The 125819-nt window shown below is 43.6% G+C and overlaps 1 protein-coding gene across 2 annotated transcripts; it reads right to left on the reverse strand.

The window, feature by feature from the left end:
• Positions 1 to 36883: 36883 nt before the first annotated feature.
• SLC15A4 (solute carrier family 15 member 4) lies at positions 36884 to 121376 on the reverse strand. Of its 2 annotated transcripts, none has more exons than XM_073627996.1 (8): positions 120729 to 121376; positions 74256 to 74551; positions 68787 to 68949; positions 66803 to 66874; positions 55284 to 55452; positions 53179 to 53337; positions 46934 to 47092; positions 36884 to 41145 (listed from the first exon to the last, which is right to left on the reverse strand). In XM_073627996.1, the coding sequence occupies exons 1-8, from the start codon at positions 121293 to 121295 to the stop codon at positions 41012 to 41014; spliced, it is 1719 nt and encodes a 572-aa protein (XP_073484097.1). In that variant the 5' UTR covers positions 121296 to 121376; the 3' UTR covers positions 36884 to 41011. The 2 variants fall into 2 exon arrangements, with proteins under 2 accessions (XP_073484097.1, XP_073484090.1); XM_073627989.1 differs by having other exon boundaries at positions 68787 to 68952.
• Between the last annotated feature and the right edge of the window lie 4443 nt (positions 121377 to 125819).

Raw genomic sequence — 125819 nt, forward strand, 5'->3', positions numbered from 1 at the left:
TGATAAAGCCTCAGTGGAGACACCTTTTTCCCATATTAACTCTTACAGGAGAGAATTTCCCTTCCTAGTGGTAGATTTCCTCTCACTTCCTGTTGTCTCCCTCCGTTTCTAGTCGGATTCGTTTCAAAATAGGTGTCATGAACAGGTGTGACCAGAACCATGTGATCTGCGACAGAGGACACCAAAATGTATATAAGTGAAAATATAATAATTTATTAAAGTAAGTGAAAAATATAATACAACCACCTCCAATATGACACAGTACAATAACCAACCTCAGACAGAGACCCACAAATAACAACAGACAGATAAGTACAATAAATTGGAAATACCAGGATCATAAACAATATCTAGGCAAGGGTCATACACAGCAGATCAGCAGATGGACAGGGGATGTTCCAGAGACATAAACGTAAGCCAGACCAAGATCATACACAGGGAGATCAGCAGATGGGGTAAAGAACACAGGACAGGGAGAGGATGGATGGATCAGACTGCAGGCAGGGATGCAAGGTAACAGGTGGGACAGGATAGGGATCGGGACAGGGAGACAGGATCAGATACACAGGTCACAGGTTCAGGGCACAGGAACAGGTTGAGAATCAGGATCAGGATCAGATCACAAGCTATGAGGGCGCAAGGAAGAAACCAAGGCAAACATGTAATTGCTTGCCAGGTATTTATAGGCCTGTGATTGGCCTCAAGTGACACCTGATTGTAGGCAGTCTGCTCCACACTGCCAGGATCCATCCGCTGGTGGACGCCAGTACTGCGGCCCAAAGATGACATAACATCAGCAGGGAAAAGCTCTCCTGACAGTTCCAAACTGCCAGGAGACACCTGCTGGTGGAACTCAGTACTGCATGCCAAATGACAGATATTACCAGCAGATGGAACATTTCCTGACAATAGGGGACCACCTGTATATACTATACAGCCTGCCCTATACACTCTGCGGAAAATTGGGCCTTAAGTGTTGGTGGTACCAGAACACTGTAAGCCCTCACATTTACTCTTGGTGGGCACTGGAACAGGCCCTGCTGTTAAATATTATATCAAAAATTGTAATTACGCGCCCCTGTTAAACAGGGGCATAAAAATTGGGCCTTAGGCGGTGGTGGTGGCACAACACTGTAAAGCCTCACAGATACTTTTGAGCGCAGGAACAGGCCCTGCTGTGAAATATTAGATCAAAAACTGTAATGACGCACCCCTGTTAAACAGGGGCATAAAAATTGGGCCTTAGGCGGCGGTGGTGGTGGTGGCACAACACTGTAAAGCCTCAGAGATACTTTAACCCCCTGATCGCCCCCTAGTTAACCCTTTCACCAGTGATCACTGTATAAGTGTCACTGGTGACGCTAGTTAGCCTGTTAGTTATTTAGGTATTATTGTGTTATATAGGTGTTATTTTTAAACCCGCCTTTTATTACCCAATAAAGGTTTAACCCCCTGATCGCCCGGTGGGTGATATCAGTCAGGTTTTAGGGTCAGATAGGGTCTGTGTCGCCCCAGGCAGCGTGAGGTTAGTGCCAGTAGCGCTAACACCCACGCACGCAGCATACACCTCCCTTAGTGGTATAGTATCTGAACAGATCAACGGTTACCAAAAATGCAGTGTTAGCAGGATCAGCCCAGATACCTGCTAGCACCTGCGTTTTGCCCCTCCGCCCAGCCCAGCCCACCCAAGTGCAGTATCGATCGATCACTGTCACTTACAAAACACTAAACACATAACTGCAGCGTTCATAGAGTCATGACTGATCCCTGCGATCGCTAACTTTTTTTTTGGTAGCATTTTATACAGTTGCTGACAGTCAAGTGCTTTTTTTCCTGTCAATCTCACTACTGTACCAGTAAATTTAGAGCCCAAAATGGCAAATCGAAGGTACAGTAGTGAAGAGGCCTACACGTTTCTGAGCATGACAGATAGTGAAGAGGAAGTCACTCAATTGTCAGATTCAGGCTCAGAATACGATCCTATAGACGACAGCGGCTCCATGACAGATAGCACTGACGACGGAGTTGAGGTCCCTGCCAAGGTTAGGCGTACCTGTCCCCATTCTTCTTCTTCTGTTGTTGAGGTGCAAGAACCGCAGGGCTCTCAGTATGGAGCAGAGAAGTACTAGTGCCACTTATCCTTCTGGTGAACTGGCAAGCACCAGTGGCCTAGTACACCCTGGTTGTACATCCAGCACTGCAGTAACACTTGGTGACGTTCAAGCTGGCAAGCACAAGTAGTGTCCCGCTGCCACCAAGAAGACAAAGACAGGCCCATCCTGCCCATAGTGTCCTTCCTGCAGAATTCGGCAATCCTGGGTGCCCACCACTTCTGCAGAACCCGTACTTCCCCCATTCACTGGCCAACCTGGAAACAGTTGATTTTACATCACTTGATTTTTATTCCCTGTTTTTCACGGAAGATCTCTATAGATCTATTGTGGACCAAAGTAATTTGTATGCTGGTCAATTCATCGCCGCTAATTCCCAGTCCTCCCCCGCCAGAGATTGGAAACCAATTATGGTTTCCGAATTTAAGACCTTTCTGGGTCTTTCCCTGGAGATGGGCATAGTTAAAATGAGTAAGTTGCGGTCATATTGGTCCATTGACCCAGTTTACCATATGCCCCTCTTCTCTGCCTCCATGGCTAGGGGACGATACGAGCAGATCTTGTGGTCCATGCACTTCAATGACAATGAACTCTGTCGTCCTCGTGGAGACCCTGGATATGATCGGCTCTACAAAATTCGGCCCCTCATAAACTACTTCAACAAACATTTTGCAGTCTTGTATACTCCCCATCAAGTTGTCTGCGTTGATGAGTCCCTCATTAAATTTTCTGGCCATGAGCATGCCACTTTTTAGTCACTTGTTTGATCATCAGATTGGCGCATGTAGCACCGTGCGATCTAATCGCCGGGGCTTTACCCAGCGGCTTGTGGATTCCCGTCCTAGGCTGGGGGAGAGAGACTGCTTGAAGTGTAATAACTTGCTCACTGTGAAGTGGAGGGATAATAAGAATGTTTTTGTTCTTTCCTCCCTTCATGCAGACACGACGGCCCAAATTCCTATGGCGACTGGTGTTGTGGAGAAACCCGTGTCCACGAATATAACTAAAATATGGGAGGGGTGGACCTTAACGACCAGTTGTCGGCACCGTACCTAGTTGCCCGTAAGGCCAGACTCTGGTACAAGAAAGTGTCTGTTTATTTCAATTGGCTTTGCTGAACGCTCGTGCTATACAGAGCTTCAGGATGGACTGAATCCTTCCTTACATTCCAGGAAGAGATCGTCAGAGCCCTTCTGTATTCAGACGGTGCTTCACCTCACCATCCCCAACCAAACGCAGTAAGCCGGCTGCATGAGAGGCATTTTCCGTATGTCCTCCCTGGTACCCCTACCCAACGAGCCCCCCAAAGATGTTGTGTCTGTAGAAAACGCGGATATAGGCGTGACACCCGTTATTATTGCCACGCTGTCCTGACAATCCTGGTCCTTGCATTGGTGAATGTTTTGAACGCTACCATAGACTAGTTGAGTATTAGCATAGGGTACAGAACTTCACAGAATAGGACACACTTACACAGGGTCTCCCAAGATGCCATTGCATTTTGAGAGACCTGAACCTGGAACCGAACTGTTACAGTTACAGTTACAAAAAAAGTGTAAAAAAAAAAAAAAATAAGTAAAATATAAAAAAAACACAAATAGTTGTTGTTTTATTGTTCTCTCTCTCTATTGTTCTGCTCTTTTTTTACTGTATTCTATTCTGCTTTATTGTTAACCATTTTTTTTGTTTTCAGGTACGCCATTCAGTTGCAGCGTGGATTTATTTATCTTGACAGCAACAGCGTTTGTTCCCACGATACATAAAGCCATGACTCCAAGGCTGTAGGAGGTGATTTTACCAACACAGTTAAAAAAAGAGCATATATGCCGAAGCATGGGGGCAGCAGGGGCGGAGGAGCGATTTGCTCCTAACTTTTGCGGGTGGATCCCCCATGCTTCGGCATATATATATATTTTAGGCACAGGTTGCATAACAAAAATGTTTTATTTTATACTATGTTTTTTTTGTATTTGCTTTGCAGGTATGGTATGGTAAGGTCTCACTGTTATACTGTAATGTTACTTTGTTTTATTGTTAACCATCATTTGCTTAGCAGGTACGCCATTCAGTTGCAGCGCGGATTTATTTATCTTTACAGCAATAGCGTTTGCTCCCGCGATACATAAAGCTGCGACTCCAAAGCCGTAGGAGGTGATTTTAACACCACAGTTAAAAAAAAGAGCATATATGCTGAAGCATAGGGGCAGCAGGGGCAGAGGAGCGATTTGTTCCTAACTTTTGCGGGCAGATGCCCCCATGCTTCGGCATATATAAATGGTGCATGCATGCCCATCATTAGAAGTGGGAGGATGAAGGGAGGTATTCTAATGGTTGGCATACCCACCGATCAATCTCTTTTTTTTCGTTCCGCCCACAGGCTGCATGAAAAAAAAGATTACAATATATGCCCAACAAGGACCAGCAACGTACTGGTATGTTGCCGGACTTTGAGTGGTTATACCAGAATGATGCCTGCGGGTTTAGGTATCATCTTGGTATCATTCATTTCAGCCAGTGGTCGGCTTTCATGTAAAAGCAATCCTAGTGGCTAATTAGCCTCTAGACTGCTTTTACAATGTCCCCCCCCCTCCCACAGTCTTCCATGTTTTTCTCTGGCTCTCCTGTCCCAACAGGGAACCTTAAAATGCAGCCGGTTGGTTCCACCAGCTGACCATAGAGCTGATCAGAGACCAGAACGGCTCCAATCATCTCTATGGCCTAAGAAACTGGAAGCTACGAGCATTTCATGACTTAGATTTCACCGGATATAAACAGTGCCATTGGGAAATTGGGAAAGAATTTTATCACACCGATCTTGGTGTGGTCAGATGCTTTGAGGGCAGAGGAGAGATCTAGGGTCTAATTGACCCCAATTTTTTCAAAAAAGAGTACCTGTCACTACCTATTGCTATCATAGGGGATATTTACATTCCCTGACATAACAATAAAAATGATAAAAAAAAAATAAAATAAAAGGAACAGTTTAAAAATAAAATAAAAAAGCAAAATAAATAATTAAAAAAAAAAAAAGCACCCCTGCTCTCATGCAAAGGCGAACGCAAGCGTCGGTCTGGCATTATATGTAAACAGCAATTGCACCATGCATGTGAGGTATCACCATGAAGGTCAGATCGAGGGCAGTAATTTTAGCAGTAGACCTCCTCTGTAAATCTAAAGTGGTAACCTGTAAAGGCTTTTACAAATATAGGTAGTTTTTTGCCACTGCGCATTTGTGCGCAATTTTAAAGCATGTCGTTTTTGGTATCCATGTACTCGGCCTAAGATCATCTTTTTTATTCCATCAAACATTTGGGCAATATAGTGTGTTTTAGTGCATTAAAATAAAAAAAGTGTGTTTTTTCCCAAAAAAAAAATGCGTTTGAAAAATTGCTGCGCAAATACTGTGTGGAAAAAAACATGCACTGTGAGCTGTAAGGTCTTATATAGACAGGTGTGTGGCTTTCCTAATCAAGTCCAATCAGTATAATCAAACACAGCTGGACTCAAATGAAGATGTAGAGCCATCTCAAGGATGATCAGAAGAAATGGACAGCACCTGAGTTAAATATATAAGTGTCACAGCAAAGGGTCTGAATACTTAGGACCATGTGATATTTCAGTTTTTCTTTTTTAATAAATCTGCAAAAATGTCAACAATTCGGTGTTTTTTTGTCAATATAGGGTGCTGTGTGTGCATTAATGAGGAAAAAATGAACTTAAATGATTTTAGCAAATGGCTGCAATATAACAAAGAGTGAAAAATTTAAGGGGGTCTGAATACTTTCCGTCCCCACTGTAAGCTTCTAAATGTTGTGCATAAAATGCCAGAACAGTTCAACCCCCCCCCCCCCCCCCCCAAATGACCTCATTTTGGAAAGTAGACACCCCAAGCTATTTGCTGAGAGGCATGTCGAGTCCATGGAATATTTTATATTTTGACACAAATTGCGAGAAAAAGACACATTTTTTTTCTCTTTTCATTGCACAAAGTTGTCATTAAATGATATATTGCTCAAACATGCCATGGGCATATGTGGAATTACACCCCAAAATACATTCTGCTGATTCTCCTGAGTATGGGGATACCACGAGTGAGACTTTTTGGGAGCCTAGCCGCATACAGGACCCCGAAAACCAAGCACTACCTTTAGGCTTTCTAAAGGTGTACATTTTTTATTTCACTCCTCACTGCCTATCACAGTTTTGGAGGCCATGGAACGCCCAGATGGCACAAACCCCCCCAGATGACCCATTTTGGAAAGTAGACACCCCAAGCTATTTGCTGAGAGGTATGGAGAGTATTTTGCAGATCTCACTTTTTGTCACAAAGTTTTGAAAATTGAAAAAAAAAAAAAATTTTTCTTTTCTTTCTTCCTTTTTAAAAACAAATGAGAGCTGCAAAATACACACCAAGTCCCACACATGTGGTATCCCCGTACTCAGGAGAAGCAGCAGAATGTATTTTGGGGTATAATTCCACATATGCCCATGTCATGTTTGAGCAATATATCATTTTCCCTCAACTTGCGGCAAAATATAAAATATTCCATGGACTTAACATGCCTCTCAGCAAATAGCTTGGGGTGTTTACTTTCCAAAATGGGGTCATTTGGGAGGGTTTTGTGCCATCATGCCATTTTATGGCCTTCAAAACTGTGATAGGTAGTGAGGAGTGAAATCAAAAATTTACGCCCTTAGAAATGCTGAAGGCGGTGCTTGGTTTTCAGGGCCCCGTACGCGGCTAGGCTCCCAAAAAGTCCCACACATGTGGTATCCCCGTACTCAGGAGAAGCAACAGAATGTATTTTGGGGTGTAATTCCACATATGCCCATGGCATGCTTGAGCGGTATATTATTTAGTGACAACTTTGTGCAAAAAAAAAAGTTTGTCATTTTCCAGCAACTTGTAGCAAAATATAAAATATTCCATGGACTCAACATGCCTCTCAGCAAATAGCTTGGGGTGTCTACTTTCCAAAATAGGGGCATTTGGGGGGGGGGTTGTGGCATTTTATGGCCTTCAAAACTGTGATAGGTAGTGAGGAGTGAAATCAAAAATTTGTACCCTTAGAAATCCTAAAGGCGGTGCTTTATTTTCGGGCCCTGTATGCGGCTAGGCTCCCAAAATATAACCATGGCCTGTGTGTGCAATATATCATTTAGTGACAACTTTTTGTAAAAATGTTTTTTTTTTTGTCATTATTCAATCACTTGGGACAAAAAAATTAAATATTCAATGTGCTCAACATGCCTCTCAGCAATTTCTTTGGGGTGTCTACTTTCCAAAATGGGTCATTTGGGGGGGTTTGTACTGCCCTGCCATTATAGCACCTCAAGAAATTAGATAGCAGTCATAAACTAAAAGCTGTGTAAATTCCAGAAAATGTACCCTAGTTTGTAGACGCTATAACTTTTGCGCAAACCAATAAATATACGCTTATTGACATTTTTTTTACCAAAGACATGTGGTTGAATACATTTTGGCCTAAATGTATGACTAAAATTGAGTTTATTGGATTTTTCTTATAACAAAAATTAAAAAATATAATTTTTTTTCAAAATTTTCGGTCTTTTTCCGTTTATATCGCAAAAAATACAAATTGCAGAGGCAATCAAATACCATCAAAAGAAAGCTCTATTTGTGGGAAAAAAGGACGCATATTTCGTTTGGGTACAACATTGCATGACCGCGCAATTACCTGTTAAAGCAGCACAGTGCCGAATCGCAAAAAATCCTCTGGTCTTTAGGCAGCCTAAGGGTCCGGGGCTTAAGTGGTTAAAAAGGGGCATAAAAATTGGGCCTTAGGCGGTGGTGGTGGCACAACACTGTAAAGCCTCACAGATACTTTTGTTGAGGGCAGGAACAGGCCCTGCTGTGAAATATTAGATCAAAAATTGTAATTACACTGCCCTGTTAAACAGGGACAGAAAAATTGGGCCTTAGCCAGTGGTGGTGGTGCCCTGAACCGAAAATATTCCTAGAAGCTATCATGAAGATTGAGGAGGAATAAGATAGTCACTCAACATAATAGGATAGTCACTCAGCATATGCAGTCTTCAAGGGATCCCACATCCATAGAAAAATCAATCGGTTACATCAGCATCAGGTGCTTGGTAGCTGGTGATCCAAGATTGATTTTTATGAATGTGAGCCAATCAACAGAGTCTGTGGACAGGTGCACTCTGTGATCAGCAGCACTGAATGTGCGTTCAGAAGGAACGCTGGATGCAGGACAGGCCAGTAGCTCAATTGTATAATTGTAAAGACCCAGTAACCCAGTGGATGTTCTGGTGAAAATGTCTCCAAGTCTGATCTTGCCCCTAGATATTCCTGCACCATAATTCAGACGCTGGCGATGGTTGCTGGAACCGATCAGACCTGGGCTCTGAGGACGCTGAAGAATTGTCTGAAGGCACTAGTCAGCTGGCCACCTTCTCCACCGCTCTTTCTGTGACTGAACAAAGCCTCAGAAACACATTGTCCAGCACCAGGAAATTGTAACCTCCCAGGCTCTGGAAACGCATTGCACAAACCTTTCTGCAAGGCCTCCCGAAGATGTTTCATCCTCTGCTCCCTCTGCGAAGGCTGGATAAGTTCTGAAACCTTACCCTTGCAATGTGGATGAAGAAGGGTTGCCAGCCAGTAATGATCCCTCTCCTAGATACCACGAATCCTAGGGTCCTTTTGCAGGCTTTGCAGGATCAGGGAGGCAATGCAGCATAAGTTTGCAGAGGCATTCTATCCTGAGTCCTCTGGGCCACTAAGAATTACATGATCCTCAACCACCTCCTCCCAGCCACATACAACTCCATGGGTTTCTGGGGACTGCAAATGATCCCTTGAAGACTGCTGCTGAGTGTTATCCTCCACCTCCATGCTGACATAATCATCCTCCTCCTCCTCCTCTTCTTCCTGTGTGATCAGTGGGCCTGCAGGAATACTAGTATCTAGATAAAGGGGGCCTTGAGAGGTAAGGAAGTCCTCCTCTTCCTCCCGCTGTTCTGCCTCAAGTGCCCTGTCCATTATTCCACGAAGCGTGTGCTCCAACAGGAAGACAAGAGGGACAGTATCACTGATGCATGAACTGTCCTTGTGGCCTCCTCAAATGGTGACAAGACAGTGCATGTATCCTTGATCAGTAGCCACTGGCGTGGCAAAAAAAGCCAAGCTCCCCTGACCCTGTCCTGGTGCCATATTCACACAGGTACTCATTGATGGCCCTCTGCTGCATGTGCAGCTGCTACAGCATTGCCAATGTTGAGTTCCACCTGGTGGGCATGTCACAAATGAGGCGGTTCTTGGGCAGGTTGCATTCTCTTTGAATGTCAGCCAGCCGAGCACTGGCATTATATGACCGGCGGAAATGACCACAGACTTTCCTGGCCTGCCTCAGGAGATCCTGTAAGCCAGGGTACCTGCTCAAGAACTGCTGCACCACCAAATTCAGGATGTGAGCCAAACAGGGAACATGGGTTGTGTCCCTGTCGGAGGGTGCAGAGGAGGTTGGTGCCATTGTCGCATACAACCATTCCTGGCTGAAGCTGGCGTGGTGTCAACCACCTCTGAGCTTGCCCCTGCAGAGCTGACAGAATCTCTGCCCCAGTGTGGCTCCTGTTCCCTAAGCAGACCGACTCAAGCACCGCATGGCATCTTTTTGCCTGAGTGCTTGCGTAGCCCCTTGAACGCCTATGGAGCACCGCTGGTTCAGAGGAGAAACCTGCAGAGGAAGAGGCCATAGAGGAAGAAGAAGAGGAGGGGGTGGAGGAGAGAGCTGTGGAGAAATCACCACTAGCATTTTGGAGGTGTGGTGGCGGACCATGAGTCAGCAGTTATATGCACCTTACTGCTGACTGCCCTTTCCAACGAGGCCAAGACATTGCCTTCCACATGCTGGGAGAGAGCCAGAATGGCCTTCCATGAAAAGAAATGGCGTTTGGGAACCTGCCACTGAGGTACCGCACATTCCACAAAATTCACGAAAGGGGGCAGAGTCTACCAGCTGAAAAGGCAGCAGTTGCAGTGCTAGCAATCTGGCCAAGCTAGCATTCAGACGCTGAGCATGTGGATGGCTGGGACCGAATTTCTTTTGACGGTTTAGCAACTGGGGTAGGTAAATTTGCCTGCTAAAATCCGATGTTGGTGTACCGCTAGCAGATTGGCCGCAAGTACTTGGGACACCAATTTCTATACCTTTATTCCTCTCAGTGCAGGTTTCTGAGAGGACTGGAGGTATAGTGGGGTTGGAGATCCCATCTGATGAGGAGCAAGGAGAGGTCCACCTTGTTCTTTGATGTGGGTCTTTTAAGTGCTGTTGCCAACGGACTGCATGGGACTGCATATGTCTGGTCAACCATGTGGTGCCCAAGCGGCTGCTGTTTTGGCCATGCTTGATACGCTTCAGACATATGTTGCAAACAGTAATGGTGCGATCTGCTGCACACGTGTCAAAAAAGGCCCACACCAAAGAACTTTTCAAAATATGTGGGGAGTCAGCAGCGCCCTGCACCTGCTTAGCTCAGGCACCCAAGTAGAGTCAGTGACCTCATCATCCCCTCCCTCATCACTGGAGCAAACTTGGCAGTATGCTGCAGCGCAGGGAACATGATTGCCAGTTTCTTGACCTTCTTGGGCACCCCCTCTCTCTAGGCTTATGTTATTCCCTTCCTCAACCCGGGTACCATCATCGGAGCCTTCAAATCGCTGTGCATCCTCCTGCATGTACTGTGGTCGAATAGTTCAGAGGACTCCTCCGTGCATGATGGTGGGGCTAGGGAAGGAGTGACTGCTGACATAGAGCCAATGGAATAGGCCACTTTGACAGCTGCATTGGCAGGCAAACTACTCTGAGCCTGGGTGACAGAGGATGAGGAGGACTTTGTTATCCATACCACCAACTCTGCATGTGGCTCAATAACACGGCCAGCTGCAGAAAAAAAGGACAAGCGTGCCCCATGGATACGTGCTGAGGATGGACCGTGTCCATGACCAGCACTGTCGACTGTAGACACAGAGCCTGCTTGCCCTCTTTTAGTGGCCTGTGAGCATCTGCCTCTCCTTGGTGGCATTCCGGACATGCTGTAAATTTTGTTTAGCAAAACCACACTACACTGTATTGTGTACACCACCAGAAAAGTAGTAGCAAGTGCACTAGGGGTGCACGGTACTGTGTACACCAACGGAAGTAATAACTATGGGTGCACTGTATGTATTGTGTACACCACCAGGAAAGTAGTAGCAACTGCACTAGGGGTGCACGATACTGTGTACACCAACAGAAGTTTAATAAAAACTATGGGTGCACTGTATGTATTGTGTACTGTGTACACCACCAAAAAAGTAGTAGCGACTGCACTAGGGGTGCACGGTAATGTGTACATCAACAGAAGTGTAATAACAACTATGGGTGTACTGTATTGTGTACACCACCAGAAAAAGTAGTAGCAACTGCACTATGGGTGCACGGTACTGTTTACACCAACAGAAGTGTAATAAAAACTATGGATGTACTGTATTGTGTACACCACCAGAAAAGTAGTAGCAACTGCACGGTACTGTTTACACCAACAGAAGTGTAATAACAACTATGGGTGCACTATATGTATTATGTACACCACCAGGAAAGAAGTAGCAACTGCACTAGGGGTGCACGGTACTGTGTACACCAACAGAAGTGTAATAACTATGGGTGTACTGTGTACACCACCAGAAAAATAGTAGCAACTGCACTATGGGTGCACAGTACTGTGTACACCGCCTGAAGTATATTAGAAAAAGTACACCAGGAAAGGCCTGCAGTCAGATATAGCTAAACTGGATACAGTGGATATATATATTATAATATATATATATATATATATATATATATATATATATATATATATATACACAAGACTGTCTATATATATATATATATATATATATATTTATATTAAATACACTGCAGCTAACTGAATAACCTGCCTGCCAGAAGTATATTAGAAAAAGTACGCCAGGAACGGTTTACAGTCAGATATAGCTAAACTGTATGCAGTGGATATATATATATATATATATATATATACACACATACATATATACACACACACACACATAAGACTGTGTGTGTATATATATATATATATATATATATATATTAGGGTTGTCCCGATACCGATACTAGTATCGGTATCGGCACCGATACCGAGCATTTGCCCAAGTAATTGTACTCGGGCAAATTCTCCCGATGCTTCCCCGATACCTAAAAGTCAGCTGTGATCGGTGCATGGGGGAGATACAAGCTTCTCCCCCAGCGGCTTTCAGCTGCTTTAGTGACACAGCGGTGATCACTCACCGCTGACTGTCACTGCATCCTCCTCCATGTCCCCTCCTTTCCTCTGTGCCTCTCCGCTGTCCCCGTCCGTTCTTCTCTCCTTTTCTGTCCCCCTCCGCTGTCCCCTCCGTTCCTCTTTCCTCCTCTGTGCCTCTCCGCTGTCACCCTCCGTTCCTCTTTCCTTCCCTGTGCCTCTCTGCTGTCCCCTCCGTTCCCCCCTCCTTCTCTGTCCCCCTCCGTTCTCCCCCTCCGTTCCTCTTTCCTTCCCTGTGCCTCTCCGCTGTCCCCTCCGTTTCCCCCTCCTTCTCTGTCCCCCTCCTTCTCTGTCCCCCTCCGTTCTCCCCCTCCGTTCCGCCGTCCTCCTCCTCCTTCCTTTGTGAATAGACAGAGTCAGCTGACTGTCCATTCACATAACTGAAACATTGTAATCTCTTGTGATTACTATGTGTCAGTTTATGAATGGAGAGGAGCCGCTGTCTTCTCTCCATTCATTCTCAGTGCAGCTGAGGCTGCAGAGAAAGGGACTGGGGAATCTCTATCCTCTGTCTCTTTCTCTGTCTCAAGGGGGAGATATCAGAGGTCTGTTAAGACCCCTGATATCTCACCAAAGCCCCCCAACAGGGCTGATTAAAAAAAAAACAAAAACAAAAAAACACATATTGCAATAAAGAATAAAAAAAAAATTATTGTAAAAAAATAAAAATTGTAAATTTAAAAAAAAAAAAAAAACAAAACACACACACACACACATACACCGTTCAACCCCCCCCCCCCCCCCCCCAAAAAAAAAAAAAAAAAAAAGCACTGTTAAAAAAAAAATTAAAAAAAACACTGTCACGTGACATAAAAAAAAAGTATCGGTATTCGGTATCGGCGAGTACTTGAAAAAAAGTATCGGTACTTGTACTCGGTCCTGAAAAAGTGGTATTGGGACAACCCTAATATATATATATATATATATATATATATATATATATATATATATATATATATATATATATATATATATTAAATACACTGCAGCTAACTGAATAACCTGCCTGCTCAATCTAAATCTCTCTCCGTCCACGCCAACAACACACTACATGGGGCCGACGTGCAGGCAGCCTTATATAGTGTGGGGCGTGGACTTAGTCCCCCTGAGCCATGATTGGCAAAAGGCACCCTGCCTTCGGCCAAATATGGTTCTCTTAGGTGAGGGCGCTGGGATTGGCCAAAGAATGCACGTCATGGTGCATGCTTTGGCCAATCGTCATACAGCAATGCACTGTGCTCCCGCAGTGCATTATGGGCCGTTATGCCCCGCTCAAATTTGGTGCGAACGGCCCATAGTGTTCGGTTTTTGATGAACGAACAGCCAAAGTTCGAGTCGAACTCATGAACAGAACAGAAAGCTCATCCCTAGTCAACAGTAAAGGGCTTCAAACATGCTTGGGACAAACATAGATCTATACTCAAAGTTAAAAAAAAAAAAAAGAAGATAACAGGCAGACTCAATGAACTGCCATCACTTTTCTAGGTTTTCTTTTACGTAGTTATTTTTGGCATAGTTCCTCCATTACTTTCTCCATTTTTTTGCTCAATGACTCGATTTAACTATTAAAAAAGAGTTCAATCTACAGTAATGAAGAAGCATATGTTGTCTTCTAGAGCACTAAGTTCAGGTGCTCTAGCAATTACTTCAACTGCTTACACAGGAAGGTATTTGATTGTTCCCAATTTTCTTGAATCACTGGTGTGCAGTTTAGGAACTGGAAAGAGATTAAGCAAAAGCTTAGCACAACAAAATGTATCTTTTTGCTTGAAATTGAAGTGCAGAATTAATCTTCATAAAACTTTCATATCGGCTTGTACATGGAATCAGGCCAAGACATAGGAAATGAATCATGATAAATCACAAATTGAGTGTTTGCTCTGAGGAAAAGGTCAGAAAAAATATTCTTTAACCACAAACATTGCATACACGCGGAGGGAGGATGTATGGATAGCTACCAAAAACAAGATATCCTCATTTGACCCTCAAAAATTGTCCAAATGTACATCGACAACCTTGCCTGAGTGGGGGGTGTGTATGTGTGTGTACAATAAATACTTGGAGAACCCCAAACTCTTTCATATCCCATCCAAAACAACCTTTTGTTTTGGCTGGAGTTAGGCTTGACCAATAAAATGGGTCTGGTAGCCAAACGGAAAGGGATCATAAGCCATGAAAAGGAGGCCGACCTAGCAAGGGCAAGCAAAGCAAAGCAAGCAAAGTAAATTAATGTCTTACCAGTACCATTCAGATACCAGTGTGAATAGCCTCTAGGCAACCCCTTGGGTTGAATGAAAAAAAAAAAACTTGTCAGCACAGGTCAGAGCCGCTAACCCATGCAAGGTTAGCTTAGCTATCTCCCCCGCTAAGCTGTTGTGTTGTGACAGGAGGGTGCTCGCCCCTCCTGTCACAACACAACAGCTTAGCGGGGGAGATAGCTAAGCTGTTGTGTTCTGACAGGAGGGTGCTTGCCCCTCCCCCCACCAGAAAACTGATTAGCAGTTTCTGCCATTGGCATTGGTTTTCCAGGATTTTTTTTTGAACCAGCAAATGTCTCCCAAAATTCTGCCCGTGTGTACAGGGCTTAAGAGTCCCAAATTATTAGCCATCCTATATCCCAAGACTTTAAAAATAAACTCCAGAAAACCTAAAAATTCTCCTGTGCAGTGCAGCTGTACCCTCAGTGAAAGGGTTAACCGCTTTTCTTCTCTCTAGGAAATTTGCAAAGCAAAGTTCCTTTGACTTTATCAAGACTTAAAAATAGGCTCGGATGTGTTCGGGATCCTAGTCCCAACCGACCTGCTGATCCCGCCAGAAAGCCGACACTGCACACCACTAATGATAGGCAGTGAGACATCTCCCAGTCTGCCAGCTGCACAGATTGGGAAATGTCTCACTGCCTGTCATTAGTGGTGTGCAGGGTCAGCTTCTTGGTTGGGACTAGGACCCCAAATACGCCCGAGCCCATCTCTAATCAAGACCTATGCATGGTTGATAGCTCTGCTTTGGATGTGAGAATTTTTTAGTGACAGCCCACTGTCAAAGCTTAGGTTCGGGGAAGTACAAGTGCTTTTTCTGGATCCCTAGACCAAACAAGCAGTTAACCCTTTCAGTGCAGGCAGATTGTTTTAGGTTTATTAGATATGGGTTTTAATTGTGTTTACACTTTTTTTAGGAGTCTCTTTTCATGCAGAAAAACTTATGAGGTGGGGTGGTAATGCCACAGTCTCAGACACAGGATCAAAGAGGCCACGGCAATCCTTGCAGTAGCGGCAATTACTATAGTGAATCTCAGCTTCTATAGCAGTCCTACAGGTATGGAATATGTACAGTATCTCACAAAAGTGAGTACACCCCTCACATTTTTGTAAATATATTATATCTTTTCATGTGACAACACTGAAGAAATGACACTTTACTACAATGTAAAGTAGTGAGTGTACAGCTTGTATAACTGTAAATTTGCAGTTTCCTCAAAATAACTCAACAAACAGCCATTAATGTCTAAACCGAAAAGTGAGTACAACCCTAAGTTAAAATGATCAAATTGGGCCCAATTAGCCATTTTTCTTTCCCGGTGTCATGTGACTCGTTAGTGTTACAAGGTCTCAGGTGTGGATGGGGAGCAGGTGTGTTAAATTTGATGTTATCGCTCTCACTCTCTCATACTGGTCACCGGAAGTTCAACATGGCACCTCATGGCAAAGAACTCTATGAGGATCTGAAAAAAAGAATTGTTGCTCTACAAAAAGATGGCCCAGGCTACAATAAGATTGCCAAGAGCCTGAAAATGAGTTGCAGCGCAGTGGCCAAGACCATACAGTGGTTTAACAGGACAGTTTGCACTCAGAACAGGCCTCGCCATGAACGACCAAAGAAGTTGAGTGCACGTGCTCAGCGTCATATCCAGAGGTTGTCTTTGGGAAATATACATATGAGTGCTGCCAGCATTGCTGCAGAGGTTGAAGGGGTGGGGGGTCAGCCTGTCAGTGCCCAGACCATATGAAATGCATGGCTGTAGTCCCAGAAGGAAGCCTCTTCTAAAGATGATGTACAAGAAAGCCCGCAGTTTTCTGAAGACAAGCAGACTAAGGACATGGATTACTGGAACCATGCCCTGTGGTCCGAGGAGACCAAGATAAACGTATTAGGTTCAGATGGTGTCAAGTGTGTGTGGAGACAACCAGGTGAGGAGTACTAAGACAAGTGTGTCTTGCCTACAGTCAAGCATTGTAGTGGGAGTGTCATAGTCTGGGGCTGCATGAGTCCTGCCGGCACTGGGGAGCTACAGTTCATTGAGGGAACCATGAATGCCAACATGTACCGTGAAATACTGAAGCAGAGCAAGATCCCCTCCCTTCGGAGACTGGGCCGCAGTACAGTATTCCAACATGATAACAACCTCAAGCACACCTCCAAGATGATCACTGCCTTGCTAAAAAAATCTGAGGGTAAAGGTGATGGACTGACCAAGCATGTCTCCATACCTAAACCCTATTGAACATCTGTGGGGCATCTTCAAACGGAAAGTGGAAGAGTGCAAGGTCTCTAACATCCACCAGCTCAGTGATGTCGTCATGGAGGCGTGGAAGAGGACTCCAGTGGCAACCTGTGAAGCTCTGGTGAACTCCATGCCCAGGAGGGTTAGGGCAGTGCTGGAAAATAATGGTGGCCACATAAAATATTGACACTTTGGGCCCAATTTGGGACATTTTCTCTCAGGGGTGTACTCACTTTTGTTGCCAGCAGTTTAGACATTAATGGCTGTGTGTTGTGTTATTTTGAGGGAACAGCAAATTTACACCTATACAAGCTGTACACTCACTACTTTACATTGTAGCAAAGTTTCATTTCTTCAGTGTTGTCACATGAAAAGATATAATAAAATATTTACAAAAATGTGAGGGGTGTACTCACTTTTGTGAGATACTGTATACTTGAGCTAAGCATAAAGATGCCGATTCTATCTATGTTTACAGTAATGTTTAAAGTGATACTAAAGTCTTGTTTTTTATTTTGTATAAAAATTTGCACAGAGCAGCCCAGATCATCCTCTTCTTGGGTCCCTCTTTGGCACTCCTGGCCCTCCCTCCTCCCCCTACAGCAAGCAGCTTGCTATGGAGGGGCACCCAAGTTGAGCTGCTGCTCCATGTGTCCAGAAGTATATTATGCGGCCTCAGCCCCGCCCCCTCTACCTCCTCATTGGCTCACTGACTTTGACAGCAATGGGAGCCAATGATGCCCCACTGCTGTCTCAGCCAATGAGGAGGGGAGTCCCAGACAACCGAGACTCTCGTGCAACATCGCTGGATCTAGAGTGGGCTCAGGTAATTATTAAGGGGGCTGCTACACACAGTTTTTTTTTTTAATATTAATGTATTAAAAGCATTAAGATAAGAAAAAAAAAAATTCTGAATTTAGAACCACTTTAATATTTCACCCATACATCGGACTAGGATGGTCAAGTTTAACACCTTGTGTATTAGAGGGTTTTAAAGGTTGGCAAAGAAATAAAAAGAGAGAGGGGCGCACTGGCCATGTGCATTATCTTTTGTAAAACATTTATTGAATAAAATGATAAAAGAAATTACTCACAAGCAGTTGTAAAAACAGGTGCCATAAAACTCGAGCAACAACAAGCAGCAAGTGGTTGTAATGATGAGCGAAGCCTTCCAAAGGTCTTAGAGGAACATACTTGCTGCTTGTTGTTGCTCGAGTTTTATGGCACCTGATTTTACAACTGCTTGTGAGTAATTTCTTTTATCATTTTATTCAATAAATGTTTTACAAAAGATAATGCACATGGCCGGTGCGCCCCTTTCTCTTTTTATTTCTTTGTCTGCTAGGATTCCCCATCCTTGAGGGCAGCAAGGCCTGTGTCGTTCTTCTATCTATCTGGTTGACCACTTGTGCGCAGGAGTCAATTTCTTTTTTCTGTATCGTTTTAAAGGTTGGCATTGGTTGCTTGTAAAGTTTACAAGTGCTAGTGGTTTTAACATTAAAATTAAGCACAAAAAAAAAATGTGTACAGTTGCCCCACTAATCAGACAAAGAGCCTGCAATTAAATCAGGTGTACTACTCACTAACCCAACTACTTTAGCCTCGGCCTGACTGCGGATATATATGCTCTAGCCATGGCAAGGTGGCACATTAGTGTGTTTAAGCAGAACAACGGATTAGCTAACCTTGCCTAAAGCAGTACCCATGTAACCCTCTTCCCCAACCTGGGATTCATTAAAGAGTTGCTGCTGGAAAAAGCCTGGAATGGGTGTCAAATGTAAAATGATTGAGTTGTAGGTTCTTTGTCTCAAAATCAATGTTAAGGGGATATGTGGGAAGTGGTGGGATGACAGATCCACATTAAGTATATAAAAACCCATAAGAAACTGTGGGATTGATTTTCTAAAGGCAAATCCACTCTGCACTACAAGTGCACTGCAAATGCACATGTAGTCGCTGTAAATCTGAGGGGAAGATCTGAAATGAGGGGAAGCTCTGCTAATTTTATCATCCAATCTGTCCCCCTCAGATCTACAACAACTGCACTTCCAAGTGCACTTTCAGTGCAACGTGAATTTACCTTTTTTAAATAACCCTCCCCCCCCGTCACTTATTTGGTCTATTGAAAAAGTCTAGTTTACACATACTTTGCTCCTTACAGAGTGAATCAAATTGAGACCACTCTTTAGAAAGCTTTAGACAGACAATGAGTCACTGCATTGCCTTCTCACAGCCTGCTTTAACCTCTTAAATAGCAAACGACTGCGAGCGCTAGGCATATTTGCAGTGCTGGGGGCCGTGAATGGGTCATAATCAGCAGGCAGTAAAATTTTTGCTGCAGCAGTGAAGCAAAGCCTCATGGCAGGTACTGTAAAAATGCAACTCAACCGTGGAGTTTTACCACTCCCAATCACAAATGTAAACAAAGCCCTTAATCCTGCCAGGTTACAACTTTCTGTATTCTCTGCCTGTGCTGTAGTTTTATCAGTTATCTACAGAACCCCACTCATTTGCCAAAACGGGTGTCGGCCTTTCATTAGACCCAGCAATGACCAACTGAGAAATGCATCCCTGCTTAGTCTCCCTATAAATTTAAAGCAGCGTATGGGGTGTCGCAGACAGGGGCAAGGCGCAGGCATCATGGCTCTGTCCTGAGTGGCTCTGTCATGAGTGATGCGCAGTTTCACCGACGCAGTTGGTAATTGTCTCCTACTGCCATAGCTTTAAACTTCTATATTTAATGCTAGCTCTATAACAAACACACTGCAATAGCATTATAACTGGTGATTGATTCTCAACTCCATGTGGCTTGAGTGATCAAGAGAGGTAATTAGCTTTACGACCCTAGCCTGTGTCTGTAGCTGGTCTGGTACTGGCCATCTCCTCCCCATATTCAGGTGTCTCACATCAGACCCAATAATGACCAACTGAGAAATGCATTTCTGCTTAGTCTCCCTATAAATTTAAAGCAGCTTATGGGGTGGCGCAGACAAGGGCAAGGTGCAGACATCATGGCTCTGTCCTGAGTGGCTCTGTCACGAGTGATGCGCAGTTTCACCAACGCAGTTATCAATTCTGATCATGTCTTCTCTGCTCTTTTATAGGTAATTGTCTCCTATCCATCTGTACATCTCTACTGAACTGACTTTGCTGTAACATTTTTGGTAATTGTCTCCTATCCATCTGTACATCTCTACTGAACTGACTTTGCTGTAATATTTTTGGTAATTGTCTCCTATCCATCTGTACATCTCTACTGAACTGACTTTGCTGTAATATTTTTGGTAATTGTCTCCTGCTGCCATATCTTTAAACTTCTATATTTAATGCTAGCTCTATAACAAACACACTGCAATAGTATTATAACTGGTGATTGATTCTCAACTCCATGTGGCTTGAGTGATCAAGAGAGGTAATTAGCTTTACGACCCTAGCCTGTGTCTGTAGCTGGTCTGGTACTGGCCATCTCCTCCCCGAATTCAGGTGTCTCACATCAGACCCAATAATGACCAACTGAGAAATGCATTCCTGCTTAGTCTCCCTATAAATTTAAAGTAGCTTATGGGGTGGCGCAGACAGGGGCAAGGCGCAGACATCATGGCTCTGTCCTGAGTGGCTCTGTCACGAGTGATGCGCAGTTTCACCGACGCAGTTATCAATTCTGATCATGTCTTCTCTGCTCTTTTACAGGTAATTGTCTCCTATCCATCTGTACATCTCTACTGAACTGACTTTGCTGTAACATTTTTGGTAATTGTCTCCTGCTGCCATATCTTTAAACTTCTATATTTAATGCTAGCTCTATAACAAACACACTGCAATAGCAATATTACTGGTGATTGATTCTCAACTTCATGTGGCTTGAGTGATCAAGAGAGGTAATTAGCTTTACAACCCTAGCCTGTGTCTGTAGCTGGTCTGGTACTGGCCATCTCTTCCCCATATTCAGGTGTCTCACATCAGACCCAATAATGACCAACTGAGAAATGCATTCCTGCTTAGTCTCCCTATAAATTTAAAGCAGCTTATGGGGTGGCGCAGACAAGGGCAAGGCGCAGACATCATGGCTTTGTCCTGAGTGGCTCTATCACGAGTGATGCGCAGTTTCACCAACGCAGTTTAACGAAAGCAGGATAACTAAAGCTGGATGAAGATACAAGAAGGACTCTGCTCCACTCTGCAAGACGACAAGCAAACCAGCTTTTGACATTTATTTTATATTAAGTTAGTTTCCCACTCTGTATCCACTAACGTGCTCCTTATTCTCTTCCTTCTCACATTGGTGTCTTCTATCCTCAAATTATCTTTACTCTACCCCTCCTCTCTTCCCTGCAGAATACACATATCACCCTCACTCCTACCCTCTCCCTACTATGGCATCCATTATCTCCTGCATTTGCTGCACCCACATGCTGACAAACACCAGGGCCACTAGACACGTGCGCTCATGCATATCCTACTCCTACCTTGCCTTCCTCGCCCTCCTCCTTCTCCTAGTCTCAGGTGACATTTCTCCTAATCCTGGTCCACCATTTTCCAAATGCAAGCCACATATCCAATACCCCTCCCCCTCTGGCAACCACCGCAATCCACTCAGTTTAATTTCTATCCCCCTGCTCCCTCAAAGCAGCCCACCAATCTCATGCGCCCTTTGGAACGCCCGCTCCATCTGTAACAAGCTAACATCTGTACATGACCTCTTCATCTCTCATGGCTTTAACATACTTGCCATAACAGAAACCTGGCTTCAACATTTTGACTCAGCTTCTCCTGCTGCCCTCTCCCATGGTGGTCTCTATTGGACTTACTCCCCCAGACCCAACAGCCAGAAAGGAGGTGGAGTTGGCTTCCTTCTATCCCCACAAAGCACCTTCCAAGTCCTTCCTGTCCCTCCCTCTCTATCCCTCTCTTCTTTCGAGATGCACTGTATTCTGTTTTCTCCCATTTCTCTGAGGATTGCAGCAATTTATCGGCCTCCAGGACCGGTATCGCGCTTTCTTGATGACTTTGCTGCCTGGCTACCCTACTTTCTCCTCTGAAATACCCACCATTATTCTTGCTGACTTCAACATTCCTGTCAATGTTAACAGCCCAACTACAGCTAAACTTCTGGACTTAACCTCATCTTTTGACCTAACCCAATGGACACATACTTCCACTCACTCCAATGGTAATACGCTTGACCTTGTATTCCCCCATCTCTGCAACCCTGGCAACCTCACCAACACCCCCTTTCCTCTCTCTGATCACAACCTCATTACTTTCACTGTATCCTTGCCTCCAACCACCCATCCCTCCAAGCAGCAAACAATTACTTGTAGAAACCTTTGCCACTTTAACCCTTCTCTTCTCTATTCTGCTACTGACCACCTATATGACATAATCTCTCCCCTGTCCTGTCCTGACCTGGCCACCTCTGTCTACAACAGTTCACTCTCATCATCACTAGATGCACTTGCTCCTCTAACCACACGCAGAATCAGGCCCCGACCGTTACAACCCTGGCAAACTGACAACACTAGAAATCTCAAGAGACATTGCCGTGCTCTTGAACGACTGTGGCGTAAAACTAAATGCCTGCAAGACTTCACCCTATATAAATCTGCCCTTCTAAAATACAATTCATGCCTCCATGCTGCCAAACAAGCCTACTTTGTCTCTCTTATTAATTCCTTGTCATCCAGTACCCGTCGGCTCTTCTCAACCTTTAACTCTGCTTTGTCCCCCACCCCCTCTACCCACTAACTCACTTACTGCCCAAGAGATTGCCAATCACTTCAAAGACAAGATCGATGCAATTCTTGAGGGCATCTCCACTGTGCGTATTTCTTCCCCACCCAACATACCTTGCCTAGCAGCACATTCAACACTCTCCTCTTTTGAATTGGCTACTACTGAAGAGGTTACAAAACTTTTCTGGGATGCCCACCTAACCAATTGTCCCTTGGATCCTGTTCCCTCACAACTACTACGGTCACCCTCTTCTTCTATCCTATGCTCCCTCACCCACATCTTCAATCTCTCCCTCTCTAGTGGCATCTTCCCCTCCCCTCTAAAATATGCGCAGATCACTCCCATTCTTAAAAAGCCCTCACTGGACCCTACCAACCTGAACAACTTAAGACCCATTGCTCCCATTCACCTCTAAACTTCTAGAACGCTTAGTCTACAACCGTCTTAGCTCCTACCTCAGTGAAAATAACCTTCTTGACCCCTTACAGTCTGGCTTTCGCAGCACTCCACGGAAACTGCCTTACTAAAACTCACTAACAATTTACTAACTGCTAAAACCAACGGCCAGTACTCCATACTCCTACTACTTGACCTCTCTGCGGCCTTTGATACTGTTGACCACCCGCTCCTTCTCAATAAGCTACTTTCCTTTGGCCTCCGAGATTCTGCTCTATCCTGGTTCTTTGGCCTCCGAGATTCTGCGCTATCCTGGTTCTCTGCCTATTTATCACAACGCTCCTTCAGTTTCACCTACAACTCTGTCTCTTCCTCTCCATTGCCCCTTTCTGTGGGGGTCCCCCAAGGCTCTGTTCTTGGACCCCTTCTCTTCTCTATCTACACCTCCTCCCTTGGTCACTTAATAACGGGGGGGCCCACGGCTTCCAATACCACTTACACGCTGATGACACCCAAATCTATCTGTCTACTTCTCACCTCACTTCTTCAGTCTCCTCTCTCATTACTAACTGACATATCAGCATGGATGTCACACCACTTCCTTAAACTAAATCTCTCTAAAACTGAGCTATTAAAATTCCCCCCGCCCGTGCCCCCCTCCATCACCTAATGATGAAGTATAACCCAGCAGGTAATGAATATTAGCCTGACTCTGTGTCCCATGATGTATGAAAAAGAAAAGTCTTTTTTAAAAAAAAAAAACAAAACACCCAAAAACACTATTGCAAAAACATTAGAAGAAGACCCATTAATAGGGCTCACCAAGCCCCTATGCAACTATCCTGCTAAGCACCTTTAGCCTGTCAAGCAATACCTGTTGACTCACATGACCCAGGTAAGGAGAAATTAACCACTGCAAGTGTCTGTTTAGAGCCTGCTGTGTCCCACAGGGGCCTTCTGGAATCGGATCCATTTGACACAGGCTTTTATACTTAGACAAATGGAAGAAGACTACAGGCCACTGGAGCAGCTCTGTAAGAGAGAAAAATCAATGAATAATATCTCACGTCTTTACAAAATTCAATTGTCTAGAGAGGAACGGGATGTTCCGTCTTACGTCAAGAAATGGGAAAATGAACTAGGTTTACAATGTAGTAAACACACTTTAGAAAAAATTTTGAAAATGACACACGGTTCTCCAGTAGACACTAAGATGATTGAAACAAATTTTAAGTGCCTAGCTAGGTGGTACGCGACACCAGACAAAATTAGCAAATTCCAGCTGGAGATATCCGTGGAATGTTGGAGAGGGTGTAAAGCCATAGGAACAATGGCACATATTTGGTGGGAATGCCCCATCATTAAAATATTCTGGAAGAAAATTTTACAGCTAATAAAAGAAATTACCAATAAAACTATCTTGGAAGACCCATGGACGTGTCTGTTCCATGGGACAGCTGAGTCAGCCAAACAACATCAAACATCTATTGTTCCTATTTTACTTAACGCTGCAAAGAGTCAGATACCAAAAAGATGGCAGGAAAGGGAAAGTCCTAAAATTCAGGATTGGATTTTTTGTGTCAACGAAATTTATAATATAGAGAGTATGGATTGGACAGAGACAGAGTTTGACGATGTGACTGAACGAAAAGACAAATGGGAAGGGTGGCGGACGTTTAAAAAGACGTGGAGTCATGTTGAGGAGATTACGCGTTAAAGTACAAAGGGGACAACGATAGAAAATTACTAGAGGATAACAGTGTTTTTGTTTTTTCAGTTTGAGTATCTGCAAGATAGGTGAGGGTGGGGGTGGGACATTAGCTAAAGGGGGTGTTAGAGATGTTTTAAGCTGTGTTGATGCATGATGTTTGTTTTGTATTTATAAAATATAAATAAAGAATTAAAAAAAAAAAAAAAAAAAAAGATAAATGGTACCCGAGCCTCGCAAAGAAGACTCAAGATCCTGCAAGGTTTTGCCTGCAACGTGGCATCTGGGCACTGGACCCTACAGAGTGGAAATCCTGGACACTACAGCGCTAAGGCATTTCCTGCAGGGTGCTGTGTGGGTGATGCATGAAAAAGAAAAAACATTTTTTTTCAAAAAAGGGAAAAAAACGCTAAAAAACGCTATTGCAAAAACCTTGAAAAACCCACTGCAAAGCTACTGGCATTTTTATAATGTTATTTTAATGTCCAGTGTGCCTGAGGCCTCAAAAGACCTCTAAACTTCTCTCATTTTGTCACAACACCTCGCTCTCTTCCTCTTCTGCATGGGAGTGGGGTTCTGCAGATAACTGAGAACAACTGATAAGACTACAGCACAGGCAAGAGTGTCCATTCACCTAATGATGAAGTATAACCAAGCAAATAATGAAAATTTGCCTGACTCTGTGTCCCATGATGTACTCAAAGAAAATAATTTTACAGGCAAGTATGACGTAAAAATCCTATTTTTTTTTCAATGGATCAAAATCATCAAAAAACGCAGGCAAGCTGTGTTTTTGAGCGTTTATTGGGGTTTTTTGATGTTAGAGTATGTTTACAGCTGAAAACAAATAAAAAACTCCTCTCAGCACCCACTAGTTTGAGGTTTAAAAAAACAAAACAAAAAAAAAAACGCCCCAGCCAAAAACTGCTGATAACAGCCTATGTGTGCATGGACACATAGGATAACATGATGGGGAGTTTATTGACTGTAGAAAAAAAAATGTCTGAAGCCAAAAACAGCTGCTATAAAAACATCTAGTGTGCACGAGGCCTCAAAGTTTTATTTTCTGTAGCTAGCAGAACAGAGAAGCAAGATCTTGAACTGGTAAGCAAGTCCGTGTCTCTATAAATCTGACTCTTAAATATTTTGAAAACAAACCTCAACCAATCAGCACTTTTTTTTATAAAAAAATTGGGATGAGCACAATAAAACCAAGATGTTCTGCACAAGGCATATAAGGCTTCATGCACACCGGTTTATTATAAACGCTGTTTCACCTGACAGGAGATAATCAACATTGAGGGTTGGTTCACACTGGTCCGACATGTGCTCCAACTTCCAGAGCACAAGTCGCATGACATGTCAAAATGAACGGTTCCCTATGAGAGCTGTCTTAACAAGTTCAGCCCATTGATTTGAATGGAAGTCGGGATCATCAGCTTAACTGATCCAACTTTTGTCATGCGACTTGTACTCTTATGCCCTGTACACACGTTTGGACATTGATCGGACATTCCGACAACAAAATCCATGGATTTTTTCCGACGGATGTTGGCTCAAACTTGTTTTGCATACACACGGTCACACAAAGTTGTCGGAATTTCCAAATGCCAAGAACTCGGTGACGTACACCACGTACGACAAGACTATAAAAGGGCAATTCAGTATCAAGTGCGGCATCCTTTGGGCTCCTTTTGCTACTCTCATGTTAGTAAAAGTTTGGTGAGAGACGATTCGCGCTTTTTCAGACTCGTGGTTTTCAGATAGTATTTCTGCTGTTCGGTTTGTGCTTGTGGGTTTGTATCTGGCCTTCAGTGCGTGCAGCGCGTTCCCATTGACTTGTCATTGTGTTCTTGTCATTTCGTTACTTATTTTCAGGCCGCTCTTCACAGGCCTTGCTGTTCTTCAGTGCGTTCTGTTACTTCGTTCTGACCAGCCGACCGTTTTCCAGCCATGTTGTGTGTACGTACTCATCGTAGAGTTCATGCTGTGCGGGGGCTTGGTGTTGGGGTCCTTACTTTGACACAAGCCCAGTCCATGAACAGGGCGAGGAGGAGTTAATGGACTAAGAATTGGTTGCTACAGCGTGACCAATTCTGTCACATGCCTTTGCTCCATGAGAATAATCCTGATGATTTCAGTAACTTTCTCAGGATGACGGACCCCATATTTCACCATTTGTTGGCTTTGCTGACCCCTTATATCAGCAGGCAGAATACCTGCATGAGGCAAGCCATCACTCCGGAGCAGAGGCTAGTCGCCACCCTGCGGTACTTGGCGACGGGGAGAAGCCTGCAGGACCTCAAGTTCTCGACAGGCATCTCCCCCCAGGCTCTGGGGATCCTTATCCCGGAGACCTGTTCTGCCATAATTCAGGTCCTGCACAAGGAGTATATTAAGGTAAGATTTATCCTTTAACATCACATTTTATTGTATTTAATGTTTGCTAATGTATTGTATTTCTTTTCTCATTCCCTAATTACCATGATTGCCATATGCTGTGAATGTCCCCTTTGTCCTCATGCATGCTGGATTTTTTATTATTTTTTTGTCCTTCATGCATATTTGCCTTCACTTACCTCCCCAGCATGCTCTCCTGGGCCTATATCCACCTCGTCTACTCAATTAACAATGTATTTTGTCAGCTCCATAGTAGTGCTTTACCCTAAATACCCCTTAAAATGTGTAAAATTGTGATTTGTGCTTTAAATTCTGGCAGAGTGCCAGCGTTTTTTTTTTTTTTTTGGGTCCCAAAATCATTTGGAACCCTCCCTCCCCCAACTGCTAACACAGCTGATACCAATCTGTTGACTTTGCTAAACCCATACACACTATACCCACCTCTTTTGTGGTCATATTTAGGGATGAATTCCCCAAAGCATGTAGTGCAAGGGCCTGCCTGAATACTTTCAAATGGTACTGTTTAAAGTTTTTGTATCCTATTATATTATCTTGATAGGTAATTGCACAATGTAAAAATGTGCTAAAATTTGTACAGTGTGTATTTATATCTTTGCATTATGACACTTCTTACCTGTCCAGTGGGCTGGCAATAGTGTAAGTATTGAGGGGCTGGCCAAAGTAATACACATTATTTAGGCATTCATCTCTCAATGAAGTGGAGAGGGTTACCTGGCCAAAACATCTCCCCCCCCTAAAATGGCCCATGAGAGGGTGGGGGGAGGAATCTGATAGGTGGACCTTATACCTTTGTCTTTAAATACTCCCTAAAATAAGTGTTATACTGAAGTTGGCCAAGAATGTTCGTGTCTAATCTGCTTTCCATGTTTATGTGCAAAATGATTAATTTATTTTTCTTGTTTGACTCCACAGTTTCCTTCCAACCCACAGGAATGGCAGACTGTGGCCTCCCACTTAGCCCAGCGGTGGGATTTTCCTAACTGCGTTTGGGCAATTGATGGGAAACACGTCCACATCGTCCCACCACCCAACTCGGGGTCATACTATTACAACTACAAGGGGTTCAATAGTATTGTGATGTTGGTGGTGGTGTCGGCTACTTACTAGTTCCTGTATGTGGACGTGGGGAAGAATGGCCGGATGTCAAATGGTGGAGTCATCGCCCACACAGAGTTCTACAGACGTCTCCAGAATGGCAGCTCGGGCTTGCCAACTCCAGAAGACAACGCGGAAGGACTCCCATTCGTCTTTGTTGCAGATGAAGCGTTTGCGCTGGGGGACCATCTTATGCGGCCATTCTCTATGAGGACCCTCACCCCGGACCAGAGGGTTTTTAACTACCGACTGGCCAGAGCCAGAAGAGTGGTGGAGAATGCGCTTGGAATAATGACCAGCCGGTTCCGCCTATTTCTTACACCCATACACATGGCGGAATATAAACTGAATCACATCATCCTGTGTTGCTGTGTTCTCCACAACTTTAGGGGGGCCATCGATATGCCAGACAATGTCTGAGACATTTTTTAAATAAAAATATATTTTAAACTGAACAAATATTTGCTTAGATTTACTGCTTGGCTTTCTTTTAGCTGACAATGACTGAAATTTGGGGAGTCCTGAAAATGGCGTGATTGTGTCAAATTATAAAGCACTGTAATGGGGCGTACACACAGTCTGACTTTTCGGCTACAAAAGTCTGATGGACGCCGACGGACCAAATCCGGCGGACAATCCTATCGTGTGTGGGCTTCCCCCGACTTTCAGCTGACTTTTCCAGTCACAAATCTGATGGACTTTAGATTTGGAACTTGCTATAAAATCTTTACATCATAACTCCGCCGGACCCAGAAATCCGCTCGTCTGTATGCTAGTCCGACGGACAAAAAGCCACGCTAGGGCAGCTATTGGCTACTGGCTATCAACTTCCTTATTTTAGTCCGGTGTACGTCATCACATACGAATCCGTCGGACTTTTGTGTGATCGTATGTAGGCAAGTCCGTTCGTTAGACAGTCCGCCTCAAGTCCGCCAAAAGTCTGTCGAAAGTTTGTCGGACGGGCTGTCGGACTTTTGTAGCCGAAAAGTCCAACCATGTGTATGCCCCATAAGGTGTTATTTACTAAAGGAAAATAGACTTTGCACTACAAGTGCAGTAAAACTGCACTTGTAGTGCAAAGTGGATTTGCCTTTAGTAAATAACCCCCATTGTCACTGAAAACACAAACTTTACAACAAAAAATTATTTTGAGCATTGAAAGAAGAAGCCACACATTGTTGATTCTCAATCTTTTTAATCCAAGCACAATCACGTGCATTTATAAAAGGTTTTTAAAACAAACCAACCTGTTTGATGTATAACAATTTTTTAGGTCACATTAAAAAATAGAAATTGCCTTTTAAGGTAAAACAGGCATGTTTAAAACCAAAAAGAAATACACAACTCTGGAACTTACAAAGTTCAACTTTTATAGAAAGTGAAGGCAATATCAGACATGAGTATTTATAAACTGTGTTTGATATTGCGTTCAGCAGATGGGGTGAAGTCACCCCTGGAAAAGCCAAATTTTGAAGATGCACACAAATTGCCTAATGTCAATATGTGCTAGCTGCCATCATGGGGGATCAAGGGACGTGTTTTGTGGGTGCAACCCCTTCCTCTCAGCTACTTTATTATTGAGGAAGGGGTTGCACCCACAAAACGCGTACATTGATCTCCTGTGATGGCAGATAGCACATGTTGACACACTGCGTGCATCTTCAAAATTTGGCTTTTCTATAATATATGTCACAAAATTGTCAGAAAAACAAAAACACAAAGGAGAAATAAGTTAGGGATTTCACATTCTCCCTAAAACATCAATGATGTTCTTCATTTTGTTTTGAACCACATTGATGTTTTCCAAGTCCCTATTACACCACATTATCTCTCGATGAGGATCTGGGCACTTTCACTGGTGAAATTACCTTCTTCCACATCACGATCACCTAAAAATATATAAAAAACAAAAACACAGCATGTATTATAAATATGCCGGCATCCATCTCTTACCTGAGCCTGTGGTCGCAGACACTCACCTGTTGTGGTGACAATTTCCACGTCTCCCTCCTCCTCCTCTGGTTGGGTTTGGGGGATTTCCCCTTCTTCATGAGGTGGGGGGTCTGTTGTCTCCTCTGATGAGTGGTGACCTCAGAGTCTTTTATCCCTTTATAGTCTTTATAGGTATACTTAGCACACAGATATTTGATGGCAGAAATAGGAATATGAAACATTGCTTGGACGTGGGGTACAATTGTCTGTTTTGGCAGAGTTGCAAGATGAAGAAATATTTTTGTCCTTTGTCAAGCTTGAATACTTACCTGTTTTGTACAAGCTTCACAGATGGAGACACCCCTATAGTATCCACTGGAGCACCTGTGTGGGACCCCCTAATAAAAAGGGTGTTCTTGTGTCCCACACTAGTGCTCCAGCGTCCATATGTGTAAACAGCTGCTGAGTGCCCTCTCCTTACACAGAATCTAGTTTGCATTCTAGTTACAAACCCATCTAGACAACAAACTTATTTTAAGAGAAGTAGGCCAGAAAAAATGTATTGAAATGCATCTGGACAAAACATGGTGTTTTATTGGCCGAACAATGTTTCTTACGAATGAATAATGTGTCCATGAACATGAAAGTTGCCATTTTAAACTGTACAACAGTAAAGAAAAGCACATGGAGCAGCACAAACGTTCTAAAAATAAAGAATAGGAACACAGCACAACTGCTTACTTTTTTGCAGCACTCTCCTGATCCTTCTATACTGATCGTGCTCCCTTAATTTGAGGTCCGACCACCGCTTCCTCAGTTGATCCTTGGATCGCCGTACCCCAAAATTACGGTGCAGACTCTTCACAACTTTCGCCATGATCTTGGCCTTTCTCACATTGGGGTTGGGGTAAGGTCCATACTTCCCGTCATAGTCGGCCCTCTTCAGTATGTCCACCATCTCCAACATCTCCACAAAGGACATATTTGATGCCTTAAATCGTCTCCTCCGTGATCGTTTATGGCTCCGGCCTTTCCTCCTCCTCGTTGCTGTAATTAGCACGCACCTGCTCTGTCTCCGCCATGTGCTCTTCCCCACTGCGCCAAACGAGAAGGGGCAGGGAATAGACTAGAAAGAACGTCAGGGGCGGGCGGAGTTTCAGATATGCACAGTGTATATAAAGCATAACACAAGTGCGTCGTATGTACGATCTGTGAGTGGAGGAAGGCGTATAGGAAGCGCCGATCGTGATAACGAAGGTAACATTGGGCCTATACTGCTTAGAGATTGAGGCCTATATTGGGACAAGATTAGGAGACTTTAGCCAGACATTAGGGTTTGTCTTGTGTATTGCAGATAAAATGGATGGCTTCAATGACCACAACTTCCTCCCCCTGTTCATATACAAGTACAGGGTGCTGCCCTGTCTGTGGCAGGTCAAACACCCGCATTATAAATCATAAACAAAAGAGGCAGGCAGCGCTGGAGAAACTGCTGGAGTTGGTGAAGCCGGTGGTCTCCACAGCAACCATCCCCTATGTAAAAGCCAAAATTGGTGGCCTGAGGAGCACTTATCTTAGGGAGCGCAAGAAGGTTCAGAATTCCCAGAGATCAGGAGCTGCAGCAGATGATGTTTATGTCCCCAGGCTGTGGTACTATGAGAGACTGCGATTTCTGTCAGACCAGACTGAAGTCAGGGAATTCCTCTCAATCCTTCCTTCCAAAGTCCAACCTGGGACTTCCAGCCAGGAAAAAGTGGAGGAGCCAGCTTGAGTCAGGTATAGCATTGTTCTACAGATTTCTTGGCAAAACATAAATGATGTTTACTGGATGTCATTATTGATCACTAATTGCCGATTTAATAAAGTGTTTTACATATCAATAGACAGTAGTGGGTAAAAATAATTGGGTAAAGAATGAAAAATGCTGGGCTCAGAATGATAGGCTTTTATATTTCTTAACATTCAATTTGCAACAATCATGAGATGAAAATTGTGTGCGATTGATGAAGAAAAAAACTAAAACGATGTCCCTTTTTCATACACAGGAAGACCTCAGCCAGGAGGAGGCTGTGGAATGTGGCACACAGGAGGCGGCGGGGGTTAGTGGCAGCCAGGAGGTGGCCGGGGTAAGTGGCAGCCAGGAGGTGGCCGGGCCCAGTAGGAGCCTCACAGAATCGCAGGTCTCTCCCCTCCGCCTTCCAAACAAAAGACCCAAGGGGAGTAACGTGGAGGATTCAGCACTCAGGCTGATTCAGGAGGGTTCTGCGTCCCTCAGAGCCACCCCCACTCGTGAAGAGGACTTTGCCTCCATGGCTGCCAAAAAACTGCAGGACATGCAGGAGGGCCAACGCCTCATGTGTGAGGACATCCTTTATAAGACATTAACTAAGGGGGTGAGGGGTGAAATCACACCCAATACCCACCTGTGTGAGTTGCATCATCCTCCTCCTCCTGCCACAACTCCACCACCACAGACACAGCGTGGAAGGAAGACAAGAAAGTGATGACCTGGGTTCAGTCTGGTCTGACAAAAGATGCAGGCTCTTGTATGACCACAGCCTGGGGACATGTATGTCATCTGCTGCTGTTCATGATCTCTTGGACTTCTGGACCAGATTGTACTCCCTTATATATGGACTCCTCAGGCCACCATTTTGCTTCGCCAATTTCTGCTGTTTCTCCAGCGTTGCCTCCCTCTTTCTTTGGTTAGGACCCCTTAACAAATTTTTGGTTTGTTTAATTATACTCGCCTATGTGTGTTTTCCTTCAAAAAGGACAGTTGGTTTGTGAGGAGGCAGGTACATTTAAAAAATACAATGTGAAATTAACAAGAGACACCAACACCAAGCAATCTCCTTGAGATTAAATACAAGATAATAATGGTGTTGTGGTAACGTGATACACAAAACACACTGTTCTGGAGTTTTAAAAAAATATATAATAACACAAGATCAGGATTTAAAAAAAAATAAATAAAATTAATCTAAAAACATCAAAAAAATTATTTTTTCTCGGTACATGTGACAAATAAAAATATTATATTCATGAAATCACGATAAATAATAAAGAAAGAAGTTTGTGAGAACTCTGTGTGAATATGAGCAGCAAAACAACTTCATTCTTCTAACATTATAAAGAAGAAGAGAATTTAAAACATTGCAGCATGACGAAAGTGCTATATCCATTACGAACGCTAATTTTACCAGACCGAGCAGTTCCGTCTCGGAATTTATTCTGGGCATGCGTGGCACTTTGTGCATCGGAATTGTCCACACACGGTCGGAATTGACGCGATCGGATTTTGTTGTCGGAAAATTTTATAGCCTGCTCTCAAACTTTGTGTGTCGGAAATTCTGATGTAAAAAGTCCGATGGAGCCCACACACGGTCGGAATTTCCGACAACAAGCTCCGATTGCACATTTTCTGTCGGAAAATCCGACTGTGTGTACAGGGCATTAGGCTCTTGCAGGGTAAAAAAAAAAAAAAAATTGGAGTGGGCCCCCCCCATCCATACTAGACCCTTATCTGAGCATGCAGCCCGGCAGGTCAGGAAAGGGGGGGACGGGCAAGCGAGTACACCCATCCTAAAGTACCTTGTCCCCATGTTTATGGGGACAAGTGCCTCTTCCCAACAACCATGGGTGGTGGTTCTGGGGGGCTTATCAGAATCTTGAAGCCCCCTTTAACAAGAGGGCCCCCAGATCTTGGCCCTCCCATGTGAATGAGTATGGGGTACAAAGTCCTTTACTGAAAGTAAAGAAAGTCCCCTGTCCTAGCTCCGTGCCTTGCTCTTCTCCCTCCACTGCTGCTTCTTCTCCGCCACTGACCCGGTCCTCCTGCGACGCTGGCTCCCACCGTTGTGTCATCTGCAATGTCTGCCAGTTCTTGAAATTCAGGAGCTTTTGACGTTTTTTTTTTGCCAAAGCTCCTAAACTCAACTCCATAAAAACCTATGTGTCCACGTATACACATAGGCTTTTAGGATCATTTAAGAGCTGCTTCGGTTAGGGGAGGTTCAACCTCCCCTAACCGCCCTCTCCTTAACGTTCACATGCCGTCACAAGGGGCAGTTACATCACCATGAGATGCCACCCCTTGTGATGTCATATGCCGTCACAAGGGGCGGAGTCTCATGGTGAGATCACCGGATGACCACGCCTCATGGCTACATAAGAACTGGCAGTCACCCTCTGGTGATGTGTTCTACCTCCACTACCTACCCCTGACCATTCCGAGTACTCTCCATTTATCACCACCCTCTGAACTCGCCCTTGTAGCCAGTTTTCAATCCATGTACTCACCCTATGGTCCATGCTAACGGACCTTATTTTGTACAGTAAACGTTTATGGGAAACTGTGTCAAGTGCTTTTGCAAAATCCAGATACACCATGTCTACGGGCCTTCCTTTATCTAGATGGCAACTCACCTCCTCATAGAAGGTTAGTAGATTGGTTTGGCAAGAACGATTCTTCATGAATCCATGCTGTTTACTGCTAATGATACCGTTCTCATTACTAAAATCTTGTATATAGTCCCTTATCATCCCCTCCAAGAGTTTACATACTATTGATGTTAGGCTAACTGGTCTGTAATTCCCAGGGATGTATTTTGGGCCCTTTTTAAATATTGGTGCTACACTGGCTTTTTTCCAATCAGCTGGTACCATTCCAGCTAGTAGACTGTCTGTAAAAATTAGGAACAACGGTCTGGCAATCACTTGACTGAGTTCCCCAAGTACCCTCGGATGGAAGCCATCTGGTCCCGGTGATTTATTAATGTTAAGTTTCCCAAGTCTAATTTTAATTCTGTCCTCTGTTAACCATGGAGGTACTTCCTGTGTTGTGCCATAAGGATAAACACTGCAGTTTTGGTTACTGAAGCCCCCTGATTCACTCGTGAAGACTAAGGAGAAGAATAAATTCAATACCTTTGCCATATCCCCATCCTTTGTAACCAGATGTCCTTCCTTATTCTTTATGGGGCCAATATGGTCTGTCCTCCCTTTTTTACTGTTTACATTATTAAAGAATTTCTTGGGATTTTTTTTCTCTCCTCCGCTATGTGTCTTTCATGTTCTATCTTAGCCGTCCTAATTGCACCCTTACATTTCTTGTTGCATTCTTTATAAAGTCTGAATGCTGAGGATGATCCCTCAACCTTGTATTTTTTTGAAGGCCTTCTCTTTTGCTTTTATATGCATTTTTACATTGGAGTTAAGCCATCCAGGACTTTTGTTCGCTCTTTTAAATTTATTACCCACATTGGCTAATGCCCTTATTTAATTAATTTAATTTTACTCTTAAAGGAAACCCATCTCTCTTCTGTATTCTTTGTTCTTAATATTTTATCCTAATCTATGCCTTTTAGCAAGGTTTGTAGTTTAGGGAAGTTGGCTCTTTTGAAATTCAGTGTCTTTGTATTCCCTTTAGGTTTCCTATTTGTGTGATTTATACTGAAAACAATTGACCTGTGATCGCTGTTACCTAAATTGCCCTGTATTTCCACATCCGTGATCAGGTCTATATTGTTGGTAATCAGTAGATCCAGTAATGTTTTATTTCTAGTTGGTGCGTCTACCATCTGACCCATTAAATTGTTCTGCAAGACATTTAGAAACTGGCGAGCCTTAAATGAATGCGCGGTTCCCTCCGCCCAGTCTATGTCTGGATAATTAAAATCCCCCATTATGATAACACTTCCCATCCTTGCTGCTAATCCAAATTGTGCTAGGAGATCTGTCTCCACTTCCTTCCTCAGGTTAGGGGGCCTATAGCATACTCCCAGTATAATTTTCCCCTTAACTTCATCCCTTTGGAGCTCTACCCATAAGGATTCCACCTCCTCCCTAGCTCCCTCAGCGATGTCATCTTTCACATTCACTTGTACATTATTCTTGATATATAGGCATACCCCTCCCCCTTTTTTACCCTCTCTATCCTTGCGGTAAAGGGTATACCCTTGAATGTTTGCCAGCCAATCATGAGAGCTGTTGAACCAGGTCTCTGAAATTCCCACAAAATCCAAATCCTCGTATAACAGTATCTCTAGTTCACCCATCTTGTCCGCCATGCTTCGTATTGGGTGTTTCGAGATTGCAACTAGGACTTGCTACTATACTTACCTTGTGTTTTTGTGCTTTGGTCAACCTACCACTAATGCCCCCAGTACTACCCTCTGGAATATCTTCCGCGCTGACTATCTCTACCTCTGGACCCTCCCCCCATCGCCTAGTTTAAAAACCCCTCTAACTTTTTGGCCATCTTCATTCCCAGCAGATCTGCACCCTCCTCATTTAGGTGCAGTCTGTCCCTTCTACAGTACCGGTTATCGACTGAGAAGTTGGCCCAGTCCTCCAGGAACCCAAACCCCTGCTTACTACACCAGCTCTTCAGCCACTTGTTTACTTCCCTAATCTCCCTCTGCCTTTCTGGTGTGGCTCGTTGTACCGGTAGTATTCCTGAGAATACTACCTTGGAGGTCCTTTTCCTCAATTTAGCTCCTAAGTCCCTAAAATAGTTCTTTAGGACACTCCATCTGCCTCTGACTTTGTCATTGGTGCCAATACAATACACACACACACTGGACTTCAAATCTTGTGCCCTTACATGTTATTTTAAAAATGTGTAAGAAGACAAAATGCTTACAAATAAAAATAATTTTATTTTTTGACAATACATTATTTTATTGTATTTTTTTACAATACATTAAAAAAGATCACTACTCAAAAAAGTCAAGAAACAATGTAAAACAAAAAACAGGTATATTTCTATATAAATATCCAAGCAATAAAAAAACATTTCTCAGTTTATATTATTTTGTGCAAAAGAGACTTAAGCAAATCTATTACTTTAAAACCTTGACATTCAGTATTAATCAAATCAAACTTACAAACGATTACTGTTTATTTTTAATAAGTGTTCAACAAGTGCATATTCATAACTGCAAAAAGATCACATGATGGAACCAGTAAGATTTTAATATGCATTAAAAAAAATCATCATCATTACAGATTAATTTTGAAAGAATACGAAAAAAATCTCTCATCTTAGCCCTGGTTCCGACTCCTTTTTCCTATGCCAATTGTAGCAATATAAAGAGATCCACAAATAGGTTGAGGGCCATTATATAGGATTTTAGTTTTTCCATGATAGTCTGCCTTTTAGGAGTTTCTACCAACAGTGTGCAGCAGAAGCGTATCGTTCTCAGATCATCACTGAGACAATACCCCCTGAAATCTGAAGCATTTACAAAACCAAACAAGATTGAGACAATTGGTAACTTACATTTAAGAAGAAATATAGCACTCGTCAGACCCACCAGGGGTAGAAAGTATCACAGCCCACAGGGTACGTCTTGTGATTCAAAAGGCACCCACTCAGATGGAGAGGCCAGCTGGATGGTGCACGTTGTGCACGGCTCAGGTCTCCTGTGGCGCCATCCAGCCCACCTCTCCATCTGAGTGGGTGCCTTTGATTCAAAAGATCTCTTTGGGGTGCGATCCTTTCGAGCCCTTGTGTGTTTGTGTTTCTACTGTACAGAGCGTATGTCATATCTCCAGAGAGCTGCCTTCTGTGTTCTGATTTTTTGCCCAATTACAAGGTGGCAGTTTGGGGAGGATGATATCCCATTTCTGGCTAGCTTGTTGAAAGTCAAGAAAAGCCCTTTCAAAATCATATGTACCTAAATTTGTCTGGCACGTGTCACATTTAATTTTCTGGTTATGGCTTATTTTAAAATACAATAAAAAATACAATTTTGTGCGTCAGATCATGATTGCTACAAAGAAATTGCAACACTACGAGAACTATTCATTTTTACATCACTATACTACTTGCAGTACGGAGGAACATCTCATCTGTAATAGAGAAATGAACCACAACCAAAGAATAAATAATACTACAAAAATTTTAAATTGTTGCTCACGCTTAGTCCAAGGACTCGCTCCTGAGGAGTAGAGTGGTGCTGCACCAGACACCAACTCCATGAAGTAACAGATTGATAAAACCAGAGGAGTGTATTTTTTAGGGGAGTTTTGGTGGTGCAGATAAAACATGTTGCATTATTTGGGGTGCACTGTACAATTCAGTTCTCACTTTGGATGCTGTGTGAGTTGCATGGCAATTTTTCTGCAGTGTTCCATGAAACCCAACAGCTCAAGTGCCATCACAGCATCTTTTCACACCAACAGGTTAATTCACAAATTCAATGCAAGCACAAAGAGAATGTTCAAAATATATCAAAATTGATAACATCCAATTTGATCGCAGATCACTAAAACGGATCAATGGAAATATGAAATTTGTACTTTGTACATCATTCTTTGCCTTTTTGAATAACCAAGTATGCCCGAGCAACACTACACATATTTACATTGCCAGCATACTAAAAATTACCATGATTATTCTATGATAAGCATAAACCAGGTTATTATGGATGTTTAAAATAAACTAATACACAATTGAGATCAGACCAGCATTTACACAAAAAAAGTCTGCTAAATAAAGATGAAGATAACTGCTTTGAGTCAGTATATAGACCACATTGCAGAGTACAACCATTATAAGAACACAAATCAAACAGCACATGTAGCGAATGCTGACTTACAAGAGTTCAGGTACAACCATTATCCCCAAAACACCAAGAATAAATTCATTTTGCAATGTTTATGCAGTTTAGAAAAAGGCTACATAAAAAAAAAAATGTAGAGGGTTAAGGCTCAGTTCACACTGTTGCGACTTGGGATCTGACTTGTGAGACCCCAAGTCACATGACATGTGAAATCCCATGTTAGTCAACAACAGCGGTCTTAAAGTAGCACTACTAAAGTAGTTCTGACTTTAGAAAAGGTTCCTGTGCCACGTCAAATTAGTACTCTAGTTGCCTGGCAAAGTCACGGCCCTGTAAACTTAGCCTAAGGGGAAGAACGATTAATCAAATGAAAAGATCATCTCCCTATGCTGAATATAAGGTTTTAAACATAGAACAGTTTTCCCTAAGGCTCCGTTCACACCTGAGTGATCCAAATCTCCACAATTCTGCCTACGATTCAAAAACTGCGGCACGCTTTTGCTGCGATAAATCACGTTGCAATTGTGGAAAAACACAATGTGCAGCACTTATCGCTCTCTTGAGCGACAGTGTCACACGTTGTGGTTTTACGCATGACAATCATGTCAAAAATCATTCTGCGGTTGGGATGCCATTAAGTACTGGCATCACACAAGCGCCCCGCTATTTAAAAATTGAGGCGCTTCCGCCCACGATTCGAAACGCTCAGATGTGAATGGAATAAATGGAACAAAATGCCATATGGGACTTTTTTTTTTTTCAACATTTAATTTACAGATTAACTACTGCATATATTTATAGTCGATCTTAACAGGATAAAAATGGAGCTTTAAAAAGTATACGTTTTCCAACATAGCACAGTGGCACTCCGCTCCGCCAGCAAACAATATAAGATATATTGGCACTTTGAGTGCCACTATATAGGTGACAGACAAAACTAATGTTACTAGACAGCTGCAAGAAGTAGAAGGTAATTTATAATCAAGACCCATTTACACTGAGGCGGTTTTCAGGCATTTTAGCACTTTCAGTTCAGTGTGAATTTTCACACTGGAGCAGTGCGCTTGTGGGACGTTTGGAAAAGTCCTGCAAGCAGCATCTTTGGGGCGGTTTGGGAGCGCTGTATTTAGCTCTCCCAAAACGCCCTGTCTATTGAAATGAATGGAGAGCGTTTCCAAAGCTTTTCAACCGGCCTTCTTTGGGTTTAAAAGAGCCCCGCTAGTGGCCGAAAAGTGCTGCTTGAGCAGCGCTTTAGCGCTAATGCAGCCGCAGCCCCAGTGTGAAAGGAGTCTTGCTGAGAATACTTCTATTCACAAGGCGAAGTGAAATGGTCTGTGGTTTAGATTTCAGATTAATAGTATAGTTTAATTCTGCTCCATCTCACAACCCAGTGAAAACTCAGACTATTCCTAGTCTACATCAAAAAAACCTTAATTATGATTCCATTGTGTAATAATTTAATCTGCTGCCTTGGCAAGCAAATTCAAGACTTCTGTCCCACCGAAGGCTATGCTTTCTAGCAGATCCAAAGCTGTGCCTTCCAACATAATTATGGGAGTGTGATATTGCCATGGATGAAGAATACGATCTTGGTTAACCCGAAGCACGTCTAAAATTGACATATCACTACATCTTGGGTCAGTGGTAGCAGAGTGAGGATGGTGTAGAGTAGAGCTCCTACATTCAAGGATTTAGATTAGGTTGAAAGATAAAAAAAAAGTTACAAGGATTTTATTATTAACAAAACAAAGTGTAAAAAAAAAAATGTGAACATGGCCACAAACCAACTGTGCAGATTCCCAACCATTGCATTATCTCAGACCACCTGTTATGCAGTGAACTCATCTCAGACTTCACCAATTATTATGCAGTAATCCAACAGCCCAGTAGTAGAATAGGATACAACACACAAGATATGTTAAATGTCAACACAGATCATTCCAAAAGACAGCTTTGTAGATACCTGCAGGTCTGCAAAAATGTTCAGTGCTTTCTAGAGGCTTGGAACAGTCCTGCAGTATCCAAGTAGTGCAAAGTAAGTGACCTTGAAAATAAAGTCTCCACTTTCAAAAAGGGCACTTGGAACTGTGTACACTAAACATGGACATCATCCATACTAGGAAGAAAATTGCAGGCACTTTCTAAAGGCAAGCTGCCCACTAACACGTGCTCCATATGGTTTAGCTTTTCACCAACAAGCTCACAGCTTTCCATTTGCTTTGCTCTGTTGACGCTCATATTTCACAGAAATGATGAGAAAGATTAGGAGTGTCACTGCCTGCACAGCAGCCAGCAGGAAGAAATAATAGTTCAGATGACAGTCATTGATGTTACCTGGAATTAAAGAGGAATAAAGTTAGCAACATTTATACAAACTTAAATCTATTAACCTATTCTTTAACATGAAAACAGGTATAAATTTACTCTTCCTCATTTCTTCTGGCCAATGGCATGTTTTAAGGTCAGATTATAACTAAACTTAAAGGTGGTAGTAAACTGTTACATAAAAAAAATAATCATAATAATAATAATTCTCCCTGCAAGTTAATGTCATAACGCGCTAGTATGCATCACCTTCTAGCACAAGGAAGGCTTCCCTTAAAACAAAGCCATCCACCGGGGCACTGTCACCGCTGACAGGGCTTCCATCTTCACCCAGTCTTTATTCTAGGTTGGCAGGCTCCAGACATTTGAATGGCCGAGTCGCAATGACGTCATTCCCACGCATGCGCGCGGGAGTCATAGCCGCAGCAGTGTTCCCAAGGGATGGAATGAGTATGCGTTCCCTTTAGAGCGCATGCGCCAGTGACCTCAACGGCTGCAGTGAATATATCCAAAATGGTGCACGTTTAGGAGATGTTCTTTGTACCTACATATAAAGTTGTATTATAAGCTTATCTGTAGGTACAAGTGTCCAAGCAGTGTTTACTATCACTTTAAAGTGAAACTAAACCCATCAATTTAACAGTTTGAAAATTTACATTCCGGACACTTGGAATGTAACGGTCACATTGGTTGTGTACTCAACCAAACTGTCGAACAATCCGATGGCTGGTGTCACATGTGCATCATCATGGCAGTTGAAGATCAAACAGAGGCCAAGATGGCAGCTTCCTTGGCTGAATAAGGAGGGTTTAGTCCCTCTTCAACTTTTAAGGGAACCATGCTAGCAATCCTAGAAGAGAAGGAACTTCAGTACTCCAGGCCATGGAAGGTACAGCGAGGGAAAATAAGTATTTGATCCCCTGCCGATTTTGTACATTTGCCCACTGACAAAGAAATGATCAGTCTAATTTTAATAGTAGGTTTATTTTAACAGTGAGAGACAGAACAAAAATACCCAGAAAAACACATTTTCAAAAAAGTTATAAATTGATTTGCAAATAAATGAAATAAGTATTTGATCCCCTATCAATCAGCAGGATTTCTGGCTCCCAGGTGTCTTCTATATAGGTAACAAGCTGAGATTAGGAGTACTGTTAAAGGAAGTGCTCATAATTTCAGCTTGTTACCTGTACAAAAAAAAAACAAAAAAAAAAAAAACAAAACACCACGACACTTGTCCACAGAAGCAAGTCAATCAGATTCCAATCTCTCCACCATGGCCAAGACCAAAGAGCTGTCCAAGGATGTCAGGGACAAAACTGTAGACCTACACAAGGCTGGAATGGGCTACAAAACCATCGCCAAGCAGCTTGGTGCGATTATTCGCAAATGGAAGAAACACAAAACTGGCAATCTCCCTCGGTCTGGGGCGCCATGCAAGATCTCACCTCATGGAGTTTCAATGCTCATGAAAACAGGGAGGAATCCGCCCAGAACTACACAGGAGAATCTTGTCAATGATCTCAAGGCAGCTGGGACCATAGTCACAAAAAAAAAAAAAACAATTGGTAACATACTACAAGTAAAGGACTGAAATCCTGCAGCATCCACAAGGTCCCCCCTGCTCAAGAAAGCACATGTACAGGCCCATCTGAAGTTTGCTAATGAACATCTGAATGATTCAGAGGAGAACTGCGTGAACGCGTTGTGGTCAGATGAGACCAAAATCTAGCTCTCTAGCATAAACTCTATTTTCCGTGTTTGGAGGAGGAAGAGGAATGCTGCCTATGACCCCAAGAACACCATCCCCACAGTCAAATATGGAGGTGGAAAGATTATGCATTGGGGGTGTTTTTCTGCTAAGGGGACAGGACAACTTCACCACATCAAAGGGACCATGGATAGGTCATGTACCATCAAATCTTGGGTAAGAACCTCCTTCCCTCAGCCAGGGCATTGAAAATGGGTCGTGGATGGGTATTCCAGCATGACAATGACCCAAAACACACGGCCACAAAGGAGTGGCTCAAGAAGAAGAAAATAAGGTCCCTAGCCAGTCTCCAGACCTTAATCCCATATAAAATATGTGGAGGGAGCTGAAGGTTCAAGTTACTAAATGTCAGCCTCAAAACCTTAATGACTTGGTGAGGATCTTCAAAGAGGAGGAGGACAAAATCCCTCTTGAGATGTGTAAACCTGGTGGCCAACTACAAGAAACATCTGACCTCTGTGATTGCCAGCAAGGGTTTTGCCACCAAGTACCAAGTCATGTTTTGCGAAGGGGTCAAATAATTAGTTCACTTATTAAAATGCAAATCAATTTATAACTTTTTTGAAATGCGTTTTTCTGGATATTTTTGTTATTCTGTCTCTCGCTGTTAAAATAAATCTACCAATAAAATTCTAGACTGATCATTTCTGTGTCAGTGGGCAATTGTACAAAATCAGCAGGGGATCAAATATTTTTCTCCCTTCGCTGCAAGTGGTGTTTATTCATATGAAACATTTAAACTATATAACTGCTTATTGTATGTGATTGCCGGCAGTAAATAAGAATTAAAATGTATGCTTAAACTGTATGTTAGTCAAAAAGCACATATGCAGTACATCTGGCAATACATGCTCATTTCCCAGAAATATTTCCCACAGAAAATACCTGTCGATCTGCAAGATAAGCACTCAGGTCCCAATATTCTCCTGTAGAATGACACCACATCCTTTTTTGTGGACTGAATGAACAAAATTGGGTGTCAGCCCTGCCCACTTGTTTGGTATTAAACTACCAAATTTCTCCCACTATAGTTTTCTCTACAACATGGGAACTAATGGTTCTCTAGTGCAGGATAAGAACTGGGACAACTGCTTGAGTTAATACAGAATAAAGTGCACACAGTACAGCTCTGAATGTCAAATAGTTATTATTAGGTAATTTTGGCACTTGAACAGATAAAAAAATGCTTTCAATTATATATGTAATAAACCAAAAATGGACCAATAAGAGAATTCTATATTTCACATGCACGTCAATTGACTAGCCTCATTAGCTTCGAAGACATTTTCTTAAAATTGCCTAAGCAGCCTACAGCCCCTTTCACACCAGCGGACCGATTGGGTCCTCCTGTCAGTTTTTCAGGTGGACCCAATCGGACCACGCATATTTCAACCTGCTGTATATATTTTGCAATAAGATTGTATATTATGTATACAGCATACATTTTGTAACAGATTATCTATGTAAAGCAGGGGTCAGAAACCTTTTTTCACTTAAGGGACGGATTCAATGTATGTGAATGCATGGAGTGCCACATTCACCTACTAATAAATGAAGTTGGAGGGGGTACAGAGGTGGCTGTGGACTGGCGGGGGGGTGGGATGAATACAGAGGTGGCTGTGGACAAGGGTACAGTGGTGGCTGTGGAGGGGGGGGGGGGGAGGGGGTACAGTGGTGGCTGTAGATGGGGTTACTCGCCAAATCTCTCCCCTCCTTGTCTGACAATTCAGCGGGCGAGCCCAGAATAGCGTCAGTCAGGAGGGGAGGGGGGGAGGAGGGGAGAGAAAGGCGGCGAGTAATCTGAACGCGGAGTGGTGCTCTTAACGAGGTAATATTAAAACATACAAATCACTTCTCCGCGGGCCGGGTGCCCGTGAATTAATCACTGGCACTGACAGGCTGGAGATTTAGCGGTGGTGGTCCGCGGATTGCCGACACCTGATGTAAAGGTTAGGAGGTCTATGGAAATTATATGGTAAGAGGGTGAGTTCAAAACAGTATATTATATATACACACAGTATCTAACAAAAGTGAGTACACCCCACACATTTTTGTGTATATATTGTGTAATATTTTATTATATCTTTTAATGTGACAACACTGAAGAAATGACACTTTGCTACAATATAAAGTAGTGAGTGTGCAGCTTGTATAACAGTGTAAATTAACTCAACACAGCCATTAAGGTCTAAACCGCTGGCAACAAAGGGGCGTACACCCCTAAGAGAAAATGTCCAAATTGGGCCCAAAGTGTCAATATTTTGCGTGGCCAACATTTTCCAGCACTGTCCTAACCCTCTTGGGCATGGAGTTTACCAGAGCTTCACGTTACGGAGCTGGTGGATGTTAGAGACCTTGCGCTCCTCCACCTTCCATTTGAGGATGCGCCATAGATGCTCAATAGGGTTTAGGTCTGAGACATGCTTGGCCAGTCCATCACCTTTACTCTCAGCTTCTTTAGCAAGGCAGTGGTCGTCTTGGGGGTGTGTTTGGGGTCGTTATGTTGGAATACTGCCCTGCGGACCAGTCTCCAAAGGGAGAGGATCATGCTCTGCTTCAGTATGTCACAGTACATGTTGGCATTCATGGTTCCCTTAATAAACTGTAGCTCCCCAGTGCCGGCAGCACTCATGCAGCCCCAGACCATGACACTCCCACCACCATGCTTGACTGTAGACAAGACACCATCTGAACCAAATAAGTTTATCTTGGTCTCATCAGACCACAGGACATGGTTCCAGTAGTCCATGTCCTTAGTCTGCTTGTCTTCAGTAAAATGTTTGCGGGCTTTGTGCATCATCTTTAGAAGAGGCTTCCTTCTGGGACGACAGCTATGCAGACCAATTTGATGCAGTGTGCAGCGTATGGTCTGAGCACTGAAAAGCTGACCCCCCCCCACCCCTCCAACCTCTGCAGCAATGCTGGCAGCACTCATACGTCTATTTCCCAAAGATAACCTCTGGATATCACGCTGAGCACGTGCACTCAACTTCTTTGGTCGACCATGGCAAGACCTGTTCCGAGTGGATCCTGTCCTGTTAAACCACTGTATGGTCTTGGCCACCGCGCTACAACTCAGTTTCAGGCTCTTCAATCTTTTTGTAGCCTAGGCCATCTGAGGTGCCATGTTGAACTTCCAGTGACCACTATGAGAGTGAGAGCAATAACACCAAATTTAATACACCTGCTCCCCATTTACAGCTGAGACCTTGTAACACTAACGAGTCACATGACACCCGAGAGGGAAAATGGCTATTTGGACCCAACTTTTCACTTAGGGGTGTACTCACTTTTTTGCCAGTGGTTTAGACATTAATGGCTGTGTGTTGAGTTATTTTGAGGGGACAGTAAATTGACACGGTTATACAAGCTGTACACTCAATACTTTACATTGTATCAAAGTTTCATTTCTTCAGTGTTGTCACATGAAAAGATCTATCTATCTACACACACACACACACACACACAAAAACACACAAATACAAAAACACACACACCCACCCACCCAAGGTGATCCATCAGCTTGGTGTGTATACAAAAACATATATACGTATCACCTTGGGTACAACCAGACTGCCAGACTCTTGTTATTAATCGCTAGCAGCTGCCATAGCCTCTAGTGATAATCAGTATCTTCTCCCAGGGTGGACAGCTTCCCCCACCGGGAGACGACAATGACCCGGCAGCAAGGATTTCCGAATTAACACTGTCTATGTTGATGTGGAGAGAAAAAAAAAAAGGGAAGAGCAAAATTTAATTTCTGCAACCTGCGGTTGCAGGAAAGAAATTCACTCAGTGAATGGCCGGTCTTGCTAGCTATTTTTTTTGTTGTTATTTTTTCAATTTTAATGACTATATTGTACCTCAAAAGTTTATTTTTTTCCCCATTAAGAGTTTTATGCCCAAGACCTCATGAACCCTTCAACCTGTACATACCACTTTCTTGATTCTATTAGAGTCATATAACCACTGGTTTACCAAAAATATACTAGTATTGTTCTATGGTTACCTTTAACAAGGGCTTACCTTGATCTACATGACTGCTCATCCATCCAATAGAGGGTATTGACACTAAGGCTAGCAGGCCAGAGCCCACAAACGATCCAATTCCAGAAAAGAAAAAGAAAAGGCCCATAATAGCACTCTGCATAGATTTAGGTGCTGCAGAATAGGCAAATTCCAGCCCTACAGAAAAATTAAGACACACATTAATCTTTCCTAGATCACATTACTAAATATGTTCTATTGGCCTGGTTATGCAACAGTACATTAACATGTAACAACCAACAAGAATTCTCTTTATTGAAGGTAGACCAGCACATGACCAATCTGTTGGCTTGTTACACATTGCATTTGTTTCCACTTTCTGTTTATTCAACAAGACATGTCATCAGAAAAACAAAAATTAAAAGTAGGCTATACTCATACATTGTAAGAGAAGTGCAGTTCTTGGCAACAAATATAGTTCATAAATTACTGCAAAGCATAAAGCCATTGCAACAGGATAAAGAGAAAAAAAAAAAAAAAAAAGGGGAAGAAGGATAATCAGCTACCATTTATCACTAAAATGTCACTCCGTTAAGTGTTTTCACACCATTAACTGCTGTTTGTGTCCGAAACAAGCTAATGGCATGTTTGTAGGGAGTGTATCAACGAAATACTAATTATAAGAGCTGCATGCATATACACTGCAGAAGAATTAATGGACATTTTGACATTAATTGCAAGTACATTCACAGCATTACATTTTCTGTTTAAAAATGTGCAGAAACATGTCACATTTATATGAGAGAGAGAGAGAGAGAGAGAGAGAGAGAGAGAGAGAGAGAGAGAGAGAGAGAGAGAGAGAGAGAGAGAGAGAGAGAGAGAGAGAGAGAGAGAGAGAGAGAGAGAGAGAGATACACAAACAATAAAATTCACAGATGAGAAAAATACACATGCACTGGTAGAAATATTATTCATAAAACATGTTATCCACATGAACAGTTACATACTGTAGAAAAGGTTAATAATTCTCAGTCCTTATGACACACACACACACACGTGTAAATCATAGGTATTCTCAATCCAAAAAGTTGCAATCAGTTCTCCCCTCCCATGTATACCTCCTCCTTTAAATGAGAATTCAAGGCCTACAGAGAGGGTATATATGGGCTAATCTTGTGTTTTTTTATTAACTTACTTAATTTACAAAACTAAGTTTGACAAGCACACATACATGTGGCATTTTAAAGCAACGCACCACACTGCACATGATACCAGCGTTGTGGTGTGAACAGGACACACAAAAACAATTGGTTTTCTATGTGTCCTTGTGGTAACCTGCATTTTCCCAGTGCAGCAAAATGCAGGGCACTGCAGTATGTGTGAACAGGGTCAAAAGGAAAGAGAAAGGAGAAAAAAAAAAAACCCACGCACAGAAAAAAAAAAAGGGGGTAAACATTACTCAGCACCCACATGCCTCAAGTTTCCAACTATTACAGGAGCAAAGAGTCGGGATCAAAATAGGGCGGCATATGGAATTCAATTCACAGTTCCCACATTTTATGAAAATGAGCCATCAGTCTTTTTTTATTTCCTAAATAAATAGTTAAAGTGGAAGGGAAGTTGAGCTTTAAAGGGGTTGTAAACCCTCATGTTTTTTCACCCTAATGCATCCTATGCATTAAGGTGAAAAAACACCTGGCCCCCTAGCCCACCCCCCCCCCCCCGTTTTACTTACCTGTGCCCCGTATTTCCCTCGGCGAGGACACAATGTCACTCTCTTCACGGGGTCCTGGCTCTTGACTGGATAGATTGATAGCAGCGCAGCCATTGGCTGCCACTGCTGACAATCAAATCCAATGACGCGGGTGCCGAGTCCGGTATGCGTGTCTATGGATGCAAATGCTGGACTCGGGGGCGCGCCCGCAAGGTAACCCCCTGGGAGAGCGCTTCTTCTAGGGGGTTTGTCTGATGTGGGGGAAGAACCAAGAGAGCCACCGGGGGACCCCAGAAATGCACGATCGGGGCCACTCTGTGCAAAACGAGCTGCAGAGTGGAAAGAAGTATGATGTCTCTTATTTTAAAAAAATTAAAAAAAACAAGGGTTTACAATCACTTTACATCCTCTCCCACAGTCTTCTAGGACAGATGACAGGTCCCAGAAGACTGCAGGACCATTCACAACGTGCAGTGCGGCTTGCACACGTGCAGTGGGCAGCCAGTTGTAAAGCTGACAACTGCATAGCCAACTGCCCACAGTTATGATGCTGGTGCCGGGAACCCAAAGGCTAATAAGGAACTAGACAGGGTGAGGACGGCGTTGGATCACTGGACAGTTAAGTGTCCTTTTATTAAAAGTCAGCAGGATTTGTAGCTGCTTGACTTTTACATTTTTACAGAGTGAACCACCTCTTTAATAATCTGCACAAACCCGATTGCTTTTTCGTCTTTGCTTTAATAAGAGGATGTTTCATTGAATACTGAACCACGGTGCTGAGGAGAAAAGAAATGGGTGGAAAGCCCAACTCCTATACTCTGTTGTGCCACATTTACACATGCAAACATATGAAAAATGCGCTACAAACTTGTCACACCCTATAAAACACGTGTGGCGCTCCACACCCAAAAGGATTCTGGAGCATCTTTGGCATGTTTGTCTTGCATAGGGCTCCCACAAAAATGCACGTGGGAAAGCAGGTTTCCACTAGACTACATGTGAATGGAACCTTAGACCTCCTTGGCAAGAGAGCTCTGGTAAGCAGTTTGGTGTGCCTTTTAAGATTTTTAAAGGAGTCCTGTCCAAGAATTCTGTGTTTCTAACAAGCCTGGAGATGGCCACTGACAGACAATTGACTTTCGATAGGATGTCTTTGGCATAATACACAATTGGGGTAGGGGGTGGGATTTAATAAAACTGAAGTATGCATAATCTAGAACAACTGTGTGAGGCCACCAATACCCGCATTGTACTGCCTGCTAGTACCTATGGTAGTCTTCAAATCCATTCCTGTGGTGTGCCACTGGATCCTAGGCTCAAATTCTATATGACGATTTGACTTCTGCTCAAGTCGAGATGCAGGCTTCCACTTTCCTGGGTTCTAGGATCAATTTAGACTGTGCAGGGAACATTTTGAAGACTTTCACAAGTACTTGAAGGCACCACAAATTGCCTGTCCTTTAGCACTCATACCTGAACGTTTTAGGCTCACTTTATAATTCACACAAGAGCCACTTATACACTGTATACTTTTTGGGCGACTGTTAATTTACCAGCTACAAATGTGAGATGTTTCAATGCTTACAGTTTAAGCCCCCGTTCACACCAGTGCAATCTGACATGCAATTTGACAAATCTAAATGGGACAAGTTGCACCCCATAGCCAACAATGGCACCATTCAAATCATTGCGACTGCACTCTTTATGCAAGGAAATCGGAGGTCCAAATCACACTGATCTGCGTCTTTGAAATCACGCTGAAGTAATGCGATTTCAAAGCTGCACTGGTGTGAGCCAGGACTAAGTGTTAGCTGTGACTAAGTGGTCTTTCTGCAAAAACCCACCAGGTTTCAAAAAGAATTACAACATTACAAAGTGAACATGATAAAATATGCAGAACCACCATGTACATACAGTAAGTTTCACTTCCTCAGTCATTACATACTCTCAGTACATTTTGTCACAATTATGAACAAAGTGAATGTAGACTTTCTAAGTGTTAGCATATGATCCTGAGCAAAGGCAAGAATACGTCACTAAAGACGTCTAAGCAATCACACGAGGTTTACTTGTCCTATACGAGCTTGTGTTTTTTTTTTTTTTTTTTTTGCAAGAAAGCAAAGAAAAAAAAAAAAATTTACACACATATTTTATATTCAATCTCATATTTTCGTAAAGTAGTATGAAACCCAAAACCAAAAAAGTAATATACTGCATTCGTCCCCCCCCCCCCCCCATTTTCACCTAGTGATCTGGCCACTAACACACCCCCTGTATTTTCTTATCCCCACTCTCAAATACGAATGAGCACAAGGGGCACAGCAGACAGCAGCATTGTTGATTTGGGGGAGGGAATAAAAGGTCTTACATGAATAAAAGCTGATCATTGTAGGCACCCCTGTCAGTAGTAAATGGTTTGTTGCAACACTCTTAACTAATACATTTGCAGGACTGATTGTTCTATTGAAAAACCGACTTATGCCAATTTACACAAAGGCACTTTACAGGCACAAAATAGTGCCTGCAAAGTGCCTCTCCTGTCACTCCAGTGTGAGAGACTGAGGGCTTTCACACTGAAGCGTTGCACTGGCAGGATGCTAAAAAAAAAAAAAAAAAAAAAGTCCTAAAAGCAGCATCTTTGAGGCGCTTTCGGAGCAGAGTGTACACCGCTCCTAAAAGCATCCCTGCCCATTGAAATCAATGGACCGGGCTGCTGAAAAGCACTGCTAAAAATAATGGCGCTTTACCGCTGATGCCCCAGCGCCTCAGTGTGAAAGTGCCCTTACTGACCAGATCCCCAGGTGAAGATGAAGGAAAGAAAGCCTACAAAAGAAAACGAATATAGCTACCGCATCTTAGACTTGGTAAGCTGCAATATAATTAATGCTTGCTTTTAGATTAATTACGACTTTAAAGATTTCAAAAGAACACTGCTAACCACATAATGATTGCACAACAATGCTATTCGTGGAGGAAAAAAATAAAAAATAAATAAGAATATTTTCTGTATAGGGTCCCAATGGTTATACAGTATAACTGCATTAAGAATTAGATGAATTTGAATAATCATAGTCCATTTGGTCACTTTTGTGACTCCTCGGCATGTCAAATTAACAAAAAAAAAAAAAAAAAAAAAAAATTTTATTAACCAATTGAAGAAGTTCATCCTGTTCTGTATGTGCATTATAGGGACGCAACTGGTGGGGATGGCACAAGAAGCTTGTGGGTATGTCACTGGATAGAAGCTAAGAGCTGCAGATGTTAGCTGACAGCATGAGCTGTGATCTCCTACTTGTTTTGTAGCAAAGTCCCCCTACTTGACAATAATGTGCAGGGCCTGTGAAGTCTATCATTGGGCCCTGACACGATCGTGTGAGAGGCAGGAGGATGTTTTTATGGATATGCAAACAGGAAATTGAAGAGTCTCTAACTGCATAGCCACTTCAGGTCAGCAGGTAACGCTATAGAGGGGCACTGATCCAAAAACAGGAGGAGGTCACAGCAACAAGGTACGAAGTTGTGAATTGTATCCCCCAAGAACAGCTGATCAAGTGACCACTGTGATTGGCTGTCACAGTGGTCACATGATTGGGAGCCAGTCCTACTGGCTAACGATCTTTAGCGGGGGACCAAGAGCGGTCTTTCACTGCTCAGTCTTTGTGCTGGCAGCGCTCAATGTTCACGCTCTCAGCACAGAAACATTGGTTGCCCAGTGATGCACATGTGCGGCGTGTGGGCATTAAAGCCCATCCTTTTTGATATTAAACAGATTTGTTAGGCAGTGATAAAGGGGTTCATTTAAAAAAAAAAAAAAATAAATAATTAATAAAAAAAAAAAAAATTCTACCCGAATAGAAACGTTTGTTTGGGGGAAAGAAAGGAAAAAAAAAAAAAAAATATACAAAGCCCTAATACTAACTCATTTCTCAAATGTGTGCTTTTTTTTTTCCTAGTTTATATACCATTGTCAACTGCTGATGTGAGCTAGCTTTCCACCAATTCCTATTGCACTGGGGAATTTTATAAAAAATACCAGTGTTTCATATTTTGTCATTTATTACCAATACTGTCATTTACTAATAAATTTAAGTTTAGTGCAAGTTTGAATCCTGACAACAATGCCTTGCACAATGATGCAGCGCTGATTTTAAACTAGATGACCCTACTGCAGTACCAGTCATAGCCTGCAGACAGCAATACAATACAGCACAAAAGCAGTCTGCAAGCAAAGACCTCAGTGCAGTTAGGTTTCAATGCAAAATGTGAATTTATACGGCAAGTAAGCAAAGCACAAACTCTCCACCTGTCATTTAACCATTTCATGCATGCTTTAACACAAGCAGAGTGAAGGGGGGGGGGGGGGGGGGGGGGGGGGAAGAGGAGCCATGGCGTGCTAAAACATTAAGTTAAAGCACAGATACTAGCTACCAGTGGAAAGGGGTTTCCCCTTCCACACCCATGACCAGGCCACATCCAGTTTTTCATGTTTCAGTTCACATTGAAAGAACCCACACACACACACACACACACACACACACACACACACACACACACACTGCCAATTACTTACCTGCTATACTTGCAAATATTTCGCTGACTCCAATGAGAAGGTATTGAGGTAGCTGCCACCATATGGCAAGTTTAGCAGCATAGTATGTGACACGTCCAATAACTTGGGTCTGTGTACCATCTTGTTTTACAATCTCCAGTCTTTTACTTTCCAGAATACCTGCACCAAGCACAGGAACAAAGTAAGCACATTACACTTATTTGGGGAGATAATAGTCAATAAACCTGTACACCATCAAAGTCCTGCACAGAGCAGGCGAGTAGAACATGTTTATTATTAAGAAAAAAATGTTACCTCTTTAGTAATGTTTTAAAACTTACAAATCTACCCTTTCAGACACTCTGCACAAAGTTCACCATTCTTTAGGACGTTGGTATTCACAAACCTGTTCATGAATTAACAGTCAGGGCCTGGTGACTGGTAAATTTGGCATGCTAGAAACATGGGAGGCTACCAGTGAAAATATAGTTATCCCGCCTTGTACGACTCACTTGTTACTTATCAATGTCCTTGAACAGGTATGTGGTCAAGAAAGTCAGAGAGAAAAGTCAGAAGTCCATAACTGCATACCTGTTCCAGGTCAATACTCAAAGAGCTGAAGAGGATAGGGAGGACAGCCAGATAAGCAGTATTGCTCCAAATCAATGCTCAAAGTACTAAAACGGGAGGGTAAAGACAGCCAGGTAAGCAGCATTTTCCAAAGCTGCAATGAAAGTTATTTTAAATTTCTTTCATGATAGGTTTATTACTCTAAAGTGAATTGCATCTGCAAGCCACCAAAATGAAGAACAGGGACATTTACTGTAAAAAATAAGATACATCCAGGAGCCTGCCACATCATGTTGCATCTTCTGACTCAGAAATCAAAGTCCCTCTGTTATGGACACAGTGATGGATTTCTGTGTATGGCTTTGACCAATCATACTATTACTCATACAGCCCCAAGTCTTTCACACTGGCGGCCAGTTAAAAGTTGCATTTTACTGCCCCCCCATCTGAATCTGAGCAATACCATCAGACCGGGCTGGTCACATGCTGCAGATGCAATGCTTAGGGGCCGCTACATTTTTTTTTTCCCATAAGTTTTATTGAAAGGGTTATAACATACACACGTATAACAATTATAGAACTAAGGGCATAATTGTATAATATGCGCAGACAAGTAAAGAAAAGATACAAAATTATATAATTGTAGAATAACAAAATATGGAAAACCAGTCTCTGATAGTAAAGTAGGCCAAACATTACTAGATGATAGAGGAATCCCGTTTTATTCTATATTTTTAACTCGGGGTGCAAAGTTTGATAGGCACCACCACCTGTCAAAATCACTCATTTCGTTTTTTCAGTGTTGCAACTGTTGTTCAATATAGTGTGGCAATTACAGGTGCTATATATGCCTCCTCTCTCTGCCTGTCAAATTCTCTGTGAAAAGCAAACCAATCGCTCTTCAGAGGGCACCACATCTATGAAAGAGCTCAAATAGGGAACTGCAAGAAATGGTTAGAGCAGAGCACAACAAAAGCTGATCGCTGTTTTATAGCCATGACAGGTTCACTTCAAAGTTCATGTAGAGCAAACACTTAAAAAAAAATAATAATAATTGGACAGAGCAGGGAAAGATTAAACCCCATCAATTTCCCTTTTGCGGTCTGTTGCCTGCTGCAGTTTTCTTTTAAGTCCTGTCCTGGACACACCACAGGAAGTGAGAGGAAATCTCTACAAATCAGGGGAATTCCCCTTTTAGACAGTTGTCACCCATTGGAAGATTTCCCCTTTCCCTGGTCACAACTGTAAAATGATACAGAGCAGAGATACATTGACAAGAGTTCTAATCCCCCTCCACTCTTTTCAGAAGAACAAAGTTGTGGCTTTACATACACTTTAGAGAAGCACCTTAGTTTGTATAGTGCTGTAAAAGTGTAACATTTTTTCAGGATAAAGATCATCTTTGCTAATGGAAGGGAAAAGCCATGAAATCCAGCACACAAAAACCTGTGTTATGCGAAAGAGCAACCAATTTTAGTCACATGAAAAATGCCCTACAACCGTTCAGAGATGCGGAATGGAAGTGACCTGCACACACATGGGCACTCCATTCTTACCTGCAGCCAGGACTGAACAGGTTACAAAAAACATTCCCACAGCAATCCTCTTGAGTGATGATGGTAACAAGCCTTTCCTTTTCAAAACTGGGTCCACAACCTTATCTTTAAGCGGGATCAGGATCAGAATAAGAATCGCATCAAACATGGTGAGCCATGCTGCCGGAAACTGCAACAAAAACAGGTTAAAAAGTTAAACTGATTGTCTTAATGGAATACTAACAGTTTTGCAGACCCATTCTTAATTCAGTTTGTCAGCAGATGACTGATGGAGTCTTATGCCACATACACACTGTCAGAATTTCCGACAACAAATGTTCGATGTGAGCTTGTTGTCGGAAGTTCCGACCATGTGTAGGCTCCATCGGACATTTGTTGTCGGAATTTCCGACAACAAAAACTTGAGAGCTGGTTCTCAAATTTTCCGACAACAAAATCAGTTGTAAATTCCAGCTCACAAAATTCCACGCATTCTTGGAATCAAGCAGAAGAGCCGCACAGGCTATTGAACTTAATTTTTCTTGGCTCGTCGTACGTCACTGCATTCTTGACGTTCGGAATTTCCGACAAAATTTGTCCGACCGTTTGTATGCAAAACAAGTTTGAGCCAACATCCGTCGGAAATAAATCCAAGATTTTGTTGTCTGAATGTCCAATCGTGTGTACAAAACATTAGGCTGGGTTCAAACTAGTGCGAATTGGATGAGGGTTTCCCTGCATCCAATTCGCATGACAGGAGATTGTGACTGGCTCTCTATGGAGCTGGTTTACACATCTCCGTGGCGGCTGCAGTGCAAATATCATAGAAGTCCGGTGCATCTTTGGCTCCGTTTCGGGGCTGAATTCAGGCAAAAATTGGGGCCCGATTCATTCCCGAAATGGAGAACAGGGGCACACCAGACCCCTGCTGTGAGCCGCGTCCGCACTAAGTGTGAACCCGGCCTTAATGCATAAAAAATGTCTGAAAAGGTAGATTTGTAAGTTTTAAAAATGTTACTAAAAAAAGGTAACATTTTTTTCTTAAAATAATAAACATGTTATACTCACCTGCTCTGTGCAGTGTACTGCACAGAGTGGCCCCCAAAACGCTTCTTCTGGGGTTCTATGCTGGCGATCCTGGCTCCTCTTTGTGCGACTCCATAGAAAGCCACTTGCTATGGGGGTAGGGCGTACAGCTATTGGCTCCTGCTGCTCCTGCCAAGTCACTGTGTGCACAGCGCTAGATCTCATCTCCTCTCTTTCCCTTCACACAGGGGGAGGACAACATGCCAAAAAAAAATTTTTTTTTTTTTTTTTACCTTAAGGCCCCTTCCACACGGGGCAGATCCGCTCAGCGGACTCCTCCGCTAGCTCAGCAGGGGATCGCTCCACTGATCCCCACTGAGCAGGCGGATGACAGGTCCGTCTCTGCTCACTGTGCATGGACAGACCTGTCAGAGCTCCACTGTTCTCTATGGGAAGATTGGATGAAAACATGTCAGTTTTCATCCGCTGGACGGATGGCAAAACGTATCGCCTGTTTTCAGCAGATCGTATCAGATGGCAGGCGGGTGCCAGTGGACACATCTACACTGGACATCCACCTGCCCATACAGGTCAATGGGATGCCTGCTCAGATCCGCCTGAAAAACGGGCAGGCGGATCTTTGCGGGCCGAACGTGTGAAAGGGGCCCAATGCAGGAAATGCATTAAGGTTCAAAATGTTTTTGGTTTAGAATTAGAACCACTTTAAGTTAGTGAAGTTTAAAATGTTAGCATTTAGATTAAAGGATAAGTTCACCTTTAAAAAAATAAATGCACATTCACACTTTTTTTTTTTTTTTTTTGCAGGTAAAAGAAAAAAAAAGGGGGAGTCATTTTTTCCTCTTGGGAGCTTGTAAAGCATTGCACCCACGATCAGCACCGTTTCACCCCTCTGTCTTCTGTATCTATCCTCTCTCCTCTTCGTACCATACATCTCACAGGCTCCCCCTACCCCAGGCACCTTGCAGACATGGATACTATCACAGATAGAGGTGATTACTGAATATGTTTAGGCACACCTGAGGACAGGGCTATTGAAGCGCTTCCTCAGCTCCCATCACAGCCCAGCCTTGTAGCCATTCCTACTCTAAACTTCCAGGACCCCCTTTACCCAACAACCCTGGTCATAGAAATGCAGTTTCTGGGCTGCTTACCTCCCCAGTCCTCAATAATATGACTCTGTTGGACTATTGTGGTCTACTCTGATAGCACTACTATGTACCAATGTTCTATCCCTATACTGTCTAGTCATGTCATTACCTACTACCACCTACTGAGAAGTACCACTGGTGCTGCATTATGATCCGTCTCTTTTCTGGGTTTCCTCATGTTTGTAAACTTCAGGTTATATTTACTGCCTTTTAGTAAAATATTTGAACAAGAAAACTGTGCACCAATATATATATATATATATATATATATATATATATATATATATATATATATATATATATATATATATATATATATATATATATCTCACACACACACACACACTGCATCCTGGTAGTCTTTGTAAATATTAGTTCAGGTAGATCTCCCCCTTTCCAAAAAAATAAAAAAGGGTCCTCAGTGCTGAAAGCTTTTGTATCAGCTTTATGTGAAACCCACTGAGTTAAATACTTAATGGATGAAAGTTAGATCCTTAGAATGATTAAAAAAAAAAATGAATAAGTATTTGTCTACAGGGTCATTTTTCAAACAGCATTTTGTCTAGACACTGAAAAAATACAATTATCCAAATTTAGAGGACACTTGGTGCCCAGACTCTTTTATCAAGGTGTAGTAGCTGACATGTCTCAAATGTTGGACTGGTATAGATTCTGGAACAGACAAATTGCAGCAAAATCCTAATTTGCCAGAATATTATTGACATGTTTAGATTTATGAATGGCAAGATCCAACATTTCCTATGTTGATTATTTATAGGAATGCCACTTGAATATACTTACAATAACTAGTCTAGGAATGTCCCAGATTTTACCCTGACTTGAGTCATAAAAGAAAAATTAGGTACAATGCACTGAGGGAAAACCATCCAACACAAAACTCATTGCAATAAAATAAATGCAAAAGTGCTGAAAAGGGCTCCATCAATACAAATTATAGCAACACTTTGTAGCACACTTCAGGAAGAGGTGGTGGTTGAGGAAGAGGTGGTGGTTGGGGAAGGGGGGCGCCGGGGTCCAGCACTTGACTCATCACTGTAAATGCCACCAATATCTGCGTTTTGTGTTTTTTGTGAATGACGAAACATTGAATAAAGCATTAGTCATCGAACATTCACTGCCATGATGCTTCAACTTTGGTTCCAAACTAACGTCTTTACTGATAACCTCAATATTGGCACTTTCCACCCCTTCATGCCCAGGCCAGTTTTAAGTCATGCAACACTGTACCCATGAAGTTGAGACAATTCCTGGACAGCCGCACTCAAAAGTAGGATTTTTTTACAACAGCTTACCTGTAAAATCCTTTTCTTTCGATGAACATCACAGGACACAGAGCCACAGTAATAACTGATGGGTTATGTAGGTACCATTAGGTATTGGACACTGGTCACACCCTAAGTAGGAAGTTCAACCCCCTATATAATCCCTCCCCTTCCAGAGATACCTCAGTTTTGTAGCAAAGAAATATAAGTGTATTAGAAGAGGGGCGGGACCTCTGTGTCCCGTGATGTCCTTTGAAAGAAAAGGATTTTACAGTTAAGCTGTTATAAAAAATCCTATTTCTTTCTCGGACATCACGGGACACAGAGCCACAGTAATAACTGATGGGATGTCCCAAAGCAATGCCAAATGAGGGGAGGGATCCCAACCAAGTAGGGTGCAAATCAGACCTGAGGACCTTGTACCTCTGTCTGCAGCACACTACGCCCAAAGGCGATATCCTCATGCCTTTTCACATCCACCTGATAAAATCTGGTGAATGTATGGACTGAAGACCAGGTTGCGGCCTTGCAGATCTGAGCCATAGAGGCCCGGTGATGCACTGCCCAAGAAGCACCAATAGCCCTTGTGGAATGTGCCTTGATCTGAAACGGAGGAATCCTGTTTCAAACCGTAAGCTTGAATAATCAATTGTCGAATCCATTTAGAAATGGTAGCTTTTGATGCTGCCTGTCCTCTATTGGGACCCTCTGGCAGCACGAACAAAACATCCGTTTTGCGAATCTGAGCAGTTGCTTCCAGATAGGTCTTGACTGCTCTTACTAAATCCAAAGAATGTAGTGACCTTTCCTCCAGAGAACAGGGATCTGGAAAAAAGAAAGGCAGAACAATGTCTTGGTTTAGATGAAAATCTGAAACCACCTTCGGTAAAAAACTAGGATGAGGGCGCAGTACCACTCTATCCTTGTGTACAATCAAATAAGGCTCTTTACAAGAAAGAGCTGCTAATTCCGATACTCTTCTAGCAGAAGAGATGGCTACCAGAAAAATTAGTTTCCTTGTCAGCAAGATCAAATGAATCTGAGGTATTGGTTCAAAAGGCTGTTTCTGTAACACCGACAGAACCAAGTTCAAGTCCCAGGGGTTTAAGGGCGCCTTAACCGGAGGATTAGGACGCATCACCCCCTGTATAACGTTTCGGACCAAAGAATGCGAAGCAAGTGGCCGTTGAAACAATACTGATAAGGCAGAGACCTGGCCCTTGATGGTACTCAAGGCCAGCTTCATCTCTAATCCTAATTGTAGAAAATCAAGAATTCTACCTATCACATATTTTCTGGGATGCCAACCCCTGGATTCATACCAGGATATATAAGCTTTCCAGATTCTATGATAAATCATTCTGGAAGCTGGCTTCCTTGCATTGATCAAGGTAGATATCACAGGACCTGAAAGCCCACGACTCTTCAGAACGTGGGTCTCAATAGCCAAAGCGTCAAATTTAGCATTTGTAAGGCAGGATGGAACACTGGATCTTGAGATAACAGGTCTGGGCGTACCGGTAGGGTCCACGGGGAACCCACCGTCATCCTTACTATTTCTGCACACCAAGTCCTTCTGGGCCAGACGGGGGCCACCAGAAGTACTAACCTCCTTTCCTGCCTGATCCTGCGAAGGAGTCGTGGCAGTAGCAGAATAGGCGGGAATGCATAAATCAGTGAGAACCGATGCCACGGAATCACCAACGCATCCATCCCGTATGCAAGAGGATCCCTCGTCCGTGCCACAAATCTGTATCTTTTTGTTGAATCGAGATGCAAAGAGATCTACATCTGGAACCCCCCCCCCATCTTTGGCATATGGCCCGAAAGATGTCAGGATGCAGGGACCATTCCCCTGGGAGTAACTGCTGGCGACTTAGATAGTCTGCCTGCCAGTTCTCTATCCCTGGAATGAAAAGAATACAGAATACTGTGTTGCAGTAGTCTTGAATGTAACTGAACATAGGGAACTGCTTCGAATGAAGACTCCATCTTCCCCAGCAGCCTCATACAAACGCGGACAGAAGGACCCTTCTTGGTCCTGACTGTCAGAATCGGCTAAAGCAGTGATCTTTGCCTGAGGAAGAAATACTTTCTCCTGGCTTGTATCTATGATCAGACCCAAATATTCCAGTCTTCTTACTGGTTTTAGGAAAGATTTTTCCAGGTTGAGGATCCAACCTAGATGTTCCAGATACTTGACTGTGGTCCTCAAGTTCCCGTTCAAGGAAGCTACCGACTGGTCTATCATGAGCAGGTCGTCTAAGTATGCTATGACAGTTATACCCTGAGCCCTTAATCTGGCCAGAGGAGGAGCCAAGATCTTTGTGAACACTCGAGGTGCAGTGGCTATCCCAAAAGGCAGGAGCCACAAACTGGAAATGGCGCCCTCCTATCTCGAAGCGTAGAAACTTCTTATGAGCAGGAAAAATGGGCACATGTAGGTATGCATCTCTGATGTCTATCGATGCCAAAAATTCTCCTCCCTGCAGGATGGAGACTACTGTCCAAATCGATTCCATGCGGAAGGATTGTATCCTTAGGAATCGATTCAGATCTCTTAAATCCAGAATGGGTCTGACATCCCCATTTGGCTTTTGGACCGTAAAAAGGTTGGAATAGAAGCCCAATCCTTGATCCCTTGTGGGAACCACCATAATGACCTCTTGCGACAAAAGTCGCTCTAGCGCTAGAAGGAGCGACTGCTTCTTCTCTGGGGACACTTGATCTGAGGAAACGAGGAGAGGGAAATTCTTGAAACTCCAGCTTGTACCCTAAGGTTACCGTGGAGATTACCCATCTGTCCTGGAAGTCCTCCTGCCAGAGCTTTGAGAACTGTAGCAGTCTTCCCCCAACTCAAGCGAGCGGGGGCGCCCCTTCATGAAGAGGCCTTAGTGTCTTGTCTAGAAGAATTCTTCCCCCAGGACTTCTTTTGTCCCTGGGGTTGACTCTTGTTTCTTGCCCCAGACGGAGGAGGCCGTCGTGACTGCCTGGAGGCTGAAGCCCCTGGCGCTGGGGAAAAAGTCTGTTTGAAAGAGGGACGCTTGCTCTTCTTCTTAACAGGTAAGAGAGTGCTTTTCCCACAAGAGATTCTTTTAATATAGTTATCCAAACAACCTTGCACCACAAAAAAGGCAACCCAGCCAACAGCATGGTGCTTCGGCTGACCAATTTTTCAACCATAAGATTCTACGCATATGTACCAACCCGAGTGAAAGACGAGAGGTTTGCATGATAGAATCTGATGGCGTCAACAACATAACATAAGGCCGCTGGAAGGTTAGCGAACCCCTGGGCCTGCTGTTCAGGTAAAACTTTGATGACCTGCTTAACATGGTCTGTTAAGTATTGACAGACTCCAATCGCTGCTACTGCAGGTTGAGCCACTGATCCTGCTAAGGAAAAATCATCCTTTAATAAGGATTCCATCTTTTTATCCACAGGATCCCTGAGCATCTGAGTGTTGTCTACAGGACAAGTCAGACTACTATTTACAGAGGAAATGGCCGCATCAATGGCCGGCATTCCCCACATCTTAATAAATTTTTCTTCCATAGGATAAAGTGTTGAAAACTTTTTTGGCGGAAGAAATCGCTTATCTGGGTGATCCCACTCAGAATAAAAGGAGCTTTTCAAGTAAATTATGAACAGGAAAAGCAGGTGCTGTTTAAGAGGGTTTCAGCGACCCCAAAGAAGAAGAGGGTTCCTTAACAGATTCAGGTACGGGCAACTTAAATGTGGAGCGGACCAATCCAGTAAGGATCTGTTCTAAGACCTTCTCCTCTTGGGAAGCCGAAGAGGGTCCCTCTCCACCTGATTCCTCCGAAGAGGAATCATCCATCCCATTCCGATCCTCTGAAAGGGATTCGTCTTCTTTATCCCAGAGCTCCTCTATCTGAGGGTCTTGGGAAACAGAGGAAGGCCTAGTACGTTTCTTTCCACTGAGTGAAGTAATCACGGCCATTAATCTTTCCTCTAACCCAGTAATGGTTGAGGAAAAAAACTCTTGTGTAATATATAAAGGGGCTATAGTGCCAGAAGCAGGTACAGCTCCAGACCCCAACTGTTCTCCCTGACCAGCCGTCCCTGGCCCCTCAGGGGGGGAGGATGTAGCAGACAGGGGGTCCTCAGAACCTGAACGAGATCCCCTAGTGTCTCTGGTTCTGGGGGTACTTGAACCTCTTCTACCCATAGTGCAAAGCAACAAGGTGTGAGGTATCCAAAATGAACACTGACTGCTGAGCGATAGTCGGGCAAAGCCTTGCTACCAAATGCCCAGTCTGGTGCTCCCTTAGTAAATGCAGCCTAGGAGAATGCCTGTGACCCACCTTACATGCGACCGTCAGCTCTGTGTCCCTCCAAGGCTCAGAGCACTTGTAAAGTGTGCTTTAAATAGCCATGCTTCTGGCATTGTGAGCGTCTGAGCATGCTGACACTGTGCTGACGCTCCCCCCCCCCCCTCGTTTTTGAAAAAACGAGCGCTTCCCGTGTTGGCCGACCCTTCCGGGACAAGCCTGGAGGCAGGCTGGGGGTGGAGGAAAAAGGAGGAGGCCGGCAGTGATGGGGCCTGCCTGAGCAATGGCGGCCTGGCGGCGTTGACATTGCGGTTACAAACCGCCTTACAGCCCATCTGTAGCCTCCCCCTAGTCTGGGGGGAACATTCCTGAGAGAAATCCCCCCATCCCATCCTACCTGGAGCCGGTCTGAGGAGCTGTGCAGCGTGGAACGCTGAGACAGATAAGCATGAGAAGGTATGTGCTCTTGGCAGCCCCCGGTGGTCACAAAAGGCATAGCGTGTATTTACCTTAAAGGAGAAAACCTACTAGAATTCAAAAATTCTGTGGAATCTCCTTCTTACCTTATCCAGCCGCAGGAATCTGTATACACAGACCCAATCTTCACCTCTCACGGTGGGCTCCGTTTAAAAAAACCGTCAGAAACTGGGGCCCCCTACAAATAGGGGAATCCTGCAGTTTTGGCCCTGTAAAGCACCCAGCCAGAAATTAGGAGATTTAAAGCCATTTTCTGATCTGCGGGGTCAGCTCTCTAAAAAGAGAAGCGTTACAGGTAAAACCTCGTTTCTTCGGACACGAGGCCCGGGTACCATCAATTTGGCCATGAAAGGACACTTTGAATGGATCCGGTTCGCCTGGTTCGCCCCAGTATAGGATATCAGGATGTTTCCTTTGGAGCTTCAGCACGGGACATCTTTACACGTCCAACACCTAAGACACTGGCGTAAAAACAGGTATCCCTGGAAGGGGAGGGATTATATAGGGGGTTGAACTTCCTGCTTAGGGTGTGACCAATGTCCAATACCTAATGGTACCTACATAACCCATCAGTTATTACTGTGGCTCTGTGTCCCGTGATGTCCGAGAAAGAAAGCACTGTTTGTAGTGTGAAACGCATCAGCTCTTCTGTCCGTTCTGCTGAGGTATGTATTTTTAATTTTTACTCAATAAAGGCGAAAATAATTTTTTGAGTGAGGCTGTCCAGGATTTTTCTCAAACTTCATTGCTACAAGCATTGCCAGCACCTGTGTCTTCCAATCTAGAGGGGAGGTTTGTTCCTGATTGACCTGCCTTGACCGATGATATTTCTGTACCCATGATAGAGCTTTTTTTTGGTGGGATTTAATCCCCACTGGAGGTTATTTTGTGCTAAACAAAAAAAAAAAAAAAAAACTTGAAATTTTGCAAATCAAAAAACGAATTTTTCTTCTTCACTAATGGGCATTGATGAGGAGGCACTGACAAGGCTGCACAGATGATCAATGCCTTGATTATCATCAGTGTCAATGCTGTATCCACTGTGCCCTGATAGAGCGACTCAACTTTCCTCACACGCTGTCTCTGTGTGAGGAAAGGAGAGCTGATAACTGGCGAGTTCATTTACATGTGACCAGCTCTGACTGGACACAGCTAATCAAATGGCTGCTACGATTGGCCCTTTACCCCGATCTGTGATCCGCTGTGGTCAAGGGACACAGCAATCACACACTTCCCGGTGTGTGCCCAGGGGGCACATGGAAAGCGCGTTCTTTGGAGGACGTTCAGGGACACCCTCCCAGAACTGGAAAGCTACACTGTAGCCAGCCGTACATAGGCTATAGCCCAGTATTACAGTGGTTAAAGCGGGGGTCCACCTATCTATCGTTTTTTTTTTTTTGAGTTCATTCACAAACTTTTCTTCTCAGCATTACATACTCACATATTGTGTGTAATATGTCCGCCTGTGTCAGATTTCGTCGGAAAGAATAACTTATATTATTCACTGCAGGCGGTTTCCATCTTCATTGTGGGCATTTGAAGCCCACAAGCATTTATTTCCTGGATGTGGTGAATGCTGTGCTCCCAGCATTCACCGCTCATTCCCGCACATGCTCAGTGGCATCCTGGGAAGCCTGAGACTAGCTCCCAGGAGTCTGGGAGAGGCTAGAAACACGCCTACTCCCACGGGAGGAGAACCAGGAAGTGCAAAGAAGAATAGAAAAATAAAAGGTAATTACGGCGATTTAAATTTTTTTAAACGGCATGTCAGCATCTAGGCAAGGAAGAGAATACATACAGATATTGTTCAAAATTTGGGTGGAACTCCGCTTTAAATTGAACCCTTGCTTTTCTCATGCAGAACCAACCAACAGGTTTACTTGAAACGTACATACCTTTTTTTTTGCTCTCCCACCATCAGAGGCAAAGAGTGGAAGCCCTATGTAACAGGGCTGTTGTCTCTCCCAGTCCCATGTAATAGCACTGGGTACCTGAGCGGCCAAGCACCAGCACTGTCATGTGGAAGTCACACGCCTCCCCCCTTTACCCAGAAGTAGCGTGTAGTTTCTTTGTGCCCAGAAGCCAAAACAGAGCAGCGAATAAGTGATGTGAAGGTAGGTCTGTGCTGCACCCTGTAAAAGCAAAAAAAAAAAACGCTATACATACTTTTTTGCAGCTCCATCCAGTCCGGTCCCATGTTGAGCTGTCAGCGGCGGCTTCTCTGTGTAGGTGCGTGCAGAGGCGGCAGCTGATAACGGAAGCCCCATAGTAAATCTATGGGTGACGTCACTTCCCAAGCATTTGCTAGCCATTGTGGGCTGTCTCGTATACACAGCATCCGCCGCTGGAGACTGGATCGGCTTCAGAAAAATGAATGTATAGCGATTTTTGCTTCACAGGGTTAGATAGGATTAGTCTCATGTGGCTGCCAGGAGATTTAGAATTGGTTTTTGGTCGAACTTCCACTTTAAAGTGACACTAAAAGATCACGTTTTTTCTTTTTTTAAATAACATATCATACTTACCACCACTGTGCAGCTCGTTTTGTACAGAGTGGCCCCGATCCTGCTCTTCTGGGGTCCCTCGGCGGCTCTCTTGGCTCCACCCCACGTCAGATAAACCCCTGGGAGAAGCGCTCTCCCGGGGGGTCACCTTGCGGGGCGCTCCTGAGACCAGCATTTGGCGTCCCCCCCCCCCCCCGCATTATTGGGTTTGATTGACAGCAGTGGACAGCTGGGGGGGGCTTGGGTGCCAGTCACCGACAGGTGTTTTTTCACCTTAATGCATGGGATGCATTAGGGTGAAAAAACAAGAACCTTTACGACCCCTTTAAGGCCGGTGTCAGGGGAATTAGTCTGAGATACTTTTGAGATCATTCAGAATTCATCAACAGGCGTATCTGACCTGCAGTTAACTTCCTGACCAGCACTTGATATGCTTCCCTTTAGATTTGTATGGTAGTTGGTAGTTACAGCAGAATGGGAGGATAGCAATATTTTTGGAGCTAGCTGATCCTTTCATTGAAAATCCTAGCGAAGAGCAATATTAAAACAGAATTTTCAATGTTTTGTGGAACTGGCTCTTTTGTAAAAGCCCCCTATTAGGAACAGCTGAAGATGAACAAAAGCTGGTCTGTATTCATCACCAAGAGGGGAAAATTCTGATGAAAAGACAGAAATAAGGGGCACAATGGAAGCGAGAAATTTAAAGAATTCAATAAAACACGGTTGAACGAAAACCACACACTAAATATAGTACGCCACTCGGAATTCTACAAATAAAAAACTTACCGTATGAGCTTTACTTTCAAATATCCGTGGGATTAACAAATGGAGGCTCTGAAGGACATATGTGGTTTGCATCTACAATAGAAAACATTTTTATACTTTCAACCATACTTTCGTAATTATAATGAAGGCTTTATGTCAGACAACATTACATTTGTTGCTAAACAAAGTTTAGTTTAAAATTCACAATCCCCTTATGATGGTCAAATACATGCAACTGAACAGTTTGCTAGTACAGTTTTAATAAATTAACGAATTAACTTGGCTGAATGAAATGGGTTTTTGATTAACACCTTATAGGACATTAGGAGAAATTCAGGCACAGATATAGGTTTTCTGCACACAGCCCAAGTCATTTTTAAAGTTCCCTAAAACTGTAGGGTACCCTTTTATTCAGCTAGAGGTTCATGCCTTAGCCTGTCATTGCAGTTGTGGTTAATGATGATAGGCGGTTCAGCAGGGACCGTTCAAGATCCGAACCATGTATGGGCAGGTTGATTGTATCCAAGTTGATCGAAAATCGCAACATCTATGGCCGGTTTTACTGACCTGTAGCGATCAGCAGCTCTCATGCTGTTCTAAAGATAACCAAGGGTGCAGGCACCGGTAGGTGTTAATTTAGCGCATATACACCTACAATATGATAAAAAGGGCACCAATCTCAGAGGATGCTTAAAGGGTAAGTTCACCTTTACAGAAAACTCTAAGGTGAACTTACACAAGTCCCTCTCCTCACCACTCACCTGGTCCCTTGGCAATCTCCAGTTCTAAGCCCGGTATATCCACACCAGGTTCCGGGGCTTAGAAATCCCCTGAGCTGAATGTCTAAAATGTCCCTCGTCGGGATGAACATTTTGCAGCATTCTAATTGGTCATGCTGACCAATCAGCAGCCGCATAGTCCGTCCTGTCAGCTATGGAGAAGACACGTGGCTGCAGAGAGGATTTCTAAGCCCCAGACTCCTGGCGCGGACACACCGGGGCTTAGAACAGGAGTTTGCCGCAGTCCAGGTCAGCGGGACCGGGGGGCTAGGAGGGGGTACTGTGCAAGTTTACCTTACAGAGTTTTCTGTAAAGGTGAACTTACACTTTAAGTTGAAAATGTTAACTAGATAATGGCACACACTGGACATGAAATGCATTTACTTACTTGGTGCCAAGCACAGACTGTAAAAATAACATTAAATAGATCACAGGTATAAAAACAGGGGCATTAAAGTGACCCATGCCATTTAATATAACATGCCCAGAGATGCTCCTGTAAGCTCATTGCTCACTCCCTTAGGGCCAGTTCACACCAGATGCAGTTCCGTGCGCTTTTTTTCTGCACTAAAAATGCATGCACAGTGTTTTCCATGTATTCCAATGGCTCTAGTTCACACCATGCGGTCAGTTTCCGGTGCAGAAACTGACAGAAAACTGACTGCATGGTGTGAACTAGAGCCACTGGAATAAATGGAAAACACTGTGCATGCATTTCATGAAGAAAAAAGTGCACAGAACGGCATCTGGTGTGATCTGGCCCTTAATGCCAAAAAAAGGAAGTACAGAAGACTGGCACAGAATGGCCATGTACAGAAAGTTTGCCTAGACAAAATGACCCTATTTCTCTTTTGCTTAATGGAGGAAACGGTTTTATTTTATACAGTTAAATGGGATAGCAGGAAGAATGATATGGGTAATGTAGGTATTAGTATTAACCGGCCATCACTATAATCAGTGCTGGTTCCTCATTTCCATCACTATTAGGCAACTTCTGGCACAGACCCAATCCCAATCAGCAATGGTAATAATGCCCGCCCTTTGGGTGTGGTGGGGTGTTTAGGCAAGTTGGCCATTTTTATTGGATTTAAGTTAAACTGCTACTAATTGTAGTATAATAATTTTAATAATAATAATAATAATAGTAATAATAGTAGTTAGTGGATAGGAACAGGCCCCAGAAGCAAGAGTATTACAATATATGACCCAATCAAAAGAATACTAACCTGGAAATACACAGTCCAGTAAGGAATTAGGGCCAAAAAGACTGGTATTATCTTCACAAGGGCTTTCACATCTTCTACCTGATCATCTCGAAACGGTCCTCCGCGAGAACCCTTAGCCATATCCAAAATGCTTTGTTTAGGCCGATGCGAACCGTTTGTTTGGCTACTTTAAATTAAAAAAAATTTAATATAAAAAACACAATATAGTAGGTCACCTCCAAAGCAAGCATTAGAGATTTCAAAATATAAACTACATCCACAGTACATAATGTGCAGTGTACACTTAAAGTGTTCTTAAACCCATAACAGAAAAATTAGTTTGAATATGCAGTAAAGCATGCTTGTTATACTCTGTGGAATCCAAGAGGTTAATCCTGTGCATTGTGCAAAAAGGCTATTTGATCCTGTCTTCTCTGATCCTCCCCTTCTTCCACTGTTCTCAATCTATTGGCTGATAGAACAGAGCCTTGGAGCAAGCTGCACATGCTCAGTTTAGTGTGCATTGCTAGAGAGTTTTTTTTTTCTTTGGGGAGTGCATGTGATCTGCAGGGCCAATCAGCACTGTCCAGACAGAGGGTCAGGGGTCCTGCAGCCTCATGGGACAGTCAGGGGAGAATGAAAACTCCTCCTAAAACCTTTTACCAGACACTGATAGGAGTCACAAGACTGCGCTAACTGCTGGTGAGAAAAAGGTATTTAGCAGTTTATATTTACTAAACTAATTGCATTTCCACGTTCTGTGTACGGTGGGAGACCAGATATAGTGAATGCAGGGTCCTGGGATTAAAAAAAAAAAAAAAAAAAAAGTGAAAAAAAAAAGGGGGCGCTGATTAAATCATCTACATTTAGATAGCAGATAATGTGAAAAAAGTGGCGTATTTAAACCCCACATAACATGAAAATCATATGAAAAAACACTCAAAGCAAAGTCCTTATGATGAGAATCTTGAAGTGAGTAAAAAATATATACCGGTACATAAATGTGCAAATATACAATTGTTAAAAAAAAACAAACACACAGTCCCAAAAGAAAACGTGATTTTCCAAATCTAGAAAATTATTGCAAGGTGATATTGTGTTCTAGGCTTGATACTGAGTAATCCTTCACCACATCATTAACATACACCCAACGTGAGCAAATATCACTTTGGCAGGATAATGCCTGCTCGCATATAAATGAAGCTCGGAGATGTATAGGGAACCTCTTCCTCAGGGTACAAGGCAGGATATGCAAAAACAATCAAAAAACTCCCATAGTATAATACGGTTTATTAAAACATGAAGATAAAAAGAAAAGCCAAATGGCTCCTTACATTAAAAAGTGCCTTACCCGGCACTGGGGCTGCTGGCTTGTCACACATGGAATAGTTGGCTCTGTACCGCGTCCACCTCCGTGAAGAGCGTGCGTTCCACCGGCCACAGCCGACAACCGGATATGGCGTAGGGTAAACGTGACCAGGTACTGCCTCGATGTACATTTCGTGATTACGTCTTCAGGAGGCGTTCAAGATTCTCATCATAAGGACTTTGCTTTGAGTATTTTTTCATATGATTTTTATGTTATGTGGGGTTTAGATACGCCACTTTGTTCACATTATCTGCTATCTAAATGTATATGATTTAATCAGCGCCCCCTTTTTTCACGTTTTTTGTACCCAGGAGTGTATATCACTTTTTAGGGGAGCAGCTTATTTATAACTTCTATCTTATATGTTATTTATTTAATCCTGGGTATAATTAAGCTACCACTGCCCACGTCTACCTGAAAATGCTAGCTGCCTGGCCATTATGCTGGTCCTCTACTTAAAATGCTGAAGTCAAATGAATAGGTCTGCAGATTCAGAGGTTGCTTTTTACTAATGGAAGCAATAGCGCAGCTTTTATGAATGGGTCAGTTTTTTTGTCAAAATTTCCCAGAGTTCAGGTTTAAACCAGTCTATTTTTCAGAAACTCAATATGGGAAAATTTACTGTAAATAAATGCATCTGCAGTGCATTAGAGACATGCATTATGGAAAACACAAAGAAGGTGTCTGAACACAGCAGTCTTCATAAACAGGTTGGTTGAGGTACCTCAGAGCCCTGGGTACCTCAACAAATAGGGTATGCATTTTTGAAAAAAAAAAATAAAATAGGAGATTAGCTTGTCATTGCAGTTGTGGTTGCTTAAGGTGATAGGCAGCCTTAAGCCAGCCATAGACAGTTCAGCAGGAACCAGCCAAGATTTGAACCATGTATGGAAAAGGTGACCCAGGAGTCTCATTAAGGGTTAATGCAAGGTTCAGAACTAGCATCTCTCCAGGTTCTGTAGTTCTGAATCAGAACATTCAATCAGCAGGTCTCGGTCCCAGGAGTCAGGTCAGCTCCTATCAGGGGTGTCAGGAGAACCCCAATTTTTAGGCCAGAGGTGGGCCACGCAGCACGGCACTGCAACTGAAGGCTAGAGAGCCAAGTGTTCTGAGAGAGCTGAATGACACAGTCAAAGGACTGGTAAGAGCAGCAGCCGTGCTGCCAACATGTAAGCCAGGTGGCTTGGTACTTTCGTTAATTCATGTTATGTGGAAGAATCCCCTGCGTGGGCAACTGATGTAGAAGTGAACTTTCCTTCTAAATAAAAGTGGGCTACCACGCCCTTAAAATGAACATAGAGCCTCTACAGACAGGCACAGCCCTGGATCAAGAAAGGACTCTGGTAAGTAAAAAAGGGGTGTGAAGGGGCCATACAGATACAGGGACATTTTTTACCTTAATGCAGGGAATACATTAGGGTAAAAAATGTGGAGTCTTTACAACCACTTTAAACTGTTACTAAACCCAGGTAGCCTAAATTCACCATCTGGTCCCCACAGTACACAGAACATGTAAATGCAATTATTTTAGTAAATAAAATACTCAATACCAGCATATAGCAGCCTTGTGACTTCTATCAGTGTCTGGCCGAGTACCGGTTAAAAAAGCTTGTAGGAGTTTTCAATTTTCCTATAAGGCTGCATGACCCTTGACCCTGGGCAGTGCTGATTGGCCCTATGCGGATCACATGCACCCTCCCAAGAAAAAAAAAAAAAAAACCACACTAGCAATACACACCAAACTGAGCATGTGCAGAGTGCCCCAAGGCTCTGTACTATTAGGAGATGGATTGGAGACTGTGGAAAAAGGAGAGCATCAGAAAAGACAGGATCAAACAGCCTTTTTACACAATGTGGAGAAATAACCCCTTAGGTTCCACAGTGAGTATTACAAGTAGGGATGCACCGAATGGGTTTTTTGGTGCCGAAACCGACACCGAAAATAAATCTTCCTTGATCCCGAAAACCGAAACCGATAGGGACTGTTTTTAAAAAATATTTTTATACAGGAGATTGTCAGAGACTGGGGACACGGTACAGGAGATGGTCAGAGTCTGCAGACGTGGTACAGGAGATCAATGCAGCTTCACAAGTGCCTGTCAGATGCAGCCTACCAGTCAGTTGTAGCAGCCTCACCAGTGCCTGTGTCCATATGTACCAGCCCATGCCATGCAGCCTCACCAATGCCTGTGCCCATCAGATGCAGCAGCCCGCCAGTGCCCATGGCATGCAGCCCGCCAGTGCCCATCATGTACAGCCTGCCAGTGCCCATCATGTACAGCCTGCCAGTGCCCATGTTCTGCAGCCTGCCAGTGCCCATCATGTGCATCCTCCCCAGTGCCCATGTTCTGCAGCCTCCCCAGTGCCCATGTTCTGCAGCCTCCCCAGTGCCTGGTAATGCAATGTCACGCTGTGTGTCAGATCTGAATCACCGTGCAGCCAGTTTCATCCCGATACGCCCCTCAGAGTCTCCCATCTCTCCTTCATCTTTCACTCCTGTCCTACACAGCCTCCCCAGTGCCTGGTAATGAATGTCACGCTCACACACTATGTGTCAGAGCTGGATCTGAATCGCCGTTCAGCTGATGTCCTGCCTCCTATGACACACAGTACAATGATTCCTAGCATTGGATCAGAGTGCAGTCTATCACAAGAGGCGGTCTAGGAGGCGGGACATCGTTATATCGGCTGCAAGGCGATTCATATCCAGCTCTGACACACCGCGTGTGAGCGTGACATTCATTACCAAGCACTGGGGAGGCTGTGTAGGACAGGAGTGAGAGAAGGAGAAGGGAGGGAAGACTCTGAGGGGCGCGCAAGATGAAACATGTGCGGCACCTGGCGGGATGGCCCCACCCCTTTTTTCAGCGCAAGTATTGGCAAGAACTCTTTCGGCTTTTTGCCGAAAGCGCCATTCTCAGCCGATATGTGTCGGTGGCCGAAATTTCGGTGCATCCCTATTTACAAGCATGCCCATATGCTGCAGTTTCCTTCCTCCTGTTAAACAGAAAACAAAATAGATTAACCCCTTAATGATCAGAGGTGATTAAAACCCAAATGCAAAGACCAAACTTAGTAGCTACAGTTTGCATTGGTTAACATGACAACATTATGGTTAGTTTAGCCATCTACATTTCTGCATGTTTTTTTTTTTTTTTATATATAAAATGCACATATATTTTTGCAGATAAAAGAATGTGCATTTATTATTTTTCCTGCCAGGAGTTTGCACAGCATTGCATCCACAATTAGTGGAACATGGGTACAATTGTCAAGCTCCTGCACACACTGCCTAGAGCTCCCTGCCCGGTTCCTGAGCTGCAAACAGTGTGAATGAACTACAAGCGTGCTGATCAGCGCGCTTGCAGTTCATCAATACTGGAAGTCTGTCTGGCAAAGATTCATTCACCGATTTAAAAATGTGGCAACGGGTGGGGTAGGAGGACACAAGAGTAACATGTTACTAAAAGGTGAACTTGTCCTTTGAAATCAAGGGAAAAAAAAAAAAAAAAAAAGAAGAAAAAAGAAAAGAAAAAAAAGAAGAATTGTTATCATTTACAGGGATTTAGCAAACCGAATGTCATCAATTAGGGATTACAGCTACTTTAATGAAAGCAGAATATTTTTAAATAGCCAAAAAAAGCAGTGGGTCCCTGTCCTATGTGCAAAAAGACTGCTGCATGGGCTATATTGGAAAGTAGGGGAATCTGAAAGCAAACTTATGGAGTTAACCATTTACATTCCTTTTGTAGATCTAGTTGTCATGCAATAGTTAGTGACTGGCTGTTCCACTAATCTTTTAAAGGCAATGACCCAAAATACATTTGTTCATTGGGAGTTGAATTTCCTTCCACTTAACTAGCTGCATGTTTGTTGGGGGGGAAATGGCTATTGAGAGGGAGCTAGACAACGAGCATTTTCAGATGGGAGTCAGCAATGGAAGCCGCCATATTCTTCTAAAAACATGCATCCTTTAAAAATACATAACAAGGTCTATTTCTATTCCAGAATATTTTCTTCACTAACAGAATAAACTCCAAACATCTGAAAACCGTAACTATCCTTCAAATATATATATTTTTTAAGTACATATATTTCTATAGCCGCCACACTATACATACATTTGTCTTGGGTTCTCCGTGGACTGTTTCCGCCTACAGCAGCAGTATCCAAATATTCTGAACATGTCGGAGAAGGCACTTCCATCAGCTGGTTTTGTAACAAAGACGGCATGTCCACACATAAACACAAGAAAGGAAACACCGATACAAACTGCAGGGATAATATATCCTATGAGAAAGCTCACATTCTGTTGAACATAAGCTATCCCACACAGAGACACGATTGCACCCAAGTTAATGCTCCAGTAGAACCAGTTAAAAAATCTACGTGTTGCCTCTGGTCCACGGTCTTTGACCTAAACAAAAAAAACACAAGAATTCATTAGTAAAATGGTATTCAGTTCATTCCTATGTTAAAAGCAGATTACTACCAACGTACAGAGGGCAAACGAAGGACAGGTGAGCATCAGTGGGTGGGGGGGGGGGGGAGCGCCTTTACAAAAAGACACGGGGTGATTTACTAAAACTGGGGAAGACAGAATCTGGCTGCAGCTGTGCATAGTAACCTATCAACTTCAAACTTCAGCTTGTTCCATAAGTGCCGGTTCACACAGGGGCGACTTGTCAGGCGACCTAGCCGCCTGACAAGTTGCCTACCGTTCTGCACTACGGAACCGTTCTAATAGGAGTGACGCAAGTCGCTCTGACTTAGAAAAAGGTTCCTGTAGTATTTTTGGGGCGACTTCAGACGACTTGCATTGACTTCTATACAGAAGTCGTTTTGCAAGTCGCCGCTGAAGTCGTGTGCAGGTCGCCTCGGTGAGGCGACCTGCAAGTCGTGCGGCCCCTGTGTGAACTGGCACTTAAGCTTTGACAAATAAAACCTGGAAGCTGATTGGTTACCATGCACAGCTGCACCAGATTCTGTGTGTACCAGTTTTAGCAAATCAACCCCTGCAGTTACTTTACCCAAAATACTCAAGTTGACTGTCTCCAAATAGAACTACAGCTGCATTTTCTTTAATTGCATAGGACAGTGAAGTTAGGTCCTCTGGCAGGATTTTAATTTGCTGTCCCTTTCCCCACTGGAAATATTTCCACTCACAGGTTCTACTATTGTGCCCCGATGTTCTTCTTCCATCTCCAATTCCTATTCCATGACAATGTCAGAAGGACAGGAAGATAACTGAAACCTAAAACGTAACAAAGGTGGTGCAAAACTTTTGGCTGGTGCTCAACTTAACAAAATGCTAAAACCGTGGATTTATATGAAGATAAAATATGAAGGCCAGGTGCAATTTAAAATTTTGCTGTAGACAAAACGCAAAAAAAAAAAAAAAACACAACACACATTAAAAGGGAATAACCCATAATTTAACCCTTGCGCTGCCAAGTCCGCTTACACCTGGCCAGCTCATCAGAGCTATTGGCATAAATTGTAGCCCCCCACCAGCTTCTGACATTTGAGGCCTCTCACTACAGTCACAGAGAGAGTGGAGGACAATGCTCGCCAGCTCGGGGACTTCAGGAGTTGACCCCTACATGTTCCTGAAAAGGAGTAGAAGGAGCCCACCGAACTACGCAGAAAAGCCAAGATTTGCATCTGGGGAGGGGGCGCTGACCCACCCAAAGGTTGTGGGCATGACTTAGGTGGAGCATGGATGGAACACATTAATGTTAACATATGGTATCCGTTTTAGGATATATATTTCAGCAAACTCTACCATACCTTGTTCCCCTTCCCCCAGGGCTATAAGCCTCAAGCAAATTTGGCCAGTTGCCCTCCAAACCTTCATCATAGGTCTGCCACCCTCCAAATCCCCTTTATCTTCCAACATTAGATACCTATACCAACTCTCCCCAAGCCAGGTCAGTCACTATTCAAACCTTGGCTGTTGGTCATCCTCCCCAGTACTCCTCCCAATCTCTAATTATCTGAAGAAACGCTGACAGAATTTAGGAGGAGGTTGGTGTAATGAGATTATGCTGAAGTACGTGGCAAAATACTGTATACTATAATTCATAGGTCACTTCTGCAATTATTGAACTGTATCTAAAAGTATAAGTACATAAAAATGCCAAGTTGCAAAGATACGGAAATGGAAATACAGTGAGTATAGCAAAGAATTACCCCCCTTTAAGTGTTGGGGTATATGTTGCACTGAGTAAATACAGCTGGATAAAACAAAAACTGTCTTGATTTCAGGCTGCAAAGCAACAAAAAGTGAATATTTTAAATGGGGGCGATTATATAATCTTACAGAATGAATGATTGGAGATCTAAAATTAACTCGGGTTCCCTTTAGTTACCATCATGGGCGAGGAACAGAAAAAAAAGAGAAAGAAGGGGCGATTATTGCAGGTATACAATTACCTAAAATTAGTATAGCTTTGCTCTATTTACTAATATCAGTGAACATCTATTTCAGGGGTAGGCAACCCCCGGCACACAAAGCCTCTTGTCGGCACTCGACCCCCTCCTCATCAGCAGAGCAGCGCAGGGAAGTGTCAGTGAGACACTAAGACCCCTTTCACACTGAAGGCGTTTTTCAGACGCTTTAGCGCTAAAAATAGTGCCTGCAAAGCGCCTGAAAAAAGCCTAATCTGCAATCCCAGTGTGAAAGCCAGAGTGCTTTCACACTGGGGCACTGCGCTGGCAGGACGTCAAAAAAAGTCCTGCAAGCAGCTTGAGGCGCTTAAGGAGCAGTGTACACAGCACTCCTAAAGCGCCCCTGCCCAATGTCCATTGAAATCAATGGGCAGCGCCGCCGAAGCGCCTGCGAAGCTTTTACCGCCGACGCCCGGTCGCTGGCAGTGTGAAAGGGCTCTAATGCATTCCAATTTCAGAATTCCTCACATGGCACCTACACTGAGGGGGAAGCACTGTGCCCCCATACATTGTAAATGATGGGAAACATTGTTTGGTTCTCCAACTTTGCTGTAGCTGCGATCGTTAGCTTTTGTGATGGAGAAGAGATTGGGTGCAGTTCTGGTAGGAGACGGGTAGAAAGCGGGTTACAGTGGTGGGGCAGAGGAGAAGGGGGGTTACAGTGGTGGGGCAGAGGAGAAAGCGGGGTTACAGTGGTGGGGCAGAGGAGAAAGCGGGGTTACAGTGGTGGGGCAGAGGAGAAAGCGGGGTTACAGTGGTGGGGCAGAGGAGAAAGCGGGGTTACAGTGGTGGGGCAGAGGAGAAGGGGGGTTACAGTGGTGGGGCAGAGGAGAAGCGGGGTTACAGTGGTGGGGCAGAGGAGAAGCGGGGTTACAGTGGTGGGGCAGAGGAGAAGCGGGGTTACAGTGGTGGGGCAGAGGAGAAGCGGGGTTACAGTGGTGGGGCAGAGGAGAAGCGGGGTTACAGTGGTGGGGCAGAGGAGAAGCGGGGTTACAGTGGTGGGGCAGAGGAGAAGCGGGGTTACAGTGGTGGGGCAGAGGAGAAGCGGGGTTACAGTGGTGGGGCAGAGGAGAAGCGGGGTTACAGTGGTGGGGCAGAGGAGAAGCGGGGTTACAGTGGTGGGGCAGAGGAGAAGCGGGGTTACAGTGGTGGGGCAGAGGAGAAGCGGGGTTACAGTGGTGGGGCAGAGGAGAAGCGGGGTTACAGTGGTGGGGCAGAGGAGAAGCGGGGTTACAGTGGTGGGGCAGAGGAGAAGCGGGGTTACAGTGGTGGGGCAGAGGAGAAAGCAGGTTACAGTTGTGGGGCAGAGGAGAAGGGGGGTTACAGTGGTGGGGCAGAGGAGAAGCGGGGTTACAGTGGTGGGGCAGAGGAGAAAGCAGGTTACAGTTGTGGGGCAGAGGAGAAGGGGGGTTACAGTGGTGGGGCAGAGGAGAAAGCAGGTTACAGTTGTGGGGCAAAGGAGAAGCGGGGTTACAGTGGTGGGGCAGAGGAGAAGGGGGGTTACAGTGGTGGGGCAGAGGAGAAAGCAGGTTACAGTTGTGGGGCAGAGGAGAAGCGGGGTTACAGTGGTGGGGCAGAGGAGAAGGGGGGTTACAGTGGTGGGGCAGAGGAGAAAGCAGGTTACAGTTGTGGGGCAGAGGAGAAGCGGGATTACAGTGGTGGGGCAGAGGAGAAGGGGGGTTACAGTGGTGGGGCAGAGGAGAAAGCAGGTTACAGTTGTGGGGCAGAGGAGAAGCGGGGTTACAGTGGTGGGGCAGAGGAGAAGGGGGGTTACAGTGGTGGGGCAGAGGAGAAAGCAGGTTACAGTTGTGGGGCAGAGGAGAAGGGGGGTTACAGTGGTGGGGCAGAGGAGAAAGCAGGTTACAGTTGTGGGGCAGAGGAGAAGGGGGGTTACAGTGGTGAAACATTGATCTGAGGTGTGAGGGTGCATGACTTTGGGCTGATCTGAGGCATGAGAGTGCAGGATGTTAATTTCTCACTACTACTTAAAAGGTAGTTTACAGCATTTACTTTATAAAAAATCCTTTTCGTGATTGAGAATGTGAAGTTGAAATTTTTGTGTTATAAAATCATCACGCTTAATTACTTTGAAAACATTTTTTTGCCACACTGTGCTCAAAAGGTTGCCTACCCCTGATCTATTTTTTGTGAACAATCTGTTAACCCATGTGTGTATTAAAGAAGAATGGCACTTTGGAAGGAAGAAAAAAAGTCAGGCAGAACCTAAAGATTAGTCACAGAATTGCATAAGTAATAGAAATTCTAAGCAAAAAAGGTGTTTATCAGTTTACTGCTTAGACACCCTTAACACTTCTAAATGTTCCCTACAATTTATCAAAATGTGGCTTTTTGAGCTTAGGTCTACATTTAGGCTCGATTCACACTGCTGCAACATGGGATCAGACTTGTGAGACCCCAAGCGGCATGACATATCAAATGCAGCATTTCATTATGAGAGCCGTCTTAACAGACACTACACAAGTCGCTCAGACTTTAGAAAAAGGTTCCTGCACTACTTTAGTCCCACTTGGGCATAGAGCTGCACAATTAATCGTTAAAAAAATCGTGATCTTGATTCACCTCCCCTGATGATCTCTCCTGCTGAGTTTGCCAATTCTTTCATATAAACAAGTGGAGAGATTATCTGCTCACTCAGCTGTCAAAAGAAAGTATCAGGGCAGTCTGCCAAGTTTAGAACTTGAAACATTGTAAATAACTTCCTTCTTAGATCAAAGTGATAGAACTTCTCTGTGTAAACAAATAACCTGGGCAATCTGCCAAGTTTTAAACAACGTGTAAATGCAGGAAGTTTAACCACTTAAAGTCTAAATCTTTTTCTGACACTTCTTTCTCAAGTTAAAATCAATATTTTTTGCTAAAAAAAATTACTTGGAATCCCCAAATATTAGATTTTTTTTTTTACCCTAGGGAATAAAATGGCAATTGCTGCAATATTTTATGTCACACTGCATTTGCCCAGCTTTCAAATGCAATTTGTTTGGGAAAAAATACACTTCAATAAATAAAAAAACTGAAACAGTAAAGTTAGCACAATTTTTTTTGTTTTAATGTGAAAGAGGATGTTACACCACAAGAATCGTGAGAGAATCGTGATCTATCCTCTAAGCAAAAAAATTGTGATTCTCATTTTAGCCAGAATCGTGCAGCTCTACTTGGGCACGGTTTCATCCCTTGTATAGCCTCCTAAAAAGCATCTAAGTTGGATCAAGTCGGAAGGAAGTTGCAGGGTAAAGTCATACAACTTTGCCATTGCAGCAGTGTGTACCGAGCCTAAAACATGATTAGTCAACATTTTGTAAGTCGTTACTGGATAGGACCGGACTTGAATTTTGCACATCCACCACATAAATAAAAAAACAAAAAAACAAAAAAAAAAAACACACACATAAAAAAAAAACGGAATGCCATGTTTTTGTTCAAGTTATTGTGTGGCTATCGGAACCATCACTAAAACATTCAATATATGGAAGTTTAATCCACATTAGAATTTAGATGTGTCTGGAATGCCTACAGGATAGGCAATAACAGACAACCTCTTCAGCAGTACAATGTTTGGATGTTTTCTGCACCGGAAGAAAAATTTGCTCACTGAAAAGAAATAGCCTCAAGGAATTATGAGGTGTTCTAAATAATGGTGAATGAAGGACCGAATATGTAGTAAGATATAGTACATTCAGACCAGCCATTTGCTTTGCAATAGTTTGGACACTTTAGTAACTACCTAGAATGGGAAGCTTTGCTAACCAGACAAGTGGGAAAGACATCTCATGATTGTGACGCTTCCTTTTATTATGTCTGAGTCAACATCATGTGCCTAGAACTATTCTGAGACTGATCATTCACCCCTTGCTACAATCATATTGCACAACTCATAATTTCCAAATTTGTTTTTACTCAAAAGACTCAATTCATGCCTCCAAATGGAAGACAGACTAGGCTGACTTTACAGTAACCGCTACATTGGTATTGGTTATTCTATACATATTTACATGTATAGCGCACAATTGAACTTTCAGCTAAAGGGGTTGTAAACCCTCAGTTTTTTTTTCCCCCAATTAAAACAAAACATGCCTATACTAATCTGTCCTGTGCAATCATTTTGCAAAGAGCAGCCCCGATCTTCTGCTGTGCCCCGCCGGCGCTCCTGGCTCCTCCTCTTAATTGGGTGCCCCCACAGAAAGCCGATCTCCCTGGGGGTATCCATGCAGGCTCACTCCGTGTCCCGCTGCTGTGTCAATTGACACAGACAGTGGGACTGGGCCCGCCTCCAGGTCACTGGATTTGATTGACAGCAGTGGAAGCCCATGGCTCCTGCTGCTATCAATCTGTCCAATGAGGAAAGACAGCGGCTGGAGCCACTGCGCTTGTGCACATTGCTGAAACGGGACAGGCTCATGTAAGAAAAAGGTGTGGGGGGCGGGGGTGTCTGGGGGGAGCTGCAGCACAGGTTTTTCACCTTAAAACAACTTAAGCCCCGGAAGGATTTGCCCCCTTAATAACCAGGCCATTTTTTGCGATACGGCACTGCGTCACTTTAACTGGCAATTGCGAGGTCATGCGACATTGTACCCAAACAAAATTGATGTCTTTTTCCCCACAATTAGAGCTTTCTTTTGGTGGTATGTTATCACCTCTGCGACTTTTATTTTGTATTGTAGGTTATAAATGAAACATGGAGGCCACCATGCCAACCTGCCTTCTGAAAATACAAATTCCTTGGTTGTAAAGCGGATCCAATGACTAACCATTTTCAGTTACTGACCTGGAACAAAGTACAAAGATAAGGACTGAATTTTTCAGGGACAGAAAATGCTTTCGGCCCCTTTCACACCTGTGCGACTTTTCCTGCGAGTTTGGACATCAGAATCGCATGACAAGTCGTACCCCATGATTCCCAATGATAACCATTCATATCTGTGCGGCTTCAAGTCGCACCAACTTCAAAGTAGTCCCTGTAGTACTTTTATGCGAGTTGAGGTCCATAGACCTCAAGTTTACACAGGCATTCCCTGAAAATGGAGTCAAAATCGCGGCGGCAAAATTTCAATTTTCAAGTCGTAGGCGTGTGAAAGGCGCCTAAAGAGACACTTTTACGTTGACCATTTAAGCCTAGCTATTGGGAGGAAGTTGCATGCTCTCCCATATCCTGGAGCACTGGGTAAGTACAGTAGCTCCTCAAACAGTATCCCTTCAACCAGCTTCAGATTTTTTAAACACAGCATGTTACTGCTGCTTAACCACATCCTACCTGGCCTATAGCTGAATGACAGCCGGGCGGGGGATCAGTTATCCTGACTGGGTGTCATATGACGTCCACCAGGATAAGCCTCTCGCGGGTGACACAGCATCCCTGATCTTGGTAAAGTGCCTATGACGTAGGCTCTTTACCATGTGATCAGCTCATTGCATCATAACCAGGAAGTGCCGTTTATCTGCTTTTCCTCTATTCGCGCTGACAAGGCGCAAGTAGAGGAGAGCAGATCAGAGGCTCTCCTGACGGGGGGGGGGGGGGGGGGGGGGTCCACCAGGGATGCCCAAACGTGCTAACCCATGCCCATTTCAAAGATGCCAACCCGTGCTGCAGATTAGTGCCACTTCAGCAGTGACCATCAATGAAGGAGAAAAATGACTTATTTAGAAAATTTTATAAACGGAAACGAAGACATTTTTTTTTTTTTAAATTTTCAGTCTTTATTTGTTTAGCAAAAAAAACAAAAAAAAAAACACAGCAGTAACTAAATATCACCAAAAGAAAGCTATATTTGTTGGGGGAAAAAAAAAACCAAACACTTCATATGGGTATAGTGTTGCATGACCGCGTAATCGTCATTCAAAGTGCAAAAGCGCTGAAAGCTGAAAATTGGCCTGGGCAGGTGAAAGTGCCCAGTATTGAAGTGGTTAAAAGTAAACCTGCCAAATAAACATGGCAATTACAGATACAGGTAGCTAAATATATAAAGAAATCTTGACTTTTCATTTAGAAGTTGCTCTTAGACCTCATCGTCTTACTGGCCAATAAGGTTACCCACCAAATTAGGTACAATTGGAAACCTCAGGTGGGCAAAGATGGGTTTATAGGGGAAACAAAAAATGTTATATATATTTTCATATAGTCTGCCCTGGATCTATAAAAGAAAAAAAAAAAAAAACGCACTGCAATCGCAAAATGAAAGTTAGGGTTCCATTAATTTTCAATGGCACCTAAAAAGGCAGTGTGGTTTAGCTGCGATTTGCACACAGCAATCCACAACGCACGAAGCTGGTCACCCAAAAAAGGAGTAGGAGCTTGAGCTTCTTTTTTGGCAACAAGCTTCGCATGTTGCAGATTGCTGCGCAATAATCACGGCAAAACTGCATCGCGTTTTAGGTGCCAATGAAAAGCAATGGCACTGATTCTGCCCGAGATCCCAAAACTCCAAATGTGAACGGAGACTTCACATTGGGTTTGCGAGGTGGGGCCTCTATGGATTCAACTTTTTCCAGCACATGCCACAAATGCTCGACTGGATTGAGATCTGGAGAATTTGAAGGCCAAATCAACACCTCCAACCGGTTGGTGTGTTTTTAACACGTAGGTTTTGTACATTACATTTATATGCATTTTTGAACTGCCCAAGTACATGACAGGTTTACATTTCTACAATAACTGTGTAACGTGATCAAAGGTGATGTCTAATTGTGTATGAGCATGTTGCTCACAACCACACATTGTCTAACAAAACCTGAGCATGCTTCCTGAATGTGAAGCACTGTTGCACTTCAAGAGGAAATAGGACTAGTGAAGTGAAACAATGCCTCTCTTACTGCAGTTCATTTCCTGGGACTGAAGGAGTAAAGAAGTTTTTTTTTTTTACCTCATCTACCTGGAATTCAGCTTCAGGCCTCATTTAAACAGCCGTCCAGGAGCACATACTACTCAGATCAGCATACTCCTGTGGTGGGTATGGCCACCCCTGACAGAAACCATGGGGCGTGCATCTCAACCATAGGAATCCTAAAAGGGAAGATTCCCACAAAAAAACATCCCAAACACAAACACTACAACCATTATAGGTCAGGGATTTTTTTTTTTTTTAATTTTCTTACCCTCTTGTCCCATTAGTAAGCTTGCAGTGTTAGACTGACAGCTCTGTACAGTGCAGTACAACTCAATTGGCTAAAACTGCTCCCCACTTTTTTCCTGGAGAAAGTTTCCAAATCATTAAAGCCGAAACATGATTTTTTTTTTTTTTTTTTTAAATAGCATACACATATTGATCAAGCTTGGGCCAAAGTAATCACGCATATACTTTACCTGTGTGATCCCTGCGAAAGCTGTAAATTCCTATACTGTTCACCACAACTACAGTAATCGCTGACATCTTCCAGGTTCGGGGCCATCCGGCTGCCCTACTGTATAATGAGCACAGGGGTCACCTACTCAGCACGAGCGCCAGTCACAGAACGCTTGTTATTTTTTTTCTTAATGAATGCAAGTTGTTGAGCGATTGGATAAAATGTAGATCGGGACGTCACCACCCTGTCCGAGGAGAAAACATCTTGCATTCATTTAGAAAAATGCATTCTATTAACGATGCCCATGTCAAGCAGGTGACCTCCAGTGTTCACCAAAATGTAAATTTCGGCGCAGAAACCGAAAAAGGTTAAAAAAAAAAAAAAAAAACCACACACACACGTAATGTATGCATATTTATTTTTACACACACATACATACATATTACACACACACACACACACACACACACACTTGTATTATATTCCACTTAATTAAAATCATGAATTTAAAGTAGGCTGTTATCGGCACCTTTTGAAGTGGTGTTAAATATCCTGTTTGCTGCATTTTTGGCAAACCGCACCTCCGCATTAAAAACACAGCAAGAAATGTGTTGCTGTTTTGATGCATTTTGAGTCACATGACCTATGAAAAACACACCAGAAAAAGGTAAAAATCGCTGTAAAATTCACAGCACAATTGCAGGCGTTTTTGGCAGCCGGCGGTGTTTGTAATCAGCTGCGGCCTTATGAACACATCTCGTTTTAATCCCGTGGGCACACTAATGAGGGTGAGAAGGCTGCAACTCCGGAGTCCATTAAAAAGGAAGTAAACTTCCATCTTTGAGTTTTACCTATAGGTAAGCCTATAATAAGACTTACCAATAGGTAGTGTAAATATCTCCTAAACGTGCACCGTCTAGGAGATATTTACTGTACATGCAGCCAGTGACATCACTGGCACATGCGCTCTGAAGGAATGGCCACCCGTGCCGTCCTTTCAGAGCCCTGTGCTGTGACTGCGGAGTCAGCGAACCCAGAAGCAAGACGGGTGAAGGTGGAAGCTGTCTATAGTGATGACATCACATCGCTGGAAAGCTTAGTTTTCATGTAAGTTTCACATAATGTGCTAGTATGCAATGCATACTAGTACATTATGCCTTTGCCTTGCAGGAGGAAAAAAAAAAAAAAAAGTTAAGCGGTTTACATTGCTGTTATTGAAGCCCCACAGGAGCAGCCATTGCATATATAGATATATTTTTAAAAGTAAAGTTCCAGATTTACTTTGCCGACTTAGCCCAAAAATAGGATTTTTAAAACAGCTTACCTGTAAAATCCTTTTTCTTTGAAGTACATCACTGGACACAGAGCCATAGTAGTTACTATGTGGTTATAGGCCACCTTCAGGGGATGGGCACTGGCACACCCCAAGATAAAAAGTGCAATCCCTATATAACCCCTCCCACTACTGGGAGTATCTCAGTTTTGTAGCAAAGCAATACACACGTATACCAAAGAAGGAAGGGACCTCTGTGTCCCGTGAAGTACTTCAAAGAAAAGGATTTTACAGGTAAGCCGTTTTAAAAAATCCTATTTTCTTATCGTACATCATAGGACACAGAGCCATAGTAGTTACTATGTGGGATGTCCCATAGCAATGCCAACTGAAGGGAGGGAGACAACAAAAAGTAGGGCAATAAGAGACTAGAGGACTAATACTGCAGCCTGCAGTACCCTGCGCCCAAAGGCTATATCCTCATGACCTTTTACATCTATTTGATAGAATCTGGTAAACCTATAGACTGAAGACCAAGTTGCGGCCTTGCAGATTTGAACCATGGAGGTTTGGTGATGCACTGCCCAGGAAGCACTAACAGTCCTAGAGGAGTGCGTTTTGATTTGAGAGGGTGGAATCCACCTCTTTAACCATGAGCTTGAACGATTACTTGTCAAATCTATTTAGAATAGTAGATTTCGATGCTGCCTGTCCTCCTTTAGGACTTTCAGGCAACATGAATAAAAAACATCCGTGTTCCGAATCTGAGCAATCTCCTTTAGGTAGACATAGACTGCTCTCACCACATAAAATAAAAGTAGTGATTTTTCTTACAAGAACAGAGTTTTGGAAAAAAGGACTGTAGAACAATATCCTGGTTTAGATAAAACCTGATACTACCTTTGGTAAAAAGTTATGAGGAGCAATACTACCTCATCTTTGTGAACAACAAAAAATATGGCTCTATACAAGAAAGAGCAGCCAATACTGATACCCTTCTCGCAGCAGATCTGTTTACCAGAAAAAATAGTTTCCTTGTCAAAAAAAAAAAGACCAAGGGAATATGTCGTATCGGCCCAAAAAAGGCTGTTTTGCCGCCAAAACGAAATTTAAGTCCCAAGGGTTCAGGGATTACTTATCCGGAGATTAAGCAGGAGTTACCCCCTGAATAAAGTTATTGACCAAAGAATGCGAAGCAAGTGGTCATTGAAATAATACCGATAAGGCCAAGACCTGTCCTTAGAAAGCACTCAAGGCCAGCTTTATTTCTCACCCCTTGTGCAGAAAAAAAAAAAAAAGAAAAAAAATCAAGGACTCTACCTAGACTTATTTCCTGGGGTGCAGCTCCTGGTTTCAGACCAGGAGACATAAGTTTCCCAGACTCCATAATATATAACCATAGAGGCTGGCTCTGCATAAACCAAGGTAGAAAACTACCGAAACTCACAGCGCACGCTTCTTCAGAGTGTGGGCCTCAATAGCCAAACCATTAAATTTATTGTTTATAAAGTAGGATGGAACTTCAGACCCCGCGAGAGAAGGTCTGTCCGTGAAGGTAGGATCCCATGGGTTCCCTACTGCCATCTCTACATACTTAGATTTCCTGGACCCCGCTGGGGGTTACAAGAATCAACGACTTCCCTTCCTGCTTGATCCTGTGAATAAGTTGGATGCAGAAGTGGATGCAGGCAGAATAGGAGGAAATGCACAAATCAGTGAGAACTGACTCTACGGAAATAGAAAGGCATCCGTTCCATATGCTAGTGGATCCTTTGTTCTTGACACAAAGTTGTCAATCTTATTTGTTGATCCTGGACGCAAACAGATCTATGTCTGGGATTCCCAATCCTTGACATATTGACAGGAAGATATTTGGGTGAAGAAACCATTCTCCTAGGAAAAACTGCTGGCGACTAGTAGTCCGCCTGCCAATTTTCTATTCTTAGAATGAAAACTGCCGATAGGCAAAGTACATCGTTTTCTTCCCAAGATAGGATAAGCTTCACCTTTCTCTGGGCGGCACAATTTCTTGTGCCCCCTTGGTAATTAATATAGGCAATTGCTGTGGCATAAACGGATTGACTCCCAGCAGGACAATAACTTAAACTGAACGTTCAGGCCTCAGAACCAAGTGTTCTGCCTGAATTTTTAAAAATGTTAATGGGCAAGACCATTTCTGATCTAGACCACTTCTCCTGGACAGCTGCCTCTTTCAGGACTGTTCCCCCTCCTCAGAAAGCAGAGTTACATATTGAAAAGGAAGATTTTCCACTTTGAAAGAAAACATTAGTGAGCGAGGAAATAGGCATATGGATATATATTCCAGTGCTAGAGAGAAAGATTTTTTTCTCTGGATCCTTAGGAACGTCTGAAGAAAAACGAGGAGACGGAAAATCTTGGAACTCCAGTTTGTACGTTGGAGCTATTGAGGAAATCCCCCATTCGTCTTGACATTGCTTCTGCCAGATTAGAAGGATATGCTGCTTTCCAAGCCTTGCGGACCGTAAGAGAAAAACCTCCACCCTCGATGAATGTCAGGTGCAGACTGTGCACAAGTCTACGGAAGCAAGAAAATCCCGGACTGCTGCACTCTGGAAACGGACATCTTTATTTCATGAAATTAAAATCCAACAGTAGCCAACAAAATACGATCAGAGACTAGCAATAGCTAACACGTTTCACATACAAAGATGCTTACTCATAGCCGCTATGAGTAAGCATCTTTGTATGTGAAACACGTTAGCTATTGCTAGTCTCTGATCGTATTTTCATGGCTATTGTTGGATTTTAAATTCATGAAATAAAGATGTCTGTTTCCAGAGTGCAGCAGCCTGGGATTTTATTGCTTCCTTCTGCCAGATCCCTGAGAACTGTAGACAAATTCTCTCTACTGAGCAAGCGGGGGCACCTCCTTATAAAAAGGAGGCTGCAGTATCTAGTAGGCTCCCTCCCTCAAGATCTCTTTTGTTCCTTGGGTTAACCCTGAGGGGTATTCTTTCTTTTGCTAGAAATTCTTTGGACATATCCAAAATATCCAGAGATAGCTGTCTTGCCGCAAAAGGGAAGACTAGCCAGGAGCTTCTTGCATGACGCAATCTGTCATAGCAACTATTGCAAACATAAAGCTGCCTCCTGGACCTGTTGAGCAGGATAACAAACACCTGGTAAAACTGGTTTCCCAACAATTAACCAATTACTGTCAGTAATCGGTTAATGAGACACTCAACCTGCCAGAAAAAAAAAAAAAAAAAAAGAAAAAGAAGGGGGGGGGGTTTGTTTGTTTTTAATACGGTAGGAATTTCAACCCTCTATTCATTGGATCCTTAACCACTTGAGCCCCGGACCATTATGCTGCCTAAGGACCAGAGGTCTTTTTCCAATTTGGCACTGCGTCGCTTTAACTGCTAATTGCGCGGTCATGCAATGCTGTACCCAAACGAAATTTGCGTCCTTTTCTTCCCACAAATAGAGCTTTCTTTTGATGGTATTTGATCACCTCTGTGGTTTTTATTTTTTGCGCTATAAACAGAAAAAGACCGAAAATTTTGAAAAAAAATGATATTTTCTACTTTTTGTTATAAAAAAAATCCAATAAACTAAATTTTAGTCATACATTTAGGCCAAAATGTATTCGGCCACATGTCTTTGGTAAAAAAAATGTCAATAAGCGTATATTTATTGGTTTGCGCAAAAGTTATAGCGTCTACAAACTAGGGTACATTTTCTGTAATTTAAACAGCTTTTAGTTTATGACTGCCTATGTCATTTCTTGAGGTCCTAAAATGGCAGGGCAGTACAAAACCCCCCCAAATGACCCCATTTTGGAAAGTAGACACCCCAAGGAAATTGCTGAGAGGCATGTTGAACCCATTGAATATTTATTTTTTTTGTCCCAAGTGATTGAATAATGACAAAAAAAAAAAAAAAAAATATTTACAAAAAGTTGTCACTAAATGATATATTGCTCACACAGGCCATGGGCATATGTGGAATTGCACCCCAAAATACATTCAGCTGCTTCTCCTGAGTATGGGGATACCACATTTGTGGGACTTTTTGGGAGCCTAGCCGCGTACGGGGCACCGAAAACCAATCACCGCCTTCAGGATTTCTAAGGGTGTAAATTTTTGATTTCACTCTTCACTGCCTATCACAGTTTCGGAGGCCATGGAATGCCCAGGTGGCACAAAACCCCCCAAAATGACCCCATTTTGGAAAGTAGACACCCCAAGCTATTTGCTGAGAGGCATATTGAGTCCATGGAATATTTTATATTTTGACACAAGTTGCGGGAAAGTGACACTTTTTTTTTTTTTTTTGCATAAAGTTGTCACTAAATGATATATTGCTCACACAGGCCATGGGCTTATGTGGAATTGCACCCCAAAATACATTTAGCTGCTTCTCCTGAGTATGGGGATACCACGTGTGGGACTTTTTGGGAGCCTAGCCGCGTACGGGGCCCCGAAATCCAATCACCGCCTTCAGGATTTCTAAGGGTGAAAATTTTTGATTTCACTCTTCACTGCCTATCACAGTTTCGAAGGCCATGGAATGCCCAGGTGGCACAAACCCCCCCCAAATGACCCCATTTTTGAAAGTAGACACCCCAAGCTATTTGCTGAGATGCATGGTGAGTATTTTGCAGCTCTCATTTGTTTTTGAAAATGAAGAAAGACAAGAAAAAACATTTTTTTTTTTCTTTTTTCAATTTTCAAAACTGTGTGACAAAAAGTGAGGTCTGCAAAATACTCACTATACCTCTCAGCAAATAGCTTGGGGTGTCTACTTTCCAAAATGGGTTCATTTGCGGGGGGGTTTTGTGCCACCTGGGCATTCCATGGCCCAGGTGGCACAAAAGTGAAAGTGAAGAGTGAAATCAAAAATTCACGCCCTTAGAAAGCCTGAAGGCGGTGCTTGGTTTTCGGGGTCCCGTAGGCGGCTAGGCTCCCAAAAAGTCTCACACATGTGGTATCCCCGTACTCAGGAGAAGCAGCAGAATGTATTTTGGGGTGTAATTTCACATATTTCCATGGCATGTTTGAGCAATATATCATTTAGTGACAACTTTGTGCAAAAAAAAAAAAAAAATTTGTCTCTTTCCCGCAACTTGTGTCACAATATAAAATATTCCATGGACTCGACATGCCTCTCAGCACATAGCTTGGGGTGTCTACTTTCCAAAATGGGGTCATTTGGGGGGGTTTTGAACTGTCCTGGCATTTTATGCACAACATTTAGAAGCTTATGTCACACATCAGCCACTCTTCTAACCACTTGAAGACAAAGCCCTTTCTGACACTCATTGTTTACATGAAAAAGTTATTTTTTTTGCAAAAAAATTACTTTGAACCCCCAAACATTATATATTTTTTTAAAGCAAATGCCCTACAGATTAAAATGGTGGGTATTTCATTTTTTTTTTTCCACACAGTATTTGCGCAGCGATTTTCAAACGCATTTTTTGGGGAAAAAACACACTTTTTTAAATTTTAATGCACTAAAACACACTATATTGCCCAAATGTTTGATGAAATAAAAAAGATGATCTTAGGCCGAGTACATGGATACCAAACATGACATGCTTTAAAATTGCGCACAAACGTGCAGTGGCAACAAAATAAATACATTTTTAAAAGCCTTTAAAGCCTTTACAGGTTACCACTTTAGATTTACAGAGGAGGTCTACTGCAAAAATTACTGCCCTCGATCTGACCTTCGCGGTGATACCTCACATGCATGGTGCAATTGCTGTTTACGTTTGACGACAGACCGCCGCTTGCGTTCGCCTTAGGGCGAGAGCAGGGGGCGACAGGGGTGCTTTTTTTTTTTTTTTTCTTTATTATTTTTTTGCTTTTTTTATCTTATTTTTAAACTGTTCCTTTCATATTTTTTTTTTAAATCATTTTTATTGTTATCTCGGGGAATGTAAATATCCCCTATGATAGCAATAGGTAGTGACAGGTACTCTCTTTTGAAAAAATTGGGGTCTATTAGACCCTAGACCTCTCCTCTGCCCTCAAAGCATCTGACCACACCAAGATCGGTGTGATAAAATGCTTCCCCAATTTCCCAATGGCGCCATTTACATCCGGCGAAATCTAAGTCATAAAATGCTCGTAGCTTCCGGTTTCTTAGGCCATAGAGATGTTTGGAGCCACTCTGGTCTCTGATCAGCTCTATGGTCAGCTGGCTGAATCACCGGCTGCATTCTCAGGTTCCCTGTTGAGACAGGAGAGCCAGAGAAAAACACGGAAGACGGTGGGGGGCATTCCCTCCCACGGCTTGTAAAAGCAGTCTAGAGGCTAATTAGCCGCTAGGATTGCTTTTACATGAAAGCCGACCGCTGGCTGAAAAGAATGATACCAAGATGATACCTAAATCTGCAGGCATCATTCTGGTATAACCACTTAAAGTCGTGAATGGCGTACCTGAAGACAAAAAAATGGTTAACAATAAAGCACAGTAAACGGTAAAGTATAAAAAATTGCATACCTGAAAAGCAAACATGATAAAACATAACAACAATAAAACATTGCAGAATAGAATACAGTAAAAAAGAGCAGAACAATAGAGAGAGAGAATAGAGAGAGAGAACAATAAAACGACAACTATTTTTTTTAATTTTATATATTTTTTTTTGACACTTTTTTTGTAACTAACTTTTGTAACTGTAACCGGTTCCAGGTTCGGGTCTCTCAAAATGCGATGGCATCTTGGGAGACCCTGTGAAAGTGTGCCTAGTCTGTGCAATGCTGTACCCTACGCTAATACTCAACTAGTGAATGGTAGCGTTCAAAACATTCACCAATGCAAAGACCAGGATTGTCAGGACAGGAGGGACAATAATAGCGGGTGTCACGATTACTGCAGACACAACATCTTTTTTTGGGGGGGTTCGTTGGGTAGGGGTACTCGGGAGGACATAAAAATGCCTCTCATGCAGCCGACTGCATTTGGTTGGGGATGTGAATGGGGGAAGTACGGGCGCTGCAGAAGTAGTGGGTTCCCAATTAGAATTGGCGAATGCAGCAGGAAGGGCATTATGGGCACGATGGGGCTGTGTTTGTCTTCTTCTTGGTGACAGCGGGACACTACTTGTGCTTGCCACCTCACCAGCTTGAACTGCACTTATGGGACTCGCCACGTCACCAAGCGTTACTGCAGTGCTGGTTTGACTACGACCGGGGTGTACTAGGCCGCTGGTGCTTGCCAGTTCAATAAAAAGCTACCAAAAAAACTGTTAGCGATCGCAGGGATCAGGCCTGACTCTGCGAACGCTGCAGTTATGCGTTAAGTGTTTTGTAAGTGACAGTGATCGATCGATACTGCACTTGGGTGGGCTGGGCTGGGCCGGGCGGAGGGGCAAAATGCAGGTGCTAGCAGGTATCTGGGCTGATCCCGCTAACACTGCGTTTTTGGGAACCCTAAACTGCTGGGGACGCTAGTATAGATCTGATCGGATCAGATATTGATCCCTTCAGATACTATACCACTAAGGGAGGTGTACGGTGCGTGCGTGGGTGTTAGCGCTGCTGGCGCTAACCCGACGCTGCCTGGGGCTGGTGCTTGCCAGTTCACCAAAATGCTACCAAAAAAACTGTTAGCGATCGCAGGGATCAGGCCTGACTCTGCGAACGCTGCAGTTATGCGTTTAGTGTTTTGTAAGTGACAGTGATCGATCGATACTGCACTTGGGTGGGCTGGGCGGAGGGGCAAAACGCAGGTGCTAGCGGGTATCTGGGCTGATCCCGCTAACACTGTGTTTTTGGGAACCCTAAACTGCTGGGGACGCTAGTATAGATCTGATCGGATCAGATATTGATCCGTTCAGATACTATACCACTAAGGGAGGCGCATGCGGCGTGCGTGGGTGTTAGCGGTACTGGCGCTAATCTGGCGCTGCCTGGGGCGACGCATATCACCGCCGGGCGATTAGGGGGCTAAACCTTTATTCGGTAATAAACGGCGGGTGCCCTGACACTATAAAAAATAAACGAACTAACCAGCGTCAACCGTAACGGTTATACGGTGATCAGTGGTGAAAGGGTTAACTAGGGGGCAATCAAGGGGTTAAAACATTTATTAGATAGTATATGGGGGTCCCTGTCGCTATAAAACGCTGACGGCGAACCTAAATATTTACCTCACTAACTAGCGTCACCAGCGACACTAATACAGCGATCAGAAAAATGATCGCTTAGCGACACTGGTGACAGGGGGTGATCAAGGGGTTAAAACTTTATTAGGGGGGGTTAGGGGGGTACCCTAGACCTACAGGGGGGTAACAGTAACTGTGCTAACACTGTAACTGTCACAAACTGACACCATGCAGTAATCAGAAAAAAAAAAAAAAAAAAAAAAAAACCTGCTTGGTGTCAGTTTGTGACAGGGGGGGGGGGGATCTCGGGGTGTATTGTGTGCCTGGCATGTTCTACTGTGTGTGTGTGTGTGTGTGTTGTGCACTCACATTGATGTCTTCTCCCCTCGGCGCTAGACTGGAAACTACCGAGCCGAGGGGAGATAACATCATTTCCTTTGCTGCTGTTTAGCATACAGCAGCAAAGGAATGTTCCCATTGGCCGGCGGCGATCGCGAGGGGGGGGGGGCCACGAACGGATGGCCTCCCCCTCCACTCCGATCGCCGGGGAACAAAACGGGACCGCCTCGGGCACCGGGGGGGGGGGTCCGATCGGACCCCCCACCCGCGGGAGGCAAATCACGTACATGTACATGATTTTGCCTGCCCGTGCCGCCTTGCCGACGTACATCGGCGTGAGGCGGTCCTTAAGTGGTTAAGTATTTGAGTAATGTCTGCCGGACAAGTCAAACTTACTCACAAAGGATATAGTAGCGTTAATTGCTGGTATACACCGCTTAGTGAATTTTCTCTACCATAGGATATAGTGTGAAAAGTTTAGAAAATGATGCTTATCTGGGTGATCGTCCAGATTAAAAAAAAAAAAATTTCCCCAAACACAGAATGGACAGGAAAAAGCATGCACAGCTTGAGGAGGCTTTCGTGAACCCAAACACTCAGTTAAGGGTACATAAATGTGGAGCAGATCATTCAGCAAGAAATTGTACCATCAATCATATAGATTGTGAAAGCTGACCCTCCCGCAATTAACACCTCAGGAGAGGAGTCATCAGCCTCCCCACGGTCCCCTGAGGGAATCTTTTTCTCCTGCCCCTAGTTCCTCAGTCTGAGGGTCTTAAGAAAATGGAAGAGAACCTCTTGCATCTTGACCATACTGGGATGTGATTAATAGTCGCTAAACTTCTTTTAAAAAAAACCTACCATGGCTGAGGAAAAAAAAAAAAAAAGAGCAAAAAGAATAATAAAAAAAAAAAAAAAGAGTAAAATGAACAGGGGCTACAGTGTTGAAAACAGTTGCAAACATTTCATGGCCCCGATGCTCACTCTGACCAGCCACCCTCTCTCAGGGAAGGATGCCATTTGAAAAGAAGGCTTTCCAGAGCTTGAGGGAGACCCTTTTAGCTCCTTTTTTCAACCCCCCCTTCTGAATATAGCCCGATGCACAAAGCAGAGGTACTACCAGAAGAAATCGCATCCATTGCTTGAGCAATAGTCAGCCACTGCCGCTGCTATTAACGCTCAGCCTGATGCAATAGTAAAGGTGTTCAAAAAGAATGCTTGTGTCACCTACCTCTTTCATGTCCCCTACGCTTGTGTCCCTCCGCAGCTTGCAGCATTAACACTAGTGCTTTTAAAAAACACTTTCCTGCGCTGGGCGTTGAAGGATTCCAACGCTACGCTAAGCGCCGCCCCACCTCCTCTTTCAAAAAAAAAAGTTTTTCCCGCGCAAGCGAGGGCCTCTGATCCTTTGGGATCTTACAGAGAGGGGAGAAAATGGTGAGGAAAGCCTGGAAGCCGCCGAGTAGTGTGGCGTTCATTTTTTTTTTTGCGCTTCTTCCTCTTGAAGAGGGGTAGCAAATAGCACAGGTGGGAGTGTCTGGTGGGGAGGTAAAGCTGCCCCCACCCAGACTTACCAGGGGTCTGCTGCTGGAGGAAATGGAAGCAGCTGTTCTGGACACATCGTGAGCTCCCTGGAAGAAGAGTGAGAAGGTATGTGCTCTATACAGCCCCCAGTGGTGACACATAAGCATGACAACATTTACTAACTTAAAAGGAGACATTCATAAGAAAATTGAAACATTTCTTAGAAAAACTCCACTTACCTTTCCCGCCGCAGGGTTTTCTGTGATAAAACCAACAGTAATCTTTACTCTTCATGGTAGGTTCCGTTAAACCTTCAGGAGCTGGGGATCCTCGAGGAAACCCACACTCCTGGACCTGTAATAGCACCACCGCCAGTAAAACTTTATGGCCTTATTACCAAAAAGTACTGGATCCCGGGGTCCAGCTTTCTGAAAAGAGAAGCGTTTACAGGTAAGACCTTGTTTCTTCAGACACAAGGCCTGGGTACCATTCAATTCAGCCTAAAAGACACTTTGAATGGATTCGGCTGCGTGGCTAGTCCCAGCAAGGATTGCTCCAGTGGAGCTCAGCACAGCACATCACATCTTTACTCGTGACCAACACCTTAGACACGGAAAAAACTGAGGTACTCCCAGTGGTAGGAGGGATTATTTTTTTATCTTAGGGCGTGCCAGTATCCATCACCTCAAGGTGGCCTATAACCCACATAGTAACTACTATGGCTCTGTGTCCAGTGATGTATGATAAGAAAGATCTATTTCAATTACTTACTGATACAATTACTGTGTGTGCTGTACTACTCTAAAAGCATCAGTCTGTTGAGCGGTGTTCCTCAGCACTGCGGGTGACTTCCCATCTGCTGCTGGAACTGAACTGAGTCTTCTCAGTAGAATCCTTGTATTTTATCAATGAATATAAACTTCCTCTGACTGGCCAAAGGTGGCCTAGGTGGAAATTGTGAGGTAATCCACCTGCCTCTGTACCACGGCCAATGAGAGGAAGCCTTGTACTTATTGAAAAGCGTTCCAGCAGTAGACAGGAAGTCGTCCATACTGCTGCAGAACACAGCGCTCCTTACTGTATGCAGCTGATGCTTCTATAGTAATGGAAATAGTTCATTTAGGTCAGCTTGGCCCAAACAAGTTCAAGTGGAAAGGAAACTTCTACATTAAGCAATTAAGTTTCCTGATTCAATCATTCGGCCTCTTTTCCACCTCCTCTATACACAGAGATTCAGCACCATGATCAAGAATGAATGGACCTAGACACAGTGAAATTGTCCCAAGAAGCAGTAATACTGAACCAGGGAGCAGGACTGAGCTTATTAAAAACAGGTGTGCACATTTCCTGGCCAATTCATTTGTCAGTTAAAACCTTAAAAGGCTAAATCCATCGTTTGCCAGAAAATTAACAATAATAATAATCCCCATATATAACCAACTCTTATACATCTAAACCCCCACTTTAGATATATGGAGGTCAGTACAGTGTCTAAAGTGGGGGTTTAGATGTATAAGAGTTGGAAATAGATAGACAGAATATTTTTAGATTTATTTAATTTTTTGAAATAAAAATCTGTGAACTATGCGTTTATCACAATTTTAGTTCATATGATAATTGTGTTCACCTGTTTATCCCTCATTAAAGATTGTTATATGGGATTACAGATGATTTTTTAGGTTTATGGTATTTTTTTCCATTTTTTAAACTCCGTGGCTCCAATCCCATATTTATTATGGTCCTACAATAGAATCCCCCTGATGAAGACACGTGTCGAATATGTGTTGGGGAGGGGCTAGGACGGAGGAGAAGCCAGCTGAGACATTGATCTCTCGGCGAGGCGGCATAATGAACATTCCTATCGGATTGGGATTGTTCGGTTTTCCATGCTATTTATTGAGTGGTGCGCTGGTAGCACCTCTAAGATACACACACACACACACACACACACACTATATCACAAAAGTGAGTACACCCCTACACATTTTTGAAAATATTTTATTATATCTTTTCATGTGACAACACTGAAGAAATTACACTTTGCTACAATGTAAAGTAGTGAGTGTACAGCTTGTATAACAGTGTAAATTTGCTGTCCCTTCAAAATAACTCAACACACAGCCATTAATGTCTAAACCGCTGGCAACAAAAGTGAGTACACCCCTAAGTGAAAATGTCCAAATTGGGCCCAAAGTGTCAATATTTTTATATTTTGTGTGGCTACCATTGTTTACCAGCACTGCCTTAACCCTCTTGGGCATGCCACTGGAGTCCTCTTCCACAACTCCATGATGATATCGCGGAGCTGGTGGATGTTAGAGAGCTTGCACTTCTCCAACTTCTGTTTGAGGATGCCCCAAAGATGCACAATAGGGTTTAGGTTTGGAGACATGCTTGGCTGTGTGTTGAGTTATTTTGAGGGGACAGCAAATTTACACTGTTATACAAGCTGTACACTCACTACTTTACATTGTAGCAAAGTGTCTTATTTTTTCAGTGTTATCACATGAAAAGATATAATAAAATGTTTACAAAAATGTGAGGGGTGTACTCACTTTTGTGAGAGTATGTATGTATAATTTTGCTTTAATAAGCTGGAGTTTAATTTCGTTTTGGAGCACTGGATACTATATCAAATTCATTTGAACTGCATTATTATCTATGATATTTGTAGCAATTGTGTTTTTGAGCACAGGACATTATATTAGATTGGTTGAAGTGAATAAATATTTTCAATATATTTTCATTTGTGTATCAGTACTAAGGTACCTTTTGATTCAGCATTTGCACTTTGGTATCACATTGGTTGTTTAACCACTTGACAACTGGGCACTTAAACCCCCCTCCTGCCCAGACCAATTTTCAGCTTTCGGTGCTCTCACACTTTGAATAACAAATTACTCAGTCATGTAATACTGTACCCAAATCAATTTTTTGTCCTTTTTCATACAAATAGAGCTTTCTTTTGGTGGTATTTGATCACCTCTGGGTTTTTTATTTTTTTGCGCTATAAAATGAAAAAAAAAAAAAAAAAAACGAAAATTTTTAAAAAAAAAAAAAAAAAAAAAAAAAAAACACATTTTTCTTTGTTTCTGTGATAAAATTTTGCAAATTATTAATTTTTCTTCATAAATTTTGGCCACAATTTATACTGCTACAGATCTTTGGTAAAAATAACCCAAAACGAGTAAATATTATTTGGTCTGTGTGAAAGTTAGAGAGTCTACAAACTGTGGTGCAAATCATAAAAAATTGATCACACCTGATGTACTGATCTCATTTCTTGCGACCCGAACAAGTCAGGAAAGTACAAATACCCCCCAAATGACCCCTTTTTTGAAAGTAGACATTCCAAGGTATTTAGTATGATGCATGGTGAGCTTTTTGATGTCATTTTTTCCCACAATTCTTTGCAAAATGAAGATTTCCCCCCACAAAATTGTCATTGTAATAGCTTATTTATCTCACATGGCATGTGTATACCACAAATGACACCCCAAAATACATTCTGCTACTCCTCCTGAGTATTACATGTGTGGGACTTTTTCACAGCCTGGCCACAGAGAGGCCCAGCATGCAGGGAGCACCATCAGGTGTTCTAGGAGCATAAATTACACATCTAACTTGTTGACTACTTATTACACTTTTGAAGGCCCTGGAGCACCGGGACAATGACACGTGACACTGACGTGGCACTGATGACACGTGACACTAATACGTGGTACTGATGACAGACGGCCCTAATAGGTGGCACTGATGACAGATGGCACTAATACGTGGCACTGATGACAGATGGCACTAATACATGGCACTGATGACAGATGGCACTGACAGGTGGCAGTGGGGACACTTTTTTTTCTGACACTCTGCAGCCGTTAGCTCTCCCTCCTCACACACGGTCTCTGTGTGAGGAGGGAGAGTCGGCAATGAGAGATGATCATATGAGATCATCTCTCATTGGAAGCTCCGATCGCGCTGTAAACGGCCTCTGTGATTGGCCATTTACAGCGATCTGTGACTGGCTGTGTCCAAGGGACACGGCCAGTAAAGAATTTCCCCAATGCGCGCATCACAGAAGTAAACAGGAGGATGTCCAGGGACGCTCTCCCGACAGTTGGCGTCCGCGCTGTAGCCGTCTTTCGGCTATAGCGCGGGCGCGAAGTGGTTAAGATCTCCAATAGAGATACTTATGGTATATATAGTGGTCACAGTATTCAGTACATATATTGTCACTTTATATATTTTTTTATCATTAGCATTTGCACATACGTATGGGTACATCTGTGAATAGTATTTACACAGAGGTAGACACAGCGCAGCACAAGTTTATTTTATTGCTATTTAGGTTTGCTTTAATTTTGTTGGGCAATAAGGACTATAAAATATCCTCATCTACTTACAAAAATTAAAAGGGGGATGATTTGTAAATAACCCAAATCTAAAGTCCATACACTATGCATATTAGGGAAATTTGACATGGTGCTTCCTATGAAGGAAATGAAAGGTACTTAGTACATTCCCCACCCGCAGGATGGGAAAGACCCTTTCAATATCAAGCATGAGTTAGCAGCAGCAAATGACTACTGTATGAAACATCTGATCAGGGAAAAAGGAGGAGTCACTGCATGTATGACAATGCCGGGGTATTAGACATGACTACTGGTAGGGGGGGGAGGTAATGTACAGTTTTGTAATGCTTTTCATACCTGTGAAAGATCAACTGGATTCAGATCTTAAAAATAAGTAATAAAATTAATCCTTGTTTAAAAAGCTTAGGTGGATTAACAAAGTAAAACACATCATTTGTAAACCAGCCACTACACAAGATTTACAGTAAGTGTTGTTGTGCCAGCCACACCAAGTCACTTTAAAAAGTTAATAAGTGACAGTTTCTATTACTTCCGATAGCGTGCACCTAAATAATCTAGCACTTGCGTCAAAGTTACAAGTTAATCGTTCCAAAATGTACACCATTACCATGGTTTTGTATACTGTAGCAAGGAGGGACAGAAAGCAAGGAGGGAGAGAAGAGAGGTGTGTATGGATATAGACAGCAGACAACAAATTTGAAAAAAAATTAATGTGACGCTTTATTGGGGCATACAGTGAGGGGAAAAAAATTAAAATAAAAAAGGTATTTGATCCCCTGCTGACTTTGTAAGTTTGCCCACCGACAAAGAAATGATCATTCTATACATTTTAAAAAAGGTAGGTTTATTTTAACAGTGAGAGACAGAACAAAAATATCCAGAAAAAACGCATTTCAAAAAGTTATAAAATGGATTTGCATTTTAAAATGAGTAAAATAAGTATTTGATCCCCAAATCAGCAACCTTTTTCTCCCAGGTATCTTCTAAACAGGTAACAAGCCAAGATAAAAAGGGAGAGCACTCCCTTTTAAAGAGAAGTGTTCCTAATCTCAGCTTGTTACCTGTATAAAAAAAAAAAGACACCTGACCACAGGAGCAATCAACCAGATTTCAATCTTTCCACCAAGAACAAAATGGTGTCCAAGTAGGTTAGGGACAAGATTGTAGACCTGCACAGGGCTGGAATGGGCTACAAGACCAGCTTGGTGAGAGGGTGACAACAGCTGGGTGCGATTATTCGCAAATGGAAGAAACACAAAATAAATGTCAATCTCCCTCAGTCTGGGGCTCCATGCAAGATCTCCCTTCATGGAATTTCAATGATCATGAGAATGGTGAGAAATCATTCCAGAACTACACAGGAGAATCAATGATCAATGTCAATGATCTCAAGGCAGCACCCGCAAGGTTCCCTTGCTCAAGAAAGCTCATTCATATACAGGCCCGTCTGAAGTTTGCTAATGAACAGCTGAATAATTCAGAGAACTGGGTGAAAGTGTTGTGGTCAGATGGGACCAAAATCGAGCTCTTTGGCATCAACTCAACTGTTTGGAGGAGGAGGAGAAGAAGGAATGGTGCCTATGACCCCAAGAACACCATCCCCACCGTCAAACATGGAGGAGATGGAAACATTATGCTTTGCGGGTGTTTTTCTGTTAAGGGGACAGGACAACTTCACCACATCAAAGGGACATTAAAAATGGGTGGTGGATGGGTATTCCTGCATGACAATGATCCAAATCACACGGCCAAGGCAACAAAGGAGTGGCTCAAGAAGAACATTAATGTCCTGGAGAGGCCTAGCCAGTCTCCAGACCTTAAAGTGATTGTAAAGCTTCGCGTTTTTTTTTTTTTTTTAATAAAATAACAAACATGTCATACTTACCTCCACTGTTTAGTTTGTTTTGCACAGAGTGGCCCCGTTCATCCTCTTCTGGGGTCCCTCGTCGGCTCAAGTAGCTCCTCCCAGCATCGTATAACCCCCTAGGAGATGCGCTCTCCCAGGGGGTTACCTTGCGGGTGCACTCCAGAGTCCAGCATTTGCATCCATAGATGTGTGCGAATGTCTGACCTCTGAATGCCAACAAGGGTTTTGTCACCACGTACTAAGTCATGTTTTGCGAAGGGACCAAATACTGATTTCACTCATTAAAATGCAAATCAATTTATCATTTTTTTGAAATGCGTTTTTCCTGGATATTTTTGTGGTTATTCTGTCTCTCACTGTTAAAATAAAACCATTAAAATTATAGACTAATCATTTGTCAGTGGGCAAACCTACAAAATCAGTGTCAGGTGACCTTGAGGCTAGGTGACAGATTCACACAGTTGGGATCAGGAGTGCACCGCAAGGTAGTGGACCCTACGGCTGACTGCTGCGGATGGGAGTCAGGGTGGTAAGGAAGGCAGGGCCGCTGGAACACCAACACGGATCCCACTGGGGTTAGAGTGTAAGATTCCCTGGGGCTCGGAGTCTAAGAGCCAGCAGGTGTTCACCAGAGCCTCTAGTGGTGAGGATGGACTTGGCTGCAACTGGCTCCAGGTCGCGACCCCCAGGGTCCCCCAGCAGGCAACAGGAGGATAGGGATAGTAAGGGAAGAAGCCAAGGTTGGGGCCACAAGCAGACAAGGACAACAGAGTTCACGCCAAGGTTCAGGGTCACAGGCAAACAGGGATAGTCGGGGACACGCCAAAAGGTCAAGGTCACTAGCAGACAGGAATAGTTGAGAACACGCCAAGGTCGGTAACAGAAACAAACGTAGAGCAGGCAGGAAACTGGAAGCCAAAACACACAAAGGTTGATCAGCAAGGCTGGCCTGCAGTGCAGAGGTTAATACAGAGTTCTCTGATAGGAGCTGGGGTGGAGCCATGCTAGAGGAGAGATTATAAAAGCAGTCAGGTGAGAGTCAGCTGGTCTCTAGAGATGAACACATGGAGACAGGTAAGCTGACAGACAAAACTATTGCATAACCATGACAATAGGGCTGCAACTAACGATTATTTTCATAAATCGATTAGTTGGCCGATCACTGTTTCGATTAATCGATTAATAACCTTAAAAAAAAAGCGTTGTGTATAATTTAGTTAATATGTAAAGTTTAAAAACAGGCAATTTATTCCTAAATATATCTTAATACGCAGGGGTAAATATAAATAACCAACTATGGTTAGGGAGTAAAATCTTTAATCCTCTCTGAGAATAACAGACAGAAGAGATATACTCTATATACTATTAGAGGTTGAATCTGGAGTCAGATCATATTTTTTTATTTAAAGAAAAAAAAAAGTTCTAGACTGTTTTGCAGATTTTCAAACAGAACTGTAATATTACATGCTTTTCTGCAGCTTCTCCATTTCTCCATCAAGTATACTGAACCAAAAAAGCACCATTTTGCATTGAAAAAGGTCCTTGACCCTTTCCAAATACACAGCAGCTGAAAAAAGCATAGATGTGAACGTTAAATGAACTTTAGTGCATTTGTGCAAAAAGCACCAAAAAAAAACATGGGTGGGAACCAGGCCTAAGACATTTAGTAACATAATGGAAAAAAAAAAAAATTGTTTTTTGCTGTGCAACAGTGAAAGTATTTTTTACAGTAGAGATTATTTGCTCTTTTTGTACTATATAGGGCTAATTTTAGCTTTTTTAACCCCATTAGGTACTGGCCAATTAATCGATTATGAAAATAGTCAGGATGCTGTGTAAAGTCTACATAAAAACAGAATACAAATGATTTACAACATTTCATAAACCCATATTTTATTCACAATAGAAAACATATCAAATGCTTACACTGAGAAAACTTTTTTTTTTTTTTAAATGGTAAGTCATTTTGAAAAAAAGCTTGCAAAATTAAGTGGTACTAATAAGGAAGAGCTGGAAGAACATTTGGCAACTAATTCGGGTAATTAGCAACGTGACACACACGTGTGTGTGTGTATATATATATATATATATATATATATATATATATATATATATATATATATATATATATATATATATATATATATATATCTTTAAAAAGGATACGTTCACCTTGGCAGAAAAAAAAAAAAAAAAAAAACTAAAAAAAAACTAAAATGCACACTTGCAGGTAAAAAAAATAAAAATAAAAAAATGTGCATCTATTTTTTATTGCAGGAGCTTGTAAAGCATTGTAACAGCGATCGGCAGACCTGTCGGTGTATAGGCTTGCTCGTACTTCATACAAGGAAGCCGATACATGCTGACAGGAAGAATGAAGTGCTCACAGCGCCGTGGCAGTTCATTGAAAACTACAAGCCGACAGCCGCTAAGGCTGCCGGACCTTGTTGTTTTCCCATTCACAGAGCGCTGTGAATGAGTGACGTGGTCCGGTGGGTGGACCCCCGCACAGCCACGTTATTTCAAAATTTTGGCAGCTAGCAGGTGAAGATCCCCAGCTGTGCCAGCTAGGGAGGTGCGGGGGCAGTGCATTCATAAAACGTATCCATTAAATATATCATACTCTACAGTACATATCAAAAGATTCAAAGAATCTGGAGAAATCTCTGTGCGCAAGGTAGAGAGCATCTCTACTGCATCACCTACATCAGCACCATCTTCAATATGGATGAGAGGACCATTGCCATTGCCATAGTACATTTAAAACAAATTTTCATGATTCATAAATATATTATATATATATATATATATATATATATATATATATATATATATATATATATATATATATATATATATATATATATATTAGGGGTGCTGAAATTAATCGTTGCATCGATGCATCGCGATTCGGGTGTCCCCGATGCGGCATCGATGCATAAAACCCCGAAAATCGATGTTTGGTGACGTCATTAGTAGCCCCGCCCCTCCCGGGAAAGCGCTCGAGAAAATTTGAAAAACCGTCTTTATTTTAATAATTATATTACAAAGGATGGTGTGCACTGTGCCCCCGCTGTATGTGCTTTTTTAAAAAACAATTTAACTTCATACCGAACTTCGCCGGTATACGATCATGTGACTCCCGGCCCGCCCCGCCCCTCTCCGCTCTTTTCTTCGCTCTCCGCTTCCGTCTCCTGAGTCCTGACGTCAGCGGGGATTTCTCAGTCCCGCCCGCCTCTCTTCTGATACGATAACTATAGTCAGCGGGCGGGACTGAGAATTCCCCGCTGACGTCAGGACTCAGGAGACACGTGAGTGGAGAGCGGAGAGGGAAGAGGAGAGCGGAGAGGGGCGGGACGGCCGGGAGTCACATGATCGTATACCGGCGAAATTTGGTATGATGTGACAACGTTTTTTAAAAGCACATACAGCGGGGGCACACCATCCTTTGTAATATAATTATTAAAAGAAAGTAATTGGGGGGGGGGGTCAGTGATGGCTGCGTTTGGCGGGCACAGGTGGCTGCATTTGGGCACAGGTGGCTGCATTTGGGCATAGGTGGCTGCGTTTGGTGGGCACAGGTGGCTGCGTTTTGGCACAGGTGGCTGCGTTTTGGCACAGGTGGCTGCGTTTTGGCACAGGTGGCTGCGTTTGGGCACAGGTGGCTGAGTTTGGCGGGCACAAGTGGCTGCGTTTTGGCACAGGTGGCTGAGTTTGGCGGGTACAAGTGGCTGCGTTTTGGCACAGGTGGCTGAGTTTGGGCACAAATGGCTGAGTTTGGGCACAAGTGGCTGAGTTTGGGCACAGGTGGCTGCGTTTTGCCACAGGTGGCTGAGTTTGGCGGGCACAAGTGGCTGCGTTTGGGCACAGGTGGCTGCATTTGATGGGCACAGGTGGCTGCGTTTGATGGGCACAGGTGGCTGCGTTTGACGGGCACAAGTGGCTGCATTTGACGTGCACAGATGGCTGCGTTTGACGGGCACAGATGGCTGCGTTTGACGGGGGAGGTTCAGTATTTTTCAGTTTGTTTGCACCCCCCAAAAAAATTTTGAGCACCAGCCGCCACTGGTCAGCACAGAGACAGTACAGGGAACTTCACAGGGCTGTTTGTCATCTGTGGATTCTTTCCCTTTTGACCTCCCAGCAGCAGTGTGTGTGAATCTCTGTACCTTGTAGTGCACCGGATTACTGCACTTTTTAGGGAGTGAGGTTATTTTTAATTCAAAGCGGAGTTCCAGTCAATTTTTTGTTTATTAGAAGTCAGCAGCTACAAAAAAAGTGCATGTTCTGACTTTTAATAAAAAGACACTCACCTGTCCCACAATCCAGCGACGTGGCCACCCAAACCCTCCCTTCTCTCCCCCGCCTGTCCACAGCGCTGGCAATACTACTGTGGGCATCCGGCTGTGACAGCTTGCAGCTTCACAGCCGGGTGCGCATGTCTCACTGTGCTGTCCTGCATAGCCGGGCAATCTTTTGGGAACTGTGATGTGTCCCAGAAGATTGCAGGGTGGAAGGGCCACCTAGGCGGCCCAAGCGGAAGTGGGAGCTCGTCGGTAATCGTGATGCATCGTGATGCATCGCGGAATCGAATCGAATCGTTGACCAGATAATCGTAATCGAATCGAATCGTGAGACCAGTGAAGATGCGCAGCCCTAATATATATATATATATACACACATATACACACACTTTTTTTTTTCTTTCAACTGCCCAAAGATTGGTAGCTGATCTTTTGACCCGCTCATCAGAGTTGGAGAACCGCAAAGTTTGTAGTTGACATGTAAAATTTAACGTGTCACTTTTGTCAATGTTTTTTTTTTTTTCTTTCCTTTTTGTATAGTTCAGTTGATGTGGTCATTGTTTGCAAAAATTTGCACCAAAACTTTAGCTATTTCTAATGTTGAGGACAGGCACTTTATTGTGGAAATATGTTTTACTTACTGCATCTGTAATGTGGGTGCTTTATGCACATTTATACTTCAGGCATGCCTAGGAAAAACCTGGTTTTAGCAAAGTGATCTTTAAAGTTTGTGCAGCCAGTCACCTCTACTATAGTTTTGTGCAGGCACAAGTCAAATATGCATGGACACACACGGTAGTAGCGTTTTCATGCACCCAAATATCCCATATGCGGACATGCACTCATCGCACTATAGTAGGAGTGACTGCCATCACAAACTTTAAAGATAAACTCCAACCAAGTTTATTCTGCAGGCCAAAATCTCCAGACTACTGATGTTTGTCAAAAAATTACAGTTTTGAAAACCATGAGAGAAATTGCGCAACATGTCTTTATAACATTTATTTTAAATCAATGAGGTAAACATGTTGTGCAATGATGGATGTTTACTTCTTATGAGATATCAAGACTATTGTGGAGATGTGATGAGTAACTAGTGGCAACCTAGGTGGAAAAAACGCCAGATAAACCCATGAGAGTGGAGTGGTTATCCCAATATAAACCAAAGGCGACATTTTTTCTAGTTTCTGGTGAGTGCCCATTTCAGGTGGTGGTGGTGGTTCACGAAGTGGTGTAAAGACTCAAAGCACAGATGTGAATTTCGCACATTGGATTTAAATGATAATATTGTGAAGAGCATTTGTGAGGACTATTTCTAAAAACTTATGTTCTGGTGTTGGACATTTTTCACTATATATTGATACTTTGCACTATATAGTTATACAAGTTTTGATGACTGTATTCATTTGTGCACATTTTGCAGACCCCGTTTTTGTGGTAAAAAAATTGTTACCCCACACATGTATGATAAGAATAAGGGGGTCTGAAACAAATGTCTCAGGTAATACCAGCAGCCAGTGTAGGCCATGAAAACTGACAACAAATTCTGCCAACTGCAAAGAAAAGCTGCACAAATAATCGTTAAAAAAAAAAAAAATTGTGATCTCGAATCAACCCCCTGACGATCTCTACTGCAGAGTTTGCCGATTCTTTCATATAACAAGTGGAGAGACTTATCTGCTCACTCAGCTGTCAAAAGAAAACATCTGGGCAGTCTGCTAAGTTTTTAACATGAAACATTGTAACTAACTCTTCCTTCTTAGATAAAAGGGATAAACTTCTGTGTATAAAAGAAAACATCCAGGCAGTCTGCCAAGTTTTTAACAATGTGTAAATGCAGGAAGTTTAAAGTGTAAATCTTTTTCGGACACTTGTTTAAGTTAAAATCAATATTTTTTGCTAGAAAATTACCTGAAAAAATATTACCAAAAAACATATATATATATTTTAGCAGAGACCCTAGCGAATAAAAGGTCAATTGCTGCAATATTATGTCACACTGTATTTGCCCAGCGGTCTTTCAAACGCAATTTTTTTTAGCAAAAAAATACACTTCAATGTATTAAAAAAAAGAAAAAAAAAAAAAGGGACAAAACATTAAAAAGTTAGCCCAATTTTTTTGTTTTAATGTGAAAGACGATGTTACGCCGTGAGAATCGTGATCTATCTTCTAAGCAAAAAAAAAAATCGTGATTCTCATTTTAGCCAGAATCGTGCAGCTCTACTGCAAAGGAAAATTCTCCCCACATTGTCAGAATTCGGTATGGCAAGAGGCCCAATAAACAAAGAAGTCAACGATGATCCAAAGTAATGCTGGGGAGAGACATGAAACCAGATTAAAAAAAAAAAGGGTGAGGCTGAACATAAAGCAAAACAAAGCCATCGCTGTCATCCGAAAAAAAAATAAATAAAAAAAACAAACAAACCATCCCATGGGCAGCAATGGCTGCACCAATGAGAAAGAGTACGTGGGAAAAATCATTAGGATTGGGAAAAGGGAAAGGCGGAAGACCTCAACAAATTGCAATTTTTTTCAGGTTGGACGAATAAGCAAAGGATTCTGTGATCAGCACATCCTCCGAGTTACTACCAACTCGGCGTTTGTCCTCGGTGACAAGTTCACTAACCCTAAACGGTGCCAAAGAATGCCCAAGAAAAAGGCAACTCGAAACGAGAGCCCTAAATGCAAAAACAGACAAATGGAGAGGATGTAATTTAAGTTGTGCACAGAAAACATGTGCCGAGAATCAGGGAAGAAAGTTTCCCTTCAAAATCCTCCGAATAAGAAAAAAAAATATTGGAGGAGATGTCCTCCCAGCTGAATAGTCCAAACCAAACAATACAGCAGAGGGAGTGGTAACCACCATTGAACCAGCAACAATTATATCCCACAGGTAGGAGAAAAGAGCCAAGTGCCTGTCCTGCATGGGCAAAGGGAGAGCTCAGTGAAAGATGGAGGCACTCGTTTGTCCCCAATTTGCCGGCAGGTTACCCAAGAGTTCTGGGAGGGTGAGGCATTGACTGGGGCCCAACAGGAGTCAGAAATGAGACTACACAAAAAAGGGAGGACAAGGAAGACACCGCAGCTGTTGGAATCAAAGAGCAGAAGTGGGTGAACTGTGAATAAGAGGACAAAATCAGCAATGGAATTAGCTACATACGAAACCAGTCAACTGAAGACATTCAAGCACCAGAACACCACAACAGGGGGAACAAATGGTGGAAAGCGCGCAGAGAGGCACTTAACCACTTGTACCACATGATAATTCCACTGCCAGTACATTAGGAAAGAGCTCTAGCTAACAGCATCACGTTACACAACAAATAGGCCAATGAGGCCGGCCAAGGTTCAGCAGACCAGTCATCCTGGAATAAAATGCCAAAGCTACAGGAGCTAAATGCAGCCCTCTAAAAACTCCAGCTGTATGTTTGGCAATTCCTCCATTTATAAAAGAATGACCATTAGAGGAGTGCAAGAAGGACAATCGCGCTTCCAAGTCATTATGCATAGGGATGATCATTTGTACGCAAGGATGTGTATCTGCTATACATTCCATAGACACCCACTGAAGGCACTGCCCATCAGAAATACATGGAATGTGAAAACAAGATGGCCCAAAAAGATTGAAGCTGCTACAGCCATAGCTTACTAGAGTCCCTTGGGACTTTAACCAAGGAAAGAAGCCAATTAACCCCCAGGAAGTCAGCAGACCATGTAAACAATGTAAATCTCAATGCCCAAAAGGACAGAAGATGGCCTAGGACCTTCCATGTTGTTGGGATGGAACAGTTGCAGTGTACACGAAGGAAGTGAAAGGCAGACTTAGAAAAGAAAGTGTTGTATTGGTCCCAGGAATTCTCCTGGTCAATACCACTATTAGCTGACAATAGAGAGTCTCTCCCTCTCTCTCAGGAGGGTGGAACCTGGTTTGGCAGGTGGTATATTCCCCATTCAGAAAGTTGACTGATGGGTAGGAACCACCGCCAAGGGAAAAGTCATGCGCACACAGTGGCTCTCATTAAACAGTCAGCAGTTGCCTATTTGTTTACCACTGACGATCTGTGCATGTGACTGAAAAGCCTGTGCTGGCACACGAGTAATAACCATATGCAGAGTAAACGTCAGCGCTAGAGTGGATAAAGTTGGCAGCTACCAACACAAGTCAATAAACATTTACCATAGACTAACATTTCGGCAGTCAAAATTTAGTTATTTCCAGGCAGCCAGTTTTTGGCAAAACTAGGTATCAAAATTAAACAGCCCTCCATATATTTTGTAGACCTCCCAACTGTGATCCACAGAACTGAATAGGGAATGGACCAATTCTGAAGTTTGCTTTTGTTTTTTTACAGAGCAATGCATAGACACAGAAAACCTGCAGACAGTTCCCAAAAATACAAGGAAGCAGCTCTGATTTTTCACCCTCAGTATTAACATCAATATGTTCTTTTGTCAACTTTCTGTTTATCAAAAAGCACCAGCAAACTCATGGTGCTATTTTTAAAATGTATTTATTTAATCCCCTGTTCTAGGTGCAAAATAGATTATAGAGGGCCACCCAGGTGAGAACCAGACCCTGGGGATGGGGTGGGTGCCACAGCTGGCAAGACAGCCAAATAAAGTAAAATAAAAATTGATTGGACTGCTGCAAAAATACATCAGTGGCCCTAAAACAGCTTCACTTGACTTATCCCAGACCACCCCATAAATCATATTTACCTAGCGGAGGTCGAGTAGGAGGACTGATGATTGCTTGCAGAAAGAGCTGGAAGGAGAGTCTGGAGTCCAGGAGTTGACCCTGTGTGTGAGAGGTTGCGCTGGGACATGCAGGATTAATAAGAAGGAGCCTCAAGTGACACACAAGCCGTCAGAGAACCTGAGGCATGTCACTTGGGGAGGCTGTAACAATGAAAATCACATGTTGAGGAGGAGAGCTGGCTGGCATGCAGGCTGAGGCAGGGATGCAGAGTTAATGAGCGCCTCCTGCAGTATGGAAACCTGATCCCTCACACAAGCAGTGAGAGGAGCTGAGTGAAATGCTGGAGGGGATGAGAGAGGACAGAATAGATCAGTTCCTGCCCTGTAGGGCACAGGGAGCTGGATCTCACAGAATTCAGGGAAGGAGATGCTGCAGGCATCTGAGGTCCATTCACATCTGATGGCAGTGCTCTGGGAATCCTCGAATGGGGCAGGCGGTGTCCCTTAACAGAGGGAGATGCTGTATTAGAGGCATGGCTGTGGTGAGAATAGCCAAGGGGGATGCGGGCAGAGTGAAGGACTAGCAGCGAAGGAGTAGAGGTAGCGTTCTTAGAGCCAGTAGCTCCATAGGTAGTCCTGTGTCCGACTGTATGAGTAATGGCCCTTGAGGGGCTGGGGCTCAATCTGGATGAAGGGAAATTGAATGGAATGAGGCCTGGCAGCAGCGGCTGGATAACAAGTGTAGAAGCTGAGGGGACAGTCTCACCATAAGAAGAGCCAGTGAGCCTGACCTATGGATAAAAGTTGTCCATGACGATACAGGAACCCTGGGGAAGGACAACTCTTGCAACAGCTGAATCTCCTCTGAGCAGTTGGATGTGCCTCAGCATAGCCTTTTCCTAAAGTTCAGGCTACACCCAGTCACCTCATTTCTTTGTAGCCAATCCTAAAAGGAAGTCCTTAACTTCCCTTTTAGGTTCACAGCCAGAGTGATGCCATTCTTCCAGCAGTCAAGGCTCCCTTTCCCTAAAGGCGGTTCAAGGGGCCTTCATTATGCTACTCCTCCTAAGCATGGCAATACCACGTGTGAGACTTTCACAGCCTGGCCACATACGGAGGCCCAACATACAGGGAGCATCATCATTCTAAAAGGCATAAATTACACAATTTCCAGAGTACCCATCACATTTTTGAAGGCCCTGGAGCACCAGGACAATGAAATTAGATGTGCCAGATGATCACAGACAGATGTGCAGTGGGACAGATGTTGGGGACACTAGCTCATACACACCGATTCCCAGCTCGCAGATCCGCTCTCCTTCTCCTCACCGACTGAGGAGAAGCAGAGCCGATCGCCTGGGAAAGGCTCTCAGTTTACACTACATGGACACAGCCGTCATGTGATCAGGAGAGCCAATCACAGAGCCCCCCTGCCGAGCAATGTTGCCCCGTCTCGGGGACACAGGCACATAGGGATTGCGACGCTGCGTGGGCACACGATTCCACTCCCAGCTTGTGACGTGCCCGCAGGCTGTGTTTACATCACAAGATGGCTGTGATTGAACACAGCCATCATGTGATCAGGAGGGCAAATCACAGGGCCCTTCTGCAGATCCAAAATGTGGCGTGTCCGTGGGACACGCGCATCAGGATCACACGGCTCTTCTGAAGAACATTTAGGAATGTCCACTCAGAAGGAGGAAGCGCACACCCAGCCGTTTATGTGCAGTGGCCAGGTGGGAAGTGGTTAAAAACAGGCATGATTCTGTGATGGACATCACTGTATAGGGAATACTTCCAAAAAGCACTGCCTGTAAACACAGTTCGCCATACCATCAAAAATGCAAGGTAATGCTCTAGCATACAAAAAAGCCACATCTGAACATGAGCCAGAAACTCAGCTATCTTCTCTAGGCCAAAGCAAGTTGCAAAGTGGAAACTGCTGCGTGATCAGAATTTAACATTCATTTTGACTTAAAAGGAGAGGGACCTTACAGCTCGTTATCAGCGCTCAAATAAAAAAAAAAAAAAAAAAAACACACACACACACACACACACACACACACACACACACACACACACACACACACACACACACACACACACAACATATGAGTCTGAGATTTGCAGGTCATTGTATTCTGTTTTCATGCAGATTTTACACAGCGTCCCAATTTTTTTTTCTTAACTGAGGTTGTAGAAATTGGCGCATTTTAACCCTGAGCACCAATCTCTATTCATTCTCAGCTTGTTTCAATGTATCTTCTACAGCTTTATATTTACATGAATGCAGCCATATTTATTCATTCTTGCTCCTTTTCTACGTCAAGACTCATTGAAAACTATGCACTCCCTGCAGTGTGATAACTCATCTCTTCAGTAGTTAACCGGTTATGTGAGAAAAGAGTAGAGGTCGACCGATATGGGTTTTTCTCTGGCCGATGCCAAAGCTGATATTTAGAAATCGCGGTGGCCGATGGCCGATATATGATGCCGATTTTTTTGGGCCGATATATTAGGCCGATTTTTTTTTTTCCCTTCATCGCATAAAATCTAACAGTTAGACCCCTTTCACACTGGGGCGTTTTTCAGGCGCTTTTGGGCTAAAAAAATATCGCCTGTAAAACGGCTCCCCTGCAGTCTATGTGAAAGCTCGAGTGCTTTCACACTGAGGCGATGCGCTGGCAGGATGTTAAAAAAAAGTCCTGCAAGCGGCATCTTTGGAGCCGTGTATACCGCTCCTCCACCACTCCTGCCCATTGAAATGAATGCGCACCGCTGCCGAAGCGCCTGCAAAGCGTTTCAGCAGCAGCGCTTCAGGGGCGCATTTAACCCCTTCGGCCGCTAGCTGGGTTATAAGCGCCCCGCTAGCAGCCGAAAAGCGCCGCTAAAATGACAGTAAAGCGCCGCTAAAACTAACAGCGTTTTACCGTCAACGCATGCCCGCTCCAGTATGAAAGCAGCCTTAAGTAATAAGTGATACAGAAAATTTTTTATATTTAAACATTTATTAAACAAAACAAACCACCAATCAGTTCACTTGTATGTATAATTTAGATTAAAAAAAAAATAACTATCTTAAATATTAAATACACAAAAACAGGTAATCAAAACTTTTGGACGAAAAAAAATGGGCTAACTTTACTGCTTTTTTTTTTTTTTTTATTTCATTAGTGTATTTTTTAAAAAAAAATTGCGTTTGAAAGACCGCTGCGCAAATACAGTGTGACATAAAATATTGCAACAACCGCTATTTTATTCCCTAGGGTCTCTGCTAGAAAAAATATATATATATAATGTTTGGGGGTTCTAAGTGATTTTCTAGCAGAAAATACAGGATTTTTACTTGTAAGCAACAAGTGTCAGAAAAGATTTAGTCTTTAAATGGTTAAACTGAGAACTTCTCCATGGAGTTCAGTCTATTGATAAAAGAACCTGAAAGAGATACAATGTATCTTCTTATCAGACTTGGCAGGCTGCCCAGAGGAGGAGAGAAGAAAACTTCAGAAAACTTGCATTGACTTCTATTACAGAAGTCATTTGCAAGTCCCGCTGAAGGTATAATCAGCTTTTTTTATCAGCACAATCGGCCAATGCCGATTAAGTAAATAAAGCCAAATATCGGCCGATGTATCGGTTGACCTCTAGAAAAGAGTATACCTGACAATGCTAGCTTTGCCTGCCTGCCACGCACTCATCTTGCTTTAGAGGGAATCTGTCATGAAACAACAAAAGGAGGCCACCATTTCTTACCCAAGAATGCTAGTTTCCTGGCTGTCATGCAGATGCTTTACTTTTTTTACTTGTTCCTGGTCACACTCAGACAGCACTGAAAGCAAATAACTGACACTTTTCTGGCACTTATTTACAATGGGCCTCTGAAGCAAAGTACTGCAGTCAGACATAGCCAGGCAACTTGCATTTTCAGAATGAGGCCAGCAATGGTAGCCCCATACTTCTGCCATGAGAATGATGAGAAATTCAAAGTGTTACCTGTCTTCCAATGGTGACAGCTGTCAGAGGGAATTCCCCTAACTTTATAGAAATTTCCTGTCACTTCCTGTTGTGTATCCAGAACAGGATGTTAAAGTGAAATTAAAGTCATTGTAAATGATCATCTTGTAAAACATAGCATTCAGTTTAAAAAAAAAAAAAAAAAAAAAAACACATACATATATATATATATATATATATATATATATATATATATATATATATATATATATATATATATATATATATATATATATATATATATATATACATACACATATACATACATATATACACACACACACACACACACACACACACACAGGCTCCTCTCCATTCATAAACTGAAACACAGTTTATGATGCTCAGTTATGATCAGAGTCCGTAACCTGTCAGTGACTCTGCATTTAGAAAAGGAAGGAGCCAGTATCGGTATAACTCTGCCAATTAGCATGTTAAAAATCAATAACACAAAAATAGCACACTTCCATTTAAAAACTCTTGACATCAGCACAGGGATACCATCAAGTGTTGGAATGCAGCAGCAGTTGTGGATTCTCAAACTGGCATGTGTAGAAACTATTTTGACAGCTGCTAAAAAGCAGCCACCCAGCATCCTGCAGCACTGTACACTGCCTCATGGCAATCCCTATGTGATGCTGGGGGAAGTGGGTAATGATAGGGGCGGTAATGCGTTTCAGAGGGTACAATCCTCCTTTGTAAAAACCACCAAATACCAAAATGAAAAAAACATTTAAAAAAAAAATTTAAGACCTCCCCTCCCCCCCCCCCCCGCACATACAAGCAGGTAGGACACGCACAAACCCATTACATGATACCATATATGTATCCCCACACAATCCACAGATAGAATTATAGTAGGGCCTTTATTTAGTCCAACTCTATGGATTATATTTTGCTTAAACAAAACAAAAATAAATAAATAAAATAAAGCAGGAGGCCCTATAGCTTGGCCCAATGTAACCACTTGCCGACCGTGCTATAGCTGAATGACAGCTACAGCGCGGTCAGCTGGTTCTGGGACACTTTTTTTTTTTTTTAAATCATTAATCGTGCAGATCTAATGCATACCATGTCTGCTAAACTGTGTTGATCTGCAAAAGTCAAATGCAGACTAAGGGCCAGTTCACACATGTCCCCATGTTGTCCGGTTTTGCACCCCAACATTCTACTGAAATTGCCCTACTAAAACTCACCAATGACCTACTAACTGCTAAGACCAATAGCCATTACTCCATTCTCATACTCTTAGACCTCTGCTGCCTTTGACACAGCTGACCACCTGCTCGTCCCGTAGCAAACTACACTCCCTCGGCCTCTGCGATTCTGCTTTATCCTGGATCTCCTCCTACCTATCTCAGTGCACTTTCAGTGTCACTTACATCTCCATCTCCCTCTGTTGGGGTACCCCAAGGCTCTGGCCTTGTGCACCTCCTTTTCTCGCTCTATACCTCTTCCCTGGGCCAGTGGATAACCTCCCATGGCTTCCAATAACACCTTTACGCCAATGACACCCAGATCTCTCTCTCCACTCCTCAACTTACCTTCCTCACAGATCTCAAATTTACTGAATGACATCTCAGTATGGATGTCACACCACTTTTTCAAACTCAATCTTTCTAAAACTGAGCTTGTTATATTTCCTCCTTCACGGTCCCCCTCCTGTGACTTCACCATTAATATCAACACCACAACCATTGGTCCCTCCACACATGCCAGGGTCCTGGGTGTAATCCTTGACTCTGACCTCTCCTTCAGCCCCCATATCCAATCACTGGCTAAATCCTGCCGCCTTAACCTCCGCAACATCTCCAGAATTCGACCCTTCCTGACTAATGACACCACAAAGCAACTTATTCACTCATTGATTATTTCCCGCCTCGACTACTGCAACTCTCTCCTTAATGGCCTACCCTTAAGCAGGCTATCCCCCCTTCAGTCTATTATGAATACTGCTACTAGACTAATACATCTCACTAACCGATCCGTGACTGCTGTGCCTCTCTGCCAATCCCTTCACTGGCTTCCCCTACCCCACCGTGTAAAATTCAAAATGCTGAAATGAGAAACCTGCGATGAATGGGGTTTTGAAGACATTATCCCTACCTACAGACGATCTTTCTTTCAATAAGTCTGCCCTATCTAGCAGCATAACCTGACAAAGTATCGGACAGACTCTTGAGGGTACCCCTTGTCTAGAAATCTCTGTGTATGGGTCTCGGCTTGCACTAAAAATTCATCAGATTCAGTGCAATTACGCTTCAGCCTCATATATTGGCTCTTAGGCACTGATCTGAGCCAAGGGGCATGGTGACAACTATCCACCGGAATGTAAGAATTTCTGTCAGTAGGTTTAAAGAATGTAGAGGTGATAAACGAATCGCCCCCGACAGAGATTTATATGTCCAGAAAATTGCTCTTCCTGCAGTTTGCCTCATATGAGAGATGTATCCCCTGTTGTTGAAATTAAGTGAATCCATGAATTTATACAGGGCGGCCTTACTTCCATCCCATAGGAGGAGGACATCGTCTATGTAAGGTGCCCATAGGGCCAGCTACGGTTTCCCCTGAGAATAGACAACATCCATGAATAGATTCGCCAAGCTCGGGGCAAATTTAGCCCCGATAGCTACACCCCTATCCTGGCGAAAATATTGACCATCAAACCAGAAAAAGTTGTGGGTAGCAGTGAACTCAAGAAGTTCCATAATGAAGTTGACTTGTTCTCCCAAGAGACTAGAGTCCCTGTCCAAAAAAATGTCTGACAGCACCCAAGCACAATCCATGAGGGATGATCGTGTACAACGAGGTGACGTCCGCTGTCACCAACCACATCCCTTCACGTGGTTTTAATCCAGATAGGAGATTGATAACATGATGTGTATCCTTAATGTATGAGGGCATGGTGCGTACCAAAGGTTGTAGGAAGAGGTCTATATACTTGCCCACCCACCCGGGACGTAATCAATAACGGAATCAATACCGCTAACTATTGGAGGACCCAGGGGGCAAGTAAGACTCTTGTGGATCTTTGGCAAATAATATATAATAGGTACCCTTGGTTCCTTAGGAACCAAGAACATCCACATCGCCCCCAGCTACATCACCAACCTTATTTTATTTATTTATTTCAGGTACTTATATAGCGCCGTCAATTTACGCAGCGCTTTACATATACATTGTACATTCACATCAGTCCCTACCCTCAAGGAGCTTACAATCTAAGGTCCCTAACTCACATTCATACATACTAGGGACAATTTAGACAGGATCCAATTAACCTACCAGCATGTCTTTGGAGTGTGGGAGGAAACCCACGCAGGCACAGGAAGAACATGCAAACTCCAGGCAGGTAGTGTCGTGGTTGGGATTCGAACCAGCGACCCTTCTTACTGCTAGGCGAGAGTGCTACCACTACACCACTGTGCCACCCATATCTGCAGATATCGCCCAAATTGTCCCCATCGCTCCTCCCAGGACCTCCTGCTCTCTAGCTCCCTTGTTACCTCCTCTCATGCTCGCCTTCAGGACTTCTCCAGAGCCTCTCCCATCCTCTGGAACTCCCTGCCCCGGTAAATCCGATCAGCCCCTAACCTGTCCACCTTTACGAGATCCCTGAAAACTCACTTATTCAGGGAAGCCTATCCCACACCCACCTAACAACCCCATCAAATCATTCCCCACATCTATTACCTTTTGTACCACCACTCCCTCCCTTTAGAATATAAGCTCTACGAGCAGGGCTCTCCTGTCCCTTCTATATTGTACTGTAATTGTGCTGTCCCTCTCTACATTGTAAAGCGCTGCGTAAACTGTTGGTGCTATATAAATCGTGAATAATAATAATAATAATAATCTGAGTGGGCTGCAAAAAATACACTGACACACTGAAAAAGTAGTGCTATTCCTACATTTTCAGAATGAACTGCACGAAACCGCACTGCGTTTGTGAGCTAGGGGTACCATTAAAAATTTTATTGCCACTGCACGCGCTCTTCCAAAGGCAACCCGTTACCCTGAGATGTGGGAAATGAGCACGGAGTGTGGCAGGAGGCTTCCTATTGGGGGCACAAGCCACGACTGCTGCAGAGGGGAACTGAAAAAGAAGAGAATCTGTGCAAAACAATTGCACAGAGCAGGTAAGATTAGCATGTTTGTTTTTTGTTCATTTTAAATGACAAATACACCTTTAGAATCACTGTAAGGGTTGGTTCACACTGAGGCAGCACGACTTACAGAGCGACTGCCTCGGGCGACCCAGGACACGACTCAGCGGCGAATTGCAAGACGACTTCTGTATAGAAGTTGTACAGGAACCTTTTTCTAAGTCGGAGCGACTTGCGTCGCTCTGATTAGAACGGTTCCATTGCAAAGAATGGGACGCTACTTGTCAGGCGACTAGGCCGCCTGACAAGTCATCCCAGTGTGAACTGAGGCTAACCCACTGGGGATTTTTTTCATTGCGATCATTCCTTTAGGTTATCATTTAAAAATAACCAGGGCAATCATCTGAAGAATGAGGAAAAGTTTAGATCAAAATAAACAAAAGGCCGCAGCTAAAGAACTCGGGAGTTCTTTGTAAATAAAATCTCTACTGGTTAGAAACTGACAAGAAGACAGGGCCGGTCATCACTGTGGAATAAGACCTCATTTATACTGGCAATGACAGACCTCCATTTATAGGACATTTCTAATCAGATGGAATTCTGTGTGTCCACAGGCAGATTAAATACAAGGAACCCCTGGCGCCCAACCTGCAACCCTTGGGTGTAAGTTGTGTGGCCCTCAGCAGTCTGTAGTGGGGGCCATTGATTAGGGGTAATATCATTGGTCTCTACTAGCCTTGTGTAATATGTCCCCATTCTCGTATTGTCTTCTGAAGCATATCCCCAACCAGAAATGTAGCATGTCCACACTCTCGGAACCTCATTTCCTTTATTATGCCTGCAGTTCTGAGACTCCTCTCCTATATATGCACTTCCGGCACCACTGACATTTCCGGTCTTGTGGAAAAACCGCCAACAGCGGTGTTTGCTGCATCCTTTTACCATTTCCATGCCTGATTTTAACTTACATTTGTAAGTATATCCTTTTATGCGCAATAAATCTTTCTTAGCATACTTCACTATTGGTCCCTCCTCTTTTTTATTTTTTTATTTTAGGTAGCTGTTTTGTATGGCTGAGTTTTAACATTGAAGGATCGTTTACTATATAATCTCCTCAGTGAACCTGCCATCCTGTGACATCCTCTGGATATCGCTCTAAGCCTGTATTGACTCCCAGACTGAAAATCTGGGTGTCATTGTGATCCAGTGAGTGGGGATATTTTATTTATTTCAGGTACTTATATAGCACCGTCAATTTACGCAGCGCTTTACATATACATTGTACATTCACATCAGTCCCTACCCTCAATAAGCTTACAATCTAAGGTCCCTAATTCACATTCATACATACTAGGGGACAATTTAGATAGAAGCCAATTAACCTACCAGCATGTCTTTGGAGTGTGGGAGGAAACCGGAGTACCCGGAGGAAACCCACTCAGGCACAGGGAGAACATGCAAACTCCAGGCAGGCAGTGTCGTGGTCGAGATTCGAACCAACGACCCTTCTTACTGCTAGGCAAATTTATTCTGTCTGCAACATTTTCTCTGCATTTTTTGCACACCAGATGTGAAGCATTCCCTACAACTTTGCACATTAGATGTGAAGCACCTTTTTAGTTTTATATGGACTATGTTTTTGTTTTCACTTATCACAGGTTTTTGTTTGCGAGCGCTGCATTTATATATATTTTCACATACGGTTTCCTGCACCGCACCTGTATGAACCCAGGCTTCTCATAGTGACTAAAGAATGGGCTTACACAGGAGCAGTGAGGGAAACTGCATGCGATTCGGACAGGAATTGCACCGCACCACATGCGATTCTTTGCAGTGCGGTTTGAACCCATTCATATTTGCGTGGGCTCAAATCGTACTGCAAAGGGTTATCAGTACTCAGTAACCAAAAGTATCAGTACTCACTGGTAAAGAAACGGTATCTATGCATCCCTAATATACATGCACGTATGTGTGTGTTTGTGCTTTGGGGTGCATACGCTAATGCAATAGGCTGTTCTGTGGGGGTGGTGAGCACTCATGGCCAGGTGACTGGAAGCTCGTAGGCGGGACACCCAACTGTCATCAGTCTGTGCCAATCACCGAGAGTATATAATAAGCCCCGCCTAGAAGTCCCCAGCATCACAGGAATTTAAAGGGCCAGTACAGGGGAGGGTTTGTAAATGACCTGAAGGCAGAAGATCAGTCCTGTATATGGGGGGTGTGGATCTGCCCCCCCCAGAGAGGTGTGTACCTGATCGGCTCCGAACGGAGTGATGTTGGCCTTGACGGATCCGACTCCCAGCGCTACGACGATCAGTCCTACGAAGACGGGGATGGCACAGTAGCGGTGTCCCTGGACCGGGCACGGCACATACGATCCATTGACGGCGGAGGCGTTGGCGGTGGTGCAGTTGTCCACAGTGACCAGAGGTAAGTCCCCGCAGAAGGCGGATTGGGTGGTGGAGTAGGTGATGAGAGGGAAGATCAGCATGCCCAGCATATAGAGCACCATACTCAGTAGGATGGTCCTGAAGCGGCCGATCAGTGCGTCTGCCAGCCACCCCCCGAAGGGCGACACCAGGTAGGTGACTCCCATGAAGAGCAGCAGCGCCTGGCTGGCATCGGTGCCCTCCCAGTTGTAGATGGGTCCATTGAGGAAGAGCAGCAGGTTGGAGGTGATCCCATAGAAGGCCACCCTCTCCAGCAGCTCGGACAGCAGTACGGCGGCACATGCCAGGCGGCGTCCAGAGAACACGGACGGAGGAGACGACTCTGATCGTCCGCCCAACAGCGGGCTCCGCTCTCCGGACTCTTCCATGTCTGCGATCACCCGACCCGGCCCATACACACTTCTCCACCGGACTAGACTCCGCCCACCACACAGGAAGTGTCCGCACACACCGCCCCGCCACACCCACCTCACCTCTCTGCTCCAATCACAAGCGCCTCGATCCTCTACAGTACCGCCCACCCAGCGCGTCTCTCAGCTGTCCACCAATCAGGGGCTGATGAGGTGGCTGTCATGTGACCGGGATCATGCTGCCTGAAAGTACACAAGTTTCACGTGCTTGTAGGGGAGGGGGGGTGTCACGATTTCCGGGGAGGACAGGATGGTTACACCAACCTCGACCCCGATCATAAGGATGTTCAAACAAGCTGTGTTGATCAGCATTAAAGTGGTTGTAAACCTCAGAAATGCAATATGAACAAAACACATCCCTCTATAGTGTGTACTTGTCTCAATCCAGAGCTCCGAGTGTCTTTTCTGTCTGCTGTCTTGATAGTTGCCAACATTGCAAAAAAAATATGTGGGATACTTTTTTGGCTGTAGGCGGAGCCGTAGAATAATTAGGGGGTGGGGCATTCATTTGTAGGCGTGGCTTAGCAAACGCGCACTGCAGCGAAAAGTGGGCGTGGCTTATGTGAAAAGTGGGCGTGGCTCAAGAGGGTGTGGTTAGAGTCTGAGATGAATGAGGGATGGAGAGGGAAAGGGGAGAGGGGAATGACGGGACAGTAGCCCCAGATCCTACACAATAGAAATATGTGTATTCTAGAAACTTTAACAATCAGCAGCTAAAGATACTCCAAACGCCTGGTGTTGGCGCTTCAATCATCCCGGCACCATGGTTGTTATGGTGTCAGGACGATTGAAGCGCATTATTTCTATTATTACATTGTAATATAAGATTAAAGGGGTTGTAAAGGTAAAAATTTTTTCACCTTAATGCATTCTATGCATTAAGGTGAAAAAACTTCTGACAGAACCGCCGCCCCCAGCCCCCCCGTTTTACTTACCTGACGCCTCGAAAGTCAGCTTCGCGTTCCCGACATCTGTTCCTCCGCTCACCCTGGCCGCTGATTGGCTGCAGTGGATGGATTGAAAGCAGCGCAGCCATTGGCTCGCGCTGCTGTCAATCACATCCGATGACGCGGCGCGCCGGGGGGCGGGGCCGAGTGATACAGCGAGCGGCTATAGCCGCCGACTGTATCACGGGAGCGCGCCCGCAAGCACTCACCACCGTGCAAGGGAGCTCGCATTAAGGTGGTGAATGCTTGCGGGGAGGAGCTGAAACAGCCGCCGAGGGACCCCAGAAGACGAGGTTCGGGGCCACAAGGTAAGTATAACATGTTTGTTATTTTAAAAAAAAAAAAAAAACACCTTTACAAACGCTTTAAATCATTCAACTCACAATAATGCCGAATCAGTGGGATCCCTGAGCGTGTCACCTGCCACCAGCAGAGTCTGTCCTTGCATCAGGTGCCCCCGGCAGAGTCTGTATAGACCCCCTCAGTGCAGACTCCCCTCCATCAGTGCAGACCCCCTCAGTGCAGACCCCCTCCATCAGTGCAGACCCCCCTCAGTGCAGCCCCCCCTCTAATAGTGCAGACCCCCCACTCAGTACAGCCCCCCTCTATTAGTGCAGACCCCCTCAATTAGTGCAGCCCCCCCCCTCTATTAGTGCAGCCCCCCTCTATTAGTGCAGCCCCCCCTCTATTAGTGCAGACCCCCCCTCAGTGCAGCCCCCCTCTATTAGTGCAGCCCCCCTCTATTAGTGCAGACCCCCCTCTATTACTGCAGACCCCCTCAGTGCAGCCCCTCCTCTATTAGTGCAGCCCCCCTATTATCGCAGACCCCCCTCTATTAGTGCAGACCCCCCCTCAGTGCAGACCCCCCTCTATTAGTGCAGACACCCCCTCAATGCAGCCCCCCCGCAGTGCAGCCCCCCCCGCTCAGTGCAGGAGCAGCCGGTGTGTTCTGCCGAGAAAGTTCCCCTCGGCATGTAAGGACCCCCTGTACTGCGCAGGCGCAGCGCTTGCGCAGTACGGGGCAGGGGAACTTTTCGGCAAGACACGGCGACGGCGGTGCCGTGTCTTCTGCTTCAGTGGAGAGGGGAGGGGCCCTGCAGCTAAAGAAGCCCATTGGCTGCACGGATCGAGCCCCCTTCCTCTCTCCACTTACTCAACACTAGGGGTAAGATTGAGCGGCAGCGCCGGCCGCCATATTGCTGGAGCCAGCTGCTCCAAAAATAAAAAACAACATTCCCGATTTTCCTTATGGAAAATCCTGATTCGGGACAGCCTCCAATCGGGACGAGGGTCCCAAAATCAGGATTGTCCCAGGAAAATCGGGACTGTTGGCAACTATGTGTCTTCCTTCCTCTGCTATCAGCACCAGTCACTTCTCACAAGTTTTCCTGACACCAAGAGAAAAATGGTGACAGGGGAGATAGCTCCAGCTGATTGCCGGCCTCAGCTCTGTTGCTGATGTGGAGCGGGTGTGTCTCTTCCCTCCAGTCAGGGAGGAGTGTGTACCAGTCAGTGGTCTCAAACTGGCGGCCCTCCAGCTGTTGCAAAACTGCCTGTGGGAGTCATGCTTGTAACTGTCAGCCTTGCAATGCGTGTAGTTTTGCAACAGCTGGAGGGCCACCAGTTTGAGACCCCTGGTACCTGATCCGCTCCAAACGGAGAGATGTTGGCATTGATGGAGCTGACTCCCAGCTTTACAATAAATTCATCACTTTGAATGGCTGTAGAAAGGACAGCAAATAAACAGATACAACTTATGTAGGAGGATTTGTTTCATCTCTGTGTATTGCCTGAGGCCAGTCACTTCACTGGGTATATGAAAGGGTTTACAACCAATTGAGGCCGGGTTCACACCTCTGATGGATGCGGCTCACAGCAGGGGTCCGGTGCGTCCCTGTTCTCCATCTCAGAGATCAATCGGGACTGAATTTTTGTCTGAATTCGGAACTGAAATGGAGCCAAAGATGCACAGGCTCTCTGTGCAAGCCGCCCCGGAGATGTGTGAACCGGATCCATAGAGAGCCAGTCACAATCTCCTGTCATGCGAATTGGATGAAAATGTACTTTTTTCATTTTGGATAGAGGGAGGGTTCTAACCCCCATAATTTTTTTGCCATCTGTGGAGATTTCCTTTCACTTCCTGTCCCATGACCAAAATAGGAAGTGAGAGGAAATCACCGCAGTAAAAGAATCCCTGGTTGTCACCAGAACTAGTGTCCCAATTGGAAGCTCTCCCTCGCTATATGTATTCTGCTGTCAACCCACAATTTGGGATTTTCTTTTACTTTGAATGATAACAGTAAATAGAACAAATAGAGAGGGGGGATCTCCCTAAAACGAACAATAATAAAAACCTGACCTGTGTTCTAATCCATCTCCATCCTATCCAAAACTAAGAAAAATCACACACATGTGTGTGTATGTGTGTGTGTATATATATATATATATATATATATATATATATATATATATATATATATATACACATACATACATACATACATATATATATATATATACAGTATATATATATATATATATATATATATATATATATATATATATATATATATATATATATATATATATATATATATATCAAAAGTATTGGGACACCTGCCTTTACACGCACATGAACTTTAACCAGTTGCCGCCCGCCCAGAACATCCGTTCTCGTGGGGGCTCGCAGTGCTAGGACACGGCACCACCCCGATCTCTGTAAAGAGCCATGTCTGCGGCTCTTAAACTATGTGATCGGCTGTGTCCAATCACAGCCGGTCACATGTAAACACGGAGATGCCGGTAATCGGCTTTCCTCACCTCACACTGACAGAGTGTGTGGCGGGGAGAGCCAATCAGCAGCATCTCCTCGCAGGGGACAACAAAACATGTAATCAGGGCACTGATCATCAGTACCCTGATTACATTATCGCGCTGACAGTGTCACCAATCAATGTCCACCAGTGCCAGCAATCAGTGCCCACCAGTGCCAGCAATCAGTGCCCACCAGTGCCAGCAATCAGTGCCCACAAGTGCCAGCAATCAGTGCCCATTAGTGATGCCAGTCGGTACTGGCTAACAGTGCTGCCCATCACTGCTGTCCATCAATGCCCATCAGTGTCGCTCATCAGTGCTGCCTATCCGTGCCGCCTATCAGTGCCACCTATTAGTGCCCATCAGTGCCGCCTATCAGTGCTCATAAGTGCCACATATCAGTTCCACCTATTAGTGCCCATAAGTGCGGCATATTAGTGCCTCATCAGTGCCACCTAATCAGTGCCCAAAAGTGCCGCCTCATCAATGCTCACCAGTTCAGCCTATTAGTGCCCATCAGTGCCACCTCATCAGCGCACATCACTGAAGGAGAATAATTACTTATTTACAAAATTTACTGACAGAAACTAAGTAAAAAAAATGTTTTTTTCAAAATTTTTGGTCTTTTTTTTTAGTAAAAAATAAAAAACCCAGCAGTGATTAAATACCACCAAAAGAAAGTTCTATTTGTGTGAAGAAAATGATAAAAATGTCACATGGT

This window comes from Aquarana catesbeiana, linkage group LG01, assembly GCF_042186555.1.
Source record: "Aquarana catesbeiana isolate 2022-GZ linkage group LG01, ASM4218655v1, whole genome shotgun sequence".
Taxonomy (NCBI): domain Eukaryota; kingdom Metazoa; phylum Chordata; class Amphibia; order Anura; family Ranidae; genus Aquarana; species Aquarana catesbeiana.

What these genes read in the sequence shown, in the direction of transcription:
- SLC15A4 (XM_073627989.1), bottom strand. Translation starts at nt 121,295, where the DNA reads ATGGAAGAGTCCGGAGAGCGGAGCCCGCTGTTGGGCGGACGATCAGAG. An exon ending in ACTGGACTGTGTATTTCCAG is followed by an intron (nt 66,875 to 68,786) that starts GTTAGTATTCTT and finishes TTTCTATTGTAG; the next exon opens with ATGCAAACCACATATGTCCT. An exon ending in CTGTTCAGTCCTGGCTGCAG is followed by an intron (nt 53,338 to 55,283) that starts GTAAGAATGGAG and finishes TGCTTGGTGCAG; the next exon opens with GTATTCTGGAAAGTAAAAGA.